Source organism: Oncorhynchus mykiss, chromosome 9, assembly GCF_013265735.2.
Source record: "Oncorhynchus mykiss isolate Arlee chromosome 9, USDA_OmykA_1.1, whole genome shotgun sequence".
Classification (NCBI taxonomy): Eukaryota; Metazoa; Chordata; class Actinopteri; order Salmoniformes; family Salmonidae; genus Oncorhynchus; species Oncorhynchus mykiss.
The window spans coordinates 58,987,002-59,093,210 of record NC_048573.1 but is presented as its reverse complement, the minus strand read 5'-3'; the positions used below and the strand labels follow the sequence as shown (position 1 = coordinate 59,093,210).

At 42.8% G+C, this 106,209-nt stretch overlaps 6 protein-coding genes and 1 non-coding gene across 15 annotated transcripts; 4 read left to right on the top strand and 3 right to left on the bottom strand.

The window, feature by feature from the left end:
* Positions 1-6,031: 6,031 nt before the first annotated feature.
* LOC110532514 (nucleolar protein 4-like) lies at positions 6,032-48,061 on the top strand. Its single transcript, XM_021616485.2, has 11 exons — positions 6,032-6,610; positions 21,472-21,627; positions 25,169-25,280; positions 26,828-26,937; positions 32,754-32,895; positions 34,475-34,761; positions 34,897-35,082; positions 35,534-35,722; positions 40,197-40,316; positions 40,564-40,774; positions 45,956-48,061. The coding sequence occupies exons 1-11, from the start codon at positions 6,269-6,271 to the stop codon at positions 46,174-46,176; spliced, it is 2,076 nt and encodes a 691-aa protein (XP_021472160.1). The 5' UTR covers positions 6,032-6,268; the 3' UTR covers positions 46,177-48,061.
* Positions 48,062-65,058: 16,997 nt separating this feature from the next.
* ppdpfa (pancreatic progenitor cell differentiation and proliferation factor a) lies at positions 65,059-68,037 on the bottom strand. Its single transcript, XM_021616484.2, has 4 exons — positions 67,834-68,037; positions 65,908-66,089; positions 65,572-65,665; positions 65,059-65,408 (listed from the first exon to the last, which is right to left on the bottom strand). The coding sequence occupies exons 2-4, from the start codon at positions 66,038-66,040 to the stop codon at positions 65,282-65,284; spliced, it is 354 nt and encodes a 117-aa protein (XP_021472159.2). The 5' UTR covers positions 66,041-66,089; positions 67,834-68,037; the 3' UTR covers positions 65,059-65,281.
* A 417-nt stretch (positions 68,038-68,454) lies between these two features.
* trnae-cuc lies at positions 68,455-68,526 on the top strand. The gene has a single exon. It is a non-coding gene; the product is annotated as a tRNA-Glu (tRNA).
* Positions 68,527-68,638: 112 nt separating this feature from the next.
* Positions 68,639-74,373, bottom strand: LOC110532511 (tumor protein D53 homolog). Of its 3 annotated transcripts, none has more exons than XR_002474841.2 (9): positions 73,838-74,373; positions 73,252-73,367; positions 72,893-73,041; positions 71,733-71,834; positions 71,117-71,143; positions 69,723-69,767; positions 69,532-69,600; positions 69,367-69,415; positions 69,158-69,249 (listed from the first exon to the last, which is right to left on the bottom strand). XR_002474841.2 is itself a non-coding variant. In XM_021616481.2 (9 exons), coding segments are annotated over exons 1-8 (489 nt in total). In that variant the 5' UTR covers positions 73,851-74,373; the 3' UTR covers positions 69,158-69,249; positions 69,367-69,414. The 3 variants fall into 3 exon arrangements, 2 of the variants coding, with proteins under 2 accessions (XP_021472154.1, XP_021472156.1); XM_021616481.2 differs by having other exon boundaries at positions 69,565-69,600; XM_021616479.2 differs by lacking the exon at positions 69,532-69,600 and having other exon boundaries at positions 68,639-69,249; positions 73,838-74,372.
* Positions 74,374-74,532: 159 nt separating this feature from the next.
* LOC110532510 (dnaJ homolog subfamily C member 5) lies at positions 74,533-79,649 on the bottom strand. Of its 6 annotated transcripts, none has more exons than XM_021616478.2 (6): positions 79,302-79,649; positions 78,051-78,103; positions 77,732-77,869; positions 77,361-77,574; positions 76,925-77,117; positions 74,533-76,789 (listed from the first exon to the last, which is right to left on the bottom strand). In XM_021616478.2, coding segments are annotated over exons 3-6 (525 nt in total). In that variant the 5' UTR covers positions 77,848-77,869; positions 78,051-78,103; positions 79,302-79,649; the 3' UTR covers positions 74,533-76,787. The 6 variants fall into 6 exon arrangements, with proteins under 6 accessions (XP_021472153.1, XP_021472149.1, XP_021472148.1 ...); XM_021616474.2 differs by having other exon boundaries at positions 76,946-77,117; positions 77,732-77,892; positions 79,302-79,648; XM_021616473.2 differs by having other exon boundaries at positions 76,946-77,117; positions 79,302-79,648.
* A 383-nt stretch (positions 79,650-80,032) lies between these two features.
* On the top strand, positions 80,033-86,791 carry LOC110532508 (glucose-induced degradation protein 8-B homolog). 2 transcript variants are annotated; one of them, XM_021616471.2, is made up of 5 exons: positions 80,033-80,159; positions 82,948-83,081; positions 83,279-83,475; positions 84,079-84,276; positions 85,538-86,791. In XM_021616471.2, exons 2-5 carry the CDS (start codon positions 82,955-82,957, stop codon positions 85,709-85,711), a joined length of 696 nt encoding a protein of 231 aa, XP_021472146.1. In that variant the 5' UTR covers positions 80,033-80,159; positions 82,948-82,954; the 3' UTR covers positions 85,712-86,791. The 2 variants fall into 2 exon arrangements, with proteins under 2 accessions (XP_021472146.1, XP_021472147.1); XM_021616472.2 differs by having other exon boundaries at positions 80,137-80,517.
* Positions 86,792-87,063: 272 nt separating this feature from the next.
* LOC110532507 (solute carrier family 17 member 9) lies at positions 87,064-100,932 on the top strand. Its single transcript, XM_021616470.2, has 13 exons — positions 87,064-87,414; positions 92,197-92,394; positions 92,571-92,710; positions 92,798-92,897; positions 93,041-93,165; positions 93,488-93,584; positions 93,750-93,846; positions 94,005-94,092; positions 94,195-94,229; positions 98,612-98,727; positions 98,871-98,926; positions 99,225-99,254; positions 99,384-100,932. The coding sequence occupies exons 1-13, from the start codon at positions 87,281-87,283 to the stop codon at positions 99,551-99,553; spliced, it is 1,386 nt and encodes a 461-aa protein (XP_021472145.2). The 5' UTR covers positions 87,064-87,280; the 3' UTR covers positions 99,554-100,932.
* Positions 100,933-106,209: the final 5,277 nt, after the last annotated feature.

Here is a 106,209-nt window from a genome sequence, read left to right as displayed (position 1 = left end):
ATCTTGCAATATCCCTTTAAGAAACAGAGGTAAGTATGTGGGCCTAGGTAATAACTTATTTCAAACCCTCAGTTAAATAGAGAGGGAGATGGGAGAGAATGGGTTGTATTCGTTAGTGCGAGAAAAGGGGAAGGGAAAGGGGGAGTCTTAAAAGGAGAGAAAACAGAGACAGGGGTCAGAGAGAAGGAAGGGTTGTGGTGTAGGATAATGCTTTAAGGATAAGCACTGACAGGTGCGATCAGACATGTCACATGTCCAGGCCAAAGTGGTTGTTAGTGTGACCATGGGGGGTCACTATAAGCATGTCACAACCAATCAGAGAGCTAGATTAGGGGTGCAGGGAGTGTTTGTGTCCCACCACAGTGAACTTGTTATTGCCATGGATCAGAGCTGGGATTGACAGGGGAGAAGGGACAAACACAGGTGGCTGCGACAGTTGAAAAAGACAGCCATGATAAAGTGTGAAAGTGTACCTGTGTATGTAAGACAAGCAGATGTATGGACATCTAAGTGGCTTTTTGTATGTATGAGATTAGGTAAGAGGAAGGGAAAGTGTGTGGCATTTGCATCATGTTTGTGTCATGTTGGTAGAGTAAAGAAATAACTTCTTATTAAAAAAAATATTATGAACAAAGGAGTAGTGAGTAAATGCAATGAACCCTTCACGCATCTGACAGAATTGGAACATTTTCTTTGGTAAATATTTTTTCACAGGAAGTACACATAGGTATAGTATAAATGTTTTCTGGTAGGCCTTCTAACTGACCAGGAAGACTATTTCTTGTCCAACAGGATTTGTGATTTATTGTCTTGAGCTTGCCAACCCTTTCTACCTGGTGTTATGTCAAAGTTTAATGTGCTCTGGTAAGTGAGGGCAGGGTCACCAGGGTCACACACACACTTATAATATGTTGTGCATTATACCCTTCACAATGGCAGTGCAAAGAGAGTGTAAGGGGTTGGATTTGGCTTCAAAGGAAGTGTGGAAGGTATGGTATGTGACGGGTTGTAAAACATTGGACTTGAGCAAACACCTGTCTTTCCACTGGGATGGGGTTCAGAGGGGTCAGAAGCAGGAAAACTTCTACAAACTGAAACACAATTTTTCAGATCATGAACATTTGTATATAAATCCAATCACATTAAATCAAATGATATAGGTCACAAAGACACATTTAGCAGATGTTATTTATGGGTGTAGTGAAATGGTTGTGTTCCTAGCTTCAACAGTGCAGTAATATCTAACAATTCACAACAACACACACAAATCTCAAAGTAAAAATGTTTAATTAAGAAATATATAAATATTAGGATGAGCAATGTTGGCGTGGCATTGACTAGAATACAGTAGAGTACAGTATATAAATATGAAATTAGTATAACAGTATGTAAACATTATTAAAGTGACCAGTGTTCCATTATTAAAGAGACTGGATATTCCATGTCTATGTACATAGGGCAGCAGCCTCTCAGCTGCAGGGTTGAGTAACCGGGTGGTAGCCGGCTAGTGACAGTGACTAAGTTTAGGGCGGGGTACTGGGTGGAGGCCAGCTAGTGATGGCTATTTAACAGTCTACTGGCCTTGAAAGATAAGCTGTTTTTCAGTCTCTCGGCCCCAGATTTGACGCACCTGTACTGACATCGCCTTCTGGATGATAGCAGGGTGAACAGGCCGGATGCTGACATCAGGTGCTGTAAGTGTCCCGGTGATACTTTGGACAAACTGCACCAACCTCTGGAGAGCCCTACGATTGTGGGCTGTGCTTTTGCCATACCAGGCGGTGATACAGCCCGACAGGATTCTCTCAATGGTGTATCTGTAAAAGTTTGTGAGGGTCTTAGGGGCCAAGCCGAATGTCTGCAGCCTCCTGAGGACATAGCTTTGCAGCCTAGAGAGGGACTTGATGAACACCTCAAAGACCTCCGTGGCTCTGAGTCTCAGTTACAATGGGAACCACACAAGTCCCAAAAAAAGTACAGCCTGCACACATGCACATGCATGCACTTGGACACACAGTCCTCACATTGTAGACTTCACTAAGACTTTAGGATTGTTGAACAGCGCCATCCATCATCTTGGGTTCTGACTCACTTAATTCAATGAAACCCACGTTGTTGTATTTACACAGTATTGTAGGTTTTCCCCCCATGGTGAAATAAAATCACGGATGTTTTAAGAATTGTGATACCCATGGTTATATATAGATCAATGAAATATATAATACAGATGATAGAACATATAATATTTATTATCAAATGTATTATCTATCCATTTTTATCTTTTGCTATTCTATAACCTTTTATTTCACACATTTGGCAGAATAAATCAGAAAGATTATCTGTAATGTCCAAATACTATAAGTGGAAATTCTATTTCTCTAAAGGCCAGAAGAAACTGGAGAATCTCAATGCAGGTGTTATTGGCTGAGTGTTTGCTGCATGGGTATAAATAGAATGACTGTATGTGTTTGTGGGGTTTTATCAGTTTGAAAAGTGTAGCTCTTCCAATTCAACAGCCTATGACACCTATTGCTTACTCCTTTCTCTCCTCTCCACAAAGTGCATCCTGCGTATTAATACCGTGTGGTTTCCAACTGAAGATTCTTCTGTAGTCTATAGAGCAAAGCTAAGGCCCCCTCTTTGTGTTATCAGCCTCTCTCTGGGAGCGCAATTAGAGTTGAGTAAACAGACCCAGAGTTAATCAGCCTATAAGAGTCTCTTAAACAATCAGAGCCCAACCCATAAACAGCTGCAATGGGGTTGGGGGAGAAATAATTGGCCTGCAGTATATGCTCTAGCTCTTTGTCTTTGTGACACACACACACACACACACACACACACACACACACACTCGCGCGCGCACACATACACACACACACACACATAAGAACAAGCACACACACACACAAACAATTACCAGACTATGCTCAAAGGTATTCAATATTTAATTTTGTTCTAAAGCATGAAAAGAAATATGCAAGCATAATTGTCTATATCTCCCTCTCTCCCATACCTCTTTTCCCTCCATGATTAACCAGGCCTATCGGCCTCTATGGTCTGTCATTTCCTGTTACTTAGTTACCAGTTGCCATGATTTGCCTGGGCCGTTTGTGTTTCCATGGTAACTGTGCCCATTCTGTTGTCTCCAGGCTGCATACTGGCTTTGCTGTCCCAATGGTTTGGGATGAGTTGGACGCAGAGTGAAGCATATGTAGGAACTCCTTCAGGACTGTTGGAAAAGCATTCCAGGTGAAGCTGGTTGAGAGAATGCTAAGAGTGTGCAAAGCTACCATCAAGGCAAAGGGTGGCTACTTTGAAGAATCTCAGATATATAATATATTTTTATTTGTTTAACACTTTTTTGTTTACTACATGATTCCATATGTGTTATTTCCTCGTTTTGATGTCTTCACTATTATTCTACAATGTAGAAAATAGTCAAATATAGAAAACCCCGTGAATGAGGAGGCGTGTCCAAACTTTTGACTCAGACTGTATATTTTATAGAAATAAGTACATTTAAAAACATAATTAGATGAACTGAGATTGTTTGTTTGATTTTGCAACCCTGAGCTCGCCACCATTCCAGATCAGTAATCTAAATTCTGGTGGTCCAGAAGTTAGATTACTAATTTCTGGTCCATGATACCATGTCTGAATAAACAGGTAACCCAATCTCCCCCACCAAACTGATAGCAGGAGTTCTAAAGAATGACCTCCAGGTGGCAGCAGTCAACAGATCGTCTCTCTGAGAGTGGAGTATCATATGGAGAAGATCAGCACAGAAAGAAGAAGGTGCAGTTACCAGTATGTTTGGGATCAGCACGCAGAGCAAGGTTAACTTGTCATTCTAACTGAGACTGATTCAGCAGCCTCTTATTCTCTCATTCAGTCTCACACTGTCTGTCTCCATCCATCTCAGCCACACTCTCTCTCTCTCTCTCTCTCTCTCTCTCTCTCTCTCTCTCTCTCTCTCTCTCTCTCTGTGTCTCTTTCTCTTTTGTTCTCTCTGTGTCTTTCTCTCCCCATCTCTCTCGCTCTGTCTCTCTCTCTCTCTCTCTCTGTCTCTATGTTTCTCTGTTTCTCTCTCTCTTTTTCTCTCTCTCTCTGTCTGTCTCTCTCTCCCTCACTGCCTGACACACTGTAAGCTCAGCCTGTCAGTACCAGAGTCACCCCTGGCCACCCCTGGGGTGGAGAATTGTAGTGGGGGATAGTGGCAATAATTCCAGCACTATATCGCCTCATTAGGAGTGAGAAAGTGTGACTTCCCACCAGCTGAACCTCATTTGATTGTGGAATGGGGTGCTGGACCAGGTTAAAGGTCCTCTCAGTCAGAGGTCTTGTCTTGTGTGCGCACGTGCGTGTGTGTTTGTGTCATGTATGCTCGCCCATGTCTGTGCTCAGTGATGGTGTGTCTATGTTTAATACAAATTCATTTCAGGTTCAAGTATACCAAACCCACACACACGTGCCTTTGGTTATGTGATTTATCAGATTGAGCAGCCTTTACATCAGTGTTCCTGTGACATCAAGAGTTAACAAACAAGAAAAACTGTGAAACAACTTAACATTCCTACTCCGGTGGCATCTCAAACCAGGTCCCTAGCAGATGCTGGGACTTATGTAGCCTTGAGCCGGGCCATTCAGTGGGCTGGCTAATCCACTCAACCTTTACTAATGCAGGCCAGTCCTGCCAGAGAGATATGTATCAAAATAATACCACATGAAGAAACTAAAAGAAATAGTCTAATTTGTGTGTGGCTGGGTAAAACTCTCTCTCTCTCTCTCTCTCTCTCTCTCTCACACACACACACATTGTTATTTGGTCAGGGAGCTATTGATTGAGTTGAAGCTGTTCATTATTCAGTGTTAGGATATGGAGGCAAGAGCAGAGGGTTGGTATTATTGTCCAGAATTCCGTTGTGTGTTGGTGTGAGTCAGGGAGGGAGGATGGAGAGATGAGGATGGGGCATCCCACCTCTGCTGCCCTGCTGTCATGGCAACAGGAGCAGTCACCACCAGCAGCAGTCCCAGCATGGTTCTACAGAGGCCTCACACACATATGGACACAGAGAACACACTGGAACATTATAGGACACTAGCCAGGCGAATGCCAAAACATAGAGAGCATTAAGAGCATTTTTACCTCAGATCGGAGTCTATTGAACTCCATGGATTTTCTTCTGGTCAATGTGGGTGGAATAACACATAGACAGACAGAGTTGATACTTTACATGCTCGTGAATCTCTCACTGTAGGCTATGTGCAATAGTTATAATTTTTGGGTGGGACAGATGCACAATTTATATTTCCTATAGGTCTATAATTCAATCTTCTGTCCGGACCAGATCTGATATCAGTCTATTTTTGTGAGTGAAGATAAGAGACTGTTTTCTCATGACCACCAAATTAACAGTGTATATTTAAGATGTCTTATTCATATTTGAGGAAATTCTTCAAAGAATCATAGGTCTTCATTGATGCAGAGGCGTCGTCGGTGTATTGGACATTCTACGATTAGGCTGCTGCCTATAATGCACCTTGTAATTCCCTTACAGATAACGCCTTTAAATTAACCTAAAATGCTTGGTTTTACAGATTGCCTTTATATCCTATTGCTTCTTTGAGAATATAATTTATACGGAACGTCCTATAGGCGGTTCGGGATGGTGCACGCGCAGGTCCCATTCAAACAGGTGGGAAGCAGGGAAACATCCCCGGTGCGCGTGACTGGTTGTGATGATAGGATAGCCTATATGGCTCAATACCGAGTAGCCTAAATGTTTGAGAATTGTCACGGTTTTCACTTGAGTCTGCATCAGCTCGGATGCCGAATATAGGTCATTAGAAAACCACAGTTCAAGGTTTTCCCTCATCCTTTGTTCTTTATTGTTTAGTGAGCACTGTGTTTTTTTTTATCCATATCTCAGCTTCCAGTCAAGAGACCGTTTACGCACAGGTGGGAAATACCCGCTCTATAGGACAGCCCCCTCCCTCAATTCCTCATCGGAATATGTGAGCAAGTGACATTTTGCCGTTGCGGTTCGGGACAGCAGGCAAAGCGTCTCTGCAAACAGGTGTGCAGCTGCTGCCCGAATCAGTTTCCTACGCCTTTAATCCAGTTTAAGGAAAGGCAGAAAGCCATTCCATTTGCGGAACCATCCTCCTCGACGCGGGACGGGCAGAGGAGGGGTAAATCTGCATTTTAGTAGCCTAGCTATTATAGCCTATTATTTGAAGGGACAAGCGTGTTACAAGAGCGAACGCTATGGCAACAAAAAAATCATCATGCACTGATATAACGAAAAGGAGCCAGAGTCCCGTCGTTTTAGAGGCTGAGATGTTCCGTGAATTTCAGGACTGGTGCCTCCGGACATATGGGGACTCGGGTAAAACAAAGACCGTCACCCGGCGAAAATACAACAAAATCATGCAGACATTGTTGCAAAACGAAGAGTCGGACAGCATGTTTGTCGACAATAGTCACATCAATGCTAAATTCAAATTCTGGGTGAAGTCGAAAGGGTTTCAGGTCGGGAGCAACATCCTCGGGGAGCACAAGAAAGGAGCGTCAGGGAAGCCGGTCCTATATGTCCCGGTCAAGTCAACGGTAAAGTGTGCGTGTTTGTGTGTGTATGTGCGCGGTTGCATGACACGTCCCATGCCATCAGTTAAACCTAGGCTATTTGATTTCACCACAACCACATGTACCTGTCATAGGCTATTTGATTACAACTTTTCAGTGTTTGGTTTTCCCTCCTCGCCCTAACCTATTCACAGACTCTAACCTATTCCGACTCTCATCCTCTGAACAGAGCAGTCATACTCCCATCCCCATCAGCTGCCATAGCAACGCCGGTGCATAAAGAGGGCAAAATCGCCAGTGTGGGGTATCTTTCTGTGCTCGTCTCGCGAATGACTTGGTTAATGTTCTGTTAACGAATCGTTATCATTCTTTTTCATTATTATTAAATGTAACCTTTATTTAACTAGGCAAGTCAGTTAAGAACAAATTCTTATTTACAATGGCGGCCTACACCGGCCAAACCCGGACGACGCTGGACCAATTGTGCGCCGCCCTATGGGACTCCCAATCACGGCCGGTTGTGATACAGCCTGGATTCGAACCATGGTGTATGTAGCACTGAGATGCAGTTCGTTATGCTACTAAGCAGTATTTATGAGTTAATAGCCCATTCACAAAACAATGATAAAAAGTAGGCATATGCCTAGTAGCCTATCTCTGGTCCAGACTCCTGCCATGTAGGACAATTGAGTGAACGCGCATACATTGGGTGCCAGCAGCGTGCCCAAATGGGGGATGTCGGGGGGTTGGTGTGTCCCTTGGAGGAAGGAGGGCATTGTATGGAAGGTGGAGGTGAGGGCTTATAGATTATCCAAATATTTGATTACGTTCACCTTTACCTCGTATGATAGCATAAATCCACAAAAGCCATCCTATTTTCAATGGGGATGGCTAATTGTGCACCATAAGCCTTGAACATCCGAACCTAAATGTATTGTAAACATTAGCATATTTTTTTAGTTTGAATGTCTTGAACTAATTGACAAACATTAATTTCTATTGACAAGATGGTCATGCTATGAAAAGCAAAACTAGCTATAGTTACAGTAGGATATGTGTGCACCCCACCACTTAGCATTGTCCTGTGCAGGATACATGCAGATCGGTCCACATGCACTCCTTGCGCTGGTACACTACATTGCATGTATTTTTATGACTTTCTCCCCCTTAGTGCATTTATTCACATTCATCAAACGTTCTATTCTGATGTTAGCTTATAAGTAGATAACAGTGATATTGCATTTGTACAGTGTTTGGCATGAGCGCAGTAACCGTGCATATTTGGTCTTTGAGGGTCTCAGGCAGGAACAAAAGTGTAGGCTATTCAGCATCAGTATAATGGCATCCTCCCTCCATTAAAGTTAAAACCACTTCTGTTTAGGATTTAAATTAGAATGATTTCACCATTTGATCATCTCATACAATAGACATTGATTTGGATTTTGTTCATCCTGTGTTAATCTAAGGTGATAATCTAAATTATTTATTTAGGTAGGCTATTTTTAGGGTTGGAGATGGATGGATAGCCATTCTGATACAGTGATTGTCTAGGATGACTGACCAAAGGTTAAGAATACATACACCATTTAGGCACAGTATAGTAGAGGTTTTGTGTGTGTTCAGTGTCAATTGAGATTGCCACCATTTTAAATGATGCCTTCAGGGAATCACACCAACCCCCACCATGGTGTTGGGTCAAGCTCTCCAAGGACCCTTAAGACTAGTGTGAACAAAAGACTCAAATTACAATATCAGTACCACTAAGGTGTGGATTCTTCAACCGATTCTTCCTCAGGTGTGTTACCTGTGTAAATGCATAGCCTTTATTTTTCTGCTTAATTAAACACTTATTTCCAATAGGTTATATTGTTTTCATGATACAGCCTCTTGGCAGGTGCATCTAGAGTTTGAGATTTAGTTTTGTTTGTCTTTCTTTTTTTCTGTCTTTGATGATGGAGCATTACATGACCTTTTGATGATGGAGTGTAGCATTACCTTTTGATGATGGAGCATTACATGACCTTTTGATGATGGAGCGTAGCATTACCTTTTGATGATGGAGCATTACATTACCTTTTGATGATGGAGTGTTACATTACCTTTTGATGATGGAGCATTACATTACCTTTTGATGATGGAGCATTACATTACCTTTTGATGATGGAGCGTAGCATTACCTTTTGATGATGGAGTGTTACATTACCTTTTGATGATGGAGCATTACATTACCTTTTGATGATGGAGCATTACATTACCTTTTGATGATGGAGCATTACATTACCTTTTGATGATGGAGCATTACATTACCTTTTGATGATGGAGCGTACCATTACCTTTTGATGATGGAGCGTACCATTACCTTTTGATGATGGAGCTTTTTTATTTATCTGTTATTTTACCAGGTGAGTTGACTGAGAACACATTCTCATTTGCAGCAACAACCTGGGTAAAAGTTACAGGGGAGAGTTGAGGGATGAATGAGCCAGTTGTAAACTGGGGATTATTAGGTGCCCATGATGGTTTGAGGGCCATATTGGGAATTTTATCCAGACACTGGGGTTAACACCCCTACTTTTACGATAAGTGCCATGGGATCTTTAATGACCTAAGAGAGTCAGGATACCCATTTAACGTCCCATCCGAAAGACAGCACCCTATACAGGGCAGTGTCCCCAATCACTGCACTGGGGCATTGGGATATTTTTTTTCTTTTTTTTTTGACCAGAGGAAAGAGTGCCTCCTACTGGCCCTCCAACACCACTTCCAGCAGCATCTGGTCTCCCATCCAGGAACTGACCAGGACCAACCCTGCTTAGCTTCAGAAGCAAACCAGCAGTGGTATGCAGGGTGGTATGCTGCTGACGTACCGCCATCGCTACCTTTTGATAATGGAGCGTTACATTACCTTTTGATAATGGAGCGTTACATTACCTTTTGATGATGGAGCGTCACATTACCTTTTTCTTTTGTGTTTGTTATCGATGACATGATAGATTTTTGAGCAACAACATTTATTACCCACAGGAATCAGTCTTTACGTGTCATTATGTCACATTATAGTTATTAAATGTCCCTTTTTTCAACACTTTATCAATCTTACATTGCTTGTGGGCCACAGCCTTTTATTTTGACACAGATTGATGTCCAAGGAACAAACCCAGAAATGGCTAAACTGAAGTCAATCTGTAAGGGCCAAGTTTGTAAATGTACAGTAACTTGATCTACAGGAATACAAGGTTGGAGCCTGGGCAGGGAACAATTTTTTACTCCATGCATGAGTGAGAAGAGCATGCAAATTATGTTATAGAGGACTATGTGGGATTTCCAGTCCTACTAAATGAGACTATTCCTGAATATCACATATGTAATTATTGATGGGAAAAAGCAGTGGACTCCCCCATGTCCAGCCCCCACCTGTGCAAAACTCCACAACAAAGAGAAAAACATAAGCAAACACAAGGCAGTAATTACAGCATTAATTAAAGTGGGAAGTAGAAGGTCAAATAGTGAAATTGAGGTGCAATTAGACATGAGAAAGGTCCATGTGTATCAATGTGAGTGTGGAGGGGGTTTGTGTGTCTGTTCTCTTGTCTGTCAGCCAGTGGTATGTCATCCTGGACTGTTCCCTTACTGAGTGGTAGATAGTGTATCAGTCGATTTAACGGTCATGTGCTATCAGTCCTCAGATCTCCTTCTCTTTCTTCATTCTCTCACTCTGTCTGCCAACCAAATAAATACATACAAGATACAGAAAAAAGGTATGCCTAGACCTGACCTCTCTCTCTCTCTCTCTCTCACACACACACACACACACACACACACACACACACACACACACACACACACACACACACACACACACACACACACACACACACACACACACACACACACACACACACACACACAGACAGACAGAGAGTACAAAACCACAATGCCCAATGCCCCCCGGGACCACTCCTGTGTGGTGGGGGTGTGTTTCCACAGCATGTGCGTTGGTGGCCTCTCTGCAGCTGCTCCTGGGGTCTGCCAAGTTTCACTGTGGGGTCTAAACGAGGGGGTGTGGGTGGGGATGGCATGGTGGTTGATGGGCAGAAAGGAACCTGTTTTCAGTTGGTGTAAACACATAGATAGTTATACAGGATTGCCCAGGAGTGGAAGGAAGGAGACAGATACTGACTAAAGGGAATTGTGGATTTAAACAGTTTTGCAGCATGGACCTAGTGTAATCTTAATTTCAGACAGTTGATGGGATTGTATGGAATCTCTATCTCTCTTTCACACTCTCTGTCTCTGCCTATATCCCAGTCCTCTCTCTTGCTCTCCTTCTGTATGACTAATGCTGCATTCAAGTCATGTCGGAAACTGAGACATCTACGAATTGGTTACTAATTGTAGAACGATGATACCCGAGTTTCCAACTTGGGAAGTTTTAGAATCAACCAATAAGAAGCTCTAGCAAATAAGTTACGTTCGCTTTAACTCGGTAGTTCCGAGTTTCCGAAATATGTAGTGTTGTGTTGGCTCTCGTGTCCTGATGTGTGTTTTGTCCTATATTTTTATTTCATTTATTTTAATTTTTAATCCCAGTCCCTGTCCTCCTCTGACTTGCCTAGTTAAATAAAGTTTAAATAAAAAACTTAAATGTTGTGAACGCAGCAGAACAGCCCGTGCTTAGAGAATCCAGCAGGACTCAGTGTGGGGATGCAACTTCGTTTAACTCTCATTATGTCGTGATTAGGGCCCAAGCAGAGAGGAGGTGAATATAACCATAGATAGACCATGGCACGGTGACATGCACACTGTAGTGGTACATTCACACACCACTATTACTTCATTCATTCATACCGGCCTGTTATTTTTAGTTATACATTATTATTAGCAGATATAAAATACTCTGCCACCATATATAGTATAGTCTAACACTAATCTGGTTTGCACATATAATCATTTATTCAGCAATAGGTGTGCCCTCCATTTCAAAGAGGAATGTTGTGTTAATTTCTCTTTTGTTGCTCAGAGTATGGCAGCAAATTTTTTTTTAATGGATGAGAGCTGTTGCTTTTTGTTGCCATGCCAACAGCAACCTGTAAATATCTCTATCCCTCGTTCACAGTCTGGGTTATGGTAGGACTTTCTCACCACACACAGCACAGCCTTAGGCATGGGACTCCATATGTAAGCTACCCGTGTTGAGACTAAGGTTGTAGGAAGTGCTGTCATAAAGGACATAAAGGGTTAATTGACGTCTTAAACGCTCTGTAATCCTGTAGCCCAGTGAGCTGTAAACCAGTGAATATATTATTGTAACTTAATGAAAGACAACAGAAGGAAAAGGCTGAGCGGTGTTGGAGTAGTTGAGTATGTCCCCCCTCTGAGGCAGACATGGAACGGAAATTAAGTACAAAATATTTGTGTTCTGCCATCAAAATGGAGCATGAACATCATCATTATTATCTGATTAATTATTCCACTTCTCCTGAGAGCTCCCCTCTGTTAGAAGGGCACGGAGTCAAAAGAATAGTGCTCCTTTCATTCAACAACATTTGCATTAATGCTAACAGTTTTGCATGGCACAACTCCAGCATAATCTAGCCATTGTTTTATCCCTCCTGTTTAGTCTCTATGGGTTGGCACATGGGTTATTAAGTCAACACCAAATGCTGAATACTTTACCAAAAACACCACTTCACCACACCTGGCGAGATGGGGGAGAATTGACCTTAAAGCGGCAATCGGCAGTTGAAACAATAATAAAGTGTTCTCCCCACCCCTGTTTCTGTAAAAAGCTGAGGGATAGGCCTGGAGAAATGTAACCACTCTCAAATTCATAGACTTAACTATGGATGCAAGGATTGGCCATCCATGATGTACTGTATATCAAAATTATAGCTTTAACCATGTTTTGAGGCTATATAATGTTTGTTTGCATTTGCTTTGTATCAAACCTTGGAGTGAAATAAGTTTATTCTTTGGGTTCTGATGGGGAACGACAGTTGAACTAAGCTCATGAAACATTTATAGGTTAATATCATGGGGTGGCAGGTAGCCTAGTGGTTAGAGTGTTGGACTAGTAACTGAAAGGTTGCAAGATCCCCAAGCTGACAATGTAAAAATATGTCGTTCTGCCCCTGAACAAGGCAGTTAACCCACTGTTCCTAGACTGTCATTGAAATAAGAATTTGTTCTTAACTGACTAGCCTAGTTAAATAAAGGTAAAACAAATATTCTTCAAGAATACATGGATACATTTAATTAATTCAGATGTCCAAAAATGGATGAAGCAGATTGCCCCCTTAATATAAAAAGGAGAAGGCATTATAATAAAGACTGCTTTGGATGTTGATATTTCTGCAACAAGGCCTCTCTCAAACCATATCTCCAATTTACCTACTTTTTTAGTAGTGATTGTGTGCTGTGGTTATTTTAGTGCTTCTTTGGCCATGGGGGAGTGCCTCTAGTGCCTCCTCAATCTGATCCCTATACAGTTCATTTTACACATAATAAAATATATTGAATTTGGGCCCTCAGTGTCCCCTAATAAATGATGTGCAAGGTTCCTCTGCTTTGGATGTAGATGACACACATAGACACACAATTGAACCACTTTTATGTGTGAATGAGGCCTCTTCTAGGACAAGGGGATTCGATAGGTCTACATATTTGAAGCCAATATGTTCCTAGTCTTTTGATAATATTTTTGTAATTCATCTCTAGTAAGCTGTGCACGGAGTGTGATATCACAGAGGGTTCATATGTGAGTGTGTGTGTTTTTGTGTAAAAATATGTATGTTACTGTGTGTGTGTGTTTGTGTGTGTGTGTACAAAGAGGGGGTCGTTGATCGCCCTGCTCGGTTTTCCTCCTCTAAGCACCCTCTCTGTTGCCATGGAGAGACAGTTCTTTGCTCCCATAGGAGGAGAAATTAACACCATTTTTAACTGGTCTGGAGGCCTCGCCCCTGTGCGGGAGAGAGTTTGAGCTCTGCTCCAGATCGTAACACACACACACACACACACACACACACACACACACACACACACACACACACACACACACACACACACACACACACACACACACACCCTTACGATTCAGTGTTGCATCTTACTACTACACTCTGTAGTGCTACTGTAATTTTCTTATGCAGTAGTAGGACCAATATTTAACAAACTACATCAGAGTAACATAAATAGAAAATATATAGTATTATGTAGTAATAACACAATGATAAAAGGAATGTGTTAGGCCCAGATTGCAGAACAAATGTGTAGTACATCAGAATGTTCCGTTTGGGGGTGGTGACTGGAACATTAACAGAGTCTGGAGAACAGAGTGAGCAAAGGAACAGGGAGAAAAAAAGAGAAAGGGAGGGTGGCTGACAGAAAGAGGAGAGGGTGAAGGTACGTATTAAAAAGAGGGTCAAGGAGATTATGTTTTATATATTTTTCACCCTATTAGGTTGTCCTAGTCCCTTAGCCCCTTCCTCACTGTGGTACCCCCCTTCTACCCCCTCCCCACTGAGCACACTAGGGCTTTCCTATTTATGCGTCTATTACCTCGCTGATGGGTTTACCACGATGAGATGGGACTTTAAAAGGTGACCTGTTCTCACATCTGCAATGAGATAATCTGAGTCATTGGCGCTGTTGAAACAGCCATCCTTTATCCCAACTGTCCTTCTTTATTTCTTTGGAGCGCCGTCTCTCTGCCAGAAGCCACCCATAATAATATTTATAGGTTAATATCATGGGGTGGCAGGTAGCCTAGTGGTTAGAGTGTTGGACTAGTAACTGAAAGGTTGCAAGATCAAATCACTGAGCTGACAAGGTAAAACTATGTCGTTCTGCCCCCGAACAAGGCAGTTAACCTATTGTTCCTAGGCCGTCATTGAAAATAAGAATTCATTTTTTCCTATCTGACTTGCCTAGTTAAATAAAGGTAAAAAAATAACAGCTATCTTTTCATGTACTGTAGCTTATTATATCTCATACATATTCATTCGTTTACACATAAACTACCAGTCAAAAGTTTTAGAACACTTACTCATTCAAAGGATTTTCTTTATTTTTACTATTTTCTACATTGTATAATAATAGTGAACACATCAGAACTATGAAATAACACATATGGAATCATGTAGTAACTGTCAAGGCTCAGGAGAAGACCCAGATGCAGACTGTTTCGAAGTAACAAACGTTTATTACAAAAAGAGGGCAAACGACAGGTCAAGGGCAGGCAGAGGTCAGTAATCCAGAGCAGTGTCCAAAAGGTACAGAATGGCAGGCTCAAGGTTAGGGCAGGCAAAGGTCAGTAATCCAGGGAGGTGTGACAAGGTACAGAACGGCAGGTGGGCTTAGGGTCAGGGCAGGCAGAATGGGAAAAAATGGGAAAACTAGAGAAAGACAGGAGCAAGGGAAGATCGTTGGTATGCTCGACGAAACAAAACAAACTGGCAACAGACAAACAGAGGTATAAATGCACTGGGGATAATGGGGAAGATGGGCAACACCCGGAGGGGATGGAGACAATCACTAAGACAGGTGAAACAGATCAAAGTGTGACAGTAACCAAAAAAGTCTTAAACAAATCAAAATATATTTTATATTTGAGATTGGCTGCTTATTCTTCACTCTGCTGTCTGACTCATCTCAAACCATCTCAAATTGGTTGAAGTCGGGGGATTGTGGAGGCCAGGTCTTTTGACGCAGAATGCCATCACTCTCCTTCTTGGTCGTACAGCCTGGAGGTGTGGCACACTTAACCAGCATGGCTACCACAGCATTCTGCAGCAATACGCCATCCCATATGGTTTGGGCTTAGTGGGACTATCATTTGTTTTTCAACAGGACAATTACCCAACACGCCTCCAGGCTGTACAAGGGCTATTTGACCAAGAAGGAGAGTGATGGCATGCTGCGCCAGAAGACCTGGCCTCCACAATCCCCCGACTTCAACCAATTTGAGATGGTTTGGGATGAGTCAGACAGCTGAGTGAAGGATAAGCAGCCAACAAGTGCTCATCATATGTGGGAACTCCTTCAAGACTGTTGGAAAAGCATTCCAGGTGAAGCTGGTTGAGAAAATGCCAAGAGTGTGCAAAGCTGTCATCAAGGCAAAGGGTGGCTATTTGAAGAATCTCAAATATAAAATATGAAACACTTTTTTGGTTACTACATGATTCCATATGTGTTATATCCAAGTTTTGATGTCTTCACTATTATTCTACATTGTAGAAAATAGTCAAATTAATAAAAACCCTTGAATGAGTAGGTGTTCTAAAACTTTTGACTGGTAGTGTAGCTATACTGTACCTGTAGTATTGCTGCTGGCGGTATTTGAGACAACATATAACTGTAAATCCTATGATGTATGTGGTGTGATGGCTGTAGGGCTTTATAGTGTTTGCTCTCCCTACTCCATTGAGGATAAAGTGCCCTTTCCATTTTAAATGTTTGCTGTGTTTTTCTCCCTTCCTCTCTCCACTGGCCTGTCTGTGTGACCCAGCTGCCTCCAGCCCCTCCGACTCGTCTGTGTGCAGGACTGCTCTCTCCTCTTCTCCGCTCTCTCCTCACCTCCTGTTCTCTCCTCCTCCGATTCAACCCCTCCAGTCTCCTAGCAACAGAGCTGTTTGGAGCGGGACAGGGAGAGGAGAGAGAGAGCGAGATAGGAGGGGATGGGGAGAGCAAAGTCCTATGGGATTAGAAAGATGGGGAGAAAGAGAGAGGGGAAGAATGAGAGAGAGAGAGTTGGAGTTGAGTGTTGATAGGTTTATGTGGTGATGGTGATTAGGGCTGCTGACATGTCTTCCTCCTGTAAAACGCTGTGATGCTGATGAGAACACATAGTTACACAACCATTCAACAGCTGGTCTCCTCCAGCAACGCAACATACACCTTGTGGACTATGCTGAATAAACAGACAGAGGAGCATTTAAACACAGAAACATGAGCGTGCGCAAACGCACACAGACACTGACACTGACACTGACACTGACACACACACACACACACACACACACACACACACACACACACACACACACACACACACACACACACACATGCAACCCTTCAAAGGGATCCAAAATATTTTAGCAAAATGGATGGCTGTACTGACTCTGGGTTGATTCCTGCCAAGGGAGGTGGAATCTTTGCTGTACCACAGTTCACTCAAAAACGAGGAGGCATAAGAGGCAACAACAGCTATTGGAGTGTTGCTGTGTTAGAGGACAATAGCAGATCTAACACTGGTAGATGTCCAAGTATGTGCAGTACAAAAGCATCCTAGGTTGGATTACTATTTTTTAGAGAATGCAAAAAAAAATAGCTCATTCACTATTTCTGTCCTGAATAATGATGATGTCATCAGGAAAATGAGACAAGAGTGATGTTGATCAGGATTGTTAGCATTATCATTAGGCTATTACATTTAGAACATGCTGACAGGGAAGGAGAGTGGCGAGAGAGAGAGAGAGAGAGGAGTGGGGCCGGATTAAAACAAACCTGCTCTGGGAGCTGGTTTTAGTTGCCATGGCAACGATCATTACCTTGCACTTGGGAGAGCAGGAGGAAGGAGAAGGGGAAGAAAGAATGAACGGGACAGAGGGAGCGAGGAGGAGAAGGACACCGTTGGAGGAAGAAGAGAGAAAGAAACGTCAGACAGCAGGAACAGGATAAAAATGTCAAAGGAGAGAAAAATAGTGAGATTCCTCAATGATGCCAGAGGAGAACTTTCTGAACTCTGGACCCTCCTCCGGGAACACTAGAACACATCCCCTGACATCTCACAGCTAGTCACAAAGCACAGCTTTTGGAACCTACATCTGTGCTGTCTACCAGGAACTCAACTAGATGCATATAATATTCCATTATTTTGTTTCACTGACCTCAGCTTCTATTCAGAGCTATAAACCATGCACATAAGCCTCAGTTCACATGTTCTTTTGTTTACATAAAACTCATTTCTCAAGGAAATAATACACCAGATAAACCTACACAGGGAAGTTATAAAGAATAGAGACAAATGTAACAAGGAGATACAGAAAAGTTGAGGGAGAAAAGGAGAGAGAGAAAACCCAGCGGTGACGCGAAAGAAAGACCATGTGGTAGGTAGGCTATTAAGCAGAGAGGACACTGTCGTAGGGATGTGAGTTCCAACCACACCTGCCCGAGAGAGAGATTGTGGTAGTTTCTATGGTTACGGGGTCAGCTACATGGGAAGCAGGGTAGCTGCTGGGGCCTGGCTGTAGGAGTAGCTTTCTGAATTGGACAGGACTAGAGGTGGTGTTATTTTTAAACACTGACTGCAGGGGTGAGGTGGTGTTGGTGGTGCCCATCAAATGAAGCCCCAGACATCTCTCTCTCTCTGCAGTGGAGCGATCTGAGTGTGTGTAACAGAGAAAGAGACTGACTCTACAGGGGTGAAGAAGCTCTGCTAAGGGGAAGCTAATCTGGCAGCTAATTCCCTAAACACAAAATAAATCAGTGCCCACCGCAGTACACTAGACCCAGTGCTATCCCCAGTCTCAGCAGTGCTCTGGACAGTGAGTGGGTGATGATACCAAGAGCCAGAAGCAGCAGCCTGGATCAGTGACATCTGTCAGGAGACACTCTGTTAGGCTAGCCCCAGACACAGACAGGCACCCAGCCTGTAGAGCTGGGATCTACATAGACACAGACAGGGAGCCAGCCTGTAGAGCTGGGATCTACATAGACACAGACAGGCAGCCAGGCTGTAGAGCTGTGATCTACATAGACACAGACAGGCAGCCAGCCTGTAGAGCTGGGATCTACATAGACACAGACAGGCAGCCAGCCTGTAGAGCTGGGATCTACATAGACACAGACAGGCACCCAGCCTGTAGAGCTGGGATCTACATAGACACAGACAGGCAGCCAGCCTGTAGAGCTGGGATCTACATAGACACAGACAGGCAGCCAGCCTGTAGAGCTGGGATCTACATAGACACAGACAGGCAGCCAGCCTGTAGAGCTGGGATCTACATAGACACAGACAGGCAGCCAGCCTGTAGAGCTGGGATCTACATAGACACAGACAGGCAGCCAGCCTGTAGAGCTGGGATCTGCATAGACACAGACAGGCACCCAGCCTGTAGAGCTGGGATCTACATAGACACAGACAGGCAGCCAGCCTGTAGAGCTGGGATCTACATAGACACAGACAGGCACCCAGCCTGTAGAGCTGGGATCTACATAGACACAGACAGGCAGCCAGCCTGTAGAGCTGGGATCTACATAGACACAGACAGGCAGCCAGCCTGTAGAGCTGGGATCTACATTGACACAGACAGGCAGCCAGCCTGTAGAGCTGGGATCTGCATAGACACAGACAGGCACCCAGCCTGTAGAGCTGGGATCTACATAGACACAGGCAGACAGCCAGCCTGTAGAGCTGGGATCTACATAGACACAGACAGGCAGCCAGCCTGTAGAGCTGGGATCTACATAGACACAGACAGGCACCCAGCCTGTAGAGCTGGGATCTACATAGACACAGGCAGACAGCCAGCCTGTAGTGCTGGGATCTGCATAGACACAGACAGGCACCCAGCCTGTAGAGCTGGGATCTACATAGACACAGGCAGACAGCCAGCCTGTAGAGCTGGGATCTACATAGACACAGACAGTAGCACTGGACATCTCAGGAGAGCTGACCCAGTGGTGATTTTTCCTGCACCCTGTTTGAGTTGCTCCATATTCTTCTCTCCTGTGTGCTGATCCATATTACTCTGCTGAATCATACTCACTGTTCTCAATGCTTGAATAAGAAAGCCATCTTGTTAACATTCACACTACGAGCCCTGCATCAGCTAATAGGGGGTTAGGATATTTTCTGATTTTCATGACTATTATGTTTCAGATATATCTTTCCATATAGAACTGATACATACACGTGCATGTGTAAAGGACGTCACGCTGCTTGCTTAGTGAGTACACTCCCTCCCGATTGGGCTCACAGTTGGTGCAAACTCGGGACCTCTGCTTTGCTAGCACACTTGACCGCCCTCCTGAAGTGTCTTACCAGTCGGTGCCACACTAAAAGCTAGCTATTTGCTGTCGATAGGGGGGACATTTCAGGCTGAGGAGTGTGTTTCACACATCCCCATGTGCTCTATTCACCCCTTAAACTTACTCAGTAGCGACACCATCGTTGAGCTGAAAGCAACTGTAGATCTGGGTCACGGCACCATCTGTAACGGAAGACAAGCTGCGAGTACCATTTCCTCCCAAGTTGGAGGTACCTGATGCGAAATTGTGACCTCTGCCTTGCTAGCACACGTGACCACCCTCCTAAAGTCTCTTACCAGTTGGCGCCACACTAAAAGCTAGCTATTTGCTGTCGCTAGGGGACACACACATCCCCATGTGGTATACATGCATGTGCTCACACACACCCTTACAAAAAAAACACATGAAACAAATCACGTGAAAAATAAAAAATACATCTATATCATATGAGTGAGACGTGGTTCTGGGACAAGTGTGAAGTTCCCACCTTTTCCTTTCTTTTCACTGGTTTGTTTTTTTTACTACATCCAGCTACACCTGGTCTCCCATCCAGGAACCAACCCTGCTTATCTTCAGAGGCAAAGTAGTAGTGGGATGCAGGATACTATGTTTCTGGAATGAATTTGCCAAAACGTGCAACTGGAAAAAAGGCAGCGAAAGCAAAGGCCAGTGTAACATAACCAAAAATGGAGAAAATTGCAGGAAAGAGGGAGACGTTTTATTTAATAATGTTATCATTTTAAAAAAATCACAGATTACATTTTTTATGGCAACCATTTATATTTTATTTGTTCTCACATTTCGAAATTATTTCCTTGAAATGTTTTGTTTTTGCTATCAATATTTTGGGTTTTATGTTTTGCTTTCAATATCATTATTTTTGTTTGCAATAGTAAGAATTTTGTTCTCGACTTCAGAAGTTTGCTTGATATTAATGGCACAAAAGTAACTCACTCACTAGAAGATTGCACCATATAATAACACTATTACGGCAATCCTTAATTGAAACAACAACAAAGTGTTTTCCCCACCACAGTTTCAGTAACAATCTGAGGGATGAGACTGGAGAAAAGTCCTTCTCTCAACCAGTAGACTACACTATGGATGTCCATGATATCAAAATGATAGTTTTAAGCATGTTTTTACGCTATGCAGTGGTTGTTTACATCTATTTTGTTTCAAACATTGGAGTAAAACATTTTATATTTTGGCTTCTGATGGGATGTAACAGTTGAATAAAGCTCAAGAGGCATTTATTTATACATTATATTCTTCAAGAATCAACGGGTACATATCATTAATTTATATGGATGTAGCAACTAAGGATTGCCCCTTTGACAGGCAGTGACCTTCATACAGCGGAACTATGTCGCCATTTGCACATGATCCATTAACCTACCCCCCAAACATGTATTCTGTCGACTGTTCCACAAATGTCCCGCAAAATCGTTGCCTTGGCCCACATTTGGGCTTTTTAGATGTGGTCACCCTAATTCCACCAGTGGAAACATTGCTACTGTTAACACCATCTTTTCACATGTATGGAGAATAACATTATTTCAACCAAACATGTGAATCTGTAATTCCACATGTCAAAGTGAGATTTGTTACACAGTTGGAGTTCTTACATGTAAAACGGAAAATGTGATTTTCACATGTGAGGTGAAAACATGTTATTCTCCTCACGTGAAAAAGTGGTGTTAACATGTGAACTCTACATTTCATACATGTGAAAATGCAATTTGACATGTGCTTTTTTTTGTAAAGACACACAGACAGACACACACACACACACACACACACAGGCCTCAGCTTCCTCAGGCAGGGTCCTGAATGTTTCCCTCTCTGTCTTCCAGTGTGCAGATGCAGGCTCGGCCCAGGACAGCTCGTCCCTGAAGAGGGTGGCAGTGGTGGAGGACTTCTTCGACATCATCTATGCCATGCATGTGGAGATGGGTGCTGACCTTGGTAGAGCACCTAAACACGCTGGCCAGAAGAAGACCTACAAAGCTGTAAGAAGCCGTCCCGCAAGTGATTTATTTTGTCCCTCCAAAGTATTTAGAAGGAAAACAATCTATATATGTTTTTTTTGGGGGGGGGGGGGGTTAGTTGTTGCAAAAAACTACGAAAATCAACCAGTATTCTGCTAAGAATGAGTTTCATTTAGGAAATCTGTTCACCAAGTATTCACACAAATGAAAAAAGAGACATGTGATTGTGTCTCAATGTAATCAAGGTATGAAATGATTGTTATTTTCAAATACAATCTGTTTGGGGCTTAGTTGTGGTCAATTTGCAGTGTACAAATTATTATAATTATGATACGGCTCCCTCCTCATCCACACCGACAAAAATCGGCCCTTGGTTGAATCTAGTTGCCTACCCCTGCTAAAGACTGTACTAAAACATATTATTACAATTCTCTTAGAGACTGCCACATAAAATAGACATTTTATAGACTGGCTATTTCTTATTCATAGCATCAGTAGCGACTAAGGAAAAAAGGCATCCTCAACTGGAGACAAAAGTAAAATCCATATATACCACATAATCAACAGCATATGCATTCCTAGATTAAATTGTTCTATGGTGTATCTGTATTCACTCAGTCCTAGTGTATTCACCCAGTGTATTCACCCAGTGTATTCACCCAGTGCTAGTGTATTCACCCAGTGTATTCACCCAGTGTATTCACCCAGTGTATTCACCCAGTCCTAGTGTATTCACCCAGGGTATTCACCCAGTCCTAGTGTATTCACCCAGTGTATTCAGCATCTAGTTAGGTCTGAGATGCCATGTCTGTGTCTGCAGCTGGGGGGTCTTTGTCTGTGTTGTGAGATAGTTTTTTGGAAGCATGGCTGTTACACCCCCCAGGGACCAGGGCCTTTTCTCCCTCGCGCCTCTCGCCCCTGCCCCGTAGAGAGGTCCTGTCATGTCTCATAGTACGTACCCTTTTGAGAAGGCACTGAGCGCCATTGGGGCATAATATGAAGCTGTCACTGTGGCCTTCTGGGAAGTGCAGATTCCTCTGGGTGGCCTTTCCTTCTCCTCTGCCTCTGGGGGAAGGAGAGAGGGGGGTGAGCTGGGCACCCCTGCTGCCTCGCCATGGTCACATGAAGGTCGCCTTGTTTAGCAGGGAAATGCCAGGGGGGGCAGAGAAGCAGGGATAAACAGGGAAGGGAGCTAGAGCGTGAGAGAGGGAAATATACAGCCAGGTCTGAAATGATTGGCACCCTTGATAAAGATGAGCAAAAAACACTGTAGAATATAAATAATACAAATACTGAGCTATGTTGTATGATACAAAAAGTGGAAAATTATATTATTTTATACTAATACAATTGTTCAGAGAAAGAGACTTAGTTAAACAAGTAATAATAACAATCACAAAAATGTGTTATGAGATTGGGAGAACACATTGGGGGGGATCTTAGACCATTCCTCCATACAGAATCTTCCCAAATCCTTGATATCCTTTGTCTGCGCTTATGGACTGCCGGCCTCTTCAATTCAAACCACAGGTTTTCAAGTCTGGACACTGAGATGGCCATTGCAAAATGTTGATTTTGTGGTCTATTAATAATTTCTTTGTGGATTTTGATGTGTCTTTGGGGTCATTGTTTTTCTGGAAGATCCACCTGTGGCGAATTTTCAACATCCTGGCAGAGGATTTTGGCTAAAATGTCCTGGCACTTGGTTAAATTCATGATGCCGTTAACGTTAACAAGGGCCTCAAGACCAGTGGAAGCAAAATAGCCCCATAGCATCAAAGTTCCATCACCATATTTTACAGTAGTTACGAGGTACTTTTCTGCATATGCTTCTGTTTTTCAACGCCAAACCCACCATTGATGTGCGTGGCCAAAGAGGTCTATTTTCATGTCATCTGACCGTTTTGCTAAACGGCATTGGCACTTGGTGTGCTATGGTCAGATTACATGAAAATATAGCTCTTTGGCCACACACACCAGTATCTCATACCTACACTGTACTGTAAAATGTGGTGTTGGGTCTTTGGGGCTATTTTGTTTCCACTCGTCTTGAGGCCCTTGTTTTTTTATTACTTGTTAAACAAAACCTCTTTATCTGAGCAATTGCAATAGTATAAAATAAATCATGTTGCCAATCATTTTGAACCTGACTGTATATGAGTCAGCTACACCTGAGAGAGAAAATTAGGAGGAGAAAGGCCCCAGCTCCGACCATTCGGAAAGTATTCAGACCCCTTCCCCTTTTCCACATTTTGTTACGGTTCAGCCTTATTCTAAAATGGATAAGTTAAAACATTTTCCTCATCATTCTACTCACAATACCCCATAATGACAAAGCGAAAACAGGTTTTTCGAAAAACATAAATACTTTATTTACATAAGTATTCAGACCCTTTGCTATGAGACTCGAAATTGAGCTCAGGTGCATCCTGTTTCCATTGATCATCCTTGAGATGTTTCTACAACTTGATTGGATTCCACCTGTGGTAAATTCAATTGATTGGACATTATTTGGAAGGGCACATACCTGTCTATAGAAGGTCACACAGTTGACAGTGCATGTCAGAGCAAAAACCAAGCCATGAGGTCCAAGGAATTGTCCGTAGAGCTCCAAGACAGGATTGCGTCGAGGCACAGATCTGGGGAAGGGTACCAAAAAATGTCTGCAGCATTGAAGGTCCCCAAGAACACGGTGGCCTCCATCATTTAGGCAGGGTAGCCTAGTGGTTAGAGCGTTGGACTACCAACCGGAAGGTTGTGAGTTCAAACCCCCGAGCTGACAAGGTACAAATCTGTCGTTCTGCCCCTGAACCCACTGTTCCTTAATGAATCATTTATGAAAAACCTGCTCCAGAGCTCTCAGGACCTGACTGTGGTGAACAGTCCAACAGGACAAGGTGAAGACAACGTAGGAATGTCCTTGAGTGGCCCGGACTTGAACCCGATCAAACATTTTTGGAGGGACCTGAAAATATCTGTGCAGCAACGCTCCCCATCCAACATGACAGAGCTTGAGAGGATCTGCAGAGAGGAATGGAGAAACTCCCCAAATACAAGTGTGCCAAGCTTGTAGCGTCATACCCAAGAAGATTTGAGGCTGTCATCACTGCGAATGGCGCTTCAACAAAGTACTGAGTAAAGGGTCTGAATACTTATGTAAATGTAATATTTGCAACAATAAAAACAAAAAATGTATCCTGTTTTTGCTTTGTCATTATGGGGTATTGTGTGTAGATTGATGGGGAGGAGAGGGGGCAATTTAATCCATTTTAGAATAAGACTGTAACGTAACAAAATGTGGAAAAAGTCAAGGGGTCTGAATACTCCAAATGCACTGTAAATAGACGGTAGAGTCAAACGGTCAGGGCTTCGGCAGTAGACAAGAGAGAGAGAGAGAGGTTGTTGCAGTCCTTGAGGGAGGATTCCTTCCTCATTCCTCACCATGCCACATAACACAGCATTAACATAATCATTGATCCCAGGCTTTAATAACAGTTCATGCCTCCTTTGCTCCTGTCCTTCCTGAACTGTGCATTGTCCTCTGACCTTTCCCCTGGCACAGATAGCGGAGACATATGCCTTCCTGCCCAGGGAGGCAGTGACACGCTTCCTAATGAGCTGTGGAGAGTGTCAGAAAAGGATGCACATCAATCCCAACACTGCAGAGTTTAAAGGTAACTAACTTCCCAGTCAGTCAACTGGTTCCTTTTTATTAATTTACTGTATATATTAATTCAGTCATTAAATCCTTGTTTGAAAAGAAAGGCCTCTTTCAATTTGATATCTATCTGAATAGCAACAATGCCAAGTACTTTTAATGCATCATTATAACATGTATCACCTTCTTACTGCCTTTGTTTAAATTATTAATTGCAATGCTACCACAAATAATGAAATATTAAATTGACTGCTAGTACATTTATAGCTCCATATTCGTTGTGTTTCACACCCTCAACTCAATGTCCAATATGTCGTTTAAATGTATCTTAGGTCTCTGTGTATGTTTCGTCAGCCAATTAAAGGTGTGGACTTTGGTTGAAAGCAGAGGCCATCAAGTGATGCAAGAAAGACCCAAGAGGTCCTAAATTATGAAAGAGATGTTCCAAAAGAAGTAGCATGGGGTCCCTCTAGTGGCCATGGTGGGGAACACAGACGGCTTCCTATTTAGTTTACAGCATAGTTGTCAAACTCATTCCACGGAGGGCCGAGTGTCTGTGGGTTTTCACTCCTTCCTTGTACTTAATTGATTAATTAAGGTCACTAATTAGTAAGGAACTCCCCTCACCTGGTTGTCAAAAACCTGCAGACACTAGGCCCTCCATGGAATGAGTTTAATGCCCCTGGTTTACAGCATTAGAACAGCAGTCCATGACTCCAGATCAAATCAAAGTTTATTGTCACGTACACAGGTTTGCAGGTGTTATAGCAGGCGCTGCGAAATGCTTATGTTTATTGGCTCCAACAGTGCAGTAGATTTTATCTCAAATAGAATACAAAATAAAAAAGAGAAATCAAAACAAAAAAATCAAGAAATATAGAGTCCAATTAACAATCCAGAGTAGATATATTACAGTGAGCATGTGTCAGAATCCAGAATATAAATATGTGTTGTGTATAGAGAGTATACCATTTGGAAAGGAAATATTAGGATATGCTATTTTGAGAATACAGTATATACTGTACATATACACAGTGAGAAAACAACAGTATATAACAGAATATGAAAAAAAGGGCCACAGTGCCTACTGGTTGTCATTATTGCCTTTTAATCAGAGACTGCTTCTAATTAAGATCAGAGAAACCAGAGAAACCAGATCAGATGAATGAACTCTCTGGTCACAGAAAACCAATAGACAGTGCAGGGGAGTATCAGAGCCCAAAGAGCACGTGGGAGAAGTCAAAAAGCTCTAATGGCATGTCTGTTTGGTTTGAGCCATGAGAGTTTTGTTCAGTTAAAGTGGTACAAAAGAGATCATACCTGGCTTGCTTTACTTGATTGTTTGTTTTGAAAAACATCTTACTGTATCTATCTCTATGTCAGTGAAGGCTGCTGAGTGCAGGATGGCTAATAATAATGGCTGGAATGGAGCAAATGGAATGGCATCAAACCATGTGTTTGATTTATTTGATACCATTCCACTTATTCCGCTCCAGCCATTCCCACGATCCCATAATCCCCATTAAGGTGCCACCAACCTCCTGTGCTCTATGTTCTGTACAGAAAATGATCGACCAGCATCCCTGGTCCCGGACCTCATTGACTACAACATGCCCCTGACGGCCACCTACCTGAAACAGATGAAACTACAGTGCATGACTGCCAATGAGCGGGTAAGGCATAGTGTGTGTGCGCACGTGTGTGTGCTTGCATGTGTGTGAATGCTGAGCTGTGTGTGTGTGAGAAAGAGAGAGGGGGAGAGAGAGAAAAATAAGAGAGAGTGACGGTGGTGTTTCACATATCCACAAATTTCTATTGCTTTGTGAGTTGGAGAGACACAGAGGTTTACATTCCCTGGAACCGGAGGACCCACTCAACTGTAATTGTTTGCAAAAATAGAATCACAGATCGACTCAGTTCATTATCTTTGTCTAGAATTTCCCATTCAGCACAAGACATAGGCCTACTAGAAATTATCAAAAAGTGTGAACATTTTTTTAAAGATGCAGAGGTGGGAATCAACAAATTAACCAAACAAAGCATAGGCGGCAGCAGCAGATTTACCAATCAAAATCTAAAGACACCAAGAGATTAGACTGTATGCCACTGTAGGATACTGAACTCACTGTACTGTGATAGTGACATCAGAGGCAACGCTCCGCCTTGTTCTCCTCCAACACTGGACTTCAATGCACACCCATGCAGTAGGATTTTTGTGAAATCACCGGAAGGATAGAAGTGTTGTTGACAAAGAGAGGAAGCATGTATTATACAACTTGCTGTTTTTTATTTAGGTGAAAACCAGGACCCTATCTAGGTAAGAGCTATTCCCTGTGCTTAAAACCATGTTTAGTAATGTGTATTTTACACATTTATATTTATTTACAATATTGACAATAATTTGATCCATTGGCTAGTAGCAATATTATGCCTACTAAACATATTTTTCAGATATTGTAGTGATACAGCTCACTGTCAGTTCCGTTTTTAAATGAATCTCGCCTTTGCGTGCCCAGATTACATTATGACCGCAGGGAATGTTAGCCTATGTCATCATGACGTCACTTTTCACAGCTTTTGTTAGGAGATTGTGCATGTTGTTTAGACATGCATAAGTGGCTAAATGAATCTCCATATCTCTCTGCCACTCTCTCAATCTCTCTCTCTCCCCTCTCTTCACCTCCTCTCCCTCTCTTTATTATGTCATGCATCACTAATAGAGCCTTCAGTAAATGCCTCAGTCCTCTACAGAACCCTCAGAGGGGTGTGTTGTGTTTCCTCAGGAGGATAGCAGTGTGTGCTTAGTGCTTTTTGTACTGTACTGTATGTGTGGGGTTCTGCCAAACGCGTTCTCTTGCATTCATGATATATGCAAGGTTTTTATTCAGAGGCATTAGCAAGTGTATTCATAAATTAGCTAACCCCATCGGCAAAACCCCTGGCCTGGAAAGAGCAGATTTTGTTTTCATCATGCATATAAACCAGGGCTGCTTGTAAGTAGCCTAAATTACCAGATTAAGTTAGCGAGATCAGGCGGTTTGCAAGGCTAGCTTGTAAGTACCGGTAACCACTTTACCAAAGTATTGGTCATTCATTCTACAAGAGGACCAAAAGCATGTTGATTGGTGGCGACAAGACAACACTGAGATGTTGACAGACACAATATCAAAGATGGAGGTATTGTGGAGGTTGTTTCTCTGTGTTGGGTTGCTTCTCTGTGGCTAGGTACTCCAGTGTATTGCAGAATGTTACATTCAGAGTTGTTGTCCTCCCTGTTGGTAGAGGTTCAGTAGCAGGTAGCCTGGTGGGTAGGAGCGTTGGGTCAGTAACCCACAGGTTGCTGGATTAAATCGCTGAGCCGACAAGGTAAAAATCAGTCTCTCTTTCTGAGCAAGGCAGTTTACCCCCAACGACAACTGCCCCCTGGGCGCTGATGAGGCGCTGATGAGGTGAATGTTAATTAATGCAGCCCCCCACACCTCTCTGTTTCAGAGTTAAATGTGGAAGATACTTTTCAGTTGAATGCGTTGTTGTACAACTGACTAAGGACCCTTTCTCCCGCTATATAATTAAACAATGTTCAGCACCACCATCGTCGTAGTCTGTGTGTTTGTTTTTTATTTTCCTCAAGCTCTGGCAACTAACCCACTCTGGTCCACTCCTGTCTATGTTCCGCTATAGTGAGCATGTTTGAGGTTTCTTCTTTCCACAGTTAAAAATAGCAGTACTGCAAGACACATTATTTAACAGGGAGATTTTTTCCCTCATTCTTACCCTTTTGCTGTCAAAGTTCCACAGTGGTGTTGGCAGTGTCGGGAGAAAATGGTGCTTTCTATTGACATTTGTAATAATGCATATTATTATGTGTGTTTGACATGTGTACTGAATGCTCGCTCACATGAAAATAGTGTATGTGATTTTACTCCTGTAGTCTGCTGCTCTCTACAAGTTAGTGTGGGAGAGGTGGGGAAATGATTGTTATCGATCGATAATGACAAACTTCCTGGCATTGACAGCGTAGATGGAAAGCTAATGAGGATGGTAGCTGACTCCATTACCACTCCTATCTGTCGTCTTTAATGTGAGTCTAGAGGAAAGCCTTTGTCGACAGGCCTGGAGGGAAGTCAAAGTCATTCCGCTATCCAGTGGCGTTTTTAGCTTGTATGGCTCCCTGGGCAGACCCCCCCCCCCCCCCCCCCCCCCCCTCGCCAACCAAAAAAAAAGGTGTCAGGGTGTGACATGGGTGATATGTGTGTTTTGTCTCATCTAGGGTGTTTTTACTGTCTAGGGGTTTTGTAGATTTATTGGGTTGTTTCCATCTAGGTGTTTATTTAGGTCTATGGTTGCCTAGATTGGTTCTCAATTAGAGGCAGGTGTTTATCGTCGTCTCTGATTGGGAACCATATTTAGGCAGCCATCTTCTTTGGGTATTTTGTGGGTTATGGTCTATGTTATGTTGCATGTTAGCACAGTGTTTATATAGCGGTCATGGTCGTCGTAATCGTTTTGTTGTTTTTTGTTTAAGTATTCTTGGTGTTCTTCATTCAATAAAGAAGAATGCATTCACACCACGCTGCGCTTTGGTCCCCTCCATACGACGATCGTGACAATAATAAGAAGAAGATTGTGGGAGCTGTACTGTGAGATTTCAGTGCAGCCTTTGATAATATTGACCATAATCTGTTGTTGAGTAAATTGCTTTTTAACCAAAGCATGTGTGTCCATGTATGCTGATGATTCAACCATATACGCTGTCACGCCCTGACCTTAGTATTCTTTGTTTTCTTTATTATTTTGGTTAGGTCAGAGTGTGACAAGGGGTGGTTTGTTGTGTTTTGTCCTGTCTAGGGTTTTTGTATGTTTATGGGGTTGTTTACTAGTCTAGGTGTTTAGTATGTCTATGGTTGCCTAGATTGGTTCTCAATTAGAGGCAGCTGTTTATCGTTGTCTCTGATTGGGAACCATATTTAGGCAGCCATATTCCTTGGGTAATTCGTGGATGATTATCTATACTACGAGGAGAAGTACCGAGGGGAAAGGACTCTGCAATGGAAGCAGGTGGAGAAAGCACAGGAGGAACGGCGACGTTATGAGGGTACAAGGCTAGCACGGAAGCCCGAGAGGCCCCCCAAAATCTTGGGGCACACGAGAAGATTGGCTGAGTCACGTAGGAGACCTGAGCCAACTCCTTGTGCTTACCGTGGGGAGCGTGTAACTGGTCAGGCACCGTGTTATGCAGAGATACGCACGGTGTCTCCAGTGCGCTATTCTAGCCTGGTGCTCTCTATTCCAGCTCCTCGCATTTGCCGGGCTAGAATGGTCTTCCAGCCAGGACGTATTGATCCAGCTCTATGTTCTGGATATCCAATGCGTCTCCACAGTCCAGTGTATCCAGTGCCTCTTCCCCGCACTCGCCCTGAGGTGCGTGTCACCAGCCCAGTACCACCAGTGCCGGCACCACGCACCAGGCCTATAGTGCGCCTCGGCAGTCAGGTACGCCCTGTTCCTCCTCCCCGCACTCACCATGAGGTGCGTGTCCCCAGCCCGCTACCACCAGTGCCGGCACCACGCACCAGGCCTACAGTGCGCCTCGCCAGTCCAGAGCGTCCGGCTACAGTACCCAGTCCAGAGCGTCCGGCTACAGTACCCAGTCCAGAGCGTCCGGCTACAGTACCCAGTCCGGAGCGTCCGGCGACAGTACCCAGTCCGGAGCGTCCGGCGGCAGTACCCAGTCCGGAGCGTCCGGCGACAGTACCCAGTCCGGAGCGTCCGGCGACAGTACCCAGTCCGGAGCGTCCGGCGACAGTACCCAGTCCGGAGCGTCCGGCGACAGTACCCAGTCCGGAGCGTCCGGCGACAGTACCCAGTCCGGAGCGTCCGGCGACAGTACCCAGTCCGGAGCGTCCGGCGACAGTACCCAGTCCGGAGCGTCCGGCGACAGTACCCAGTCCGGAGCGTCCGGCGACAGTACCCAGTCCGGAGCGTCCGGCGACAGTACCCAGTCCGGAGCGTCCGGCGACAGTACCCAGTCCGGAGCGTCCGGCGACAGTACCCCAGTCCGGAGCGTCCGGCGACAGTACCCAGTCCGGAGCGTCCGGCGACAGTACCCAGTCCGGAGCGTCCGGCGACAGTACCCAGTCCGGAGCGTCCGGCGACAGTACCCAGTCCGGAGCGTCCGGCGACAGTACCCAGTCCGGAGCGTCCGGCGACAGTACCCAGTCCGGAGCGTCCGGCGACAGTACCCAGTCCGGAGCGTCTGGCGACAGTACCCAGTCCGGAGCGTCCGGCGATAGTACCCAGTCCAGAGCGTCCGGCGGCAGTACCCAGTCCAGAGTGTCCGGCGATAGTTTACAGACCGGAACCGCCAGAGTCTCGCGCCTGTCCGGCGCCGCCAGAGTCTCGCGCCTGTCCGGCGCCGCCAGAGTCTCGCGCCTGTCCGGCGCCGCCAGAGTCTCGCGCCTGTCCGGCGCCGCCAGAGTCTCGCGCCTGTCCGGCGCCGCCAGAGTCTCGCGCCTGTCCGGCGCCGCCAGAGTCTCGCGCCTGTCCGGCGCCGCCAGAGTCTCGCGCCTGTCCGGCGCCGCCAGAGTCTCGCGCCTGTCCGGCGCCGCCAGAGTCTCCCGCCAGTGAGCGGCGCAGCCACTCACTCCAGACTCGACCATCAGTCCAGTGGCGTCCTCTAGTCCGGGGTCGGTGGTGAGGGTTCCTGCTGCAGAGACATTACGTAAGTGGGCTGAGTAAGAAGTGGAGCGTCCCTCACCAGAACCGCAACCTCGGAGTTATGCCCACCCAGACCCTCCCATATAGGCTTAGGTGTGCTGTTGAACAAGTTGAAGAGACTGTCATGGTCAAAACATAGAGATTCAATGGTTATAAAAATGGAGAGAGGTCTGTCCGTAATGAAGAGATGCTCTGATTTTTGGACACTACACTCTACAAACAAGTCTTGCAGGCTGTAGTTTTATCTTATCTTGATTATTGTCCAGTCATATAGTCAAATGCTGCAAAGAAAGACCAAGTTAAAATGTAGCTGGCCCAGAACAGAGCCGCTTTTGCTCTTTATTGTTATCAGACATGCCACCAGGGGTTTTGAGAACAAATTCAAGGATACGTACAGTATTATACAGAGCCAAGAGTGTATGGAACTCCCTTCCATCTTATATAGCGTAAGTGAACAGCAAATCTGGTTTTAAAAAATGAATAAAGCGACACCTCGCAACATGTATGTGTAACTGATAGATGCCCTCACACACACACACTACATGTTAATGTTTTTAAATGTATATTAATTGTATAGTCTCTAGTCTTTAATGTCTTGTTCGTTATGTCGGACCCCAGTAACATTAGCTGATGCCATTGGCGTCGGCTAATTCGGATCGTAATAAATTAAATACAATCAAATCTTCAGCAGCCTATTCAATCGTCCTCAGGGACGAAATCGTAATTTGAGAAATGTCTAAATTTTCTCTCCTCTTTCTCTCTCTCTTCTCAGGATGAAAGTTCGGTGAGCAGTGAGGACATGGATATGGCTGAGCCCACGTGGGTCTCTGCTGAGCGTCCCCCTGTCCCTGAGCTCAGTCCCCCCAATGGAGGGATGGTACACAGCCCACAAGCCGCATTGAAAGAGGAAGACGGTAAGCCTTTTTGTGTGTTTGTGTGAGAGTGTGTGTGTTTGTGCGTACTGTATGTTTGTTTGTTTACAGTATGTCCCTGTTTTCATTGGTTGAGCGTGATTTGGGATGTACAGTCGTGGCCCAACGTTTTGAGAACGACACAAAGATACATTTTCACAAAGTCTGCTGCCTCAGTTTGTATGATGTCAATTTGCATATACTCCAGAATGTTATGAAGAGTGATCAGATGAATTGCAAAGTCCCCCTTTGCCATGCAAATGAACCGAATCCCCAAAAAACATTTCCACTCCATTTCAGCCCTGCCACAAAAGGACCAGCTGACATCAGTGATGTGATAATTTTGCACGCCCAATTTTTCAGTTTTTGATTTGTTAAAAATGTTTGAAATATCCAATAAATGTCGTTCCACTTCATGATTGTGTCCCACTTGTTGTTGATTCCTCACAAAAAAATACAGTTTTATATCTTTATGTTTGAAGCCTGAAATGTGGCAAAAGGTCGCAAAGTTCAAGGGGGCCGAATACTTTCGCAAGGCACTGTAGTATAGGATAGGGAGCACTTTGTGCTTCTATTAATGTACTAATCCAACCAAATCCATCATTATGTGTAGTGTTTCACTACTCCAACCCAACCTCAATCATCCCTAATGTCTGAGGGGCCTCCAGCCACCCCCACCTCCATCCATGACTAACTCATGATGGGAAAGTGGACATCCACTAAGAAACTACAGATATTAAAAGCTCTAGACAACCAGACACTGGTAACCAGTTTGTATTGAATAGTGTATTCAAAGAAAAAGTCACAGATATAGCATTGGCTGGATTCTAGCTAGTCAACACAATAGAAAAATGCCATATCACCTTTTAGATTTGGATGGGGGAAAGGGAGACTTTGATGGCTCCCCTGCCTCAAGGAAAAGGTGATGGTAGAAATGAGTCGTCTTCATGGTTTAACAGCATAACCCCACATTAGTGTTTTGACAGATTATTACTGTTCACTTGTACTTTGCATGGCACCCTGTGAGGGTCTGTTCCCCCCCTTAGCTTCTCCCCCATTACATCCTCCCCTACCATCCCATCACATCCTCCCTAACCATCCCATCGTGTCCTCCTCTTCCCTTCCTCTCTCATCTCCATCCCTCCATCCCCCATTAGAAACACAGCCCTCTACTGTGGCAGCACCCTCTATTTATTTTGACAGTTGACCCCAATACCCTCCTCTTCCTATACAAACACTGAGAGCACAACATATAGCATGTAAATCCACCCCAGCCCTCACACACACACACACACACACACACACAAATAGAGTGATTGCTAAGGATAGAAATAGTTGAGTAAATAAATACACATTTACTCTATCAAAAACAACTACATTGCACATCCTCACAACACACCAAGTCATCTTACTTATATGACAGTTAGCAAAAACCTCCATTTGTAGGATTTGGCAATTCACATTTTCAAATGGGGGCCGGGAAAAGGAACAGGGATAATATCTGGATTTATTGAGACTATATTTCATTTATTATATCATGCCTCAATTTCTCGCTCGCTCGCTCTCTCTCTCTCTCTTTCAGAGGACGACTCTGAGAGTGCCAACGGACTGCCATCCCTGACCCCCCTGGAGGCAATGGTTGTGGGCAGTGTCCCTTCAGATGGTGTGGCTCCATACAGGGAGGTGACTGAGAACGGGGTGAGTGCTCCCCTGGACTTTAGCACCACCACCTCCTCCTCTTCCTCCTCAGAGGACCAGCAACCAGTCAATATGACTGACAGACTGCTGCCTGTGGGTAGCCCTGTTGGGACGCCCTACTCAGCTGACCCTACGAGGAAGTCCCCTGGGAAACCAGACTACGGCAACAAGGTAAGGACAGAAATTAATTTGAATATGGTGTTGTGGTGATAGCCACACCAGATGTTTTATTACAACTTGAATGCTGTTTTGTGTCCTTATCTGTGGCAATAGTAACAGTGTTTGTTTCTTTGTGGGTGTTTACAGTCTCCTCAGCACAGCTCCGGAAGCTATGACTCGTTGAAGACAGAACTGAGCATGAGTGCTGAGGACCTGACCTCTGGGCGTGCTCAGATCATCGATGATGATGATGACGATCATGACGACCACGATGACAGTGACAAGATCACTGATGCTGAGGGAATGGACCCAGAGAGGCTGAAAGCATTTAATGTAAGAGTATCATCGCAGCTGTCACAACTAAAGTGACAGCTTTTTCACACCTTTTTCAAAATAATATAAATGTCAGAGGGAAAATGTAAAATGGCACTCCTCAACCTTAAGACCATTGTCATGTTATTGTGCATTTTGAATGTTTTTTTGCATTCACTATATCTTCTCTCCTCTCATCTCTCCCCCCTCTTTATTTAATCCCTCTCCTTTTCTTTGCACCCGCTTTCATGCTCTACCTCCATGTTTACTCCCCCACTTCTGCTGTTGCTCTTTTTGTCTGTTTACACATACCCCTACTGCTTTCCCCTACTCTACACCCCCTCCTCCTCTCTCCCCTCTACACCTCCCATCATCTCATCTCCCTTCTAAACCTATCTTCCCCCTCTCCTCCCTTATACACCCAATCGTCCTCACTCTCCTCCCATCCCCCCCTCTATCTCTACCCTCTCAGATGTTTGTTCGTCTGTTTGTGGATGAGAACCTGGACCGCATGGTGCCCATCTCCAAGCAGCCCAAGGAGAAGATCCAGGCCATCATCGAGTCATGCAGCCGACAGTTCCCTGAGTTCCAGGAGCGCTCCCGCAAGCGCATCCGCACCTACCTCAAGTCCTGCCGCCGTATGAAGAAGGTTGGTTTTGAGGTAGGCACTGTTCCCCTCAGTATCCTCCCCATAGTCCCTAGCCCCCCTCCCCCTATTTAGTAGATGGTAGTCTTATGATCTTACGAAGGGGGGTTGATTGTAGAGTGGACTTTATTAGTTTCCATTTATGACAATGACTTCAAGTGAAATCCCAAGTTCAAGAACATTGGAAAACAGCAGCACACGAACATGCCCAGACCATCATTTCTAGCTCAGAAGCCCGAAAAGGACAGCACGTCATGGCTGTGATTTGTAACAGACTTCAAACATTGGCCTATTCTACAAACAGAGCTGATGCTCCAGCCTGGTGTGTTCTCATACAGACGATCAGAGACATGCTGGTCCATTCTTTCCAAATGCCTTACTGTTCAAACTGGGAACTATAAGTGTGGAAGATGTGCTCAATGCAGTGGCGATTTTAGCATGTAAATCTTGGTGGGGCAAACAAAATTTGGGGATGCATGCCTCCAAAGCCACTACACAACACTGAAACAATAGATTAATTGCACTATAACGGTGACAAACTCTGCCCACAAACTGTTAGGGCCTACATAAAGCTGTCCTAACAGTAGAGTCCCAACAGCAGTCCCAACACCTTACCACTGTTACATCTGGCTATCTTGTCTGGCAGCGAAACAGTTCATTCAGCCTAATTTACTGCCTTTTAAAAAAAACAGCTGATATGGCTGACTTGCTTAAACAAATGTGGTTCCTACTGACAATTGATATATACAAACTATGGCATAAGGCAGGGGTGTCAAAGTCAAATGGACGGAGGGCCAAATAAAAAAATCAGCTACAAGACGAGGGCCGGACTGTTCGAATGTTCATTGAAAAATTTTTAAATGACGCATATAGTCTAGTGAACCTAATTGAACCTACTGAAAACCTAACAAATATATTACAATATGATCAGATAAATAAAGCAATATTTTCTTATGGCTCTGTCAGTAATCTTTAATTTTCAACAGACACAAAAGACAAATTTCCTTTATATAAATATCCCCATAACATGAACATTAAATGAAAGAAACCGGTATTCAAGGCACCATCAGTAGACTATATTTTCTATTTTAGCAAAAGTGGGCTAAATTTACTTCAAAGAAAAAACAATAATAGCAATTTTCTATCATCCACTCAACTGAAATATTTTAAAAATATAATTGGATTGAAATACAAAAAAATAAAGTGCAAAAATCTATTAATCAAAAACAACACTTTGTTTAAGGAGAAGTAACATGCAGTGAAAACAAATATTAAATTTTAACTTTTAAACTTGAACTGAGTAAAAACTCTAAATATGTGATTGCACAGTAATGTTCACTTGTTTGAGGTTGAGGGTGATACTTGGTGGTGTCCCATCTTTTCCACAAGTTCATCAATGTTCGGGGTAAGGCTCTGAGCTGAAGAAATCCTCAGAATTGAGTGGAGGTGTTCAGCAGTAAGTCGACTTCTGTGTGATGTTTTGTTCAGGTTCATCAAAGAAAACAGTTGTTCACACAGGTATGTGCTGCCAAACATAGACAACGTTTGAGCAGCCTGGATGCGCAGCTGGGGCATTGTGCCGGGGAGGAAACGGGCGAACTCCGCAGCACCCACTGCCGCATATTTTGCCCTCAGTGCATCATTGCATTGGAGGTCAATCAACTCCATTTGGAGGTTTGGTGGTGAGCTTTCCACGTCAACAGCAAATGGGTTACCGAGCAGTTCCAACCTGCTTTTTTGTGCTTCAAAGTCAGCAAATCGGCGTCGAAAGTCAGCGGCAAGCATACCTATTTTATCAGCCAACTGTGTGCTCGGGAACGCACTGGTAGAGAGCTTCTCTTTCATGGTCTGGCAGCTGGGAAAGTGGCTCAAATTTTCTTTCCGCATCTGCGTCTCCCACAGAGTCAGTTTGGTTTTAAATGCCTTCACTGTACTGTACATATCAGAGATGACACGATCCCGACCCTGCAGCTGCAAGTTTATTGCATTCAGATGACTCGTAATGTCACACAGAAAAGCCATTTCACACAGAAACATTTCGTCTCGGAGTTGTGTTGTGTCTTTCCCTTTGCTGTCCAAGAACAGACAAATCTCCTCACGAAGCTCGAAACATCTTTGAAGCACCTTTCCCTGGCTTAGCCATCGCACCTCTGTGTGATAAGGCAAATCACCATGCTCCGTTTCTAACTCCGTCAGAAATGCCTTGAACTGGCGGTGATTCAAACCTTTGGCTCTGATAAAGTTAACTGTGCGCGTGATGATGCTCATTACATGCTCCATTTTCAAGGCTTTACCGCACAACGCTTCCTGGTGTATGATACAATGATAAGCTGTCAGCTCACCTGTCGCGTTTTCCTCTTGCATCTTTTCCCGTATCTTCGCCACCAGTCCGCTCCTGTGTCCACACATCGCAGGTGCTCCGTCGGTTGTCAAACCCACGAGTTTTTCCCAAGGCAGCTCCATCTCATTTACACATCTTGACACCTCTTCATACAAATCATGCCCCGTAGTTGTGCCATGCATAGGACGTAAAGCCAAAAACTCCTCTGTCACGCTTAGGTTGGAGTCCACTCCGCGGATGAAAATTGACAACTGGGCAATGTCAGAAATGTCGGTGCTCTCATCCACAGCCAAGGAATATGCAATAAAATCTTTTCCCTTTTTCACAAGCTGCTCTTTTAGATTGATGGACAACTGGTCTACTCTCTCGGCAATGGTGTTTCTGCTCAGACTCACATTTAAAAAGAGTTGCCTTTTTTCTGGGCAAACTTCGTCACAAACTTTAATCATGCAGTTTTTGATGAAATCCCCCTCCGTAAATGGCCGGGCTGATTTAGCGATCTCTTCTGCCAAAATAAAACTGGCCTTGACAGCAGCCTGGCCTTGTGATTTGGCTTTTTTGAACAGAGCCTGTCGAGATTTGAGGCCTCGTTTTAATTCCTCTGCCTTTTGTAGCCTTTGTTCCATGTCCATATTCTTGTTTTTGTCCGCGTGTTTCGTTTCATAATGTCGTCTCAGATTATACTCTTTCAGTACCGCCACACTTTCTCCACACAGAAGACACACAGGTTTTCCAGCTACCTTCGTGAACATATACTCCGACTCCCACCTTGTTTGAAACCCCCGGTTCTCAGTATCCACCTTCCGTTTTGCCATTTTTGATGGGTATCTGAAAGTTAATTTTACTGTGATGCTGACGACTGCTGTGCCAATAAATATTGAAATGAAGCAGCCTACTGCTCGGTGCGTCACCTTTGCATTGTGGGAAATGTAGTATTGGTGCGTGTAAAAGATCTGCGGGCTGCCGGCTTGCTGCGGGCCGGTTCTAATAATAAATCAAGATCATCCCAGGGGCCGTAAAAAACCTTCTTGCGGGCCGGATGTGGCCCGCGGGCCTTGACTCTGACATATGTGGCATAAGGGGACGAAAAGCGGATAAGAGGCTATCCGTAATTTCGATTAAGACATTAATGAGCGAGCTAGGACGGACGTAGTCAATAAAACTATTTGTTCAACACTTTTGTAATATACAGCTACAGAATTCAGAACATGGCCATTCTTTTCTTAGTGTTCTCCCTGTACACCAAGTCAGAACCGTAGGATAAATAAAAGGGGGTATATAAGCAGACAATGAAAGCTCTTACAATATTCAATGATTACATTTCTCTAAAACAGGTTATAGGTTAGCTAGTTTTTTTCCCAAGTTCCCAGTTGTCTTGAACTCAGTTACAAGATTTCCCAGTTACAAGTTCACAGTTGTTTTGGGTGTGACAGAAAGCATGGATTGACAGCATGGCCAATGTTGAATGTTTATCATTTTAAGCTTGGAAAAGAGACCCTTAAACTCAGAATTAGAACCACACACCCACTCCACTGAATAGCAGTTTGTATGCAGCTTTATTAACTTAATGATTTAGATTTTTTTTTTTGTTACATTGTTTGCAAAGTGATATGTGACACGTATTAATGCCAAAATAACATGCAAAGCAGGCAAACCCACCCCCCAAAATATATATATATATATATATTATTGTTTTTTGGTGGGTTGTGTGTGCCTGTTTTGCATGTTATTTTGGCATTAATACGTGTATATATATTTTGGCATTAGTACGTGTATACATATTTTCAGTTTGTTTGAGTTTTTTGTAGCTAAAAATGTGGTGCACAAAACAGAATGACGTGTCGCCACTGGTTCAATGTAACAACACTGCAACCTGTAAATACTTCCCACACCCTCCCACATGCTCTTGATTCTCTGATTTAGAAACATTTTGGAGTGCCGCAGTTTCCCAGTGTTCTGGAACTTGGAATTTCATTTGAAGGGGGTTGATTGTTTGTAGAGACTGGGATGGCCAGGATGTGTAGAAAGCTATCATGTTGTATCTGCCAATGTAACATTTCAGAATCAAGTTTCATGAACATGCATAAATATTCACTCTTACATGAATATTATACTGCGCACCCTTAACACTATTGTCTGTGCTGTCAGACACGGCCCACACCCCCACACCTCACCTCTGCCATGGCAGAGAACATTCTCGCTGCTGCTTGTGAAAGTGAGACACGCAACGCTGCCAAGAGGATGCGACTAGATGTCTATCAAGGCCCTGTGAGTGTACATGTATTTATGTGTTCACAGAATGTTTGTATTGTATTTGTTAATTAATGTTATTTTGGAGTGTGTTTGTTTATACATGACAGTAAATGAAGTCCATGTTCTTCTGTCGGTAACATCATTACCAGTATGTACATACAGTAGATTCAAATACTGTATATCTTGCTAAAAATGTACATGTTCTTATTACTATGTTATTTTTCCTATTACAGTGTAATAACTATTGTAGCTACTCCTGTAGGAGGAACCTGCTACTGCTGATAAAAACAGCTCCAGGGACCCGGTCTCAGTTGCCCCCTCAGGCTTCTCCCTGGCTGCCTCAGCCTACTCCCAGTCCCAGGACCCAGTATACACCAACGGCACCAACAGGGGCCTCAACTACAGCTTCCGCAGTTACGGAGCAATGAGCAACAACCTGCCGACCACCGGTGCCACCACCACACAGACCAATGGTAATTAGCTTCTACCCAAGTCCTAGACTGAGATTCAGTTAGAATGTGTTTTTGTACTGTATGTACCTGTATCTATATTAGTGTGATTATTGATTGCCTATATTGTATATAAATAATTGGTCACACTTTATTTGGATAGTCCATCTGTAGATGCTCAACAGGGTATCTACAGACTATCAGTAATTTTTTAACGAACTATCTACTAGCCCTAACCTTAATCCTTACCCTAGCCCTAACTCTAACCTTAACCCTTACCCTAATGTTTTTCTAAACCTTACCCTAACCCTAACCGTAGGAAGCAGTTGCATAGCAACAGCTAGTTTGTTGACAGTATGACCCTCTGTAGAGCATAATTCTCCAAGATCGCATAGCAGTTCAGACGTCTTTTGTCCTCGTCTTGTCGTGTCCTGTATATATATATATTTACAACTTTTTTTCACATACATTTTATTTTTATTTTCCATCAACTCTTCTTCTAAACACTCTCCTGCAACCAGCCTCACCAATTTATATTTATAAAAAAGTATTATTTACCTCAGATCTGCAATCCTTCAGGAAGCTAGCCAGAAACTCCAGGAGGCTGGCCAGAAACTAGCCAGAAGCTAGCCAGGAGCTAGCCCAGAAGCTAATCAGAAGCTAACCACGGTTTGTGGTCATCGGCTGTCCTTTAGTTCGAAAATCTATCGAAAATCTATCGCCAGTTTTGTACGGCGCAGCGCGGCTCGGGAAACGGAACATACCGGACCATTTTTTTTCTCTCCATGTCCCTGGATTTCAACTGCTCTCTGGACATTCATACCCGGATCTCACAGCTAGCTAGCTGCTATCCGTGTGACAGTCGGCTTTCGTCGATTCCGGAGCAAACATCGATTGTTCCGGTGCTAGCCAGCTCCGTCAATCACGCCTGAGTTCCATCATTCACTCCTGGGCTGCAGTCACCTATCCGGACCCGTTTCACTGCCTACGCGGAGCCCCACCGGGCCTTCACAACCGGACTGCCGACGTTATCTACCTGAAGGAGACCCGGCTGGCTCCTCTGTCGCGACGTTACCGGAACGCCCATCTGCGGCCCGCTAACCTTTAGCTGTCTTTCCGGCTGCTATCTGAATAGACAATCGGACAATTTATTTATTTGAATTATTATGTTTTCTTCTCGGGCCTCTATAACTATATCTATTGTTCTTATTTTTGTTGTTGTGTGATTTGGATTAATCCCCTCTACCACACGGAACCCCACTAATCTACTGACCGAACGCAAGAGGTGGCTAACAACAGACTCCATCCTATGCTAGCTTGCTACCGATGGCCTGGCTAGCTGTCTAAATCGCCGTGACCCTAAACCAACCTCTCCACTCACTGGACCCTTTTGATCACTCGACTAAGCATGCCTCTCCTTAATGTCAATATGTCTTGTCCATTGCTGTTCTGGTTAGTGTTTATTGGCTTATTTCACTGTAGAGCCTCTAGTCCTGCTCACTATACCTTATCCAACCTATTAGTTCCACCACCCACATATGCAATGACATCTCCTGGTTTCAATGATGTTTCTAGAGACAATATCTCTCTCTTCATCACTCAATACCTAGGTTTACCTCCACTGTATTCACATCCTACCTTACCTTTGTCTGTACATTATACCTTGATGCTATTTTATCGCCCCCAGAAACCTCCATTTACTCTCTGTTCCAGACGTTCTAGACGACCAATTCTTATTGCTTTCAGTCGCACCCTTATTCTACTCCTCCTATGTTCCTCTGGCGATGTAGAGGTGAATCCAGGCCCTGCAGTGCCTAGCTCCACTCCTATTCCCCAGGCGCTCTCTTTTGACGACTTCTGTAACCGTAATAGCCTTGGTTTCATGCATGTTAACATTAGAAGCCTCCTCCCTAAGTTTGTTCTTTTCACTGCTTTAGCACACTCTGCCAACCCGGATGTTCTAGCTGTGTCTGAATCCTGGCTTAGGAAGACCACCAAAAATTCAGACATTTTAATTCCAAACTACAACATTTTCAGACAAGATAGAACTGCCAAAGGGGGCGGTGTTGCAATTTACTGCAAAGATAGCCTGCAGAGTTCTGTCCTACTATCCAGGTCTGTACCCAAACAATTTGAACTTCTACTTTTAAAAATCCACCTTTCTAAAAACAAGTCTCTCACCGTTGCCGCCTGCTATAGACCACCCTCTGCCCCCAGCTGTGCTCTGGACACCATATGTGAACTGATTGCCCCCCATCTATCTTCAGAGCTCGTGCTGCTAGGCGACCTAAACTGGAACATGCTTAACACCCCAGCCATCCTACAATCTAAACTTGATGCCCTCAATCTCACACAAATTATCAATGAACCTACCAGGTACCTCCCCAAAGCCTTAAACACGGGCACCCTCATAGATATCATCCTAACCAACTTCCCCTCTAAATACACCTCTGCTGTCTTCAACCAAGATCTCAGCGATCACTGCCTCATTGCCTGCATCCGTAATGGGTCAGCGGTCAAACGACCTCCTCTCATCACTGTAAAACGCTCCCTGAAACACTTCAGCGAGCAGGCCTTTCTAATCGACCTGGCCGGGGTATCCTGGAAGGATATTGACCTCATCCCGTCAGTAGAGGATGCCTGGATATTTTTTAAAAATGCCTTCCTAACCATCTTAAATAAACATGCCCCATTCAAGAAATTTAGAACCAGGAACAGATATAGCCCTTGGTTCTCCCCAGACCTGACTGCCCTTAATCAACACAAAAACGTCCTATGGCGTTCTGCATTAGCATCGAACAGCCCCCGTGATATGCAGCTGTTCAGGGAAGCTAGAAACCATTATACACAGGCAGTTAGAAAAGCCAAGGCTAGCTTTTTCAAGCAGAAATTTGCTTCTTGCAACACTAACTCAAAAAAGTTCTGGGACACTGTAAAGTCCATGGAGAATAAGAACACCTCCTCCCAGCTGCCCACTGCACTGAAGATAGGAAACACTGTCACCACTGATAAATCCACCATAATTGAAAATTTCAATAAGCATTTTTCTACTGCTGGCCATGCTTTCCACCTGGCTACTCCTACCCCTGTCAACAGCACTGCACCCCCAACAGCAACTCGCCCAAGCCTTCCCCATTTCTCCTTCTCCCAAATCCATTCAGCTGATGTTCTGAAAGAGCTGCAAAATCTGGACCCCTACAAATCAGCCGGGCTAGACAATCTGGACCCTTTCTTTCTAAAATTATCTGCCGAAATTGTTGCCACCCCTATTACTAGCCTGTTCAACCTCTCTTTCGTGTCGTCTGAGATTCCCAAAGATTGGAAAGCAGCTGCGGTCATCCCCCTCTTCAAAGGGGGGGACACTCTTGACCCAAACTGCTACAGACCTATATCTATCCTACCATGCCTTTCTAAGGTCTTCGAAAGCCAAGTCAACAAACAGATTACCGACCATTTTGAATCTCACCATACCTTCTCTGCTATGCAATCTGGTTTCAGAGCTGGTCATGGGTGCACCTCAGCCACGCTCAAGGTCCTAAACGATATCTTAACCGCCATCGATAAGAAACATTACTGTGCAGCCGTATTCATTGATCTGGCCAAGGCTTTCGACTCTGTCAATCACCACATCCTCATCGGCAGACTCAACAGCCTTGGTTTCTCAAATGATTGCCTCGCCTGGTTCACCAACTACTTCTCTGATAGAGTTCAGTGTGTCAAATCTGAGGGTCTGTTGTCCGGACCTCTGGCAGTCTCTATGGGGGTGCCACAGGGTTCAATTCTTGGACCGACTCTCTTCTCTGTATACATCAATGAGGTCGCTCTTGCTGCTGGTGAGTCTCTGATCCACCTCTACGCAGACGACACCATTCTGTATACTTCCGGCCCTTCTTTGGACACTGTGTTAACAAGCCTCCAGGCAAGCTTCAATGCCATACAACTCTCCTTCCGTGGCCTCCAACTGCTCTTAAATACAAGTAAAACTAAATGCATGCTCTTCAACCGATCACTACCTGCACCTACCCGCCTGTCCAACATCACTACTCTGGACGGCTCTGACTTAGAATACGTGGACAACTACAAATACTTAGGTGTCTGGTTAGACTGTAAACTCTCCTTCCAGACCCATATCAAACATCTCCAATCCAAAGTTAAATCTAGAATTGGCTTCCTATTTCGCAACAAAGCATCCTTCACTCATGCTGCCAAACATACCCTTGTAAAACTGACCATCCTACCAATCCTCGACTTTGGCGATGTAATTTACAAAATAGCCTCCAATACCCTACTCAACAAACTGGATGCAGTCTATCACAGTGCAATCCGTTTTGTCACCAAAGCCCCATACACTACCCACCATTGCGACCTGTACGCTCTCGTTGGCTGGCCCTCGCTTCATACTCGTCGCCAAACCCACTGGCTCCATGTCATCTACAAGACCCTGCTAGGTAAAGTCCCCCCTTATCTCAGCTCGCTGGTCACCATAGCATCTCCCACCTGTAGCACACGCTCCAGCAGGTATATCTCTCTAGTCACCCCCAAAACCAATTCTTTCTTTGGCCGCCTCTCTTTCCAGTTCTCTGCTGCCAATGACTGGAACGAACTACAAAAATCTCTGAAACTGGAAACTCTTATCTCCCTCACTAGCTTTAAGCACCAACTGTCAGAGCAGCTCACAGATTACTGCACCTGTACATAGCCCACATATAATTTAGCCCTATCAACTACCTCTTTCCCAACTGTATTTAATTTATTTATTTATTTTGCTCCTTTGCACCCCATTATTTTTATTTCTACTTTGCACATTCTTCCATTGCAAAACTACCATTCCAGTGTTTTACTTGCTATATTGTATTTACCTTGCCACCAAGGCCTTTTTTTGCCTTTACCTCCCTTCTCACCTCATTTGCTCACATTGTATATAGACTTGTTTATACTTTATTATTGACTGTATGTTTGTTTTACTCCATGTGTAACTCTGTGTTGTTGTATCTGTCGAACTGCTTTGCTTTATCTTGGCCAGGTCGCAATTGTAAATGAGAACTTGTTCTCAACTTGCCTACCTGGTTAAATAAAGGTAAAATAAAAAAATAAAAAAAAAATCTACAGATGGACTAATCTAATAAATTGTGACCCAGTAATCTTGTGCTTTCTTTACTGTATGGGGTTATCACACTTAAAGTACACTATCATTTCTCTCTCCAGGTCCCACTGATCTCAGTATGAAGTCTGTGGCTCCCACATCCTCTTCCTCCAGTTCTAACAGTCACAGTGGTCAGGGTGGAGGTGGGGGAGGTGCCTCGGCTCAGCTCAGCCCCCCTGAGGTCACAGCAGTGAGGCAGCTCATCGCCGGGTACCGAGAGTCTGCCGCCTTCCTGCTCCGATCTGCAGACGAGCTAGAGAACCTGATCCTGCAGCAGAACTGAACCATAAACAGGCCAGGCCAGACCGGACAAACTATGCCGTGCCAAGACCCGTCTCCCCAGGCTGTCTGTCTGTACTATCACCCTCAGTCAAACACATTCAGACAGACAGACACTTAATTAAGAGTTTAACTGAGTAAAGTGTCAAAGTAAAGACTAGGAGTAAAACTGCATCGCACAATTGGGCCATACAGATAGTAGATATATGGTCACAGGAATGCAAAGAATTTACACAAATATAAAATCCATACATTCAAACTAATCTTAGTGCCCAGTTAGCTGTTTCCATTCCCATAACAAACCTACTCCTCACCCACTTCATTCATACCCCAGAAACACCGCAAAGTCACCTCCTTCCATGGATTTTCTTTCTAAACTGAGGAGGTATTTGTCAAACATGAATTATTGCTTCATATTTGGCATTATGACACTGCTCTGTTAACCTCAACCGTAGTTTGTAAAGTTTGAAGGTTTAGGTATGCAAAGTGTGATCATAGAAAAGGGGGATGTTAAACCTGGAGGGTAAAGTACTGTAACGTGTCCAAACCTACAGGCTTTGGATTGTAGGCAAAAGGTTCATGCTTCTGGGGAAAGTGTGTAACAGGGTGCAATATGGAAGAGAATCAGTAAATGCAAGCCAATTTCCATATACTCAGTCTTTTTGTGGGACTTTGTGCAAAGGGAGGTCTTCTTAGCGTACCTCTACCTCCTCATGCTTTTAGTCTCAGCATGATGAGCTAACCTGTAAAACATTCCCCAGAGATAGCAGATTTACCACAAACATCCCATAATATTTTGTAAGGCTCCGCTGGGAGCAGTAAGGTAATTTGTCAATCAGGAATGCTGTGTAAAAAGAAAGTGTCTCATGGCAGCACTGTAGCTTCATTGTTGTCTGTTCTGAAAGATGCTCTTCTTTATCTGGAACCTCATAACTGAGGCCTTTCATTGACTGGCACCAATCAGACAGATGTGAATAGGACAGAACCTGATATACAATGATAGTAGACTTGAGGTCAATGAACCTTTGTTCAGTAATTTGAGTTTATTTCAGAGACTAACAGTTTGGGTTGGTTTAAGTCAGTCAGATATGAACAGCATATGGTTGTGTCATAAACTTTGTCTCGTGAACGTCACATGGTCGTCTCATGGAAATGTATGGTGAATGCATTGTGCTCCTTGTAACGGCTGTTGGTCTGCTATAGAGAAAGATTTCCCTCAAAATCCCACCAGATTCTCTCCACCTCAACTCCTTTTTCTTATCGGTCTTTGCATTTCTCATTAGCAGAAATTATGACATAAAACACACGGTTTAAAAAAGAAGCAAAAGACAATCTTGATCATGTGTGATGGCATCACAGTTTACTCAACAGTTCCTTGCTATGGTGTGTGTACTGTATGTGAGAGCAGCACAGAGTACTGTAGCTGTAACATCCTCTCTATCAACATACTTTGACAGGCCAGTCATTTGGGCACTCTGTCCTAAGTGGTCGTTTTATTGTTGGTAAACGTTGGCATTATTTCGGTTTGTTGTGTAAGTGAAGTGGAGTTGCCCTTTCAAAGCTCTTTAGTAAAAAAATTGCTCTGTACACTTAAATTATTTTAAGTAGTCAACCCGGTCAGCACCTTAAACAGTGCATTAGGAAAGTATTCAGACACCTTGACTTTTCCACATTTTGTTACAGCCTTATTCTAAAATTGATTACATTGTTTTTTTCCCTCATCAATCTACACTCAATACCCCATAATGGCAAAGTAAAAAACATGTAATTTATTACATATTAAAAACTGAAATATACATTTACATAAGTATTCAGACCCTTTACTCAGTACTTTGTTGAAGCACCTTTGGCAGTGATTACAGCCTCAAGTCTTCTTGGGTGTGACGCTACAAGCTTGGCACACCTGTATTTGGGGAGTTCCTCCCATTCTTTTCTGCAGATCCTCTCAAGCTCTGTCAGGTTGGATGGGTAGCGTCGCTGTACAGTTTTTTTCAGGTCTCTCCAGAGATGTTCAATTGGCTTCAAGTCCGGGCTCTGGCTAGGCCACTCAAGGACATTCAGAGACTTGTCTCGAAGCCACTCCTGTGTTGTCTTGGCTGTGTGCTGAAGGTCGTTGTTCTGTTGGAAGGTGAAACGTCGCCCCAGTCTGAGGTCCTGAGCGTTCTAGAGCAGGTTTTCATCAAGGATCTCTGTATTTTTCTTTGTTTTTCTCTGTTTATCTTTCCTTCGATCCTGACTAGTCTCCCAGTCCCTGCCGCTGAAAAACATCCCCACAGCATGATGCTGCCACCACCATGCTTCACCGGAGGGATTGTGCCAGGTTTCATCCAGATGTGATGCTTGGAATACAGGCCAAAGGGTTAACTCTAGGTTTCATCAGACCAGAGAATCTTGTTTCTAATGGTCAGAGTCCTTTAGGTGCCTTTTGGCAAACTCCAAGTGGGCTGTCATGTGCCTTTTATTGATGAGTGGTTACCATAAAGGCTTGATTGGTGGAGTGTTGCAGAGATGGCTATCCTTCTGGAAGGTTCTCCCATCTCCACAGATGAACTCTGGAGCTCTGTCAGAGTGATCGAGTTCTTGGTCACCTACCTGACCAAGGCCTTTCTCCTCCAATTGCTCAGTTTGGCCGGGCGGCCAGCTTTAGGAAGAATCTTGATGGTTTCAAACTTCTTCCATTTAAGAATGATGGAGGCCACTGTGTTCTTGGGGACCTTCAATGCTGTAGAGATGTTTTGGTACCCTTCCCCAGATCTGTGCCTCCACACATGCACTGTCAACTGTGGGACCTTACATAGACAGGTGTGTGCCTTTCCAAATCATGTCTAATCAATTGAATTTACCACAGGTGGACTCCAATCAATCTCAAGGATGATCAATGGAAACAGGATGCACCTGAGCTCAATTTCTAGTCTCATAGCAAAGGGTCTGAATACTAATGTAAATAAGGTGTTTCTGTTTTTTTTTTTATGTGCTAAAATGTCAAAATACCTGTTTTCGCTTTGTCATTATTTAGTATTATGTGTAGACTGATGAGGAACATGTTTTATTTAATCCATTTTAGAATAAGGCTGTAACGTAGCAAAATGTGGAGAAAGGGTCTGAATACTTTCCGAATGTACTGTAGATTTGTCAGATAATTCATAAAGAGAGGAATGTATTTCAGTGTAATTTATAATATATGATGTCAGCAGCACATATATCTACTACATTGCTGTGACGATGATCATTCCAAGAACAGGACAGTCTAAAATGACATGCACAAAATAATCTGTAATTTATTTATTGTCACCATCCATGACATAATTTGACTTCTTTATTATATTTCAAATGTATAATCTATTGCAAGTTTGGAAGCACTTTACAGCTCAGGATAAAATAACATGGTATATATTTGTAACCGGACATTGTTACAGAACAATCATACTTGATTCACATGTTCAATTTCCACATTTAAGATACACATGCCTGACAATGGGTTGATCATGGTGGTCTATGATGAGAGCTGATATGAGTGTGTGTTTTACTTTTTAGTTTGGATGTCTGTATTGATTTAAATGTAGATTATTTTTGTCCACTAAACTGATCATCTTATGGATAACATATTGTGGAAATCATTATTACAATGCACAATATTGGGTTTTAAAGTACATGGCAAGGCTCATGCAAGAATCAGCCAATCTCACAGTCTTAACTAAATCACTTCAATCTGAATTTTTACTGGCAACACAAGAGAAGTGCTGTTTTAAAAGATAATTATATTTTGCACGCATCAGACTTCAGAAATGTTATTTTAGCTAGACTAGTCAGGCTTTAGAAACTGGTATTTTGAGCTCAGGTGTGTGTACACATTTGAATGCAGGTAAAAAATGTATTTGAATAGACTCATTTGGATGAATCAACTTGATAGCCCCTTTTTTTTCAAAGAGTGTAGGTATAGCTATGTAGAACATACTGTATGAGAATCCTTTGAATAATAATTTGTGGTTCCAGGGTAGAACCCTATTGGGTTCTATGTAGAACCTTTTCCCCAGAGGGTTCTACATGGACCCCCAAAAAGTTCTACCTGGAACAAAAAAGGTTTCTCCTATGGGGACAGCCAAAGAACCATTTTGGAACCCTTTTTTCTAAGAGTGTACCCACTGGGGAACACACTGGCTGAATCTCTGTTGTTTCCATGTCATTTCAAGGAAATTACGTTGAACCGACGTGGAATAGATGTTGAATTGACGTCTGTGTCCAGTGGGTAGGGTTCTGTCCTGATACACTCAAATGTCTTCCATGTCTCCTTCACCTTGCCCCTATTTTACTTTTGGCCAGCCATAAGCTCCAACAGCCATCAGTAAACTGCCATCGTCACTTAAATTGACATTTCAGTCATTTAGCAGACGCTCTTATCCAGAACGACTTACAATTAATGCATTCATCTTAAGATGGCTAGGTTAGACAACATACCACAATGCAGATACACATTATGTTATTGATGCCGGGTTGATCTAAATTCACGTTTCTAACTAACGCATCACTTTTCTTTGTGTCCAGCAAAGGGTCTCTTCTTAATGTGTCTTAAGACTATGAGCTACATTTTCATGTGTGTGCTGCAGTTACTGTGACCAATGAAACAACCATTTGTAGACATATTTTGTTCCAGTGGATTTCTCGTTGCATTGGCAGGACAATTTAATGTATAGATGTTTTATAAAAATGTAGCGTAAAAGCCCTAGTAACTTGTGGATTGCTGATGTGGTCAGATATATGTATAGCTGTACAAAAGGTTGTAAAAGAAACATTTTAAACCTAAATCCTTTTTCTGTGGTGTACAGCACGGTTCCAGAAAATGTATGTGGTTTCAAGTTCAACCCTTGCCTGTTTTAACAGTTGGTGGTGCTCTGTAAAACTTCTATTGTTCTTGATATTATTTTATTTGTTACTTCTCCTGCATTGGCCAGAGACTGTAGTTCTGTGCAGGGGGTTGTAATGTACTGTATACCAATGTGAAGCTTTGTATTTTTTCTTTCTGTTTTTTTGGACTCAGTGAAAGTGTGATGTTTACATGTACAGATTTTTCCAAATACTTTACATTTTTGTCCATGATATTTTCTCACCTACCCTTCCTGTTTATATTTGCTCAGACATTTATTTAGTGCATTATATCAAATGCAGACAGATGTGACTGCTTTGAAAGGTGGTCAGATGACATTCACATGGTCGAAGTGAGGCTAGACTAAGACAACCAGGTTGGGGTTGGTATCTGGTGATGGCTGATAGCATCAGACTCTTTAGGGATTCAGGAGTGAGAGTGAGCGTCATGCCAGTTCAAAGTGCACCATGAATAGCCTACCTCTGTCTGAGATTTATCAGTAGCATAATGATACACAGATTCCTATTGAACGATTGCAGATAACCCAGCCACCTTTTCCCTTCTGAATAGCCGTGTTTTAACAAGCTCCCGGCGGGTGGAGTCAAATGGATTCATTAGCATGTAACTCAATCACTGAGCAACATAATATAAAGGTAGGAGGATCACAGTAGTTAAAACGCAATGGTAGCCACTCATTCTATGATGGTTCTATTGTGATCACATTTCCTGGTTGTTATAAGGTACACTTTGACCTCTCGTAACAGCTCCTCAATGATGTGATGTAAAAGCCATTCCCCTCTCCTGGTCCTCAAGGGGGAACACAAGAACCTCAGGAAACGCTGATGAATCTCTGAGTTTATTTTTGTTCCATTATGATATTTAATGATGAAAGTAAAGTCTCTCTACCTGTTACCATAACATTTATATGAAACGTTTATCATTGTTTTGTACATTTATCATTGTGATTTAAAAGTGGAGCTTTTTCCAGTACATGTGACTGAATATTTAGATTTTTTTGAAAAGTGTTTATAGGTATAAATATTAATTAATATATGTGAAGCGACTAAAAATACAAAATAAAACATTTTCATCTGTTTGTTTCATGCAAAGCCGCCCAGGCGGGATATTCTCTGGCTCTTACATATCACTAATGATGAGGGACTTGTTCTTGTTTTGAAATAGCGCTTTTTCAGTGTAACGTCAACGCTACGGTAAAAAATGTTGGTTACCAACAGCAGAATTGGCAAGCTTCTTTTCAGAGATGTCAGTAACTGAATAAAACCGAAACTTGGCTACTTTGATTAATTTCTTGGATTGGGAATGTAGTGCAGACAATGTTTGAGAGAGATGGAGAGATGGATATAGAGAGATAAAGTTGGAAAGATGGAGTAACCTTGTGGATAGATGTGCTCTGTTGCCATGGTGAGGCCTTTGTTCTCTTTATATAGATACTGTATATAATAACCACAGAATGACCAGGTTAGGATGCAGCTGTACATAATAATTTTCAATGTCACTATCTGAGCTGCTGCACCTCCTGAATGTGCCTATATCCACTGACTCCAACACAGTTATAAAGATTTGTCCATACTCTGTCACATTTACCTTTGCCTTGCCAATCACTTTTTTTAAATGAGTTGAAGTACAGTGCCTTGCGAAAGTATTCGGCCCCCTTGAACTTTGCGACCTTTTGCCACATTTCAGGCTTCAAACATAAAGATATAAAACTGTATTTTTTTGTGAAGAATCAACAACAAGTGAGACACAATCATGAAGTGGAACGACATTTATTGGATATTTCAAACTTTTTTAACAAATCAAAAACTGAAAAATTGGGTGTGAAAATTATTCAGCCCCTTTATTTTCAGTGCAGCAAACTCTCTCCAGAAGTTCAGTGAGGATCTCTGAATGATCCAATGTTGACCTAAATGACTAATGATGATAAATACAATCCACCTGTGTGTAATCAAGTCTCCGTATAAATGCACCTGCACTGTGATAGTCTCAGAGGTCCGTTAAAAGCGCAGAGAGCATCATGAAGAACAAGGAACACACCAGGCAGGTTCGAGATACTGTTGTGAAGAAGTTTAAAGCCGGATTTGGATACAAAAAGATTTCCCAAGCTTTAAACATCCCAAGGAGCACTGTGCAAGCGATAATATTGAAATGGAAGGAGTATCAGACCACTGCAAATGTACCAAGACCTGGCCGTCCCTCTAAACTTTCAGCTCATACAAGGAGAAGACTGATCAGAGATGCAGCCAAGAGGCCCATGATCACTCTGGATGAACTGCAGAGATCTACAGCTGAGGTGGGAGACTCTGTCCATAGGACAACAATCAGTCGTATATTGCACAAATCTGGCCTTTATGGAAGAGTGGCAAGAAGAAAGCCATTTCTTAAAGATATCCATAAAAAGTGTTGTTTAAAGTTTGTCACAAGCCACCTGGGAGACACACCAAACATGTGGAAGAAGGTGCTCTGGTCAGATGAAACCAAAATTGAACTTTTTGGCAACAATGCAAAACGTCATGTTTGGCGTAAAAGCAAAACAGCTGAACACACCATCCCCACTGTCAAACATGGTGGTGGCAGCATCATGGTTTGGGCCTGCTTTTCTTCAGCAGGGACAGGGAAGATGGTTAAAATTGATGGGAAGATGGATGGAGCAAAATACAGGAACATTCTGGAAGAAAACCTGATGGAGTCTGCAAAAGACCTGAGACTGGGACGGAGATTTGTCTTCCAACAAGACAATGATCCAAAACATAAAGCAAAATCTACAATGGAATGGTTCAAAAATAAACATATCCAGGTGTTAGAATGGCCAAGTCAAAGTCCAGACCTGAATCCAATCGAGAATCTGTGGAAAGAACTGAAAACTGCTGTTCACAAATGCTCTCCATCCAACCTCACTGAGCTCGAGCTGTTTTACAAAGAGGAATGGGAAAAAATGTCAGTCTCTCGATGTGCAAAACTGATAGAGACACCCCAAGCGACTTACAGCTGTAATCGCAGCAAAAGGTGACGCTACAAAGTATTAACTTAAGGGGGCAGAATAATTTTGCACGCCCAATTTTTTCAGTTTTTGATTTGTTAAAAAAGTTTGAAATATCCAATAAATGCCGTTCCACTTCATGATTGTGTCCCACTTGTTGTTGATTCTTTACAAAAAAATACAGTTTATATCTTTATGTTTGAAGCCTGAAATGTGGCAAAAGGTCGCAAAGTTCAAGGGGGCCGAATACTTTCGCAAGGCACTGTACATAACTATTCACTGTCCTTCCAAGGCCTCAAATACGTTTAAAATGTGTATACTTAATCTGTCATGTAGAGATAATTATGCAGCATTTCTAGTCCATCCGGCTCTGGAAGCCAGTAGAATGATGAGGTCATAAGATGCAAAACATCAAACAACACCTGAGAACGAGGGAACAGAATAAATGTCTCTCTGCTTCGGGGAAGGTCTTCTAACCGTGTACCACTATGCAAAGAACCGTAGTGACAGCCTAAGTCCACAGGAGTTCAGCAACGGGTCAGAAAGCAGCAGCAGGGAGACTGAAAGTCCAGTCCATTTAAACTTCAGCAAACCAATAACAGCCACGAGGGCGCAGCATAGAACAATGGCCAACTGACAGTAACAGCACTGACTGCAGATTTGTGGTTTTTTATGAGCTTCACAGATGCTTTAAGTGTGCCCATACATACAGCATATGCTAATAGCCTGTGTGTGTGAGTGAATTACCTCAGTCCAATCTCTTTGCAATTGACTAAGTTAGTGTGTGTAAAGTTATTATCAGGTGTATCCATTCCAAAGAACTGAGAGTATTCTGCATCATGTGAAGAAATAATTAATGTCAATACTATTTCCCCAAAAATGCAATCCTTCATTGAAATTAGAAAATTACTTCATTTCACAGGCCTCTTCAGTTCAAATGGGGTCCTGAGCAATGGCCTAATTAAAGAAGTATTTACATTTAATGGCGACTGAGTAGAGGTTTTGAACGAATAGGTTACATGTTTCTGGCTGCCTACAGTTACATGTCTGGCTAGGATCAAAATGCAAAAGCTATTTCACAATCAGGGCACGGAAATGGACCAAGCATCCAGTTGGAGGGAGAACTTAGTCCTGGCAAGAAGGTACCAGAATTATGGGCTGGATTTCCCTCTACCATGTTTCACATGCAGCAATTTATCAGACCTCTGATGCTGATTGGGGTTAGGTTATAACTGAATCATAACAATAACTTGCTTATTCTTAGAAACATATTATTATAGCGCTATAACACTAACTTACTATTTGTATTACACAACTTATTCTCCAGAGTTTATTCTTTATAACTTTATGCTTCTGAGTTTCCCAGAAACATGTGGAGGTGACCTAAGTGGTAGTTTACTGCCAGGAGCCCTCTGTTGTTGTTGGACTTCAGGAAACAGCAGAGGGAACATCCCCCTATCCACATCGATGGAACAGTAGTGGAGAGGGTAGTAAGTTTTAAGTTCCTCGGCGTACACATCACAGACAAACTGAATTGGTCCACCCACACAGACAGCATCGTGAAGAAGGCGCAGCAGCGCCTCTTCAACCTCAGGAGGCTGAAGAAATTCGGCTTGTCACCAAAAGCACTCACAAACTTCTACAGATGCACAATCGAGAGCATCCTGTCGGGCTGTATCACCGCCTGGTACAGCAACTGCTCCGCCCACAACCGTAAGGCTCTCCAGAGGGTAGTGAGGTCTGCACAACGCATCACCGGGGGCAAACTACCTGCCCTCCAGGACACCTACACCACCCGATGTCACAGGAAGGCCATAAAGATCATCAAGGACAACAACCACCCGAGCCACTGCCTGTTCACCCCGCTATCATCCAGAAGGCGAGGTCAGTACAGGTGCATCAAAGCAGGGACCGAGAGACTGAAAAACAGCTTCTATCTCAAGGCCATCAGACTGTTAAACAGCCACCACTAACATTGAGTGGCTGCTGCCAACACACTGACTCAACTCCAGCCACTTTAATAATGGGAATTGATGGGAAATGATGTAAAATATATCACTAGCCACTTTAAACAATGCTACCTAATATAATGTTTACATACCCTACATTATTAATCTCATATGTATATGTATATACTGTACTCTATATCATCTACTGCATCTTTATGTAATACATGTATCACTAGCCACTTTAACTATGCCACTTTGTTTACATACTCATCTCATATGTATATACTGCACTCAATACCATCTACTGTATCTTGCCTATGCCGCTCTGTACCATCACTCGTTCATATATCTTTATGTACATATTCTTTATCCCCTTACTCTTGTGCCTATAAGGTAGTAGTTTTGGAATTGTTAGCTAGATTACTTGTTGGTTATTACTGCATTGTCGGAACTAGAAGCACAAGCATTTCGCTACACTCGCATTAACATCTGCTAACCATGTGTATGTGACAAATAAGATTTGATTTGATTTGGTAAAGACGTAACTGAGCTTATCAATCATCAATCACTTCCGGAATCTCTGTGTTTATGTTGAAATTTCACATTGGGACACGTGTAAATACTCAATACATGATCCCAGTGTGTACACATTCTCCCTGCGTTCAGAGATTGGTGGCCCTAGCCATAAACCAACTGAGACAGTGATACAAAAAATTTGTTCTTTCCCACTCATAATACTTATAGGTTACTGGTTTATTCTTTTTAAAGGGTTAAATGGGAGAACATCCTGACCTTGGCCTTGGCTTTAGCCTTAAACCTAACCCTAACCCTTACTCTAGCTTCATGTCCACATCCCAGTTCCATCCTAACACTAAACTCAACCCTAAGTCTAACCCTAGCTTCATGTCTACATCCCAGTTAAACCAAACACTAATCTCAACCCTAATTCTAACTCTATCTTCATGTCTACATCCCAGTTAAACCTAACACTAATCTCAACCCTAACTCTAACCCTATCTTCATGTCTACATCCCAGTTCAACCTTAACCCTCAACCTTAAACCTAACCCTAACAAATCATATTAACATTTATTTGTTACATAGACAGTTTAGCAGATGTTATAGCAGGTGTAGCAAAATGCTTATGTTACTAGCTTCTAAATATGCAGTAAAATGTCAAACAAGTACACAAATAATTAATAAAAAAATTCAAAAAACACCCAACCAGAGTAATATTAATGCTGTGTCCCACTCCTAATAGACTCCATGTTACTGTAACATTGTTTGATGTGGAGAACCCCATCATCCCACATCCCCTCCATTCCTCCACCTCCCAACTCTACTGTGAAAGTTTGGAGGCTGCATTCTAGCTCAGTAGATCTAGTGTGTCACAGCTCAGACTCGGCCAGGCAGCTATAGGTTTGCCCCAGATTCCCCTTATATCACTGAGCCCATGATGAGGGACTGTCTATCCGGGACTACCGGGCCTGCTGCCACACAAGGCCCAACCTGATACCACATATAAAAATGACATCTGAACCCACTCACCTCTTACCCACATTACGTAATGTCTGTTTCTCTGTTTGTCTTTACCTCTCACCCTTTCATACGGTAGCGAAAGTGATATTTGTGTCTCTCTATCTCTCAACCCCCCCCCCCCCTCTCTTTCTCACCTACTGTGCTCCCCTAAACTTTGAGCAGGGTAACCTACAATATCCTCTGTCCTCTGAGGTAAAATAAGGAGTGCCAGTCACAGCGTATGTTCGGACCATGCGTGTGCTGGATGCGAGATTCCCATGTCTGTAGGTGTGACAGATTTAGAGACTGGAATATAATTAGAAAGGCTAAATCTGGAATAGCAACAGGGAGCGCAGGGGGGAGGAGGGTGCGTTGAGTGTATTTGTTGAAGGTTATGGTGTTTGTTGAGGTAATGGTATTTAGGTGCTTAGTCTTTAAATCACACATTGACACAGGTCAGGTGCTCTGAACAATCTTTGTCAGTCACATGTTTAGTTATGTTCCAGGTTATTGTTTTGTTTGAACCCCTTTTAAACTGTTAATAAGGATTGCTCCTACCGTTTTTCTGGCCTGTAATGTTCATTTCCTGTGTTCCAGTGGCTGAGTAAGATAAGTTATTATTTTCTTAAAGCTCTCCCGGTTGTACAATGGCTTCTCAAACTGTAACGGATTTCTGCCGTGGAAGGAGAGGAGGACCAAAATGCAGTGTGGTTAGAGTTCATATTTTTTAATAAGAGAAACTAAACATGAACACAAATTACAAAACAACAAACGTGGCAAAACCCGAAACAGTCCTATCTGGTGCAGAGAACACAAAGACAGGAAACAACCACCCACAAACACCAACACAAAACAAGCTACCTGAATATGGTTCCCAATCAGAGACAATGACTAACACCTGCCTCTGATTGAGAACCATATCAGGCCATACATAGAAATGGACAAACTAGACACACAACATAGAATGCCCACCCAGCTCACGTCCTGACCAACACTAAAACAAGACAAACAAGGCAAACACAAAATAACTATGGTCAGAACGTGACAGTACCCCCCCCCCCCCCCCCCAAGGTGCGGACTCCGACCGCACAACGTAAACCTATAGGGGAGGGTCTGGGTGGGCATCTGTCCGCGGTGGCGGCTCTGGCGCTGGACGTGGACCCCACTCCACCATTGTCTTTGTCCACCTCCTTAGCGTCCTTTGAGTGGCGACCCTCGCCGCTGACCTTGGCCTAGGATCCCTAACAAAGGGCCCCACTGGAATGTGGAGCGCCTCTGGACTGAGGGGTGCCTCATGACTGAGGAAACTCCCCCGGACTGAGGGACAGCTCCGGACTGAGGGGCAGCTCATGACTGAGAGGTAGCTCATGAACGAGGGGTAGCTCATGACCGAGGGGTAGCTCAGGACCGAGGGGTAGCTCAGGCTGGTTGACGGCTCTGGCGGCTTCTGGCTGACTGACGGCTCTGGCGGCTCCTGGCTGACTGACAGCTCTGGCGGATCCTGGCTGAATGGCGGCTCTGGCGGATCCTGGCTGACTGGCGGCTCTGGCGGATCCTGGCTGACTGGCGGCTCTGGCGGATCCTGGCAGACTGGCGGCTCTGGCGGCTTCTTGCAGACTGGTGGCTCTGGCGGCTCCTTGCAGACTGGCGGCTCTGGCGGGTCCTTGCAGACAGGCGGGAGACTCCAGCGGCTCTGGAGAGGCGGGAGACTCTAGCGGCTCTGGACCGGCGGGAGACTCTAGCGGCTTTGGACCGGCGGGAGACTCTAGCGGCTCTGGACAGACGGGAGACTCTAGCGGCTCTGGACAGACGGGAGACTCTAGCGGCTCTGGACAGACGGGAGACTCTAGCGGCTCTGGGCAGAAGGGAGACTCTAGCGGCTCTGGACAGACGGGAGACTCTAGCAGCTCTGGACAGACGGGAGACTCTGGCAGCGCTGGAGAGGATGAAGGCTCTGACAGCGCTGGACAGGCGGGAGCACCTGTAGGGCTGAGACGGAGAGACAGCCTGGTGCGGGGGGCTGCCACCGGAGGACTGGTGCGTGGCGGTGGTACTGGATAGACCGGACTGTGCAGGTGCACTGGAGCTCTTGAGCACCGAGCCTGCCCAACCTTACCTGGTTGAATGCTCCCGGTCGCCCTGCCAGTGCGGCGAGGTGGAATAGCCCGCACTGGGCTGTGCTGGCGAACCGGGGACACCATGTGTAAGGCTGGTGCCATGTACGCCGGCCCAAGGAGACGCACTGGAGACCAGATGCGTAGAGCCGGCTTCATGGCATCTGGCTCGATGCCCACTCTAGCCCTGCCGATACGAGGAGCTGGTATGTACCGCACCGGGCTATGCACCCGCACTGGGGACACTGTGCGCTCGTAAGCATAACACGGTGCCTGCCCGGTATCTCTCGCCCTCCGGTAAGCACAGGAAGTTGGCGCAGGTCTCCTACCTGGCTTCGCCACACTTCCTGTGTGCCTCCTCCAATACATTTTTGGGGCTGACCTCGGGCTTCCATCCGCGCCGCCGTGCTCGTTTCGCCAACTCCATTCTCCTGTAACCCTCCTCGCACTGCTCCAGCGAATCCCAGGCGGGCTCCGGCACTCTCCCTGGGTCGACCGCCCACCTGTCTATCTCTTCCCAAGTTGTATAGTCCAGATTCAGCTCCCATGTCCAGAAATCCTGACATCGCTGCCTCTCCTGCCCGTTACCACGCTTATTGGTCCTGTTGTGGTGGGTGGTTCTGTAACGGATTTCTTCCGTCGAAGGAGAGGAGGACCAAAATGCAGCGTGGTTAGAGTTCATGTTTTTTAATAAGAGAAACTAAACATGAACACAAATTACAAAACAACAAACGTGGCAAAACCCGAAACAGTCCTATCTGGTGCAGAGAACCCAAAGACAGGAAACAACCACCCACAAACCCCAACACAAAATAAGCTCACCCCACCATACCCCTGTCTGCGCATTATGCCCTGAATATATTCTACCATGCCCAGAAATCTGCTCCTTTTATTCTTTGTCCCCAACGCTCTAGGCGACCAGTTTTGATAGCCTTTAGCCGCACCCTCATACTACTCCTCCTCTGTTCCGCAGGTGATGTGGAGGTAAACCCAGGCCCTGCATGTCCCCAGGCACCCTCATTTGTTGACTTCTGTGATCGAAAAAGCCTTGGTTTCATGCATGTCAACATCAGAAGCCTCCTCCCTAAGTTTGTTTTACTCACTGCTTTAGCACACTCTGCTAACCCTGATGTCCTTGCCGTGTCTGAATCCTGGCTCAGGAAGGCCACCAAAAATTCTGAGATTTCCATACCCAACTATAACATTTTCCGTCAAGATAGAACTGCCAAAGGGGGAGGAGTTGCAGTCTACTGCAGAGATAGCCTGCAAAGTAATGTCATACTTTCCAGGTCCATACCCAAACAGTTCGAACTACTAATCTTAAAAATTACTCTCTCCAGAAATAAGTCTCTCACTGTTGCCGCCTGCTACCGACCCCCCTCAGCTCCCAGCTGTGCCCTGGACACCATTTGTGAATTGATCGCCCCCCATCTAACTTCAGAGTTTGTTCTGTTAGGTGACCTAAACTGGGATATGCTTAACAGTCCTACAATCTAAGCTAGATGCCCTCAATCTCACACAAATCATCAAGGAACCCACCAGGTACAACCCTAAATCTGTAAACAAGGGCACCCTCATAGACGTCATCCTGACCAACTGGCCCTCCAAATACACCTCCGCCATCTTCAACCAGGATCTCAGCGATCACTGCCTCATTGCCTGTATCCGCCACGGAGCCGCAGTCAAACGACCACCCCTCATCACTGTCAAACGCTCCCTAAAACACTTCTGTGAGCAGGCCTTTCTAATCGACCTGGCCCGGGTATCCTGGAAGGACACTGACCTCATCCCGTCAGTTGAGGATGCCTGGTCATTCTTTAAAAGTAACTTCCTCACCATTTTAGATAAGCATGCTCCGTTCAAAAAATGCAGAACTAAGAACAGATATAGCCCTTGGTTCACTCCAGACCTGACTGCCCTCAACCAGCACAAAAACATCCTGTGGCGGACTGCAATAGTATTGAATAGTCCCCGCGATATGCAACTGTTCAGGGAAGTCAGGAACCAATACACGCAGTCAGTCAGGAAAGCCAAGGCCAGCATCTTCAGGCAGAAATTTGCATCCTGTAGCTCCAACTCCAAAAAGTTATGGGACACTGTGAAGTCCATGGAGAACAAGAGCACCTCCTCTCAGCTGCCCACTGCACTGAGGCTAGGTAACACGGTCACCACCAATTAAATCCATGATTATCGAAAACTTCAACAAGCATTTCTCAACGGCTGGCCATGCCTTCCGCCTGGCTACTCCAACCTCGGCCAACAGCTCCGCCCCCCCCCCCCCCCCCCGCAGCTACTCGCCCAAGCCTCTCCAGGTTCTCCTTTACCCAAATCCAGATAGCAGATGTTCTGAAAGAGCTGCAAAACCTGGACCCGTACAAATCAGCTGGGCTTGACAATCTGGACCCTCTATTTCTGAAACTATCCGCCGCCATTGTCGCAACCCCTATTACCAGCCTGTTCAACCTCTCTTTCATATCGTCTGAGATCCCCAAGGATTGGAAAGCTGCCGCAGTCATCCCCCTCTTCAAAGGGGTAGACACCCTGGACCCAAACTGTTACAGACCTATATCCATCCTGCCCTGCCTATCTAAGGTCTTCGAAAGCCAAGTCAACAAACAGGTCACTGACCATCTCGAATCACACCATACCTTCTCCGCTGTGCAATCTGGTTTCCGAGCCGGTCACGGGTGCACCTCAGCCACGCTCAAGGTACTAAACGATATCATAACGGCCATCGATAAAAGACAGTACTGTGCAGCCGTCTTCATCGACCTTGCCAAGGCTTTCGACTCTGTCAATCATTATATTCTTATCGGCAGACTCAGTAGCCTCGGTTTTTCTGATGACTGCCTTGCCTGGTTCACCAACTACTTTGCAGACAGAGTTCAGCGTGTCAAATCTGAGGGCATGCTGTCCGGTCCTCTGGCAGTCTCTATGGGGGTGCCACAGGGTTCAATTCTCGGGCCGACTCTTTTCTCTGTATATATCAATGATGTTGCTCTTGCTACGGGCGATTCCCTGATCCATCTCTATGCAGACAACACCATTCTATATACTTCCGGCCCGTCCTTGGACACTGTGCTATCTAACCTCCAAACGAGCTTCAATGCCATACAACACTCCTTCCGTGGCCTCCAACTGCTCTTAAACGCTAGTAAAACCAAATGCATGCTTTTCAACCGTTCGCTGCCTGCACCCGCACGCCTGACTAGTATCACCACCCTGGATGGTTCCGACCTTGAATATGTGGACATCTATAAGTACCTAGGTGTCTGGCTAGACTGTAAACTCTCCTTCCAGACTCATATCAAACATCTCCAATCGAAAATCATATCTAGAGTCGGCTTTCTATTCCGCAACAAAGCCTCCTTCACTCACGCCGCCAAACTTACCCTAGTAAAACTGACTATCCTGCCGATCCTCGACTTCGGCGACATCATCTACAAAATTGCTTCCAACACTCTACTCAGCAAACTGGATGCAGTTTATCACAGTGCCATCCGTTTTGTCACTAAAGCACCTTATACCACCCACCACTGCGACCTGTATGCTCTAGTCGGCTGGCCCTCGCTACATATTCATCGCCAGACCCACTGGTTCCAGGTCATCTACAAGTCCATGCTAGGTAAAGCTCCGCCTTATCTCAGTTCACTGGTCACGATGGCAACACCCACCCGTAGCACGCGCTCCAGCAGGTGTATCTCACTGATCATCCCTAAAGCCAACACCTCATTTGGCCGCCTTTCGTTCCAGTTCTCTGCTGCCTGTGACTGGAACGAATTGCAAAAATTGCTGAAGTTGGAGACTTTTATCTCCCTCACCAACTTCAAACATCTGCTATCTGAGCAGCTAACCGATCGCTGCAGCTGTACATAGTCTATCGGTAAATAGCCCACCCAATTTTACCTACCTCATCCCCATACTGTTTTTATTTATTTACTTTTCTGCTCTTTTGCACACCAATATCTCTACCTGTACATGACCATCTGATCATTTATCACTCCAGTGTTAATCTGCAAAATTGTAATTATTTGCCTACCTCCTCATGCCTTTTGCACACAATGTATATAGACTCTCTTTTTTTTCTACTGTGTTATTGACTTGTTAATTGTTTACTCCATGTGTAACTCTGTGTTGTCTGTTCACACTGCTATGCTTTATCTTGGCCAGGTCGCAGTTGCAAATGAGAACTTGTTCTCAACTAGCCTACCTGGTTAAATAAAGGTGAAATAAAAAAATAAAAAAGTTAAACTATGTTAAGGCAATGCTTCCAAATACTAATTGAGTGTATGTAAACTTTTGACCCACTGGGAATGTGATGAAAGAAATAAAAGCTGAAATAAATCATTCTCTCTACTATTATTCTGACATTTCACATTCTTAAAATAAAGTGGTGATCCTAACTGACCTAAGACAGGGAATGTTTACTAGGAATAAATGTCATTAACTGTAAAAAAAGAAAAAAAAAAAAAAGAAAAAAAAGAGTTTAAATCTATTTGGCTATGGGGTATGTAAACTTATGACTTCAACTATATGTAGCCTGTATGTTAGAGCCATGTCTGCAGGTCTCTTTTGCTAAATAGATTTTATCTCAATGAGAATAACTTGTATAACTATACAGTAGGTTCAATTAAATGGTTAACTACAGTAACTGGAGTAAACATTGTTGATGACTTCAGTCAGTGTAAAACTAGTGAACTCTTCCCATTAACTCCATGCTTTAATGAACAATCCTGAAAGTATATTTTATTGGATCCTTGTTGATATAACTAGGTGTTGACTCCACCATGCCAATATGTTGAGAGCATAGAAAGACTGTATCAAAAATATAGTTTACATTTTTTTATGTAGTTGACACAAATATAGTTGACACTTTTATCCCCAAGAGATTGTGCGAAACAATGTGAATGACTGCAGTAATGCAGAATGTTCCACAGGTGGTTGATCTATATTTCAGAACAGAACAGGTGTAATGTATTATATAAGCCATCGTCTTTATAAATTAGCTGTTGCTAATCACATTGCAGCCTAACCGGGTTAATTCCATTCAGCAAGTACATCAACACTGGCTGGCAGCATGTTGTAATACAGATTCTCTACACATCAGTAATGACATGAACAAACCTGACAATGGAGATCTCCGGATTGTTATCGGGTTACATATTGTGGATGCCAGAACTGCTCCTTCTAAAGTCTGTCTATCTCCTTTCATCAGAGCCATGGACACTTCACATGTTCAATATAGTGGCTATTAGTTATAGGAATATTCACTCTTGTTATAGAAAGTAAGTTATTAGAAACTACACTTTCTCACTAACTAGGCTAATCAGGTGAAATAACTAGAGAGCAATTTCTGCCCTAATCTTTTCTGTGTGTAAACTTTATATAGACTAAAATATTAACAAAAATATATATTTAGGGACTTATTAAATACAATTCAAGAAAAATGTATTAAATACTTTGATTTATTTAACAGCAAAAAGCATGATATCAGACAGACATTTGGGAAAAAACGGCTTTTTTAGTGTTTAATTATAAAAAGATATAATATATTATTTATAAACAAAGAGGGAGGAAAAGCAGCCTCCATCACTAAAAGGTAAAAAAAAGTAGTCTCCGCTGCCTCCATCTCCATGGGGTGGTGAGGAGTGAGATGTTGAGGAGAAGGAGTTAGGAGGGTGGTGGGCTCCCATGGTCCATCTTCCCAGAGTCGCTGCTTTCACTGAGCTGTCTCTTCAACACCATCTCCCTGGCAATACAAGTCACCTGACCGTTGTTCACCGTGTATGTTCCACTCCTGCAACAAGAGGGAAATATTGTTTAGACAGAGGTACATGGCTACAATTAGTAACAACTGGTTACTCAAAATTAGACATACAAAGAAAGGAGAAATCAAGCATAACATTTAAACCATGCATGGATTTGATCCATTTATGTGACTCTTAGGTTAGTGAACTCACTTCTGTTCAGATCCAACCATGCTGCCAGGCTGGTTCTGTTTGTTTGCAAAGAAGAAAGAAGACCACCAGTGACCAGAGTCCTGTCTCTGCAGACCTAAGAAAAATAATACAAAAGGAAGATTAGGAACCTGGTCAGATCAAGTTGCACAGAGAGATAGAGGATATGTTCCTAAATAAAGGCATTTGTCAGAGAGAGTGAGTTGAAATGCACCATTTTCCTTACATACTGCACTACATTTGACCAGAGCCCCAAGGGCCCTGGTCGAAAGTAGTGCACTATGTAGAGAATAGGGTGCCATTTCAGAGGAACCTTTGCAGTTATCTGATCATCTGTACCTGGGGGGTGTGGAATGACTTCGCCAGCATACTCAGAACTGCCACAAGAGCTGTTGCTAGAGGTGGATCCTATGCGCCTTCTGTAGTAATCATGGGTGGCGATGAGAGAACCGGTAGATGGAATTGCTGCCATTTTCTTTGACCTTTCCTTCAAAAACGCTCAAAGATGGAAGATGGGAAACCTTAGGGAGAGAGAGGAAAGAAGAGAGAGAAGAATGGATTATTACGAGTGTGGAAACAGGAACCTTGCAAGCAGAGGCAAGTGATACTGGGATGAGCCTAATAATATTGTCTATGAATGCTGCATGCTAGATCTCACTGAATGTGCCATAACACAACATTCTGAACAAAGACAAAAAGCTGTGCAAAATTGACAACCTATTTCATGATTACTATCATCATCCATTAACAGAAGCCTATCATTAGCCTATTATAGGCAGGTCTCAATGTTGGCTTAGAGAGGTGATAGAGGTCAACAGTTGAGAGTCTGATTTCAACACCATGTTCTGAAAATAACTGGACAGTGCGGGGCCGGGTTTGCAGGTATAATGTCCCAACTGCCGGGAACCTAGCCAGGTAACAGAGTGCTGTGCACCAGCTAGGTGCGTGGCAGGCCTCAACACTGGGGCTAACCGCTACAGGACCTCTAAGGTACTGACTAAGCCACTCGAAAAACAGAATATAGCAGTAAGCAGGACTATACAGGAATCAAAAACCTTTTTCTAAGAGAAAGGTTGCCAACAGTTCAACTGTGGTAAACACTCACACTGACATCTCAAACACTGCAGTGGAATGAAACATGCCAAAAATGTGATTTTACTCCCCAACCAAACTACATTACTATAAGCAAAAGTGAATAGTTTACTGAGAAGCAACCTCATGATTACATGTTCGATGCAAAGTCAGTTCTATCATGTCTAAACCGGTCCAAACAGGACAGAAGCCCTTGTCCAGATGGCTGGGGATTGCCAGCCTAGTTCTCATCTGTGCTACATAGGCAGTTGCAAAAAAAACATCTCAAGGATAAACCAATTCCCTTCACACAGTGGAAAAAGAAAATGTAAATAAATGTTTACTGCTGTGGGGCACATTAGATGTGTGTGAATGTGCATCCGCATTACATATTATATTCATACTGTTTTACTGTATTATAGTCAAGGCTCAATCTTTATAACTACTGCTGTACACACCTTTAATATTCATATACTGTCCAAACTGTATATACTGTCCATACTGTATATACATATATATTTATTTTCCGGACTCTGACATTGCTCATTCTGATATGTTTTGTATGGGTGTATATTGTTAGGTATTAGTGCACTGTTGAAGATAGAAGCATAAGCGTTTCGCTGTACCTGCGATTACATCCACAATGTATATGTACAGACCAATACAATTAGATTTGATTCATGCCAACAGGATCTGTGCTATCCCAAGTTCCTTGGGATGTCCCTACCCTATTGAAGTTTACATGTAAAATGGTTAGGGTAAGGGTTAGGGTTTAGAGTAGGGAGGTCCCAAGGATCCTAGGGAGCAAAGACAATGCCAGCAGGGGACCAATACAATATAACCTCACGTGCAGCACAATAAATGACAGTGACACTGGCAGGTGCATAATAAACAACAGACCATCCAGATAAAATATAGATGCAAAGAGACTAAAACGTCAGTCAAAATCCACATACCACATACTTATTACATTATTAAAGACAATGTGAAATGTGCATTTGTAATGATTAGTGCCAGGACAATAAATACAATATAACTTAGTACCATAGCTCTTTCTTTAATAGGTCAATATATAGGATTGGAAACACATTGTCCATTATTAGACAATATGGGTTATACAATTGATATTGAAGATGGCATAGTCAGAGGCCCATATTGTTTGCCTTAATCTAAAAGCAACCAAATCAATCTTACCTTTTTGTTTGGTGATGCTGCAAAACAACAAAGGATTGAGGATGAGGGTCGGTTGGCAAAGATCAGTGAATAACACTAAAGGACTCTTATTGCCCATTTGCGGGTATATTCTCTGAAAGGACCCTTCAAGGTCTTTATGGTGTCGTTAGTGTAGGAATAGGCAGGCTACTGAAGAGCGAAAGGCAGGTAGCTTTATACAGTGCAGGATATGACGCCTACTGGACGAGCTGCTCATGGGCGTGGACAGGGCCCTTTTATACAGCGTTTGCACCAGGCAAGGCAAGCACTCAATGAAATCGCAATCATTGGTTGCAATGCCCTTGCCACGTCAATTCTGTGGAAACAACAAAAAACGAAGAACTGAGCATAAGTCAGCGAACTTTAACCCAGTGAATGTTCGGATTCACTGTTTTAATTAGTTTTTCTAGCTATGGTGTGGAATTTCGCATTTAGGAATTAATCATAACTCTAGCAGAGCATATGCCATGATGTCATTATCAACATTTTTATTTTCAGTGTTTGTAAGATGTTTGAAATCAGACTAGTGTAACAATTGTCCCTATAAACTGTATAGTATCTTGTTCAAGGTTAAAATCAATGTTGTGTTCATTCTCTCAACTTTCCCTGGTGGTCTAGTGGTTAGGATTCGGCGCTCTCACCGCCGCGGCCCGGGTTCGATTCCCGGTCAGGGAATACGTTTTTCTTTGACAAAAATGACTGTTACTGTGAAACAGCAATAATCACGTTTATGTATCTCGTTAGGCTAACCGTTATGTTATCCAAAATCATTACACATGAGACCAGACCACATATAATACGTTTTAATTAAAAATTCTCAAAGTACAAAAATACTTCACTGTACATTTGGGATTGTTTTGTTCTTAGAATGCAGTAGCAGGATATAAGCCAACAGTAATATTTTCCTTCAATCAACAGGACAATATAAATAGCTGGATATTGGAAATACTATTTAAACATTTTAAATTAATGAATGGTTGGAACCAACACTGACAAAGCTATACAAAATGCATTACTCCTATCTCACAACTGAAGCTACATTCTATAAAATTGTAGAAAAACATTTGTACCTTGATGACATTCAATTCACAGTATGACATTTTAAATCTCTCCCACCCCACTCCAACAACAACAAAAAAAGTTAAATATCTCTGCATAGCCCACACGGAATCCATAGAAACTGTATTTGGTCATTTATTCATTCATCAACATCCTACAAAATGTTTAATGTCTGATGGGGTAGTGTGGACAATGACATCAGGGGAAAGTGATTAAAGGAGTATAGATGGAAGAGGGAAAATTAGGTGGATTATGTTAGAAGGAACCATTGTTCTGAGATGGGCTTCTGCCAAACCCAGAGACATTTCCGTCATTCCCTCGACTCCCGGACACCTTGTTCTGTGTGAGAGACAGGAAACAGTAGAGAGATGAGGAATTGAATATCAAAGACGAGACAATACAGTATTTTCTGATCTTTGTGTTTGTTTGTGATTGCGAGAGAACACAGACACTAACCTTCACGCTTCCCACCATGTCTTCAAAGGACTTGAATGTATTGGAATGTCTAAGGCAGAAAGATAAATGATCTCTAAAACAATTTAAATCCCTTTGAGGTACAGAACCATTTCAGGTTAAACGATTCACTGAAAGATAAATCAAACTAAATGTAACTTTTTTTACTTGCAGCATTAATGTAATTATAATCTCGTTCACCAGAGTCTTCCTCCCCAAGCGCTGTTCGCAATTAGCCTGGGGATGAGGTTAATATATTTCAAATGTCATTCACCGCCTATGGAGGTACTGCAGGAAGTAGTAGTAGGGCAGAATATCAGGGATGTCAGAGAGTGAAACAGGCGGGTCCAGTGTCTTACCTCATACTCATAGCAGGCACACTGATGGAGTGGCCCAAGGAGGGGCTGGTGTTTCAGAGAGCAGAAAGAGAGACAAAGAGAGATGAGTAAGAGCAGTACAACGTGTAGTAGGGTAGGCCTACAGCAGTACAATGTGTAGTAGGGCAGGTCTACACCAGTACAGCATGTAGTAGGGCAGGCCTACAGCATGTAGTAGGGCAGGTCTACACCAGTACAGCATGTAGTACTACAGCAGTACAACGTGTAGTAGGGCAGGCCTACAGCATGTAGTAGGGCAGGTCTACACCAGTACAGCATGTAGTACTACAGCAGTACAACGTGTAGTAGGGCAGGTCTACACCAGTACAGCATGTAGTACTACAGCAGTACAATGTGTAGTAGGGCAGGTCTACACCAGTACAGCATGTAGTAGGGCAGGTCTACAGCAGTACAGTGTGTAGTAGGGTAGGCCTACAGCAGTACAACGTGTAGTAGGGTAGGCCTACAGCAGTACAGCATGTAGTAGGGCAGGTCTACACCAGTACAGCATGTAGTAGGGTAGGCCTACAGCAGTACAGTATGTAGTAGGGCAGGCCTACAGCAGTACAACGTATAGTAGGGTAGGCCTACAGCAGTACAGTATGTAGTAGGGCAGGCCTACAGCAGTACAGTATGTAGTAGGGCAGGTCTACACCAGTACAGCATGTAGTAGGGCAGGTCTACAGCAGGACAGTATGTAGTAGGGCAGGCCTACAGCAGTACAGCATGTAGTGGGGCAGACCTACAGCAGTACAGCATGTAGTAGGGCAGGCCTACAGCAGTACAACGTATAGTAGGGTAGGCCTACAGCAGTACAGCATGTAGTGGGGCAGACCTACAGCAGTACAGTATGTAGTAGGGCAGGCCTACAGCAGTACAACGTATAGTAGGGTAGGCCTACAGCAGTACAGCATGTAGTAGGGCAGGCCTACAGCAGTACAACGTATAGTAGGGTAGGCCTACAGCAGTACAGCATGTAGTAGGGCAGGTCTACAGCATGTATTAGGGCAAGCCTACAATAGTACAGCATGTGAGCAAGAACAATAGATAATATCAGTAGCAGCTTAATTAGGTGAAGGGTGAAAGGTCAGCAACATTAACATGCATCTATCAGCAGTTCACTCAGGTCTAAACGAATGCAACACTTCACCCAGTAGTTAGTTATAGTTAACTAGTTAGTTACTTTATGTAGTTCACTCAGGTCTAAGGTAATATAGTATTGCAGGGCCGAGGAGCCTGGACCCCGAGGCTAAAGCTAATGCAACAGTCTGAGAATACATCACATTGAAATCAAGATGTTTTATCATCACAAAGCTTCAGAGGTGAGACAATCTGGTGCAGCAGGCTGGAGGCCAAGGCACTCCTACTATCCTTACCGAGGTGGGCTTGGCAAAGGCAGTGCTCTATCCGGTAAGTGTGCAGCGTCACAGGAAAGACATGGGGATGGAGAGATGGGTCAGATACAGTAATCAAGAGGCCACATGGAGGTGTAAATTGTCAGTGCAGTGTATGTGTGTGTGCGCGTGTGCGAGTGCGTGTGCGTGTGTGTCTGTGGGTTTGTGTGTGCTTGCCATTATTGGAAAGCAAAAATGCATCACATCGGTAGCTACCCTTTACACAGGCTCCATTTAAAGGCTTTGTAGGAAAAGTACAGTAGATAAACAGATATTGTTGCCAACTAAGACAGGCTGATCTGATTGGATTAAGGCTGTTGTTTTCTCCCTGGCATTCATAAACAAGTCTGCATGAAGAAACCTTTGTCCTCAAAAAATGTGTCCTGTGAAGATGAACTGCATGAAAATAGCTGAATATACAGTATTTAGCTGGATTAAAAAGATGGATGGATAATTTAACGGATTAAGAAAAGAGATGACGAATATGAAAGGTGGCCTCAATAGTGGACAGATACATTTTAGAGGTGGTAAAGGAAATGGAAAGAATGGGAGGATGTATGGGAGGATAATAAAAGAGTAAAGGGAAGGCTGAGGGTACCTCATTTCTCCCAGTCTCCTTGTGATGGCCACACCCATTGTGGACATGGCAGCAGTGCTGATCTGTCCTGCATGAGAAATAGTGTCATGGGTCATCCTATACCTAGAGACACAGAGAGGGAGAGAGTGTTGACTATATGAAGTGCCAGGAGTTTTTTTATTGTTGAAAAGGGCAATTTAAAATCTCTATGTCACGGAGGTACTGTGTTCAATTACCCAATAAGTGGTATTCTATTCATATTTGTATATCGACCACATCCTCACGTTCCACTTTTGTTTCTCCTCCCATTCCTTAAAGTAGATTTAGAATTGGAACAACAAAAAGGAAAATCTCTGAGACAACGTCACAGTGACGAGCTCCGTGCAGCAACAGCAGCAGTAGGACAAATGTAGTGAGCATGGATGGACATTTACGTTTGAGTTATTTAGCAGACGCTCTTATCCGGAGTGACTTACAGTAGTGAGTGCATACATTTTTCGTACATCATCTTCACCCCCATCTTAGTGCATATAGCCAGATACTCCCACCCCCTCTGTTTTCACCAACTGAAGTGCTTCCTCCCTGGCCAGGCCAGCCATAGCCTGTTGTGTTAATGCTACTGTCAGTGTTAAGACAGGCTATTAGACAGGCTATTAACAGGCATCTGATCCTAGTTGACCTCAAAATCCCATCAGCTGTCCCCACATATTACTTGTTAGTTGACATGTGAGAACAACAACACTTTTGGAAAACCCCATCTTGGAGAACACTCAGTACCAAACATGAGTGTGCCTTTCAGGAGTACCCATCAACTATCACGCCAGGCTAAAACAGGGTGCTGACGTTGCATGCTTTTCCACAACATTCTGCCAGAAATAATAATAGCTACAATAGCTTCTTTGGCAGGCATGGTTGTTGTTTGACCTTTGCCCAACTTTTACTCACATTAGGTCAGAGTCAAAACCTCCCTGGTTAATTTGGCTCTTCATTAGTTTGAAATCTATTCACAGTTTCGGAATGCCTTCAATTCTGATACTATTCTGATGCTATATCTGATGTATTATTGTGAAGCTCTTTCTAATACCTCAGGTTATTTTAAGACATTTTTCTGGTGGTGGTGATGGTGTATAGGTGGTTGAAGCAGCGTGATATCATGATGGCATCTCACAGGAAGTACTTACATGTTGGAGGTCTGGACTTCATGCCAGCCTTTGGACATGTTGTGTTTAATCTCACTGAAGGGGCCCATACCCAGCTGCCTCTTGATGTCCACCGCATATTTCTCTTTGGCCAAGAGCACCTGCCGCAATGTCTGCATCTCATCCTCTGTCTGAGCAGAACAAAATTACAGAAAAGTTTACCTTCAAGGAACCAGAGGTAGTAATAATAATTGGATTGGAAATTATTCTATGACTTAAATTAAATCTTTACAAAGTATTATCCTAAGAGACACATTGATCAAACATGAGTATGACAATGTTTGACAACATGAAGAATGGGACAAAATGGCAATGCTGGACAGACACAGAGGGAATAGTACCTTTGCTAGCTCCATCTTTAAATCATCCTCATCCTCCTCTGATAGACCGTTAGTCAGACCATTTCTTGATATTCCAATGGAAATGTTCCTTGGTGAAACATTCTCCCCACTGCAACCTTTTAAAGGAGTATAGATGTTACTGTCTGAAATGCAAACCATAGATGCTTGGGCATGCATTTTCGATCAGTTGTTGACATTAATTACAGTAGCTACTGGCCATTCAAACATACAGTTAATCTTCATGAAGTAAATCATACATTTATGTAGTCTAGTCATGAACGCCACGTTAGAAGGACAGGCTGAAAATGTCCTGAACAAATGTGTAGCTACATCATGTAGGCCGGCCACTGTGTTGACCCAGTATGTTGTACTCATTTTCGCCCAGTGTGCTGTCCATGGTAATGAATTATATGGCTACCTGTAGATCTAACAATAACATTGCGTGTGGCCAATCACGCATAGCAGTAGAGGCTAGGTAGTCTAATATAACGTATTGTATCTACCCGCGTGATTCTGAGTAGAATGTCAGTTGGTAATTAAACAATTGAACAATCTAGACGTAGTAAATTAAATGCAACCGACTTACCTTGCCTATTCATGCTCAGCAGACTTTTGAAAAACTCAGTTTCACCTGGTACGTATTTTCCGTGTTCAAGCTAACGTTGCTCTTGCTAAATGGAGTCCAATCCCTACTCGTCGATACTAGATCTCTCAAATGCTTCTCTATGCTCAAATTCAGCCTCACGCAATGGTTTACATGCCTAAGCCATTTACAGAAAAGCGAAGAAAACACTATAATGTAGTCTTATTGGAAATGTAATGTTGTTTATTCAAGAGGAAAAAGCTATCCTTAATTATGAGAATGAGAGTTACTCTTCCGCACGTGTGTGATAATGGGGAATGAGCTCTGGTTAGGTAAACAAATAATAGGTATTTGTATATTTGTATACATTGATAATCGATGCTATTTTACAGTATAAGTTACTTTCCCAATTAATGTTGTAAGAACGTTGCTGCTAATGCGGGAAACTCAATTTGGGCACCTGTGCAGATTGCTGGATCTTTGGGAAAATATCCATCAGGTGGTAAAATAAGCGAGGGCGCGAAACAGAGGATTCCACAGCACGGGCTCTGTCTCCATCTACTGGCAATATTAATGCACCAAGCCGCCTTTCATATTCTAGTGTTTGCTTATTTGAAGGTCCCGGTAGGCCTACGAGAACCATATATTTGTAGCATACTGTAGAAACATGAGAACTGAAACGATAAAGAAAACAACAGTAAATGTTCAGGAACATTTATTTAACAACAGCAGATCAATGACCCACTTTGTTTTCTTTCACACACACATTACCATGCTACAACATAAAGGTCCAGATTTATACGTAATATTTAAGTGTATGTACAACAGACCTTAACCATTAAACCATGCGTTGCAAAATTTAATGGCCACATCAAAATAAAACATACCATTTATAACTATAGCCGTTCATCATCAAAACATGACAAAATAAGTTAACTTAAATAAAATAAAGTTCATAAAATTACTATATCATTATACTATATACTATGTCATCTGTATCGATACATTTTTATGGAACCATTTCCTGATCATTGGTCCAGTAGTTTTTTGAACTCACATTGCATTCAACTCATTTAACAATTAGCATTTTCCAACATCTCAATGAAGAAGCGATAACAGGTAGGTAGGTATATCTATGGGGCGGTTTCTGAGGAGGGCACAGCAAACACTGTAAAAGGACCACACATGTCAAACAACCATACCATCAAAAGCAGAGGGCAGATGAGAGGAGCTCAGACATCCATTGTAAACCATTGAAACATAATTGGCATTAATGAAACAAACAAATGAAGATAATGGCAGGTTATGCATTAGTTACACTTTACATATATTTAGTTGTATATATTTATATTAAAAACACAAATCTATTCTGGTTATAGGATAAGAGCTGCCTGTGGTAGTGCTAGCCCACTGATGAAATTACTTATGACCTAAGAAAGTACCAATATCGACACTCAAAATTCAATGATGGTAAAAAAAAATTAACAAAGCATTGGACAATTACAACACTTCTGAATTCCCTTAAACAGAATTATAAAAAACAAGATGATAATATTCTTCAAATGCTCCCAACTTTTCCCTACACCCATACAGTAGTCTTTTTGATCACATCTAAACATAAATTAACAGTCCTTGGAATGAAAATATGTCCCCCTCTAATTGGATCAGGTCATGGTCCTTGGGTTAGACAGTGTGGGGTAACACTCGGAACCACAAGAAAATTAAGCACAGGTAAAACATAAAATAACTGGATATTGAGAACAACCACTCAAATGTGCAGAGAAGTGTTGCTCAGAGATGTCTGGGTCACATCCCAACAATCCAACGGAACTGTGGGTGGCACAGTGGCAAGTAAAACTAAACCAAATATACATGACTACATATGTTAACAAACCTATGTATGATATTTATCTTCTGGTGTTAGTCAGTTCTTCGATGCAGGGAAGTCAGGGGCAAGATTACAAGCATTCAATTCGGATTTTAGGGGCAGGACAAAGCAATGCTTCCTTCACACAAGAGCAGACCAAACCAAGCCAATTAAATTCAAGACCCACTAAATGTTAAGAAAGCAATGTCACCACCAGTATTTCATGATATTGCTGTCATAAAATGCAGCTTGTGTGCCCTGCCCTCCCTTTCCACCCTTCTACATGCACAGATCTCAGCACAATATAACCACAATGCAATGGGAAGGGCACAAACATAGGTAAACAAGAGTCCAAATCTACAGGTTTAAGTGCCCAAAGAAAAGGAGCTATGTGTTTATAACTGGCATCAGCTGATGGCAATTTTAAACTGAGAATTGTCTAGCTCTATTTTGAATGTTTAATGATGACGTCATGCAGCAAAGACAATGAACAGAAACACCTCACTATCCACAACCTCCCTGAACCTAACCTCTCTTATCAGTGAACAAAAACATAAAGTAAACTGTGCCCCAAATGAATCACACTCACATGTGCACCAACAGTATGAATTTTTTAAAAATGAAGACAATTATTTATTTATCTCAAAACAGTGCATGCTACACAATGACATGAAATATGGATAGGGGACTGTGGGGTTGGAGGTTTGTGAGGTCAAAGGCCAAAGTATATGAAAGAACAAACGGAAGGGAAGCAAATGTTTTCTTTCTCTTTCTTCCTACATTGAGGCGGGAGTGGACCACTCTGGAGCGGGTGGAAAGTGGAGGTGTATCTTAAAGAGTTCTGTATGTGGGCCACGCTCACTCCTCCATCTCCTCTCCAGGACTTGGCTCTCTTAGTGAAGTTTAAACAGATTGCCCTTCTCGTTCATCCTTTTAAGGTGGAGCAGGGTAGCAGGCAGGGCCACAGGCCAGGGGTGGGGTTTAGTTGAAGCCCATGTCGGTCTGATAGGTAGAATGGTGACCATCTGACGTCAACTGGGTGGTCTCTGTCGCTGATGGCTGCACCAAGATTGCTTCACCACCAGCCTCTGTCAGAGAGAGAGAGAGCGACACACACACACGGTCAGTAATGATGGCACTCCATAGTAAATTACCATGCAATTGAAACAAGTCAATGGTCAGTGATGAAGTGATTTGTGTTCATGCAGAAACATGTTTCTTACACAATAAGCAGTCGATCTCACCTCTCTCATCAGATTGCATCTGGGCCTCCAGGTCCTCAGGGGACACATAGAAGTCAGGCTCCTGGCCCTCTGGAGGCCGCGGTTTACACTTCCCACAGCAGCAGTTACAGCAGCAACACAGGCAACAACAGAAGTAGCAGCCAGTGGCCAGGCCACAGAACACAAACAAGGCCTGCAGAGAGAAAACAAGGCAGTGTGTGTGTGTGTGTGTGTGTGTGTGTGAGAGAGAGGGGTGTAAGAGTGATCAAAAGAGTATGGCAAGAAGATAAAACAATAACAATCAAGGAAAACTGTTAGAGAGGCTTTGTTTTGTTTTTACAGGGTTTGTGTTATAAAATATGCCATTTAATCTTTAACACAAAGTCAATTCTACATGTCAACCCCCCCACCTCCCTATGGCACCTCGCAGTCTCACCTTAGCCCACCAGCTGGACAGGACAAAGTAGGTGTTCACGTTCTCCTCGCCAAACTGCTCAGCCACGTACAGTCCCAGGGAGCCGTACTTGTCATAAATGTTCCGCTTGGTGGGGTCGTTCAGAATGGCATGGGCATTGTTGATCTCCTTAAACTTGTCAGAAGCTTCCGGGTTATCTGGGTTCTTATCAGGGTGGAATTTCAATGCAAGTTTTCTAAGAACACATAAGAGTGATAGTCAGATAGTACCAATTAACAAAACATAAGACTATATTTATATGTGGCAAAACTCTAGAAAATAATGTGTCTATATTTTTATTGATGAGTATTAGTATAACTGCTACAGTAAGTGGCTGCGCCTCTCTCACTGACCTGTAGGATTTCTTGATATCGTCGGGAGTGGCTAGCTTGTCAATGCCAAGCACAATGTAGAGTGATTCACCAGAGGTGGAGAGTGAGCGCTGCCTCGCCTGCTCTTGTGCTGCCATGATGCCTAGCGTCCTTCACAATCTGAACACAGAGAAAAGGAAGGACTGCACATGTTTATTTACCAATGAGTCATCATTACACTATTTTTCAGCCTATAGCACCCTGTGTGTTGACTGAAGCAGTGTATTTTTCATTCTCACAAATATGTGGTTCTGCCCCAAAATCACTAAATACTCCCACACTCCAGGAATCTATTGCGCACCTTATATCCCTACCGCCACTCCAAAATGGTGTACTCTCAGCAGGGTTCCTACCCTGTAAGAGGAAAGAGTAGAGTAAATCATCTCGCTGTGAACCTAGATGCCCTCTTCCTTTCGACAACAGATCAGACAACCTAGCCACATATTCTTACTGTATATCTATTGGGTTTCTACTTAGAATAGGCCTACAAATGCCAGGATCCTGTAGCTATTACTAAATCAATAACAAATTCACTTACATGAGATATGAGTGTTGTCATTCTCAGTCACTCAGTGTCTAATTGAGAACTGAGGTAGGTCTCACACAAATCACTGATATTAATTGCAATGTGTACCCTTCGGAGGTCTCTTTTCAAAGTAGCTACTCTGTCAACTCTCTCACTGTCAATTGTTTGGATTGTTGATAGGAAATATGTAAGAAGTTAACGACAAATCACAAACATCAAGATGCTACAGCTTCAGACTGCACAAGGGCATACAGCATTCAGAGAACCCCAAGGGCCTACAGCATTCAGAGAACCCCAAGGGCCTACAGCATTCAGAGAACCCCAAGGGCCTACAGCATTCAGAAAACGTCAAGGACCTTCTGCAGTGATGGTAAGGCCAAAATGCTTAATTTTGAGCATTTTCCATCATAGGCCTGTCCCTGAATAAAAAAAGACTAAACTCAAATAATGTACTTAATTGGATCCTACATCTCAAGTAATTAGTGTAAATGGTGAGACTTTATGTGATGTGGTCCTGGGGAGGAGAATCGTTATTGACTTCCAAGGAAGCAGCTGACCATAGATAGGCTAGATTTATTGAGATGGCGCACTAGCCGTAAAATACCCTTTCTTCAACCTCCAGACAAACTATTACAATTTTTAGGCCATGACACAAATGACTGACCAAACAAATTGTCACAAAAAACGACAAATGTAAAACCCGTAAACTCTGAGGCTGTTAAAATCCGTACACTATAACGCTGTTCAAATAAATGGAATACATGATCATCATTAATGGAATGTCCGTTTGCTATAAGGACAACTAGAATATTATGATATATATTCAGGATTATTTGTTGAATCTGTAGCCTAAATGCGATGCTTGGAGCGATTAATCTATGTAGCTGCATCAGCACTGCGCAGCATCCATGTTGGTTTGTTGCTGGCCTTCTCTAAATGCAAGACAGGACTCGCTCAAATCAGCAGTAATTTTCAAGGGCAAGGGAGAATAGGTTTTAAAAATAAACAATCCACATCAATGCTTACCTCTTGAAGTCGGCTTTGATTCGCTGTATAGGGAAATGATCCAAAGAGATATAATAACGGTGTCTGATTATGGTTTCATCCCAGAGAACCGCGCGTACTCACCAAACCCAACCATGGACAGCTGCAGCAGTATACTGGCCCCGCCCCCGAACACCTTCCAATCGACCTGCGCGCCGCACGATCATTGATTGGGATGCCCCTCAGCCTTATTACTGCATTATAAACTAATGTTTACTAAAAATAAATAAACATAGCTACAACGTGATGAAGTAATTTACCTTTGAAGGACTTTTGAAGAGATGTAATACAGTAAAGTAGGCATAGGTGATTCTCAACCAGATACCCCCTCAGAGAAAACCCAAGTATGCCTACCCTTGCAAAAAAAAAAAAAAGTGCAGCAACTGTAGTCGACTGTGGTATTTTGGATGCAGTAATTGCAGAATAACGTCAGATATACTGCACTCTAACTGCAGTTATATACATCTGACTGCAATAATTTTTCGTCAGGGTACGCTAAGAAGTAATACCTGTCTTTGCTTTACTTTTTCACATTGCGTTAATTCCACAGAACATACTTTCGAGTTACACCAAGGTATATACAATGAGGTGAAACGTTTAGAACCTTGCAGCCCAATTCTACAATACATAAAATATCTGTTCCACAAAATACATTTCTATCTGAAAGTTTTTGCAACGTTGAACCCTTCTGAACAGACCCCATCACTGCTACTGTTCCTTGGTAACCATGACATCATTCCACTGGCCAATCGTAGTTTTGTTTCCCCAAATCACGTTCGGTTGTCGTGATTCACGCGAGAGAGCTTGAAGCAACTACACATCCGTAGCCGATTGTTACAGGTATATTTAATTGAACAATAAAGCTGACTACTATATTTGATAGCGATAATATATATTATTATGTATCGTATTGTACTCTTCACTCATGTTACAATTACATGTTGGTGGGTGATGCACCAACAAGCTAACGTTAGCTAGCCATCTAGCTAGTATCAACACAACAAATAACGATAGTTAGCGAGCTAATTTCAGACTAAATGGTTTGGTGTGTGAGACCAGAATATTCGCTCTGTTCCTCGCATAGATGGTAGATATGATATCATTGTTAATAGCCAGCTAACCTTTCGAAATTAAAGGATTTAGTTAGCTACATAACTAACGTTGTTTTGTTCTTCAAACACCACTCGACCACACCGAGGTAAAGTTGGTTTTATATTCACACATTCGAACATTCACCCTAAGCCATGTACAAATCAATAACTAATTCACCGTTTGTCACAGAAACATCAAACTAGGTATGATTTATTCTATAAATGTATAGCATACATTTGCAACCTTTTTTTGGTCGTTGGAAAAAATCCAGTTTTGATTTGATAGAAATACATAAAATCTATCAAATGTAATTTAAAGAAGTATAAATCAATAAGTAATTCACCATTTGTCACAGAATCATCAAACTAGGTATGATTTTTTTCAATGAATGTCTAGTATACTTTATACAACCTTTGATTTGAATAAACATTCCAGTTCTGATTTGACAGAAATACATTAACATCTATAAAATGCCATTTAAATCTATATAAATCAATAACGTGTTCACTGATTATGACAGAATCATCAAGCAAAGTATGAACTTTCTTTAAATGTCTAGCATACTTTTACAACCTTTGTTTTGAGGAGAAATTACAGTTTTCATTTGATATAAATACATACAATTTAAACAATTTTATTTAAAACTGTATAACTCAATAACTAATTCACCATTTGTCACAGAAACATTAAACTATGAATGATGTATTCTATAAATGTTTAGCATACCTTTTAAAAACGTTGTTTTGAGTAAAAATTCCAGTTTTGATTTGATAGAGGGCATGTAGTACGTCTAGAGGGCGCGTGGTCAAAGTTCTAACGAGTCTGTTATACCTTATTAGAAATTCTGCATCTTCAGTCATATTAAATTAGATTACAGGAAAAAACGACAGGATGAAGGGGTCAGGCCTTACTAACAAAGAAGACAGGTGAATGGATCAAGAGAACCAAGATGATCAACATGGACGTTCCATAATGGAGATAAGGAAAACTAAGAGTGAACCATAACATACACTAACGTTCAAAAGTTTGGGGTCACTCAAGTGGCAGCTCCATTAAATAGTACCCGCAAAACACCAGTCTCAACGGCAACAGTGAAGAGGTGACTCCGGGATGCTAGGCAGAGTTGCAAAGAAAAAGCCATCTCTCTCTGTCCAGTATCTGTGTTCTTTTACCCATCTTAATTTTTTCTTTTTATTGGCTAGTGAGATATGGCTTTTTTCTTTGCAACTCTGCCTAGAAGGCCAGCATCCCGGAGTCTCCTCTTCACTGTTGTCGTTGAGACTGGTGTTTTGCGGGTACTAATTAATGAAGCTGCCAGTTGAGGACTTGTGAGGCGTCTGTTTCTCAAACTAGACAGTCATGTACTTGTTCTTTTGTTCAGTCGTGCACCTGGGCCTCCCGCTCCTCTTTCTATTCGGGTTAGAGCCAGTTTGCGCTGTTCTGTGAAGGGAGAAGTACACAGCGTTGCACGAGATCTTCAGTTTCTTGGCAATTTCACGCATGGAATAGCCTTCATTTCTCAGAACAAGAATAGACTGATGAGTTTCAGAAGAAAGTACTTTGTTTCTGGACATTTTGAGCCTGTAATCGAACCCACAAATGTTGATGCTCCAGACACTCAACTAGTCTAAAGAAGGCCAGTTTTATTGCTTCTTTAATCAGAACAACAGTTTTCAGCTGTGCTAACATAATTACAAAACAGTTTTCTAATGATCAATTAGCCTTTTAAAATTAGCTAACACAATGTGCCATTGGAACACAGGAGTGATGGTTGCTGGTCCATAAAAAAATCTGCTGTTTCCAGCTACAATAGTCATTTTCAACATTACCAATGTCTACACTGTATTTCTGATCAATTTGATGTTATTTTAATGGACAACAAATGTGCTTTTCCATGTTTCCATGTTGATCCTCTTGGTTGTCTTGGTCCTCTTGATCCATCCACCTGTCTTCTTTGTTAGCCAGACCTGACCCCTTCAATCTGTAGTTTTTTCCTGTAATTTAATTTAATATGACTGAAGATGCCAAATTTTATGTCAGGCCCCTTCTAATAGGGTATAACAGACTCGTTAGAACTTTGACCGCACGCCCTCTAGACAGACTACATGCCCTCTATCAAATCAAAACTTGAATTTTTCCCTAAAACAAAAGTTGTAAAGTATACATTTGTGGAATAAATCATACATAGTTTCATGTTTTTGTGACAAACTGTGAATTAGTTATTGATTTATACAGTTTAAAATGGAATATGATAGATTTTATGTATTTCTATTAAGTCAAAACTGGAATTTCTACTCAAAACAAAGGTTGTAAATGTATGCTAGACATTTAAAGAATAAATCATATCTAGTTTGATGATTCTGTGACATGGTTAATTAGTTATTGATTTTTACATTTGTAAATGGCTTTTAGTGAATGTCTGATGAATGTGTGAATATAAAACCAAATTTACCTCAGCCTCGACCACAGTCACTCTCGACATGTCGGTGCAATTACTACTTGCTAGCTAACATATTTTTTTATTTAAACTTTGCAGGATCCCAATGTCAATGATGAATTACGCGGAAAAGTCCGAAGATATTACTAAAGATGAATGGATGGACAAACTGAACAATGTACACATACAGAGGGCGGACATGAACCGGCTCATTATGAATTACCTTGTGACAGGTATTCCACGATTCACACTTTTGTGTCAGTTGCTGCTAAAACAACCTCCAATCTGAGCTGCTCTCTATCCCAGTTAACCTTTCTGAATCTTCAGCTTGTCTCTACTTACAGAAGCAGAATCCCACATTTTTCCTTGATCTATCCAGTTGATTTTTCTTGTGATTTTGATGGTCTCACTCTTGTCTGTGTTTGTGCAGAGGGGTTTAAAGAGGCAGCCGAAAAGTTTCGGATGGAGTCTGGGATCGAGCCCAGTGTGGACCTGGACTCTCTAGATGAGAGAATAAAGATTAGAGAGCTGATCCTGAAGGGACAGATACAGGAGGCCATCGCACTCATCAACAGCTTACACCCAGAGCTGCTTGACACTAAGCGCTACCTGTACTTTCACCTGCAGGTAAGGATGCCCTCAGGGGACTGATTTAGGATCAGAGCTTGTCCAAGACAACAACATCTATTGTGGATGTCCATTGCCCACACCAAAACACTTGATAAAACGTATATTTCATTCCTTTGCCAGCGGCATACCACCCTGCATCCAACTGCTGGCTTGCTTCTGAAGCTAAGCAGGGTTGGTCCTGGTCAGTCCCTGGATGGGAGACCAGATGCTGCTGGAAGTGGTGTTGGAGGGCCAGTAGGAGGCACTCTTTCCTCTGGTCTAAAAAATATCCCAATGCCCTAGGGCAGTGATTGGGGACATTACCCTGTGTAGGGTGCCGTCTTTCATATGGGACGTTAAACGGGTGTCCTGACTCTCTGTGGTCACTAAAGATTCCATGGCACTTATTGTAAGAGTATGGGTGTTAACACAAGTGTCCTGGCTAAATTCCCAATCTGACCCTCATACCACCTAATCATCCCCAGCTTCCAATTGGCTCATTCATCCCCCCTCTTCTCCCCTGTAACTATTCCCCAGGTCATTGCTGTAAATGACGTGATCTCAGTCAACATAAAAAGTCCCTCTCCATTTCTTCTCTCCTTCCCCTTTTCCTCTTTGTAGCAACAGCACTTGATTGAGTTAATCAGGCTGCAGGAGACAGAGTCTGCATTGGAGTTTGCCCAGACACAGCTGGCAGAGCAGGGGGAGGAGAGCCGTGAGTGCCTGACAGAGATGGAGAGGACGCTGGCTCTTCTTGCCTTCGACAACCCAGAAGAGTCGCCCTTTGGAGACCTGCTTAACATGATGCAGCGACAGAAGGTGTGTCTATGTGTGTGGCCTATCATCTGTATAATTGTTTATTAGGCTATTATAAACTGGGTGGTTCGAGCCCTGAATTCTGATTGTCCGACAGCTGTGGTATATGAGACCATATACCACTGGTATGACAAAACATTTCTAATTACGTTAGTAACGAGTTTATAATAGCAAAAAGGCACCTCAGGGGTTTGTGGTATATGACCAATATACCACGGCTAAGGGCTGTATCCGGGCACTCCGCGTTGCGTTGTGCATAAGAACAGCACCCAGCCATGGTATGTTGGCCATACACCACGCCCCTTCGTGCCTTATTACTTAATTATAGCCTCTTTACACTACACTAACTTGACGACGCATACTAGATCCACGACACATACAGTGCTCTCCGTAATTATTAAGAGAGTGAAGCATTTTTTCTTCTTTTGGCTCTACTCCAAAAATCAAACAATGACTATGAGATTAAAGTGCAGACTATCAGCTTTATTTTGAGTGTATTTTCATCCATATCGGGTGAACCGTTTAGAAATGACAGCACTTGTTGTACATATTCCCCCATTTTAGGGGAGGAAAAGTATTGGGAAAAATTCACTTATGTGTATTAAAGTAGTAAAAAAAAGTTGTGTATTTGGTCCCATATTCATAGCACGCAATGACTACATCAAGCTTGTGACTGACATTTGGTGGATCCATTTGCTGTTTGTTTTGTGCCCAATAGTAATGAATGAATGGTAAATAATAATGTATTGTGCATTTTGAAGTGTTTTATTTACAATAAAGGTGACTCCAAAATGCACAATTCATTATTTACCACATGCCCATGCAAGAATGACCTTAATTATCTTAATTCCAGGAGACAGCGTTTTTGTTGTTAGCCAAATTGAAAATGAAATGCTTTTAAAATTTCTACACATTTGTGAATCATTGCATTAATCAAGTGTGCAACATTATGTGCAATATGGTTTAGATCCTTATTTTGTTTGTCTATATACTATGGTATTTACAGTATGCTAATAGCTGCAAACACACATGAAGCAGGAATGTGGCTTTGGCCACACCACATCCAATATTAATGTAAAGATACTGTAAACAGATAAGTTGCAAATCTGATGTTGAAGAGTCAGCTCTTACTACACATATTTTACTAATGTAAAGAAAGAGCCTTAATGTGCATGAGTAAAAGGGTCTATTTTTGGTGGTGTTCTATGTGTGACTGTATTCCTGTAATTTAAACACCTTTCTTTCCTTTCTCAATGCTCTTCAGGTGTGGAGTGAGGTGAACCAGGCTGTGCTGGACTATGAGAACAGGGAGTCCACACCCAAACTGGCCAAGCTACTCAAGCTGCTGTTATGGGCTCAGAACGAGCTGGACCAGAAGAAAGTCAAATACCCCAAAATGACAGACCTCAGCAAAGGCACTATTGAGGATCCCAAGTGAAATGAACAAGCAGTGACATGGACTACCACACTTTCTCCTATTTATAAGCAGTCAACGACTGGATGATAACGTAATAATAACATATATTATATACCAATATAAATACTTTTTTCATGTTGCATATATGAGAGGACTTAATTGATTGTGCAAACAGTATATGGCTGTATTTTAAAAAGTGATAACTGCTATGATGATATAAACATTCAACAGAGTACCCACATTTATAGACATTTTGAAAGACAAATTTAAATTGCTGGTTTCTATTTGATTACCTGAAAAATAAGTATTATTCACTTTTACTTGAGTATCATGGTGAGTTCTGAGTATAATTTTGTTTTATTTGTTTTAAAGCCACTGGGTTGCCACGTTGAGTTTGGGAGTTATGATTTTATACATATAAGGTAGAGTTTTAGACTAAATTAGGCTCGTGTAAAGGAAAGAGAGGAATAGGCTATACGCCACTTTTTCTAGATAAAGGGTTTGGATTAAGTGGAAACTGTGTTACCCAGCCTTTTATCTACTGTAGGTTATAACCGGTCTTCTGGTATTAACCTGTCTACTGCTGAATGAAATTATTTCTTACATGGAAATACGGGTTTCTTTTAAATGGTTGGTTGAGTTTACATTCCCTTCTGTCTTTGAAAGACACATGGAGCTCTGCCTTGTTTTGTTGATTGAAAAGTTGTAGATGGTGGAAACCTTGACCTTTCACAGTAGAAGGGCTGTACTTATTTCTCTCCTACGGGAGTAGAGAGAAGTTCGGTACACATGACCAGTTTGCTATTGAGAGTTAGTTACCAGTTAGAATTTGTACATTTACTGCCCAGATGCATGTAGTGTAATGTTGTTGAATTGGTTAAGGTCATTACAGAAGCACTCACGCCTTGTTTATGTTATGTGGGAGTTGAAATATTTGTTTATTTTGTACCTGCTGCTAAATGTCCAGTCTTCATTTCATACAACTTTTTATTGTACTGTAAGACAATGTGATCATAGAGACTACAGATAACTCCCCTCTTATTATTGGACGTTTTTTGAGGTAATATTTGCAGATATGGAAATAAACAATTATTTTGAGTGACAGTTTTATTTAAATGCGGCCTTTTACAGTAGGTAATGTATGACAATCCATTAAGAGCATTGTTTCCTGCATTGTGTAAACTTGCTGCTCAGGTTAATTTATTTATTGTGAATGTGCCATTTCGGCATAGAAGTGATGAATAGTAGGTCACCAGTTGAAGCATTGGCTCACTGCTGCAGCGGTCGTGGAATCTGAGGACGCGTTCTAAATTGTAAACCCTCGCGATCACACATTGTTGATTGGCTGCCGCTATTTACAAACTAGACGAGCTGGAACGCGTTCTGTGTTGCACTGATTGCAAGAAACCAGTCATTCAGCCAGCCAAGCTGTCAGAGAGATATGCATGTTTCATGTTGCCTACTAGTTTTACCTGTCCAGCTTGTTTGCCAAGGCTGTGTCCATATTTTCTTTAATCAAAGCGCACGTTTCCCGACGAAATCTACTTGTAGAGCGGTGGACGGTGAATTAGAAAATACACCAGACGTTGAATGGCATTGTGGCAAATATTTGGTGAAACTAAACATAACTTGGAAGTTCCCGGGAAAAATATTCCTAACAAAGTATTTGCACACAATGGTTCGGAGGGAGAGGAACCACAGCGGCAGACTGCGATATGGCCCAGGTAAGGAGTTGGATTATGCTTTCGGTGCTTTGCCTATTGCAGAAGCTGAAAACGTTAGATTTGAAAACTTCTTCACTGTAGCGGTTACGTGGTGAAAATAGACATGTCAAGCAATGTTTGTTTTTATAATACATAAAAGTCTCCAAGTATTTGGTATTGAAATATACAGTCGTGGCCAAACGTTTTGAGAATGACAAATATTAATTTCCACAAAGGTTGCCGCTTCAGTGTCTCGGTATTTTTGTCAGATTTTACTATGGAATACTGAAGTATATTTACAAGCATTTCATAAGTGTCAAAGGCTTTTATTGACAATTACATGAAGTTCAAATCCCCGAGCTGACAAGATACAAATCTGTCGTTCTGCCCCTGAACATGCAGTTAACCCACTGTTCCTAGGCCATCATTGAAAATAAGAATGTGTTCTTAACTGACTTGCCTAGTTAAATAAAGGTAAAATAAATACATTTGCAGTGTTGACCCTTCTTTTTCAAGACCTCTGCAATCTGCCCTGGCATGCTGTCAATTAACTTCTGGGCCACATCCTGACTGATGGCAGCCCATTCTTGCATAATCAATGCTTGGAGTTTGTGGGGTTTTGTTTGTCCGCCCGCTTCTTGAGGATTGACCACAAGTTCTCAATGGGATTAAAGTCTGGGGAGTTTCCTGGCCTTGGACCCAGAATATCAATGTTTTGTTCCCCGAGCCACTTAGTTATCACTTTTGCCTTATGGCAAGGTGCTCCATCATGCTGGAAAAGGCATTGTTCGTCACCAAACTGTCCCTGGATGGTTGGAAGAAGTTGCTCTCGGAGGATGTGTTTGTACCATTCTTTATTCATAGCTGTGTTAGGAAAAATTGTGAGTGAGCCCACTCCCTTGGCTGAGAAGCAATCCCACACATTAATGGTCTCAGGATGCTTTACTGTTGGCATGACACAGGACTGATGGTAGTGCTCACCTTGTCTTCTCCGGAAAGGGGATTCATCAGAGAAAATTACTTTACCCAAGTCCTCAGCATGCCAATCCCTGTACATTTTGCAGAATATCAGTCTGTCCCTGATGTTTTTCCTGGAGAGAAGTGGCTTCTTTGCTGCCCTTCTTGACACCAGGCCATCCTACAAAAGTCTTTGCCTCACTGTGCGTGCAGATGCACTCACACCGGCCTGCTGCCAATCCTGAGCAAGCTCTGTACTGGTGGTGCCCCGATCCCGCAGCTGAATCAACTTTAGGAGACAGTCCTGGCGCTTGCTGGACTTTCTTGGGCGCCCTGAAGCCTTCTTCACAACAATTGAACTGCTCTCCTTGAAGTTCTTGATGATCTGATAAATTGTTGATTTAGGTGCAATCTTACTGGCAGCAATATCCTTGCCTGTGGAGACCTTTTTGTGCAAAGCAATGATGATGGCACGTGTTTCCTTGCAGGTAACCATGGTGGACAGAGGAAGAACAATGATTCCAAGCACCCCCCTCCTTTTGAAGCTTCCAGTTTGTTATTCGAACTCAATCAGCATGACAGAGTGATCTCCAGCCTGGTCCTCGTCAACACTCACACCTGTGTTAACAAAAGAATCACTGACAATGATGTCAGCTGGTCCTTTTGTGGCAGGGCTGAAATGCAGTGGAAATGTTTTTGGGGGATTCAGTTCATTTGCATGGCAAAGAGGGAATTTGCAATTAATTGCAAAATTGCCATCATACAAACTGAGGCAGCAGACTTTGTGAAAATGTATATTTGTGTCATTCTCAAAACTTTTGGCCACGACTGTACATATATATTTATATATTAAGTAAAAAGCCCAGAGGAGGTGTGGTAAATGGCCAATATACCACAGCAAAGGGCCGTTCTTAGAATGACACAACGCGGACTGCCTGGACACAGCCCTTAACCGTGGTATATTGGCCATATATCACAAACCCCCGAGGTGCCTTATTGCTATTATAAACTGGTTACCAACAATTAGAGCAGTAAAAATAAATGTTTTGTCATACGCATGGTATACGGTCTGATATAACATGGCTCTCAGTCAATCAGCATTCAGGGCTCAAACCACACAGTTTATAAATACATTGTTAAAAAAAAATAAAGGGAACACTAAAATAACACATCCTAGATCTGAATGAATGAAATATTCTTATTAAATACCTTTTTCTTTACATAGTTGAATGTGCTGACAACAAAATCACACAAAAATTATAAATGGAAATCAAATTTATCAACCCATGGAGGTCTGGATTTGGAGTCACACTCAAAATTAAAGTGGAAAACCACACTACAGGCTGATCCAACTTTGATGTAATGTCCTTAAAACAAGTCAAAATGAGGCTCAGTAGTGTGTGTGGCCTCCACATGCCTGTATGACCTCCCTACAACGCCTGGGCATGCTCCTGATGAGGTGGCGGATGGTCTCCTGAGGGATCTCCTTCCAGACCTGGACTAAAGCATCCTCCAACTCCTGGACAGTCTGTGGTGCAAGACATGATGTCCCAGATGTGCTCAATTGGATTCAGGTCTGGGGAACGGGCGGGCCAGTCCATAGCATCAATGCCTTCCTCTTGCAGGAACTGCTGACACACTCCAGCCACATGAGGTCTAGCATTGTCTTGCATTAGGAGGAACCCAGGGCCAACCGCACCAGCATATGGTCTCACAAGGGGTCTGAGGATCTCATCTTGGTACCTAATGGCAGTCAGGCTACCTCTGGCGAGCACATGGAGGGCTGTGCGGCCCCCCAAAGAAATGCCACCCCACACCATGACTGACCCACCGCCAAACCGGTCATGCTGGAGGATGTTGCAGGCAGCAGAACGTTTTCCACAGCGTCTCCAGACTGTCACGTGCTCAGTGTGAACCTGCTTTCATCTGTGAAGAGCACAGGGCTCCAGTGGCGAATTTGCCAATCTTGGTGTTCTCTGGCAAATGCCAAACGTCCTGCACGGTGCTAGGCTGTAAGCACAACCCCCACCTGTGGACGTCGGGCCCTCATACCACCCTCATGGAGTCTGTTTCTGACCGTTTGAGCAGACACAAGCACATTTGTGGCCTGCTGGAGATCATTTTGCAGGGCTCTGGCAGTGCTCCTCCTTGCACAAAGGCGGAGGTAGCGGTCCTGCTGCTGGGTTGTTGCCCTCCTACGGCCTCCTCCACGTCTCCTGATGTACTGGCCTGTCTCCTGGTAGTGCCTCCATGCTCTGGACACTACGCTGACAAACACAGCAAACCTTCTTGCCACTGCTCGCATTGATGTCCCATCCTGGATGAGCTGTACTACCTGAGCCACTTGTGTGGGTTGTAGACTCCATCTCATGCTACCACTAGAGTGAAAGCACCGCCAGCATTCAAAAGTGACCAAAACATCAGCCAGGAAGCATAGGAACGGAGAAGTGGTCTGTGGTCACCACCTGCAGAACCAGTCCTTTATTGGGGGTGTCTTGCTAATTGCCTATAATTTCCACCTGTTGTCTATTCCATTTGCACAACAGCATGTGAAATTTATTGTCAATCAGTGTTGCTTCCTAAGTGGACAGTTTGATTTCACAGAAGTGTGATTGACTTGGAGTTACATTGTGTTGTTTAGGTGTTCCCTTTATTTTTTTTGAGCAGTGTATATATAAATCATTTTGAATTGGTTATATTAAGCAAACCAGATGGCACCATTTTCTTGTTGTTTTAATTTACGGATAGCCAGGGGCACACTCCAACACTCAGGCATAATTTACAAAGGGAAGCATGTCTGTTTAGTGAGTATTTTTACTTAATTACGTTACACCACTGTAGACACTTATCTTGGGTTCAATATGTGTTTTGGTAGCCTGGTTCCAGATCTGTTTGTGTGATCATGTCAACTCCCTGTCATTCCAGTGACAATGAGCTGACAGGATAACACAAACATATATGGGACCAGGCTAGAGTTTGTGTGTTCACAACATTCACAATGGTTGTTAGAAGCTCCAATGTGAAAGTAGATTTAGATCTTGGTCACACTTTCAATTAATTTGCACATATTTGTAGTGTTTTACTGCTCTATGTAACTTAACAGAAGTATCTAATATTAAACTAGATCCCTGTTTGTCTTTAAATTAGACATCACACAAAATATTTTAAAAAATATTTTAGCTTGCTCTGTCTGCTGAAACTTTTATCCAATGCTGGTGGCTTCATTAAGGCACTTCACTTGATGTAGTCAGAAAAACAGGTTTGCTGTCTTCTCTACTGATACATAGTGCTGAGCTATTTGCGCTTTTTGAGGTTGGTTCAGATTCAATAATTTTTTTTAACACTCTGAAACTACTTCCTACAGCTATGCTCAATGTCACCTCACTGTCTGCATTATTCTTGAGTAGAATAAATAAACTCAGACCAAGACAAGTAAATGACCAATGGATTATTGTAATTGTAGTTAATTACCAAATGTGCAGAATATTGGTCTGTTGGAAACTACAACTCCCTACTACATAGCACAGTTCAGGCTGGATCTTTATCTCTAGAGAAACTATGCGATGTGCGCATTGAGTTCACAAAATATATTTTTTTTAAGCGAAATGGAATTCAAATCATTGAACTGATGTCAGTCAGTTGTTGTTTAAAAAACAAAAAGTTGTTTAAAAAATGAAAAATAACTGAAATTTTGGTTAATTGCTCAGCACTACTGATACATGATGTTCTGTAGGGGATGAAATGATAATAGACCAGTTATCTGGTTTTTACATTTAGTGTAATGTAGATTATCAGTATTATCATCCATCATTACCTCTCCCTCTCTTTCTTGCTATTTTCCCCCAGATCATTGGCTCAAAAGTGGACGGGGATGCTCTTCTTGGGCACGTGTCTCCTTTACTGTGCCAGGATGGCCATGCCAATCTGTGCTGTCAACATGGCCACCACATTTGGCTGGAGCAAGACGCAGTCGGGTGTGGTAATGGGGGGCTTCTTCTGGGGTTACTGCTTCACTCAGGTACTGGGAGGTCATGTCAGCGACAGGTGGGTCAACCTCTGGTGGTCTGAATGAGAGAAACAATGGCTACCTATTGGGATTTGTGTTATTTGAGCTTGAGTGATTGCCTGTTATATAATGTCCATGTCAGAAGCTGGAAATCACCTTTCTAGTGTGCTGTGAAGACTGCTCTGTCTCTGCTCATGATTGTTTGTTTTGACAGAATTGGTGGTGAACGGGTCCTACTTCTTGCCACTACATCCTGGGCTTCCATTACAGCATGCACCCCTCTGTTGGCGCAACTGGGCATCAGTTCCCTCACCTCCATGACGGTGGCCAGATTCCTTATGGGGCTATTACAAGGTGAGAGGGTGGAAACAGAAAGTCTCTACCCTCTGTCTCCTCTTTTGGAATGGTTTGGTAACTTTGATAACAGCTGCTTTCTCTCAGGTGTCCACTACCCTTCTTTGGCCAGTCTTTGTTCCCAACGAGTGGATGAAGGGGAAAGAGGCTTTCTGATGAGTACCATGGGCAGTGGCTCTTATATGGGGTAAGTTATACATGTAATAACTGAACACAGGTCTCTAATTATACCAACATCCATCTCTGATTTATAATTTAATCATAAATAGCTTTATCTGAAATATGTTCTGAAAGCTTCTTCCTCATTGTGCTTCTATGCTTGTGAGTCAGAACACTGATGGTGGGAGGACTGGGGTCCGTGATGTTGGAACGCTATGGCTGGGAGAGTGTGTTCTATGGCGCTGGTCTGCTCTCGGGACTGTGGTCATTGACTGTGTGGAGATTTCTACTGAGAGGTACTCTAGGGTAGCAATATAATAATCTATAGAACTGGTGCTTTGTGCATGAATATATTTTGTTTTAAAGAATCAAAAAATGTGCATTGGATGTGTTGTATGTAATAGTTGTTTCATTGAATTAAGTGGTTGTTCTAGGTTCTAGATTTCATATGAGGTAGGCTTCTATAATATATTTATAGTTTGAAAGTATCTACAAAATGTAATGCATGTATTATACATGTTAGTTGTTTCACTGAATGATGTGGTTGTTATGTACGATTCAAGAGGTTGGCTGCTATAATCATACTGCTTTATATGGTAATGTGTGTTTCGGTTGCAGGTCAAATGAACACAATCCAAGTGCTGTCAAGCCATGGATCCAGTTCGGGTCTGTCAAAGAAACGCTGGCTAAAAATGTTCAAAAATCCCTCTGTGTGGTACAGCTTACATTTTTGCATATGTTGATTGTGGAGTAATACAGTATGGCACGTGGATGTTATGCAAATGTTTTGCAACTTCTTGTATTTACCTTGATGTTGCCTGCTTGCCTGGCTCTACTGCTTTTTTTAGTCTCTTGTTCTCCCTCTTTCACATCTCTTCAGTGCCATGGTCTTTGCTCACCTATGCTTCAGCAGTACTTGTTACTCATTGATGTCATGGCTACCAACCTTTTTCAAAGATACATATCCGCACGCCAAGGTATTAAACCTTTATCTCTTCAGCCACTTTCTTTACCTTATCCAAAAAGTATGTCTTACCTATACTGGACTTCTTCACCCAAAATAATAAATAGTGTAACCATTGCAATTTAGTGTAATCTGTATTGTAACTCATACTACTAATATATGTTATTCCAGGGATGGGTGTGTAACGTAATTCCATGGTTGGTTGCAATCGCATCTGCGCTCTTTGGAGGAATAATTTCGGATCACCTCATTCAGCAGGGTACAAGAATGACAGATTAGAGTACAACATTTGTTTGTTTTGCTGCTTCCTTAGTAAGTTATTGAAACTATTTCATAGTAACAGACTGTTTTTTTGTTCTAGGATTTCGAACATCATCTGTTAGGAAGATGATGCAGGTAAGCTTACCTGGTTTAGAATCGCTAACTTATATTCTTGTGTAACTGAACCCAATATTCAGTGGTTTGTGGACAGAGAGAAAGTACAGGTATACATAAGAGATTTGTTCAGACAGGTTAGAGCTCCCCATTTTCATGCCAGACAAGGCAATCATACATATCCTTGGGGCTCAGGCAATTATTTCCCCTGACTAACATACAGTGAACTCTGAAATTATTGACACCCTTGAAAAAGATTAGCAATAATGACTGTATAAAATGAATAATGAAAAAACTGTAAAACAATTATTATAATAATTTAAACATTTGCTCAGAGAAAGATAATACTTTTTTCTCAAAAAGGTAGTTGTCAAAATTATTGACACCCTTAAAGATTCTTATAAATAAAGTAGTCAAAGTTTAGTCTTTGGTCCCATATTCCTAACACGCAATGGCTACATCAAGCTTGTGACTCTACAAACTTGTTGGGTGCATTTGCAGTTAGTTTCGGGTGTTTCAGATTATTTTGTACCCAATAGAAAGTAATTGTAAAAATGTATTGTGTAATTTTAGAGTCACTTTTATTGAAAATAAGAATAAAATGTTTCTAAACACTTCTACATTAATGAGGATGATACCATGATAATGGATAATCCTGAAGGAATCGTGAATAATGATGATTGAGAAATACAGAGGGTCAAATATCAAGACATTATCAATAACAGGGGAGGTTAGCATGTCTTATCTGTGACTCTCTGTAACTTTCTCACGATTCATTCAGGATTATCCGTAATCATGCTATCATCCACTATAATGACATACAACATAATGACATTAAATAATTTGAAACACGATCAAAACGAACTGCAAATGCATCCAACAAGTAGAGTAGTGTCACAAGCTTGATGTAGTCATTGCGGGCTAGGAATATGCTACCAAATAATGAATTTTTGACTACTTTATAAGAATAGGATGTCAATCATCTTGATCCCTATGTTTTTGAGAAAAATTATATAATTTCCCTTTTTTCTTCATACAATATAGCTCAGTATTTGAATTATTTATTTTATACAGTCATTATTGCTCATCTTTGTCAAGGGTCTCAATAATTTCTTATCTGACATAACAGGATTAGTTACAGTTCAGTGGCTTGCGAAAGTTTTCACCCCCATTGGCATTTTTCCTATTTTGTTGCCTTACAACCTGGAATTGACATGGACTTTTGGGGGTTTGTGTCATTTGATTTACACAGCATGCATACCACTTTGAAGATGCAAATATTTTTTTATTGTGAAACAAAGAAGAAATAAGATAAAAAAACTGAAACCTTGAGCATGCATAACTATTCACCCCCCCAAAGTCAATACTTTATAGAGCCACCTTTTGCAGCAATTACAGCTGCAAGTCTCTTGGGGTATGTCTCTATAAGCTTGGCACATCTAGCCACTGGGATTTTTGCCCATTCTTCATGGCAAAACTGTTCTAGCTCCTTCAAGTTGGATGGGTTCCACTGGTGGACAGCAATATTTAAGTCATACCACAGATTCACAATTGGATTGAGGTCTGGGCTTTGACTAGGCCAATCCAAGACATTGAAATGTTTCCCCTTAAACCACTCAAGAGTTGCTTTAGCAGTATTCTCAGGGTCATTCTCAGGGTCATCTCATCATCCCCACATGATGATGAGAGGTGTTGGGTTTGCGCCAAACATAGCGTTTTCCTTGATTGCCAAAAAGCTACATTTTAGTCTCATCTGACCAGAGAACCTTCTTCCATATGTATGGGGAGTCTCCCAAATGCCTTTTGGCGAACACCACACGTGTTTGCTTATTTTCTTCTTCAAGCAATGGCTTTTGTTCTGGCCACTCTTAGGTAAAGCCCAGTTCTGTGGAGTGTACGGCTTAAAGGGGTCCTATGGACAGATACTCCAATCTCCTCTGTGGAGCTTCGCAGCTCCTTCAGGGTTATCTTTGGTCTCTTTGTTGCCTCTCTGATTAATGCCCTCCTTGCATGGTCCATGAGTTTTGGTGGGTGGCCCTCTCTTGGCAGGTTTGTTGTGGTGCCAAAATATTTCAATTTTTTATAATGGATTTAATGGTGCTCCGTGGGATGTTCAAAGTTTTGGATATTTTTTTTATCACCCAACCCTGATCTGTACTTCTCCCCCACTTTGTCCCTGACCTGTTTGGAGAGCTCCTTGGTCTTCATGGTAATGCTTGCTTGATGGCCCCCTTGCTTAGTGGTGTTGCAGACTCTGGGGCCTTTCAGAACAGGTGTATATTTACTAAGATCATGTGACATATCATGTGACACTTAGATTGCACACAGGTGGACTTTATTTAACTAATTATGTGACTTCTGAAGGTAATTGATTGCGACAGATCTTGTTTAAGGGCTTCATAGCAAAGGGGGTGAATATATACAGTTGAAATCGGAAGTTTACATACACTTAAGTTGGAGTCATTAAAACTAGTTTTTCAACCACTCCACATATTTATTTTTAACAAACTATGGTCTTGGAAGTCGGTTAGGACATATACTTTGCATGACACAAGTCATTTTTCCAACAATTGTTTGCAGACAGATTATTTCACTTATAATTCACTGTATCACAATTCCAGTGGGTCAGAAGTTTACATACACTAAGTTGACTGTGCCTGTAAACAGCTTGGAAAATTCCAGAAAAATATGCCATGCTTTCTGATAAGCTAATTGACATCATTTGAGTCAATTGGAAGTGTACCTGTGGATGTATTTCAAGGCCTACCTTCAAACTCAGTGCCTCTTTGCTTGACATCATGTGAAAATCAAAAGAAACTAGCCAAGACCTCAGAAAAAAATGTGTAGACCTCCACAAGACTAGTTCATCCTTGGGAGCAATTTCCAAACTCCTGAAGGTACCACGTTCATCTGTACAAATGATAGTATGCAAGTATAAACACCATGGGACCACGCAGCCGTCATACTGCTCAGGAAGGAGACGCGTTCTGTCTCCTAGAGATGAATGTACTTTGGTGCACCAAGTGCAAATCAATCCCAGGACTGAAGCAAAGGACTTTGTGAAGATGCTGGAGGAAACAGGTGCAAAAGTATCTATATCCACAGATAAAGATCGTACTTTTTGGAGAAATATCCTCTGGTCTGATGAAACAAAAATAGAACTGTTTGGCCGTAATGACCATTGTTATGTTTGGAGGAAAAAAGGGGAGGTTTGCAAGCCGAAGAACACCATCCCAACCGTGAAGCATGGGGGTGGCAGCATCATGTTGTGGGGGTGCTTTGCTGCAGGGGGGAGTGGTGCACTTCACAAAATAGTTGGCATCATGAGGCATAAGGACCACAAAGTCAAGGTATTGGAGTGGCCATCACAAAGACCTGACCTCAATCCCATAGAAAATTTGTGGGCAGAACTGAAAACGTGTGTGCGAGCAAGGGGGCCTACAAACCTGACTCCGTTACACCAGCTCTTTCAGGAGGAATGGGACAAAATTCACTCAACTTATTGTGGGAAGCTTGTTGTAGGCTACCCGAAACGTTTGACCCAAGTTAATCAATTTAAAGGCAATGCTACCAAATACTAATTGAGTGTATGTCAACTTCTGATCCACTGGGAATGTGATGAAAGAAATAAAAGCTGAAATAAATCATTTTCTCTACAATTGTTCTGACATTTCACTTTCTTAAAATAAAGTGGTGATCCTAACTGACCTAAAACAGGGAATTTTTTACTAGGATTAAATGTCAGGAATTGTGAAAATCTGAGTTTAAATGTACTTGGCTTAGGTGTATGTAATCTTCCGACTTCAACTGTATGCACGCACCACTTTTATGTTTTTTTTTTATAGAATTTTTGAAACAATATTTTTTTTTCATTTCAATTCACCAATTTTAACTATTTTGTGTATGTCCATTACATGAAATTCAAATAAAAATACATTTAAATTACAGGTTGTAATGCAACAAAATAGGAAAATGCCAAGGGGGGTGGATACCTTTGCAAGGCACTCTATCTCTTGAAATGGGGAATTTAAGTTAAAGTGGCACTCCAGTCTATTTTTCACCTCTTTATCACCTGATTTACTTTACAAAATGTATTGACATAGCACAAGTGGGGGGGGTGTGCTTTTCCTCTTTAGTTCTCTACTGTTCCTCAAGCAAGGGTGAGGCTGATAACATCACAGATTCCCATCAAAATGACTCCTTAAATGCCCTACTCCCTTGAAGTTTTCACTTGTGTCTAAAAAAACAAAATTTTGTTCCAAACATCTTTTTTTCACCCTTTAATGTGTGTACTTTACTGTCTTTATACTTTGGTTATCGCTTTTCAAAATTAAATGTTCATAAATCGCTAGAGGACATCTTTAAACAAGTCGATCAGTGTGTTTCTCTCTCTCCTCATACAGTTCATGTCCATGGGTGTGTCCAGTGTGTTCCTCTTGCTACTCTGCAGGCCACTCTCATTCCCTTCCGCTGTGATCTTTGTCTCTGCTGCTGTGGGCCTGGCCACCTTCAACAGCAGGTGTGTTTCTGTGTGTGTTCATGTAACATTATTCAATCCACATAATAGAGGTATACCCGTATTACTGGATGAGAAGGGTAACTTCTCATCCAGTAATAGAGTTATTAGTATACTAACCTGTTGCCATTGTCCCCATGTGCTAGTGGTGTGTCTGTGAATGTACAGGACCTTGCCCCATCGTGCGCTGGATCCTTGTTTGGTCAGTTTTTTTAAAACAATTTTAAAATTGAACCTTTATTTAACTAGGCAAGTCAGTTAAGAACTAATTCTTATTTACAATGACGGCCTACACCTGCCAAACCCGGATATCGCTGGACCAATTGTGCCCAGCGTCGTCTGGGTTTGGCCGTTGTAGGCCGTCATTGTAAATAAGAATTTATCTTAACTGGACACTGTCAGTGTCTTTGGGTATCATTGTCTTCCTATTCCATTTGTTCCATTTTGATTGACAAACAAATATTTTGTTCCCAAAAATGAACCAATTTTTTTCTCCACAGGATTTATGAATATGTGTGGAGCTTTCACAGGTAGGTATTAAATATCAATCCCCAATGTATACTGTACATCAGAATGATATAATGCTCACGGTTAAGTGTATTATAGGCCTATGTACTGTATTTGACTGTGTAAATGAGACCAGTTTGTGTATCCCACAGGTCTGGTGCTGGTCTATGTTTCTGGATACCTGATTGAGGTCACAGCTTCCTGGGGTTACGTGTTCTCACTCTTCACAATGGTGAATACCATGGGCCTCGGAGTATTCCTCATGTTTGGAGAAGCCAACCGTGTGGACTTGTGGAATTTGTCTGAAGTCATTCGTGTATGACCCACACAAAGACACTGCCAATAACTTAGTGTGTATATCTGTGTAGGCTATAATGTCAGTCTAACAAAATGGTTTGTGTAGAGGATTGCAGGCCTAACTACAATATGCCTATGAAAAAAATGACTTGTTTCTGACATGTTTTAAATTATGCCTTCTTGCACCAGGTCTGAGAATAAGATGGTTTAAAATATTTATAATTCAATGTTGCTTCACTTGGTAGAACTTTGAAAACATTATCTATTGTCCCTGAAATTGAAAAGCGAAACAAGACAACAGTAAACATGTCATCCCCCATGAATGATGCAGCGACCCCATTGGGCCAATTGAGATATCTTGTGTGACTAACACATTTTAGTTGACCACAGATTAGCTTTTATATATCTAACAATGGAAATAAATGTCTTTAAAAATGGAGGGCAGTTAACCTGGGTACCAGTCCAGGTCTTGACATTCAGGTAAATTTGCCAGTGGCACACTGGGCCAGTACCAAGTGAAAACTACTGGCCTGAATTTTAAAATTACTGACCCAGGCCAAGATATCAGGAAAGCACGCAGAATTTAAATCTGGGTGATTTCACATTTCATTTGCAGTTTGGGCAAATACCTTTTATATTATAGCCAACCATAAAATCAGATTTATTTACACTGATTGTTTGGAAAACAAAAATAAAACCATGCCCCCCTCTCAATGATGACATATAGCCTATACTAAACCGTTTAAAATGTAATATTCCCCTCCAAAAATTAGCATAGTAACATATTGATGAAAAGCAATATCTTTATATGGTCCATATGATCAGGCAGGTGTGCTATTTTAGCAATAAGCATGATCACCTGTCTGACCCATTATCATGGCTATATGGCTGAAGCATGAGGTTGCTTCTCTACATGGTTTACCCCAAAGGGCTAATCATTAGCTATGTCACAGACTAAATATGACCTTGTTGCTTGTATAATGTCTTTAAAAAAAACTCCCACTGGCATTCATAAAATCATGTAATTGTTATGTTTATAAATAGTGTAATTGTGTGAATTGTACAGTTAATAGAGGCCTACGTAAAACACATGCGAATGGCTGACACGCTTCACGCAGTAACTTTTTTTAATTGTCATGATAGACACTAAAGATTGTAAAACGCTGCCAATTGGAGTTGAGAAATAAATTATAGCCCTATAACACTGGGATCCCGCTCTTTTCAATAATTTCCATCAAAACGGTTGTATTTTCCAGAGATTGCATTTAAGATTGTTGCGCAGAGACTGGGTTTATTAGAACAGGTTTATTTCTGCGCAGCAATCAGCAGTGTCCATAGTTCTGCGCTCTTGCCACCTGACAGTTGATATTCAACGAATAAATAAACGACATTGCTCATGAACAGCTTCGGGAATTAATCTGATTTTTAAACAATTATATAGGCCTAGACTACAGCATAGCATTATTACAATATTGATTTTTGTATTTAACCAACAAGTGATTTGTGTAAATAGGCTAATGTTCATGTATTGACAAGCAAGCAGCTCCATAGTGTATGCCTACATGGTCCGTGGACCTTACATAAACTTTTATTTGCTAATAATGACATCGCTATGTCTGATATGAAAAAAGATTGAAAGGTGGAGGACTTTTGAATGGCGTGCGGATGTTCAACAATGAATTGATGGGCTTCCCCCTCCACTTTGGCGGGTGTATCCAGGAAGTTGAGATGAACAGGGAAGGCTTTGACATTATTGACACCGCTTGGAAGCAGGTTGATAACAAGTGTGAAGCGTCAGTTGTTGGGAAGATTGTGAATGTATGAATACAAGTAGCTTATATAGCCTATATATTTTTTTTAAATGTAGTCTACTGTCCCAAGCGGGCCATATGAAAGCTTGATTAACTGGCCAGGTCAGCCGGTAGCCCTGAATGTTGAGTTTTGCAGTCTCTAGCTAATCCACTCCTTATATAGCCTATACTCCATGTCATGTGCCAAATAAAAAACGCCACCTGCTGGAGAAGACAGATTTTGTTCCGAGTTATCCCTCTCGCTTAACCTATTCCTCTCTGGTGTGACTCACAAATTATCAGTTAATAACTATAGCTCCCGCCTTGGGCCAATTAGTGTAATTTTGTAAATGCCGGATTTCAATGGCAAAACGCATAATTCACCCACCTTTCGTAAACATCGGGCCAGTGCTGTCCGAGATATCTCATGTGACTAACAGATGGAGAGACAGAAGGACGATGGAGACCGATCCACAATACCTCCCCGATTTAACCTTGGGGGACAATAAACAAAGCTAGTAGAAAGCAACTTTACGAGCATCAGTGCAGTTTCAGCACCATAGCCAGTGGAGAGTGACTATGGTAATGGAAAATCAGCAGGTGCTACACGTCATTCGGGGCCACCTGTTTAGCCCCCCCCCCCCCCCCCTCTTAGCTAGCAAGCTAGACAAGCAGTCACCATCATGAATAAAGTCGACAATGTACTGGCAAATCCTTTCAATCCTTGTCATATGAAGAGAAAGTATAGCTAAAACGTAGCTATTGGACATAAACAATACACAACAAGTTGGAAATCGCAAATGTAGTATGATCTAAAATAAGGATGCGCGACGAGGTTCTAGCTCCAGCCTGTTTATTAACCTAACCCTCGCATGTCCTATATAGGTACCGATACCCCCAAGGGACATCCTATTACATCTTCCCCTCTCCCATGAACAAGAACTAAACATGCATAACCACTGAAGCATAACTGCAATGCAATTTGGAAACCAGTATTATTCTCTAACATGCTACTTCCCATCCTGAAACAGTATGAAAGCATTAAATCACACAGTATGAACATTAACTTATGTACAGTCTCTTTTTGCTGGGTATGGTCCCCAACAGTATGTTTTTTCTTCACGTAACATAGTATTTCAGCTACTCTGGTGGCTTCACATCCCTTTTTAGGTGTGCTTGTGGCTCTGTGAGCATTCTCTCTCTTTCACCCTCTTTTTGTACATTTTCTGTGGCCTGCGTCTGTGTGGCTGGTAGATCTGGAAGAGCTCTGAGGTGTGTTTTGGTCCTTCGTACCTCTTCTGAGCCTGTGTCCACCACATGGAGCGTGGGGCATCCGCTTTCCTCAGCACTATTGCTGGTGTCTTTGAGTTTGTAATCCACACACGTTGACCTTCAGTCAGCTCTGGCCTCTCCTTAGCACGGTGTCTCCGATTAAAGTCTCCAGTTTGCGTTTGTTTCAGACGTTTGTCCCTCTCAGTGAAGGCCTTCCTGTTAGGCCATCAGGGTTTAAGCTGAGCCGGCGAGATAGGCAATGGGGAACGCAGCCTCCTGCCCATCAGGAGCTCGTCAGGCGACAGCCCATGATGCAGTGGTGTAACTCTGTAAGCTAACAGAGCCCTGTATGGATCCTTGTTCTTTTTCAGCAGTCCCTTGACTGTTTTCACAGCTCTCTCTGCCTCACCTTTACTCTGTGCATGGTAGGGGCTACTGGTCACATGTATGAAGTCATATTCTGCAGCAAAAGCAGAAAAGGAGCTCGCAGAGAACTGGGGAGCGTTATCTGTAACCAGGACCTCAGCGACCCCTTGCCTGGAAAATGTTTACTTTAATCCATTGATAACACCAGCTGATGTGGTTATGGGTGTCTTTGCTATTTCAATGTATCTTGAGTAGTAATCTACCACTAGCAGATAAGTGTCATTTTTCCAATAGAACATATCCGCCCCTACCTTTTGCCATAGCCGTTTTGGCAGCTCCGTTGCCATCATTGGCTCCGGATAACAAGGTTGACATTTTGTACAGACCTCACACTGGGCCACTAGCTTGGCAATCTGAGTACTCAGACCAAGCCACCACACTGACTGTTGAGCCCTCAGTCTGCATTTGGTTATCCCCATGTGTCCATCATGCACTCTGTCTAGCATTTCTGGTTGTAGAGTCTCTGGGATAACTATCCGTTGTCCTTTCATGAGAAGGTCTCCATTACAGTGGAAGTCACTTTGGTGTACCCAATAGGGCTTCAGCAGTTGAGGCAGTTCTTCCTGCCTGGGCCATCCCTTTTTGCACTGCTGCACTATCTGTTGGCAGATGTGGTCTCGTTGTTGCTCCTCTGCAATCTGCTGCAGTTTGGTCTGAGATGCAGGTAGACTGTCCCTTATTGCATTAATGGACACCTGTACCTCACCCTCTAGACATTGCTCCTCCTCTGATAATGGATGTTTAATTGGGGCCCTGGAGAGTGCATCTGCTGTGATCAGTGCCTTTCCTGGCACATACACCATCTTGTAGGTGAACCTCAGTAATCTGAGGCGGAAGCGCAGAACTCTGGGAGGCAAGTCGTCCAGTGCTTTTGTCCCTAACAGAGCCAACAGTGGTTTGTGGTCAGTCTCTGCTGTAAACTGCAGGCCAATAAGGTATTGGCTGAGCCTTTCACATGCCCATGTGATAGCCAACACCTCCTTCTCCACTTGAGCATATCTTTGCTCTGTGTCGGATAAGCTTCGGGAGATGTATGCTATTGGACGCCACTCCATGTTGTCCTGCATCTGTGTGAGGACCGCCCCTAGCTCAAAGGATGATGCATCTGCTGATACTTTTGTCTTAGCGTGGGGACGGTACTGGGCCAGCACTCTGTGAGGCCAGATCTCCTTTTATTTGGTCAAATGCTACCTGTTGCATGTGACCCCATGACCAGTCATTCTCTTTGGCTAGTAAGTCTCTCAGAGGTTTGGTTGTATCTGAGAACTGTGGGAGGAACTTACCCACATATGTGGCCATGCCTAAGAAGGTCCTGACTTCAGCCACATTCTGGGGTCTGGGCATATCTGTGATGGCGCTGATCTTCTCTGGGTCCGGCTCTATTCCAGCTGCACTGATTTTGTGTCCTAAGAACAAGACCTCTGATTGTGCAAAAGTGCATTTTTAATTGAGTGTCAGGCCAGTCTCCTGGAGTTGGGTCAGAACTGCTGTGAGCCTTACATCATGTTCTGCTGTGTCCATTCCACACACGAGCACATCGTCCGCGTGGACTATGACGTCTTTGGAAATGCTCAGGACCGGAAGCGATTCCAAATGGCAAAACATTAAAACAGTAACGTCCAAACGGTGTTATAAACGTTGTGAGCGGGCATCCAGCTTTGTGACAACTTGTAAGGCATCCAACTGAGCCAGAGACTGCTCCACTGATGGTAAGATGTGTCTCTCTCTGCAGAGTGCCTCATTGAATTTAGTCATGTCCACACAGATCCTTATTTCCCCATTGGCTTTTGGGACCACCACCATCCCTGCACACCAGTCTGTGGGACTCTCTATTTTAGACACCGCCCCAATGTCTTCCATCCTACCCAACTCTTCCTTTACTCTGGCCAATAAAGGGATAGGCACCCGCCGGGGGGTATAAGGGCATAGGGGATAGCATCCTCTTTCAGGCAGATTTTGTAGTCACCTTCTATCCTTCCTAGACCAGAAAACACTTTTGGGAATTTATTTTTGAAAACATCACCTGGGTCCTCCAGTTCGCTCACTCTCTCAATGAGTTGCAATGCTTCCATTGCTGGCAGCCCCAGCAACGGTCTGGCTAGAGAGTCAATGACGAAGACAGGCTGGATGGCACTTTTGTCTTTACTCTCCAGTTTAATCACCAACTGCCCTACCACTGGTAAAATCTTATTACTGGGTCCGTACAGTTTTTTGTTTGTAGAGAGCAAAGGGCCATCTCTGCTATAGCTATACAGCCTAGTTGGGATAGCTGTCACTGCTGCCCCAGTGTCTAGTTTAAATGACACAACCTCCCCATTGAGTTTAATGTCTGAATGCCAGCCAGCATTGTCTTCCTTTACTTCTCCCATAAAGATGCTGTCCTGCTGTACCTCCTCTGAGACCTCATGCATTTGCTTCAATCGACAGACAGCTGAAAAGTGTCCTCTCCTGTGACATTTCCTGCATTCCGCATCCTTTGCTGGGCAATCTTTCCATCTGTGGAAAGGGAATTTCCCACATTTGCGACAAACACTTGAACTAGCTACTGGTACTGTCTGTGATTGTTTTCTCCACGTCTGTCTCTGTTCTGTGTTCCCCTCCGTTTTTTTTTTTTTAGCTTTGTATGAAAATGCATGTATTTCCTCACTCTCTTCGTTCTGCAAGGAGCTGCTGTCGCGCAGTATCGTCTGCTGTCTTTTTACTGTCTCACTCTGCCTAACCTGGTTTACAGCTTTGGACAAGGTAAACTGGGAATCCAACTGTAACTTTTCAGAAAGTGATATATTTCTTATTCCGACTACAATCCGATCTCGGATCAGCTCTTCCCTGAGCGCGCCAAACTGACAATGTTCGGTTAGTTTGTGAACAGCTGTGATAAAACTGCCAGTGGTTTCACCCTGCTCCTGTTTGCGCATATTACACCTAGCTCTCTCAAAAATAATGTTGTGTCTCCCAACAAAATGCGTTTCAAAACAGTCTTTAACGGCACTGTAGTTAAGTTTATCTTCCTCGGTCAACGATGAAGCATTTAATATATCCTCGGCTTCATCACCCATATAGTAGATCAGTGTATTCACTTGGAAGGCCTCATTTTTCACGTTTAAGCCTGATGCTACCCTGTACCTTTCAAAGCGCCTGATCCATTTCGGCCAGTTTTGAATGTCCATACAAACAAAATTATCCGGGGGACTAA

Coding starts and splice junctions, on each gene's coding strand:
- LOC110532514 (XM_021616485.2), top strand. CDS start 6,269: ATGGCAACAAAAAAATCATCATGCACTGATATAACGAAAAGGAGCCAG. Junction 26,938..32,753: donor GCATGACTGCCAATGAGCGG/GTAAGGCATAGT, acceptor CTCTCTTCTCAG/GATGAAAGTTCGGTGAGCAG. Junction 35,723..40,196: donor TGAAGAAGGTTGGTTTTGAG/GTAGGCACTGTT, acceptor CTGTGCTGTCAG/ACACGGCCCACACCCCCACA.
- ppdpfa (XM_021616484.2), bottom strand. CDS start 66,040: ATGGCAGCAATTCCATCTACCGGTTCTCTCATCGCCACCCATGATTAC. Junction 65,666..65,907: donor AGTCATTCCACACCCCCCAG/GTACAGATGATC, acceptor TATTTTTCTTAG/GTCTGCAGAGACAGGACTCT. Junction 65,409..65,571: donor ATGGTTGGATCTGAACAGAA/GTGAGTTCACTA, acceptor CTCTTGTTGCAG/GAGTGGAACATACACGGTGA.
- LOC110532511 (XM_021616479.2), bottom strand. Junction 73,042..73,251: donor TAAAGATGGAGCTAGCAAAG/GTACTATTCCCT, acceptor TGTTCTGCTCAG/ACAGAGGATGAGATGCAGAC. Junction 69,250..69,366: donor ACATGGTGGGAAGCGTGAAG/GTTAGTGTCTGT, acceptor TCTCTCACACAG/AACAAGGTGTCCGGGAGTCG.
- LOC110532510 (XM_021616474.2), bottom strand. CDS start 77,847: ATGGCAGCACAAGAGCAGGCGAGGCAGCGCTCACTCTCCACCTCTGGT. Junction 77,575..77,731: donor GATATCAAGAAATCCTACAG/GTCAGTGAGAGA, acceptor ATGTGTTCTTAG/AAAACTTGCATTGAAATTCC. Junction 77,118..77,360: donor TGTCCAGCTGGTGGGCTAAG/GTGAGACTGCGA, acceptor TTCTCTCTGCAG/GCCTTGTTTGTGTTCTGTGG.
- LOC110532508 (XM_021616471.2), top strand. CDS start 82,955: ATGTCAATGATGAATTACGCGGAAAAGTCCGAAGATATTACTAAAGAT. Junction 83,082..83,278: donor TATGAATTACCTTGTGACAG/GTATTCCACGAT, acceptor GTGTTTGTGCAG/AGGGGTTTAAAGAGGCAGCC. Junction 84,277..85,537: donor ACATGATGCAGCGACAGAAG/GTGTGTCTATGT, acceptor AATGCTCTTCAG/GTGTGGAGTGAGGTGAACCA.
- LOC110532507 (XM_021616470.2), top strand. CDS start 87,281: ATGGCATTGTGGCAAATATTTGGTGAAACTAAACATAACTTGGAAGTT. Junction 93,847..94,004: donor ATACATATCCGCACGCCAAG/GTATTAAACCTT, acceptor ATGTTATTCCAG/GGATGGGTGTGTAACGTAAT. Junction 94,230..98,611: donor CTGTTAGGAAGATGATGCAG/GTAAGCTTACCT, acceptor CTCCTCATACAG/TTCATGTCCATGGGTGTGTC.